Source organism: Lytechinus variegatus, chromosome 12, assembly GCF_018143015.1.
Source record: "Lytechinus variegatus isolate NC3 chromosome 12, Lvar_3.0, whole genome shotgun sequence".
NCBI lineage: Eukaryota > Metazoa > Echinodermata > Echinoidea > Temnopleuroida > Toxopneustidae > Lytechinus > Lytechinus variegatus.
This window is the reverse complement of record NC_054751.1, coordinates 11,440,287-11,553,247: the sequence shown is the minus strand read 5'-3', so window position 1 is coordinate 11,553,247 and position 112,961 is coordinate 11,440,287. Positions and strand designations below refer to the sequence as shown.

Genomic DNA, 112,961 nt, shown 5'->3' with positions numbered 1-112,961 from the left:
ACATTACAGCTTTTGGTTGCATTGCCATTGGGAGGATCTCTACAGCAGGAGTGATCTCAATGGTAAAATCATCCTCAAATTTTCATTGGCATTTCTCTACATCAACTAAACTTCTTTCATTTTCCTTTAAAATTGTTTAGTTCTGTGTGTGTGTGGTGATATAACACGTGACCGCACTACATATGTTATTTAACATCAATCTTGATTGGTCATTTCTACTCTTTCTCACTACCTCCAGCTCACATTGGGTGATTTCAAGTTCAGTGTTGACCTTTTGGTGTTAGGTCAATGAGTATAACACCAAACATAGGATGAAGATGGTCCTGGAAAGTCGCTTACTGGTTGTTGAGATGTCAATAATGTGATCTGGATCAGTTTTACAAACTCAGAATAGGAAGCAGTCCAAATTCCAACGCCAACACCAGACTTGAAATCACCCATTGTCACTCAGAATGTTCTGTTCCATGTAACTGTTATGTTGGTTCTATTGGAGCGTTGTGGCCTAGTGGATTAGTCTTCGGACTTTGAAACAGGGTCGTGGGTTCGAATCCCAGCCATGGCGTAATTTCCTTCAGCAAGAAACTGATCCACGATGTGCTGCACTCGACCTAGGTGAGGTAAATGGGTTCCGGTAGGAAGTAATTCCTTAAGAAGCTGTGTGCGCTATGAACGCCTAGCTTAGCCGGGTAATATAGGAGCGCCTTGAGCACCTAATAAGGTGGAAATGTGCGCAATATAAATATCCTATATTATATTATTATTATTGGCAACTGGTTTGCTACGGTCATCATCAGGGCCCGGTCTCACAAAAAGTTACAATTGATCTGGACGGCCAGCAGTGTCAACATTCATCATGCATACAAAGATCATTGCGCAAATTTTTTGTGTAAAAAATTATGACAGAGATGGACTTCCAAAGAGTTACGTCTGATCGGATCAATAGTAACTCTTTGTTAGATGGGCCTCAAGACGACCTTTGATGAACTAGTAACATGATTTTTGACCAATGACCCAGTCGATCAAGTTCAAGCTGATCAGGGGCCTGTTGCAGAAAGAGTTGCAATCAATCGCAACTCTAAAAATCATGCACAACTTTATTTTCAACCAATCAACAGTGCACATTTGGGACTTGCGATTGATTATTTGACTTGTGTTTAAATGCAACTCTTCCTGCAACAGACCCCAGAGCTACTTATCAAGAAATATCACACCAAGAGAGGTGTAGACCCTAAACATACCTACATTGTATTATGTTCAATCTGTACATACCAGGAATAAAACATGCCAAGACCAAGATGTAATAGTATTTTTACTGTTTATTATCTCCTACCATTCCTTCACGCACATAAACATAGTGCCCACAAATGAAACACTATCCCATAACATAAGAATAATTTCATTCATTGGAAACGGAATCAAACAAATGCCTTACAGATAAGAGAATCATATATCCAATTCATCTCTTATGCAAAGTGGAAACTTGGTATACAAAGATACAAATACATGTAACTTCACATGTAGCTGTTCATAACTGCCAGTTTTCTAAATGAGCATGATCAATTGCTTATAAATTCAAGACATTTCAATAGTCACACACACAAAAAAAATCAAAAACTATTATCTGGTTGGGGGGTTTTAAACAATAACATTTCAAATGATTATCTGATTTTAAAACAATGCCTAATAATAAAAAATAAAGCTGAAAGGGCTCAAATTCGGCCTGAAAATGGCACATATTTCAGAACTAAAGATGTATTGAAATCTCTCTTGCAGTTGCTTGAACCATGGACCTACTAGGTCTATGTTTGAACAGTGCCCAATAGCTTGCTATCATATATTTAAAGATTACAATACACATGTCTTTTAATGCCCCACAAAATGACATTCTCTGATAGTATACCCTGATTGGAAATGTGGCTTGATAAAACAGCTCCAGAATCTTTGGATACCGAGATTCCACTTTTTTGTCATCATCATCCTATAAAGACAGAAAGGCAATTCAAATATTCAACATAAAATCTCTGACCTCTGCCGAGACAATGTTACATAAATGACCAATAGTAGCACAATTAAAATTCATACATTTCATGGATGACGTTGTAAACTTTGCAAGACAAATAAAGAGACATGCTAAAATGTGGTTGGTACAAAGTTCAATATCACACAAAAAACAGACAATGGGTATCAAAATCATTGTTTCTATATGGCAGAAAGGTAATTTAAATAATCAATATAAAAGATTTCATAGTGTTGATCATTTCTACAACACAGTATAGAGAAGTGTACATTATAAAACCCAAGTATGTCTGTCTCTTGAGTGATACAAAAGTAGAAACAAAAAGCAACACTGCTTCAGTTACACTATACAATAATGAATTATTACATCTCGCAATTTAATTGGGGTTGGTTTAAGATAGTTATCTAAGTGAATAACATTCACATTCATATAATCTAGCTATCTAGAGAGAAAAAGAAATGTGAAAAAAATAGGTCAAAAAGCAAAATTTTAACCATAAATTAATTACTATTTTTTCAACTATAACTGTGCCATCAAAACAAACCTTCCCTTAGTGCATTTTGAGCTGAATTCTTTTTTATGAGGAAGGATTCCCGTCCGTATGTGTCTTTCACATTTACGCATACTGCCTTACCCTTTATTCAGCCCCCCCCCCCCCAAAAAAAAAAAGTAGAAAAGAGCTTTGTTTAAAATAATAATGAAAAGAAAAAGAATACTGGAATAAGCATACCATCCATAAACATGAAATTAAAAGGAAAAAAATATAACACTTGTACAAAAACATAGATTCGATGCTTTACACTCGGCATAATCCGCAAAACTTGTGTCTAATGAGATGAGTGTACAGGGAATGAAAACAAGTAGCTAATTACATGAAGAAATAAAATGATAGTGAGGAAAGTTTAGCACCACTGTCAAAGATTGCTGAATATAGAACATGAAATGAAATCATACCTACAACAAGTGTAAGTCATAACATGGAGCTATTAATAGCTCCATGGTCATAAGTACACCGAACACTTTCACTTGTTGTAATATTACATATCACATTACGAATAAGAATGCAAATGGAAATCCAATCTTCATACAACAACGCATATTCGAGACCTGGGGCCCGTAACACAAAGCATAGTATTCACCGTAGAATATTTTACAATTGATTGCATTGACTAGTACAATGTACCATTAATTGTGAAATAAAGCATACTATTAATAAACCTTGTGTTACGAGACCCTGGTCCTAGTGATAGAAAAGATACATTTAAATGTAATAAGAATTCTGCTGTGGCAAAGCATACAGTAGTACTCAAAATTTAGTTAAACCCACCACAAAATGCACTCTTTCATGCTGAGTATTGAATGTAGACAACTCGAAAAATTTTGGTGAGCCCAGAGAAACAAACTATCGAATGAAATATTCCATCTCCTGACTTCACAATTAAATATCTGAAACAGGACAAAACTTGGAGCACTTGAAATACATACATCTTCTGGTGGGGTTCAATAACTTTTGAGCACCACTGTATACTCAACAAATGTAAAAATCAAATGTATCTCTTTACTTGTTACAACCCCTGGCCTAGACCCCGCAACCAACAGATACAATGAATTGTACAATTAATCACACACTATTTATTGTACATGTATCTATTTAGTATAAAGCCCTGGGCCCTGTCTTACAAAGAGTTACAATCGATCCGATCAATCACAACTATGGACGGCCAGCAATGACATCTATTATGCACATTTGTTCAAAATATTTTCTAGCTATGATGTACATTCATGCACTCATTGTTTTCTTGAAAATTCACTGAGCTTCTCTTTGCAAACAATTACATTGTGCAAATTTTTTGTAGCAAAAAATTATGGCACTGATGGATTTCCAGAGTTAAGATTGATGGGATCAATTGTAACTCTTTGTAAGACAGGGCCCTGATGCAAACTGACTTGTAAGGGAAATATTGCTGTGCAGAGAACAAAAGAAAAGCAAAATGCTAAGAAAGTGATAACCAATATTCAATGCAGGTCCTATTACATGTACTGTTGACTCTCTTTTTCAGTTCATGACAAACTGAAACTGAAAACCAATTTTTCAGAGACAATTTTCAACATTCGGGAGAGGTATCCAATATCATATGCAAAAACACATTTATGAGTGTATGTTAAAAAGACATTCAACTGCTTATCTTGTACCCAAAATAGGCACAAGTCACAGAAGAATCAGGACATTGTTTACATGTCCTGAATTGTTTGAACTTCATATGTGCAAGCCTAATTGAAAATTGTAGTAGAATAGAGAAGTGGAGGTTAATATTCCCATGTGTTTCAAGTGCATTGGTGAGATCCATCAACTCATGAAAATCCCAAACAGAGCATGTTCTGTTGTGAAAAGTAACATTTCTAGGCACAAAACCGACGACAGGGAGGAGGTTCACACAACAAAGAAACAGGATTTGAAAATCATATTTTTTCCATGTGTGACCCCCCCCCCAAAAAAAAAAGATAATAAAAATATAAGGGCCTTTTTATGCAATAACATCTGTGCTGTACACAGAATAAATGGTTTTATATTACCCCTTGCAATGTATCATACTATTACACTTTTAAATTCATTATATACTTCTAATCCACATATATCATCCTCATTCGTCATTCTTCAGACAATATTCAAAGATAACATTTCAATAATGTAGACCTTATCATGCCCCTTTGTCAGGGTACATTTCCCCGTTCAGGGATTGATGTATCTCCTCTGCATCCTAGTATGAATATATTACTTCAGTTTCAATTACATTCCCGATGATCAAGACAGACTAAATTGAACTCATTTCATGCTACCAGTATTTCCATTTGGATTAGTTTTCATGATTTCTTTTTCCATCTCTTTGTCTTGGTTTCATATCATCATCTTTCTCCAATTTCACATAAATATTTTTTGTATGTAGATGATCAATATTTTGTGCTGACATTACTCCCTTGATCCAATTTCAAATTTAATATTTTTTGCTCTCTTTTTCCTAAATGAATATTTTACTTCCTGCTTTGACATTACTCACTTGATCCAATTCAAAATATTTTTTAATGATCATTATTTTGCTTCCTACTATGACATTACTTGCTTGATCCAATTTCATACAAATATTCCTTTGCTACCTTTTTTTTCTTCTTTTTGAATAATCAAAATTTTGCTTTCTTACCAATTTCAAATCAAAATTCATTTTTCATTTTTTCACGTGATCACAAATTTGCTTTGTTGCCCAAATGGTGTAATCATCCACTAATTTCAAATGAACTTGCTTGGATTCTGATGTTAGTTTATCAATCAATTTGTGAAACTATAATCAATAAATGCAAATAGAAAACAGATGAAGAGGTAGACTAAAGAAATTTAGACAGAAAGAAGCAGAAGAAAGACAGGTGAATTAACAACTTTATGGATGGATAGAAAGATAATTAGATGAATAGAAGAAACAGAGAAATGTGACAGGCATATGGAGAGAATAATAGAAAAAGTCAGACAAATTATCAATAGATTTTTAAAGATTCATTTAAAGATACATAAATAGAAAGATATGATATATAAAATATATTGATGTATAAATGGAAATATTATGAAAGAGAAAGAGAGAAAAATGAAAATGGATCAAAACAAATCTTCCTTTTTTCCTTCATCCACTTAATCACCTAACCTAAATAGTATACAATTTGTGTTCATCAAACTCTAAAATTAGCCATAAAAAGTCACATCAGGCTTGTTCAGACAAAAAAGACAAATCCTTGTGACAAGCACAAAAAGCCCCTCTTTCATTCCTCAAATTCAGTTTCGGTATGACAATCCACCCCACTGATGTTAATGAATGTGCATTCAAAAGTCAAAGTGAGTAGTATGTACGGGATCACGTTATACTTGTGCGGACAAACTCCCGACAATTTACACTCATGAAGCTTTTGACTGGTCCGCAGCTTAGGCATTTTATCCCCCCCCCTCCCCCCTCCTGCTTCAGCAACATCTGAGGGAGGCTGGGGGGGTGGGGGGCTGCTGCCTCACTTCTAGTCACTACATGTATGTACACTAGAATGATGAAGGGTGTCCTGCAATCTCAAACAAGTCTTTAGTTTGTTTTTCTACAAACAAACGTATACCATTAACAAGACATGAAATGTCAAGATCCTATATCATCACTTTTCCGTAATGTTCCACGACAAAATCACCAATTCGTATACTATGTCTGCTGTACAATACACCATCAATTTCCAGTTCTTTTCTTCTCATCAAGATATACATACAAACATGTACATTATATATATAAGTCAATAATGATAAATACATAACACATGTACATGTATGTAGTCTGTACAATACAATTTCATTTTGTCCATGATATTTCAAATCTGAAGATTCTATTCCAACATGATTTTTATACCAATTCTTTCTTCATCAGGCCTTCCATATGAATGAAATCATGTTCTATGACACATGATTTTATAAAGAAGCACTTTAATGCAACTTGACCATTTAAACATAATAAAGTAGTGGGAGAATTCTACATATTTCCAAAACAGATTAAGTTTGTTGTTTGAATGTTTTTGAATTATGACCAAACATTTGCAAACATCAATAACTCTATACTTGTATGTTGTCCGATTTCTTTCAAACTTTCACTGATCCATTTTTTTTTCTGTTTTCGTGAAATTATTCTATTGCTAAGATTGGAATCGCCTTATAATCTAATATCAAATATGATATCCATCATTAATCTTCAATTTGTCAGTAACCATTGAGCACTCAACGAGATTAATCAATTTAACATGATCCTAATACCTAATCAATAACCATTATGGATACGAATAGTGCAGATTTTTATTTTCAGGGATACTTGAAGAAAATTCTGTTCCCTATCAGAAGTATTTGATGTAAAAAATGAAATAAAATGAATAAAAAAACTCGTCAAATCCTGTAATAAGGAAGTCTTGATCTTATGAATATGACAAGCTGAGAAGAAATAAGTGGATAGTGCAAGAAATTGCTAGAACATACACAATATCTCTATATATAAGCCTTTGGGAGGAAGTATCATTTACAATGAAAATACTAGAGAGAAACAATTAGGATTACCCCCAAAGATCATGATAAGATGGCATGAATGATAAAAAAGCAAGATAAACTCTTCTCAAACTATTACCTCTTTGGGGGGATCGATTTCAATGTTGTCATTCCATTGCAATTACATCTTAATGCATGACAAATATTACCTTTGTCAATATATTTCTCATTATCTAGACACCCTCACCACACTATTGATACCAATTGAGCATCAAACAGTGGCAGAGCTTAAAGGTAGTTGTGAACTTTTGGGAGATTAGTACAATATGGCAAAAGAACATTAAAAATATCCACTCTGTATTAAGATTTTATGAAGATTTTGTTAAGAAAGTAAAGCAAAAGACATGCCATTGAATTTTGTAGAGATGGATGTCCTCAAGCATATTGCAATTAAAGGAGTGGCAGTGAGCTGGCGTTTGGGAAGTGGATGTGGGTGGATGGATCTGCGTATCAACCGGTATGAACCAGTTTCAATCAATTTTGACTGGTTTCGAATGGTTAGCAATGAGAAGTAATCATAGTAGGCCTACATGTACATATATGTTTCACCTTTGCTATGCAGGCAAGCCAATTTTTTTCTCAGTTCCTGAGGTTAAGATTTTGATGTGAAGGCACCGCCTCCTGGGAAAGTAGCATCTATGCTTTGTTTTTGTGGCGCAAGTGAAAAAAGTTTGTAAACTGATGCATTAGTTTGAAAAGGAATCTGCTTCCATTAATTTTGGTGGACTTATTCATCTTATAACAGAAAGCAAAACGCCAGATTACTAGATAACTATACAAACAAAAATGTTTAGGGAGTAAGATCAAAATGAAGTCCTCTGTTAATGTGTTGCAGCATCAATGAATCAAAAACAGGAACATTAATTCGGAATGAGAAGGTAGTTGTTTGGGAACCATGAACTGTCTTTGTCTCATAGTCTGTCTTACAAGGGTTCTTCATCAAAGTGTTCCAAGATTGCAAGACTCCTGGTTCTCTAAAGATCAGTAATGGGGGTGAATGCTGCTGTTGCAGATTACACAGGAATCTAATACAAGTTGCAGGACTGGATATCAAGTACAGGATTCACAGCTTTCCTCACACAGAAACATAAATCAGTCAAACGGCATGACAAGTCTGGCTCTTCAGTAGTCGGCAAAGGGAAGAGGAATCCTTGGGTCCGGGGAAGCAACATGATAATCACATAAAAAACACAGGGTCCTCCGACAACCAATGTTCGGAGCGTGACCATCTCCAACACCTTCCGCAATCCAATTAATATATTCATATATACATATACACACAAGATGGCAGGTTTTCGGCTATTTGATAGTTGTATTCTCAAGATTTCATAAAAATAGTCATTGTTCATCCTCTCAGGATAGTCCATCATGTCCATTATCCTAATCTGAAAGAAGTCCATAGTGCATTTGTCTTTCCAATCCCAAATTGGTCTAGTTCTTGCAGCAATCGAATTTCGTCTTTGGGAAAGACAATGGCTTGCTGTCATACATGTAGCTCTTGTCTTGATCTATACTGCAGCATTAATGGAAAACTCTGTAAATAGATGAGAAAAGATAGGGGGAAAGTAAGAATCAATCATATGAGACAAAAATAGTATACTGTTTTATTTTCTATGATTGGTGTTCGATCACCAGCTGGTGAATTGGGGGAACTCACATATATTGGTAGTACGGGGACGTGCCGCTTTGAAGACCCCCCTTTTCAGACCTAAATTTCAGTTCTCTAGCATTTACATTTTACAAAAGTTCCGTTCACGAGCCACCCCAACCAGCTCCCAAGCCCTGCCAAAATTTCCACCGCAAGCCGTGAAAATCTACCGTACCCCGGATATGAGAGCAAGCTACACGCACAGCTCCATCAAGCCAAAAGTCCTCATCTACAATACAGAGCCAGCTATAGAGCGCGCGCGATCGCAGTCGTTACGGTACAATGTGCCGTTCCCATGAACTCATTTTTTCCGCCCTGTTTGATTTGATTTCGTTCCGTAGACCCTGTTTTTCACACGGCCAGGTACATTTTTAGTTCCCAAGACCCCGTATTTCACCCTTGTAGTCAGTTCCTTAGACCCCCATTTCAGTGTTTCGCGAGACACACCCCTATCAAAAAATAATTGGAGTGCCCCCCCCCCCCCCGGAATTCCCCCCTCTCTATCTCTATTCAGCTCTCCCAATGCGTTTGATGTGTTTCAAATGCTGCTAGAATGTTGTGAGAATACTTGAATGCATTCAGGGCCCCATAACACAAAGATTAGTGATTAATCATTAATTTGAAACAACAATTCTGATTGGTTCCTGGTCAGTCTACTGAGCAAAATACGCATGCAACACTGATCTTAATAGGCCATTTCATTTAGCAATTAAATCACTAACCTTTGTGTTACAGGGCCCAGAATGCACAGCAAACACCATTCAATATTCTTTCCACTTTAATGTACCTTGAAAATCGTGTACCTGACCAAAACATTCAGGACAGAATCAGCATGAATATTCTGAATGCACTCACACTGCAATCAGATTTTTAGAAAGTCCCTCAAAAATCCAAGAATGTAGCACTGATTTTCAATCTGACTCCATTGTAGCACATTTTGCCTGTATTGAGACTCGTGTTTGATGAGTTTCCTGGTCAATGTACCATATCAAAATGAACTTTGGTGAATTAGAACAACCCATCCCCCTTTAATTTTCCTGACTTTTTTATATCCCAAATGATTCTGCTTTCAAGAATCCTGCTGATCCAAAATAATTGTGAAGGAGCCTTACAACAAATGTAAAGGCCACCGCACACCTTACGACCCGACTGGTCGGCGACTGGCTTGCGACTGAGTGAGGGGAGATGAATCGCAAGGCAGTCATAAGCCTCGACACCGCACACCTTGCGATCCGATCTGCGACTCATGCATGCGCTTTTTGCTTTTTGGCATAGCATCTGAGAAATTGCGCTTACTACTGCGTATGCGCGTTGTTTATCATAATACGCGTTATGCAACTCTGCTGTCTGATTGGCTGGAGGTTGGATTGAGCTTGCGATCCAGTCATAAGGATTCCACAAGTCAAATCCTTCCGATTTTCCTTGCGACTCGTCTCTGACCGGTCTGCGACTCTGAAGCTGACAAGCGCTGTGACGTCACATCTCCCCTCACTCAGTCGCAAGCCAGTCGGCGACCAGTCGGATCGTAAGGTGTGCGGTGGCCTTAAGGCATCCCTTTGATTCCAAAATGATATTATTCAATATTTTTTCTTTTGTTTTGTTGTTTCCAAAAATAATACAATGAGGTCACTTTTTTCCTCAATTTTTTAATGGATTGAAAAAATGTTCACTCTTTATTCATATTTCCCCCTGACAAAAGCATTTATCTTTCCAGACAATCATACTTTTCCAATGATCATTACATGCATGATTGAATTGTTTCAACACTCACTTTATAGATGATGGTTCAAAGTTTTATTCAATTTGAATGTATTATACTATTTATATGACTATCATCATTTCATAAAGATTCCCTCTTGAATGGGAGAGAGAATCACTTAAAATGATCAATATCAGGTATTCATTCTGCCTGTGATAGAATTCACAGAAAGAATCAATCTGGGTCAGCTTTTGTGATTAAATAATCTGATGTTGGCGGGAAATCAAGTCTGATAGAAGATCACAGAGTTAAAAAGTGCATTTAACAATATTAATAGCAGTATATAATACCCCTTTCATAAACCCAATTATGCGGCTAATAGCAGCATAATTTGGTCGTAAAATTGGAGGAGGACCAGAGTTATCCGCATTAATTTGATGCTGCTATTATCCGCATAACAGCAGCATCGGGACACGATTTTGAGTTTATGAACGCATTTCCATATAATGCGGATAATTGCCATGGTGCGGTCACAAGGTCACTCTTTTCCAACACAACCGCATCGGAGGGGGCGTGTCCAGTTGTCATGAAGATTATCCGCCTTTTTCAGGACGGGCGCTCGTAAAAATAATGCGGCTTATTTTCGGAGTTCGTGAACGCAAATTTTATTGAATTATCCGCATTACTCTTAGGCGGCTAATTGGAGGATGGGTTTATGAAAAGGGTAGTAAATGTATCTATCTTATTAACACATTACCTACTAAGCATTTGATTTAGATGATCCATGTATAATGCCTATTGGAATGACAGAATTCACCTGACAAAGGGTTAATGAAGCATATACTCCTCATAATGAGGGATTTATCCACTTCAATCTTTCTCTTTCAATTTTCTCATTCCGATTTCTTTCAAGATTCCCTCGAAACTTTAAGATTATCAGTTGACAGTTATCAACATTAAATTACATGTTAGCCCCATCCCCCTTGCCCTTTCTGAAGGCAACTCTTATTTTCTTCCTCCACCAATTTGCCTTCCACTATTTTTTCTATCAGTCTTTTTCAATCAGCCTTTAGAAGTTGACTGAAAAGAGTAAATTTCTTTATTCCCTCATACTCTATTTTTCAAAGATTTTCCTCTCTCATCACACAACCCATATATCATCAGTGAATTTACGAACTGGCTCAAACCTCGGCTGGTCTTCAAAACATGATTTCGAAATAATCGCATTCAAAGTTCAGACACTCGTAACTTTGTGCTTTGAAACAACCAGATCAATTATTTATACTAATTTAAAGCATGCATACATTCTATTCTTTTGTAAAATTTTGTCAGCATTTCATATTCACTCTTTCAATACTTAAAATAAAGCTCATATATGCATTTCTGAAGCTGCTAACTTTTACTCAAAACGGGGATTTAGCCAGTTCATAAGATCACGAGCAGCATGCGCACTGTTTTTTAGCTGTGCAAACCCTGCAGAAACCACGGTTTGAGCCAGTTCGTAAAACCGTTCATGCAATGCGCATGTTGTTTTAGAGGCACAAACCCCATACTTGCAGCATCTAGGTCGGGTCTTTGACCTTGGCGCGCCATTTCAGAGACTTTATAATACACAAAGAATGGTTTGAGCCAGTTCGTAAATCAAAGTAGGGGGTTTAGCCGGTTCATAAAAAGATTTAAACATGCTCTTATTCTTTAAATAATACAAATTTTAATCTGAAATTTGGCAAATAAGTAGAGTGAATCACAGGCTTTCAGAATATGCAAAAAAAAATTAATTCCGAAAATTTGACCGAAAATTAGGTTTGAGCTTGTTCATAAAATCACTGATGATATATGTCACTGCTGATTCCTTGTAAATCTATATTCTTCCCCTCCTATACACAACACCTACTCAGACTCTTCACACATCAATCTTGAATGATTTAATAAAAAAAAACTGATAAGCAGAGTTTATTGCTGCATGTGCTATGGTCACAAATTTCCTGTATATACTTTACCTAAAACCCTGCCCAATACTGTTCTATACTAGATTCCTTATTGGGTTAATTCCAGAGTGATGCTATGACTCCAATTTATCAAAATTACAGATAAATACTGTTTTTGTTCTTTTACTTTTTTCTGATTAGAGTATTTACTGGTAGCATCATTGTTTGCAATTGATAGTGTCATATTGCCCTTTTACTTGCTGAAACATGAGTTTTGGCTGGCATTTGATTCAGAAACATAAACCAATTTACAGTTACAGAAATGCTTTAATAAACCCTTACAAGGGGATTTGGGAGGTTGGTTCACATTATCAAAAATAGCCTGTTGACATTTTCTTCTCCAAAAAATCTGACAAGTTATATTAAAAGAAAAAAAGGAAATAACTTGTTAAACTTACCCTCCAAGAAATTCTGATAAACACACACAAAAAAAATTCTCTTTAACCATCTACACCATATTAATCATAACTAGGGGTCACCCTGGCTATGGTGCACCAGTAGAGAATATATGATGAAAATGACATGGATTTTGAATGTTTGGGAGGACTAAGGAACCATTCGTATTTTAGAGGCTGTTCTCACTACGTTCCTAAAACTAGTTTAGTGGAAACTAGTTTAACGCGTAGTGAGAATGGTCGAAGCGGTCTTGGAAGCGATCTTCTAAACCAGTTTGGAAAACCACCTCGCGATGTAGTTTTCAAGATCGCTTTGCCTCGTTAAACTGGTTTTAGCGTGAGGACACAACCGTTCTTCGGGAAGCGATCTTCGCACATTTTGAGCGCGCTACTCCACACGACAGGTGTAGAATGACCATGCTGCGGTTTCAAATTTCGCGCGAAACGTGTCATCCCCACTGAGAGCGTTTCCATAGCAACAAGAGCGCTTTACGTGAAGTGATTTTGAAAACCACTTTCGTGTGATCAAGTGGGAACGCTAGCAAAGCGACCTTTGCTAGCGTTCTGGTTTCCTGAATCGGCTTCCAGTAAACTAGTTTTAGAAAGCGTAATGAGAACGGCCTCTTAGACATTTTGGACAGTATTGGACTTTTGCCCGTTTTGAGGGGTCACCCTGGCTATGGTATACCAGTAGCCATACCATTTTAGAATCAATTTGTTGTGTCTGAACACAGCTCCACATGTCTGCTGTCAGCCTGCTGTTTTGTTTATAAAATCTACAACGTATGTCTATATGAATATTAAACTAATCAAGAGAAATACAGTTCACTCCCACTTTCCATAAACACTGAAAATAACTCAATGCAATAGTATTTAATTACACCATATATATCTGTATACATGTAGTACAAAAATAAAGAAATTTCTATAACTTTCCCCAAAAGTGAAACTGAGAATGCATAAATGGATCTGAAAATTTGAAACATGGTAAAAATCAAGAACATTGTGCCAGGATCTGTGTATAGTTTCAGAAAAACAAGATTTCCCATATTTCACAAGAGTTATATTTTTCTGGTATCTAAATGTTTATACTTCATACATTATCTATCCATTCATATATGTTAAGAGAAAACTTTGGAAGTACGAAAATGCCTACAATTGTTTTGAAACTATCCATTGTTCATTTTTTCTTTTACAGGTTGGGGGCAATCAGTTAAGACTTCAAAAACTTCACAATGGATATCAAAATACCAGTATTTATATCTATCAAATTGTCCGGTCCAATGCAAAGCCCTAATCTCAACCTGACTAACATGACCTGTATTCTATAATCTAAATGAGGTCGACATCGCAGATACAATTCATAATTAGATTTCAACATACCCTGGATAGCAATACGGTTTCACATTTCGGAGACGAAACCCCAGCCAATTCTTTAATTTCACAAATATTGGAATGATGAATAATGCCATTTTTGTAAGAAGACCTCACAGAGAGAGAAGAAATTTCACAACTCAGGATCAAGTTACCCGTTTCTAGCATTCCTAACTTATTCCCCCAATCTTATTTGATTTGATGGGCAACTGGCTAGCGGTGATGTCGGAATTGCACTACTTGTACTCATGAGATTAATCAAATGAGATGAATTAGAAAACAATGCACACAGGAGTCTCATTTTCTGGTAACATGATTCAAATAATGGAAAAGTTGAGCAAGTTCTAATGGAAGCTTACTAAGAACCAAATTTTGTAAATTATCTCATTTAAACAACCATTACTTTTTCAGTGCACACTTGATACGATGTCCATATTTCTATTTTTTGTTTTTTGTTTATCATTTTTAAATTGGGTAGCAATATGCAAATGCTTGGATGAAGTGGTTTATTAAAGCAGTAGCAAAGAGTAAATCACTTATCACCGTAATTACTTTCATATACGATATTGTCAGATAAATTGTGATGGAAAAAAGCATTTGCTTGAAGGATGATAATGGTCGGGCCTACTGCAGGTGCTGGGTTTTTGTGGGGGAGGGGCTATATTCTCTGCTTCATTTCAAATCACCTTAATTCTTTTGAAGCTCATGGTAATTTTCAGCATTTTGTTGGGTCAAACTGCCTTCTACCCTTGGGAATTGTTCACTGGTATGGTTTACGAATCATCCAAACATCATCTATTAGTCCCTTTGTCAACAACAAGGTCTAGTAAACAGGCTAGCTGACATCTCTTATAAGGGTGCCCCTGGGTGCTAAACGAAGCAATGGGGTTCAGCGATACTATTACATCAGTCCGCTTGTCATTCCTCTCGCTCCTGATGACCTGGAAAGCTCTACTCTTTGACAACTAATGCTTCCTAAAACCTGTTCCAGTGATCTACCTTGAAAATTCATCCCAGCTATTCAATACCCATCTATTGGTAATCCAATGGAAATCACCAAATTAACAGGTTTAGAGTCATGGATAATGACAATTCACTGTTCAATGGGCTATATATCATCTATCATCCATTGTCATGAATGTATTTGGAATCTTTGAAATCTAGTGCCCGCCTCTCCCTTAAAAACTCGCTTTGGTTTTCATTACACAATTAGCATCATCTTTTTGATCTTGAATCAAGGATAAACGTGACGAGAAATTTCATCATTACATCCATATAATATGTAGATCCCTGGCAACTAATGCCCTTCTACTCCTGAAACATCACTCTGTATATTAGTCTCTTCATCATACATGTACATTGGGGTCGAATCACCAAATTGTTCGCATTTTAATCAAGGATAATAAACCCTTACCCATTATCACATTCCTGAATTCTTGGATTTAGAAAATTTCTATTCTTTCACACCTACTATATATGTAATGCCTCCTTAATCTTTTCTTTGATGTCCATCCGTGACAAAACTGTTTTGAGCTCTCTAGCAGAGATTCTTGTGCAAAATGAGTACGACTTTACAGTTATTTTTGTTACTGTGCTGAGGAAATAAATTTCAAATAGAAAAGATGTCATATAACAAAATAATGAAATATATTGTCAGGATAAAATAACATTTTTATTCAGGTGACTTTTAAAGCAAACCTTGATTAATATCCAATCCCAAATACCTACGATCATCAGGATTAAATAGAGTAACCCCGAAGCAAATGAAGAGGAAAGAAAGCATTTTAGTAAAGTGCCATGAAGTTGATGTTTGAGAACGATCCAAACATGTTTTCTTTTAAAGCCTGGCTTCTGCGCTTGAGCTTGCCTCACAGCCCCTGGGGTCATGCAAAATACTCTATCGGGGGAAATCCTACTCTGTCCAGACCGGAGTAAATATGCTCGCCTAACAAAAACATTTGGCCTGGGTGTTCTCAACTAAACTATTCACCACATAATTTAGCAAGGCGATTTTGTGGCCAAGTGCTCTGAACCTGACCTGAAAGTGTGCCTGATATTTTTAAGTAGTGTATGGCTTTCGACAATTTAAACTTAGGGCATGTTTATGCTTCCACTTTTAGGCCAGAATCAGCATTTTCATATATGATTAGTCCAAACATGGTTGCACTTGCAACCATGCTTACTTTAAGGTGCGCTTTTAAATGTCATTTGACCAGAATCAGGGTTTCTGGGGGAGTATAAACAGAACTAAGATCGTATTGGGTTTAAATGATGTCATTTGGTACATGCTTCCAGTGAGATGAAAATCCGCAGGCAAATACAGTTGCATGGTTCTAATGTTCAGAGGGTGCGTTTATTCGACACTTTTTTACCCTAGAATCATGATTAGAATCATGATTCAAATCACGATTCTGCAGAATCACGATTGCGTTTAGTCGAAATTGGAAATAAACGTCTTTCAAATCACAAACATGAAACACGGAAAAAGGGGCGTTTGGAAAGACGTTTCTGTAGAATCACGAACGAAAAGGGTCGTATAAACGATATCGTGATTTGAATCATGATTCTATGACGTCATTGTGTCGTGCTTCTTCCGGGTTCGACTCAAAGGCGCGCGCTGTGTTTCGTGCAGGTTAATTTTCGTGTAGCAGATTGCCAGTGTACTAGTACCGGTATATGCCAATTGTCATGTGCATTTAGGAATTATCATTCTGTGTATAATGTGTATTGTACCCCGGGGTTGTACTGTAGCGTCATTTGTATATTTCACTCAGGGTGACCAGATTTCACAAAATGAAATACGGGACAATTGACAAACGAAGATCAACAAAGAAGCCCACACAAAGTGTGGGCTTCTGAGAATCCATAGTATAATAATAACACTTTTGAAAAAAAAAAAAGAATTAGAAGGGAAGGTGAACGAAACTGAATGAAGGAGAGAAAGAAAAGAGATGATTGGGAAGGAAAGAAAACAGAAAAAATAACAGAAAGTTAGAATAAAAGGATGAAAGAAATAATAAAAGAGATAAAAAAGGTTTCCGTCATTCTTTGAAATGAATATAGAAAGAAAGAAAGGAAGGAAGGGAAGATTAATAAATGTCTCGCAAAATAAAGGAGACAATTAAAGGGGGAAAGGTGAGAAAAAGTAGGAGGAAAGAAAGAATGAAGGAAATAAACATGTTTCCTTCATTCTTTGAAAGAAAGAAACAATAGAAAGAAAATAAAAATAAGGGAAAAGAATGAGAAGGGAAAAATGAAGAAAGGAATAAAGAATGGAAGGGAAGAATGAAGGGGAAGAGAACGAAAAAATAGAAAATAATGGAAGGAGAGAAAGAACGAAAAGAAACAGGAGACGAAAAAAGAGAAGGAAGCCAAGGTAATTATAAATTTATAAGGAAAGAAAGAATGAAGGAAATAAAAAAGTATATTGGATAAAGAAGGAAAGAAAGAAAAATGAACAGAGAGAGAGAGAGAGAGAAAAGAAAATGTCGAGGAAAGAAAGATAGGAAATAAAGATAGATGGAACAAAAAAGGGCAAGCAGAAAGGATAGGGTATATATAAAATAAAGAAAAGGGAAAAGTTCAAACTTCAAGTAAACAAAAAAATCCAATCATCTAATAAAAATCATAACTTTATTAAATGTATTTTTAAAATTTTAAACATAAAATGTTTTAGAAATGAATAAAATTTCAAAGTGAAACATATTGTCAAACTTAAAAATTAGATGAAACATCGCGGCATCATGCACACCAAGACTCAAAACGAAAGCTGAAACTAGATCTATGAAAAGTCAATAACATTTTCCTCCGATTACATCTCCAAATCATTAAACTGAGAATCCATAGTATAATTATAAGAATTTCCCGCCGATTTTGTGATTATTTTGGTAGAAAAACTGTTTATCATGTGAGGTGTTTGCACCATTGAGAATTTGCTTCGATCCTCCATGCCTAGCTAGTAGCCTGCCACACACAGGCAGGAGGCCAGTTCGTTTGCAATGTATTAGCAAGAAATCATCGCAGAACTTGCAAAAGTTTACAGTTATCGATTTAATTGTTGTCCCTGCTTCGTCAGCTGTTGGTTATTTAATGAAAATTCGTCACTTTCAAATGTATTAACTACATTTTGTTCAATATTCTGAAATACGGGACAATCCCGGGAAATACGGGACGTCTGGTCACCCTGATTTCACTGTTTTCATCAATCATGTCTTCAAGTTCCAAAGGCACAAATTGGACTGACGACGAACTCAGGGCTCTGCTTGTGCTTTGGGCTCAGCCTGAAGCACAAGCATCCCTTACCGGGATTCACAGAAATATAAGACGATCTACGAGTCCCTTTCAGCGGCGCTTGCAAGGGAGGGATTTCAACGGAGACAAAATTAAAAGAATTCGTGCCCAGTAGTACGGCTACCGAACACCATTTTTGATGAACCGACAAGATTGAATACAAGTAAACAAAAACAATACGAGGTACAATACACGGAATTCTGGAAGTAAAAGATTTATTTTTCGGAAGCCGAGTTGCACTTGCACAAACGATCGCGCGTTAGCTCCGGTGGCAGCAAAAATCTAGCAGCCGACGTGAAGTTAGAAACACGCGCGAAAATGTTGACCTATACTTCCTGGGTCAAACTGCGCACTGTGATGCGCACTGGATCGGCCCGAATTCAGGGAGAAACAGCGTCAGAAAGATGGTCGTATAAACGCTGATTCTGTCGGATCGTGATTCATGTTGCTGTTTTGAATCATGATTCAAATCGTGATTCCAATCATGATTCTGGGTTGAGGTCGCATAAACGCAGCCAGAGACTCACCTCTACGGAATTACCTCTCATCTCTTTGGTTGTAATCATGACCAATGTACATTTGCATGTATGATTATTAATTTATTAAGTACTATCACTATTACTACTCATCTAATTTGTCAACACGATGTATGTTGAGGGATTTACATAAAACCCGGAACATGAATTATGGTGAGGAGACATCGTTGAGCAAGAAGCATGTACAAATAGATGTCTTATATTTTTCTTTAATAAGTATACTTTAATATTCTTTATTTTGTATTATTATTATCCTCACCATGGTGGAAATTGTTTGGCAATGTCAAGAAGCTCCATGCAATTACCAAAAGATCAGAAATTGATCAAAATTCAAATAATAACTGACCATATAACACTCGGAAAAAAAAAACTTTCAAAAAATTGCAAGCCCAATTTGACCTTGCTTTCCTGTTAATGAAAATTATGAAATGAAGCCAGCTGCCTCTGAAAAATGAAGCATAAACAGCACTCCCAGAACGTTTGCGATCGGCGATCTGAAACGACGTTTGAAAACACTGATTCTCTCTCCACAATGGAAGCATAAACACACCCTAAATGTAATTCCTAAGGGAGAATGTCTGATGTTTAAGAAACTACTGTATTAAATCATGGACCTACTAGCATGCATTTGCTAGTAGGTCCATGGTATATGCATATTCGAATAGACTCTGGACATGTGGTGTGTATTCATTGAACCTAATTTAAGTATTTTTTTAATGTAGATGTACATACAAACAATGTAAAAAGTACACTTTACATCAGATATAATCTTTAAGATCTCACCTTCCCCGTCATCTCTGTTTCTCATGCTCCCCTAATTGATCATCTTTCTTCCTTTTTATTTTCCCACTCCCAATCAACTCTTTTTCTTTAATAAAACCCATCAATTGGATCATTGTTCTATGAAAGTAATCACACGATTTTACAAATGACAGATATACAGTGCTACATTCTGAACCCCAAACTTTTCTAGATATTTCAACAAACCATTTAAATTGTAGTAAAACACACTGCCCAGAAAATTTATGTTAACATTCAGAATGTCAATCAACATCTGTAGATTCTAAATTTTTTTTATGCAATAACCATCTGCCATTCTTACCTTACAAACAGTTTTATAAAACACCCCAAGTGATATTATCACGAGCCCTGCCCATTTCTCATATCCCCCTCATCTCTTTCACTCTCCCTCATACTATATCAACACAGTGTAACTATACTCCAAAATCATTCACATAAGTGCATGCCTTGGGAAGCCCGGCTCTAACATTACATCCCGACTGACATGGGAAGACGAAAAAGATCGCCATTCCACGTCCATTATCTCAAACTCTCATCCGATACCGAAGAGACAATGCTCTCTCTGAATAATAGAAAGCACATTTTCTAGAGTGACCCAGAAACGGGAATTCTTGGTCGTGACCTTATAAGTGTTAACTTGAATACAGATTGGGCTAACACAACCCATCTATAGAAACAAGTACATTGTATTGTCCTCATTTTGTTTCGCTCTATGAGCCAGTTAAACAAAGATTCCACCATCTCAGTTGAAGTATGGATCAAAATGTTGTAAGAAAATATTTGCAATCAATGGCAACAATCCATAGATCAGTTTTAGCTGTAGCAAATCGGTTAAACTCCTTCAGAAGCAGACAAGCAAGCAATTGTAAATTAATTTGTAATCAATTGCAAGATATATGATTCATGTGGGTACCTCAAATAGATTTGAGAAAGTTTCTTGTTACACCAAAATAGAGCCCTGTTACACACACGACACGGCTTTAGATTTGAAAAGCCCCTGACCAGGCTCTACACCCGCAATGTAAAGCTGTCTTGAGACCATTTAAACCCCTCTGACACATAACTTGGGGCCAGCAAATTTTGCTATTAAACCCGCTGGTAGTACTCTCTGCCTTCTATCAAATTTCCACCTCAAATATGCATAAATTAGGCATAAAATCATCATAAAGCTACTCACCCTTGCTCGCCATCTTGTAACACAGACAAACTTTAACGTGTGGTCTTTGCCCAAGATCTCTTCATTGCATAGGATATCAAGCTGATTGGAAAAAAAAAAAGGGTGTAGTAATGCCATGGGCAATCATGAAAACTTTTCAAATATAGGTGCATATAATGACTTCTATGCATTGTGTATCATTATAAGTGTATATTTCATAAAATAGAAAGAGCGCTCATTCAAAACAATTATGCATTCAACAACATCCTTCAATACATTCTTAAGTTTGTCATTGGAACAATACATCCCAAGAGGATCAAAAAGAATAATAAATTAATCTTTGGAGTTAAATAAATTTGATGATTACTTTGATTGAATAAGTCCTGTGATAATTTTCATCAGATGCCAATTCTTCTTAATACATGTAGTTATCTTTCTTGCCATTATAAGCCAGGGACTTTCTGCTTGGAGAGGGTAAAAAAGCATAAGAAATTTAACCAGTTTAACAACTAAATTCTTGAACTTTTATCCATATAAACAGCACGTCGCAGTAAAATGTATTGATCGGTTCCTTTACTAGCAAAAAAGAAGTGCCTCAACAGAGCTTGAAAATTAGGAAATGCCTTTCACAAACATTTATCTCTCGCAATGTGAATAACACATATGATCATACATGTATACAGCATTTACTTTATTCATTACCTGCCAATGCCAATACTAACCTCATTAAATTTATCTAATTGTAATTTCTTGGCAACAAATTTCTTGATGTGGTTGATGGTGGCCTGGGAAGAGATACGGATGAACTTTTTCCGGAGTGGACCCAGCTTGTTGGTGGAACATTCTAGGACGATCTTGACTTGCTCATCGTTCCGGTGGTAATCGTCGTCCCCGTCTTTGGTGATGTCATTTTGTAATTCATCTGTATGGTGAAAATAATAAAAAAAGAAAATGGTGATTCCAAGTGATCTTGTCATGGCAATGAAATTGAAACTTTTAGAACCGCAAAGTACAAATTGATAGGTCGCAGACATATGTCAGGAAACTAAGAAAAATAACTTATCTTTTTTGGGGGGATTAATGCTAATTTTGTGTCTTGCAATAGAATAATCCAAGATAAACTGATATTCATATCGAACAAAATACAGTGATTTTATAGCACCAGCTGTCAATAATAAATATCAAATATAATTCTTTACTTTTGCAGAAAACAAATATAAAATTTTTATTTTGTCTTAATATAATCTCAAAAAGTTAGTGATTGTAAAACAACTAGAATCGCCGAGTAGTGAGCATTCAATTGGCAACCCACATGTGTACACTCTAAATTTTAACGATTTAAAATAAATGAAGATCGACTGTAAATAGTGACCAATATACTAGATTTAGTTTTAAACCTTGTAGATTTATATATTACTCTAAAAGATTTGAATTTAAATGTTTTGAGATTTCAAAGTTAATCCTAAAGATTTAACATAAATCCAACATTCGGCTGGTCACTCTATTATCCACAGCCGATTTGCATTTATTTTAAATCCTTGGAATTTAGAGTGTAGCTCTTCCAGGTATGTCCTGAATGGTACATATTCCCTTTTGCATTACACAAACAATCCATCTAGCTACAGTAACCTCATAAAATAACACTGCAGTATAAATCAGAAATAGATTAACGCACAGTGTACAATGTATATTATGAAAGGGAAGAAAATGGCACCTAAAAATAGGCAGACAACCTGCTACCCTTCTACATAAATCACACTAATGATAACGCTGCCTAAATGTCAAAGATTCAAATAAACCCCAAGACATTTGATGTGCATACATTTACTATTCATGAATTATAAATCTGCTTCTACAAATGTATAAATAGCACTTAAGACAGACATACATGTACATGTAGTCTCTTTGGAATTTGAATACTGCTATTCTTGATACGGTGTAGAGTAGAATGATATTTCTGTAATTTACCATGAATGGATGTCATCATTTAGAAATCAAGTAGGCCTACACACAAACATCAGGGTGATAAGAATGAATTGAGAAAGTCAAAGAAGTCTTAATTATTTTTAAAGGACAAGTCCATTCCAACAAAAAGTTGATTTGAATAAAAAGAGAAAAATCCAACAAGCACAGCACTGAAAATTTCATCATAATCGGATGTAAAATAAGTTATATAACATTTTCTAATTTCCCTTAATTTCACAAAATAGTTATATGCACATCCTGGTAGGTATGCAAATGAGGGAAGTGATGACATCACTCACTCACTATTTCTTTTGTATTTTATTATATGAAATACTCTAATTTTCTCATTGTCCTGTGAAACAAAGTTTTATTTTGCCCTAGACATGTGGAACTATTATTGTTTTACATTTTATGGTTCAGTCAAGTTGGTCCTTATCGTCAAATCTGTAAAAACTGAAATATTGTATAATTCAAACATTAAAAAAACAAAAGAAATAGTGAGTAAAGGACATCAATTCTCTCATTTGCATGTGACTAAATTGTGCATATAACCGTTTTGTGAAAAATAAGCAAAACTTTAAAATGTCTTAACTTTCTAATTTTTCATCCGATTTTGATGAAATTTTCAGCATTATGCTTCTCTGATTTTTCTCTATTGATTCAAATCAACATGTTTCTGAGGTGGACTTAACCTTTAGGTCAAATAATAACATTTGTCAGAGGCTGCAGCTGTCTTTGCTGTAACATGCTAAACAAAAGCGATACATGTACGTCTGATGTGGCAAAGACTACTACTTGTAGATGAGAAGCATCCACTGCCAATAAACTCCTGTCTTGATTTGGATGTTGTTTTTTCATTATCGACAATGAAATGACGCCAATATTCTTATGCATATGGATGAGTAGAAATAAATCAGACCAATCAGAAATACATTGGAAAGAAGAAAGGTAATGCATATCTAATATGTACATGTAAGTCATGTGACATGACGTCACTTTCTTCATCCAAAATGTCAAGTACGAATAAACAAGGGAAACTTCTGCAAGAAAGTTTGGATTATGTTGCCAATATACTTGGCATTCCTGAGACCTTCAAGAATCTGCCATTTGTAGCGTTATTGATAACGGGAGGGATATATTTCTTGCTTTACCAACAGGAAATGGAAAAAGCGCAATCTACCAGGCAATCCCTCTGTGTTACAATTATCTTCGCGATCACGGCTATTATGAATATATCTCCGCCATTTTGAATAAATGTAAATATTGATTAGGCAGACGGGAGTTAAAGGGGAAGTTCACCCTGAAGAAGACTTTGTTGTAAAAATAGCAGAAAAAATAGTAAAAAATATTGGTGAAGGTTTGAGGAAAATCCGTTAAAGAGTAAGAAAGTTATTAGAGTTCAAAGTTTTGGATTTGTGACGTCATAAACGAGCAGCTGCCCCATGTGTTATGTAATGTAAAAGGCATGAATTTCAAATTTTATATGGTTCCTGATGACTTGATTTTGTTTTCTTTTCATGATCGGGTGTGAAATAATTTGTCTATTGATATACAAAAGGTACAGTAAAAACCATTTTCAATTTTCTGAGAAAATGACATTTCATTGATTTTTTTACCATTCGCTATGTAGGAATGCTGCTCGCATATGACGTCACAAATCAAACAATTGAAATTCTAATAACTTTTTAATTATTTGATGAATTTTTCTCAAACCTTCGGCAATATTTTTCATTATTTTTTCTGCTATTTTTACAATAAACTTTTTGTCAGGGTGAACTTCCCCTTTAATAGGTGGTAGACGTAGTCTTTGCCACATCAGACGTATCGCTTGTGTTCAGCATAACAGAAAAGGTAATAACTGCTGCCTCCGCCTACATTACAGGCTAAAACTCATGCTGATGAAAACATACTGGGAGAGATAATACAGAAGTGATTGATGTCTTAAATTAAGAGTAACTGATACAGCTTGTCACAGCCAGCTCTCAAGAAACCCTTTGTTCAGACTGACAGCATTCGGCTACATACATGTACAGTATGCACATGGTTTAATGCAGTCAGTTTGAAGTGTGAACAGAGTAATGAAAGCAGTAAGACACATGTGTCTGAACATCAGGCCGTATGAAACATGACGATAGAGAATCAACATGAACATAATAATATCACTCAGGTTCACACAAAACTTATTAGTAAGAATATTAAATGTACAGGCAAATTTCTAAGTCATGTATGTAAGGCAATGTTTGTGAATTCGTTTTTCAGCAAAAAATGTTACAAGTTCACCTAAAGCCTTGTCCATATCAAGAATTGGACAATTGTAATTCTTGATATCACATGAATAAACCTGCACTGTAAAAACAGCTCGCACAGTAGACGTCTTAGACTCGGACTCTCCACAGATTAATAAAACAATATAGCTGCAGTCTTTTGCTATACGGTATAGCCTAGTAGCCTACATTCAGTGACTACCAAGATATCTGATTGAGCTCGATATCAATTTCTCTAAATCTAAACAGGGTCTGAGCTAGCTGTCAGTGCCAGGTCACACACGATACACCAGACTGCATTCAAGGTGTGATCTCGCATTCATTCCTACCGCAGATGAGGCTTGAGCCCTCGTGTGTTCAAGCTTCTTTAGCTCTGATCCTCTGATGCATCGATTCACTCCGTTCAAGTGACATTATTTTACGTTGACACGATATGTGCTCCGGCAACAATTGCTCCAGGCTTCATTCGTCTACAGATATAGGCCCATATTCTGAAGTCAGGTCTAACTTAAACTCAGATTAAAAGTTGTGGTTTAAGTATGGATAGCCAATTGTGGCATAAATTACTCACGGTACATATATCATATTTCAGCTCATTTGGCTCTCAAATCATTCATAATTGTCCAGGATGTATGAATAGATTATTGTTTTCACCATCGATAAATCAGGAAAGAGCACAGTTAAAAAAGAAACATACAACTTTATGAAAAAAAATTGACACTTTTGGCTTCCCATAATTTTAGCACAGAGTTAGACCATGGTCTAAGTTAAACCTGACTTCAGAATATGCGCCATAGGGTTAGGTTTAGGATAGGGTACAGCGTTGAATCCAGGATTGAAGTTGGTCATTCCATTATAATGTGTGGAATTCGCAGCAGAGCAAATGTCGCCGGAGAAAATGTCGTGGAACAAATACATTCTACACTGCTCCTGCCTGCATTCTTTCAATGATCGTTGCTTTTAATATAGTTTTAAGACATGCAACTCACCACCCTTTCACACGGTAAAAAAAATTTGTAATTTAAATGATTCCAGTGAAAAATAAGTAAGACTAATGACAAATATTTAGCATGTGTGAATCCAAACTAGAACATGATTAGAATCACAAACACCTGCAATCATCATTACAATGATGATTCAAGATTCATGTATGAAAAGGCCCTAAAAATGTGTTGGATGCCCAACTCTCTCGTACAAATTGCTTGAATATTAGCCTTGCCTGAGGCATACCTGGACATGGTTAGCACAATACACTAGTGTATTCAATCGTATTTGACTATAGGCCCTATATAACACACAATAGGGGAAGGCGGGGTAAGTTGTGACAGTTTTTGCTTTTTGCCAATTGGAATTGATATGATTAATAATCTTGTCCAAATAAGTACCTTGCCTTGAAATTTAATTCTTCTGAAATATTTTCCACCTATATATAACTTTCTATCCCCACACTGAAAGTCGTCGTGACCTTTGAAAAAAACGATGTCAAATGGCTCAACTTGCCCCATATATGGGGTAAGTTTGAGCCACCTTCTGGGGTAAGTTGAGCCACAAAAACTATGTACAAAATGTATGGGGGGAGAACCAGCATGTCAATTTTTTGTTTAAAGTCTTTTCACTTGCTAATTCTCTATAAATACTAACATCCTGTAAAAGGAAAAGAGCAGTCATGTAAATTTGCTCCTTTCAGCTTGCATTTCAATCGGTTATTATGGTCTGTTTGTTTTTTATGATACATTACCATAGGAATTACCATGGCTCAACTTGCCCCATGCTGTTTGGCTCAACTTACCCCAGTCCGAACTCAGTGCGAAAATTTTGTATCCACACATTTATTATGCATCCATCATATAAAAGACTATGACAAGAATGAAGATCCATACATGGACTAATAATGTTGTTGTCATGTCTTTATTATATTTAAAGACGTGTGTGTTTATAAAGCACTTATCTATTTCACACTCTTTTTTACTTTTTTGGCTGAAATTCATATTTTTCCCTCTAAAAAACTACTTTTTGTTTCAAAGTTGGAAACAATGTGGTGGGGTTAGGGGTTATGATATGGGTCATCAATACATGACACCACCACAACGTCTGACTCATTCATTATTGGCCTGGGGCTGGTGGCTCAACTTGCCCCTATGCTCAACTTACCCCGCCTTCCCCTACTCATTAATCAAAAAGCAGAAAGGCTGTCTAAAAAACAGGAAAGAAGCAGTTCCAAATGTGTGACATTGAAGCATAGATTATTCATTTACTCTAATAGGCCTATATGATTTTATTACCCAAGGCTGTGAATGCCCTGGCATCATTGCCTATCTCACTGGCTTCAAAATGTTTTTGTGCTACATTGTACTACTGATATTTAAAGACAAAAATGGGTTTATTTTTCATTTCTGTTACTGATGAATATATGATATATCATTAAATCATCATATTTATGATTTTATTGAGAATAGTAGTATTGACTTAAAATCAATCATGGACAGTACAATCAGCCATTGTGATGTAAATGAAAAGGTTCACATGAGCTATTCCAAATCTTGAAGGCTTCTTTCGAGTTAATCTACATATATACATGTACGATTGTACATTGATTCACCTGTCATCAGTGAATTGTCTGGTATACAAGTGATTACCAGTAGGCTATAATACAAGCTTTCATCAATATTCATAGCCTAATGATGATACCCACAGGATGAGATCAAATAAACCTTGAACAAAACCATCTAAACTCTTGACCGGTATTTCACCTAGGCCAAGGTTGTGGGCAATGGAACGGGCAAGGCTGGTATACAGTGACACATGTAACAAACATGGGGGGCGTCATGGTCGAGTGGTAGACTCTCGTCTTTCAATCTGAGGGGCTTGGGTTTAAACCCAACCATGGCGCATTTGCCTTCAGCAAGAAATTTACACCCATTCTGTTGCACTCAACCCAGGTGAGGCAAATGGGTACCAGCAGGAAGTTATTCCTCAAAAAAGCTATGAGCACCATAATCAGTAGACTAGCTTAGCCAGGGTAATATGGGAGCGCCTTGAGCTCTTATTATTCTTATTCTATTTTTAAATTAAACATCATGACATCACCATCCAGTCATATACACTGTACATTACATAACATGCCTACCATATTCATATTTTAGGTATATACATGTAGTATGTACAGTGTATGGCTGAATGGTGATGTCATGTTTAATATCAAAATAAAATATTGTTTAACATCAAAATAACGAGCATCGGCATATAGTGAAAAGGCTATAACATTTTCTCTATATGCCTTGTCTTGTTTTTGCCAGCATGGATTGGCAATGCTTGTGGGGTTGCATTTTCAACTCTTTAATCATGTTATATCATAATTCTTCAGAGGGTTAAAAAAAGGGTACAATAATTTTTTCAGTGTTGCTTGGCAACAGCCACAAAGTAGATCAATCATTTTCATTTCATCAAGGTTCAATCTCCTTGATATCATTGATAGAGCTCTAGTATGAACACAACACACACTCTCATGTAATATATGTCTGATTTTCATCAGTGTCCTGATTGATATCTCTTCGTCTCAACGCATTTGTAATCCTCTCAGCGCCCCAAATTTATATAAAAAGCACTTTGTTGATGCCTTCTGTCGTCAACCTAAACAAGCGTTTGGGAGACTCACTGCATGAATCTGAACTGAGCGATGGAGTCTTGTGATAACACCCTTATGGCCGATGTTTGAGTTCAAACATGATTTTGGATGATACTGATCGATATAAATGTGATTGCCTTTTTAGAAACAAATGAGCTTTAACACCTGCCTGGTCAGAAACAATACCTATTAAATTCTGATTGGGTAGTTTATCCAGATCAGCAAAAAAGAGGGGGTTTTTAAGTGAAAATGGACATAATTATGTGTTAATTCATGATTAAGTATTTCATCTAGATCAGAAAATGATTATTTGCCAAGCACTTATGTGCAAAATTTATTACCAATCATTTTGAGTCCCAACTTTTTTTCTTGTATACTGGTATTTTCATAACCATGCAAGTGTCAATTCCCCTAGCAATGGAAATTGTAAGAGGTTTACAAGAATGATATGGCAAGCAAAAAATACAATTGCTTACACACATGATATAGTTAGAAATTTGATATATAGGTTCATGGAAAATTACCACCAAATCCAAACAAATGAAATATCAATACATTTGAATATTTTCAAAGTAAACTTGGCAAAGGAAGTTGAACAAACCAGTTCATTATTTTTTAAATCTACAAAATATTTGGTCTACTTATTGATAAGCAATGTTCACAAAACAATTTCAGAACTGGGGGGGGGAGAGGGCAACAGGAAGAAAGATGAAACAGAAATAAAGATTGAGACTAAGTCTGAGACAGATATGGAGGATAAAAAGTATGGTAAAATAAAACTTTCTGTAAATAAAACAATACAATACACTGACCTGTTTTTTCTTCTGGCTCCGTTTTACCAAAAGATTCGTAAAACTCCTTTTCTCTCCTTTCTTCACCTGAAAAATAATTGTGAACAAATCAAAATTTTCAAGTTTAATAAAACAAAAAGTGAAACACTTATTTTCATTTCAACTCAGTCAATTAACAATTTCTTACCTATCAAATGAACACCATACATGTATATCCTGTACAAAATTGCACTTGGAGTCATAATAACAGCATTCACCTATAGCAGGGGCCGCGGAAGTGGGGAGGGGGCGGGGGGCTTCAGCTCCCCCACTTTTTTCCAAAACCGTGTTCAAAAAAGCAAAAATGACCATATGATTGTGATTTTTCGCATGGTCAGCCCCGCACTTTGAAAACCATTCCGCGGCCCCTATATAGAGTACAAATGTATACAGATCTACAAATGATTCTCGGGTGAATTGCAGGGCTCGAATTAATCCAAGGCCATCCAAGGCCATGGCCTTAGATGCCCTCAGAAATGGCCTTGATGCCCTTTCAAATATTTGTAGACTTAAGGCCAAAATAACTGCCCTTTTTTGCTGTGGCCTTGGTGCCCTGCGGTAATCCAGTGCATGTGCCCCATTGAAAAGTGCATTTATTATTGATGCCCTTTTTTTGGTGGCCTTGGATGTCCCATAAAGTGAAAACTGCCTGCCCTTTCCCTTAAGTGCCCTTTTAAAAAATGGCCTTGCCCCTTTAAATTCTTAATTTGAGCCCTGAATTGAATGTATACTGTATGTCAGAGCAATATCCTTGAAAGTAAAGTGGCATACAGATAGGGGGTTTTACATTGCCAAGACCAAAAAAAAAGAAAAAAAAGAGAGAAAAGGAAAGAAAAGAGAGAAGGGTGGAATATGATATTTGCTGAATATCACGTCAAACTCTCCACAAATTGTAATAAAAATGTCAAAATTTTTGCTTGCTCACTTTTGAAAGATTTTGCCCGATATGCCATATCTGGCCCTCTCAAAATTTTGGGCTCATTACACCACTGTAGGCCAACACTGAATAGCAAACACTAAATAAAGATATTTTCTTTTTACTTTATGATAGACATGTATATTTACTAAATACCTGCTATCATTATTTTCAATGGATGGATAATGTTACACGGTACATGTACACAAAACAAGCAATAGGAAGAAGTACTTCAAGAGAAGATAAACATGACCAAGTACATGTACGTCATCATATTCCTCCATCCTGTTTTGTACTAAAGGACGTTTCATAACAAATACTTTATACACTTTGGTATTTGACAACCGAGAGATTTCCTCCACCTCCGCTTTAAATCCATAATTCCTTACTTTCATAAACATATTTGTAAGGAATATAAACATAAATATTACTCAAATGATGATGAATTTCCTCTTTAGCTGAAGGCATCATTATTATGACTGATAAGGGGGAAGTAGCAGGGAATTTTGAGAAAGAGATTTTAAAAGTGATATTTCTATTTCTTCTACATTGAATATCTGGGTAAAACTTGATGCAGACCCCCCCCCCCCTCCTTCCCTGGAATACTTTTTGTTCGTCTTTCTTCCATTTTTTTCCTTTAAATTTTATTGTTCTATTTTTCAATACTTGAGAACTCAATTCGTCAGTGATTTTACAAACTGGCTCAAACCTCTTCTGGCCTCCAAAACATGACTTTGAGATAATCGCAGTTAAAGTTTGAATGTTTTTCAGACCCTCTCACTTTGAAAGAAACCAGATCAATTATTCATACCAATTTAAAGCACACATTCTATTCTTTTATAATATATAAAAAATTTGTCCGCACTTCATATTCATTTTCTCAATATGTGAAATGAGGCGCATGTACAGGTATGCATTTCAAAAGCTGATAATTTGTACAAAGGGTTTGAGTCACTTCGTAAAATCATGCCTACCATGCACACTGTTTTTAGCGACACAAACCATGTTCTGAGCCAGTTCGTAAAATCATTAATGCCACGAGCATGATTTTTTAGAGGCACAAATCCTGCGCCAACCACATACGCGCAGCATCAAGTTCGGGTCTTTTACCTGTGTGCGCCATTCCAGAGACTTTATAGTACACAAAGTATGGTTTGAGCCAGTCCGTAAAATCAAAGGAGGGGGGTAGAGTCCGTTCGTAAAAAGCTTAGATATGCTATCATTCTTCAAATGATACAAATTTTGATCTGAAATTTTGCAAATCAATAGAGTGAATCACCGGCTTTTGAAATATGCAAAAAAAAAATTCAAAAATCAATTTAAGCCGGTTCATAAAATCACTGAAGAATTATGAAAGGTTGCCTGTCAGCCCCCTGTACCATGACAGTTGTGGGTAGTAAGAAATTAGAGGGCATATTCCTTATATAGCACAACTGTCAATTTTTCAGAAAGTACAACATTCCATTTCAAAAGATTCAAAATTGCTTTATACCATAAACTAATGATTTATACTGGTAATGACGTATCTAATCAATTATGGATCAAACATGTAATACTGTGTCAGCAGTCTTTATTTCAATTGGGGAGGTGAATGTCTTTGAAATTTAAAATCTAACAAATCTTTTGTTCAATAGATCAAAAATCAGTACATATTATACACAATAAACCATCATAAACTTGCAAAAAATGCATAGAGGCAGAGCATACATAGTGTACTGCCTGTTGACTTAAAGGGGAAGTTCACCCTAAAGAAAACTTTGTTGTAAAAATAGCAGAAAAAATAGTAAAAAATGTTGGTGAAGGTTTGAGGAAAATCCGTTAAAGAATAAGAAAGTTATTAGAGTTCAAAGTTTCGGACTTGTGACATCATAAACGAGTAGCTGCCCCATGTGTTATGTAATATAAAATGCATGAATTTCAAATTTTGTATGGTTCCTGATGACTTAATTTTGTTTTCTATTCATGATCAGGTGTGAAATGATTTGTCTATTGATATACAAAAGGTACAGTGAAAACCATTTTAAATTTTCTGAGAAAATGACATTTCATTGATTTTTTTACCATTCGCTATGTAGGAATGCTGCTCGCATATGACGTCACAAATCAAATAATTAAAATTCTAATAACTTTTTAATTACTTGATGTATTTTTCTCAAACCTTCGGCAGTATTTTTTATTATTTTTTCTGCTATTTTGCAATAAACATTTTGTCAGGGTGAACTTCCCCTTTAAGAAAACCACAAGCTATTATATTTCATAATAACTGGAAAAAAATAGCTACAAGACTTTGTATTAGATGCATATACTTACTTTTAAGTAGATTTGGAACTAATTTGTAGACAATGTCCTGCATCGTCCGGTCGAATCTGAAAGAGAAAAATCAAACAAATTTGTTTTTAATAGCAGGGCTCCACACTAACCCTTTGTTTCTACTGGTCCAACCTGTTCATGTTGAACCAGTATTTTTTTTTTCAATTTTTTACAGGTCCGAACCTAAAATTTACTGAATTTAGCTTTTGCTGTCTTCTATTGCTTTCACCCCCCCCCCCCCCTTTTCCTTCAGCCAGAAATTTACCCACATCATGCTAAATGTGCTGCACTCAACCCAGGTGAGGTGAATGGGTGCATGTACCTCATAGGAAGAAAATCATTTCATGCTTGAATGCCTAGGTATCCAAGCCAAAGCAGGGTTAATGGTTTTCAGAACTGAAGTAGCTACCCTAGGTAAATATAGTCTGCAGTCACAGACCCTGATTGAAACTTTGATCAACAAGTGTGTCTCCACGCAAAGACTAGCACATACAAAACTTGAGCGAGAGGGCCTTCAGTACACAAGGCATGAGTAGGCTGCAATTCAGACCCTTTACTCGAGTGAAGGGTTTGCACAGCAGACTACATGTAGGGTAAATATACCATTGTTGTGACTATAATTATTGTTTTACAGGTAGTTTGTTATGTGATGTTTTGTTCATCACCATTCAGATGCAGATATCACTGTTTACCTCCTATACACTGTTTTAGCATGTACATCCTTGAATACAAGTTTTGTTCGTCTGAACACAGGTTTAATCACCGACTGAAAGACATCAAGATTGATTGGATAAGGATATGACCACATGTAACATCTCTGTTCCTCTGATTAACAGCAGACACTATTTATGACCTTGAGACAGTTTTCTTTATACATGTAATACATGTATGAAAAGGAATGCATTCAGACCCCTTTCATAAACCCAATTACTATGAATTAGGCGGCTAATAGCAGCATAATTTGGTCGTAAAATTGGAGGAGGAAAAGAGTTATCCGCATTACTCTGATGCTGCTATTATCTGCATAATAGCCGCATCGGGATAAGATTTTGAGTTTATGAACGCATTTCCAAATAATGCGAATAATTGCCATGGTGCGGTCACACAAGGTCACCCTTTTCCAACACAACCGCATCGGAGGGGGCGTGTCCAGTTGTCATGGCGATTATCCGCCATTTTCAGGACGGGCACTCGTAAAAATAATGCGGCTTATTTTCGGAGTTTATGAACGCAATTTTTATTGAATTATCCGCATTACTCTTCGGCGGCTAATTGGAGGATAGGTTTATGAAAAGGGTATCAGACTGCTAGGTATTTGTAGGCCTACATGTACATGTATACATGTGTAGGCCTTTATATACATACATTTATATACATATGTATACATGTACAAGGTTTCAAGTTATATGTATACCATACCCAGCATATAATGTCAAAATGGTGAGAATATTTCAATAGATTTTCATGGTAAAATTTTAATTGATCATTAATGACCATTATTGCAGACAGGATTCTTTTTTTCAGGTCTGTTTTGACCCTCTTGGAATCCAACATTAATCATTGGCATAATTTTTTGAAGGACAAGTCCACCCCAATAAAAACTTGATTTGAATAAAAAGAGAAAAATTCAACAAGCATAACACTGAAAATTTCATCAAAATCGGATGTAAAATAAGAAAGTTATGACATTTCAAAGTTTCGCTTCATTTCACAAAAAACAGTTATATGAATGAGCCAGCTACATCCAAATGAGAGAGTCGATGATGTCATTCACTCACTATTTCTTTTGTTTTTTATTGTGTGAAATATGAAATATTTTGATTTTCTCGTCATTGTCATGTGAAATGAAGTTTCATTCCTCCCTGAACACATGGAATTCCATTATTTTAACATTTTGTGCTTCAGGCAAGGAGGTCCCAATCGTCAAATTCGTAAAAATTGAAATATTGTATACTTCAAACAATAAAAAACAAAAGAAATAGTGAGTGAGTGACATCATCAACTCTCTCATTTGGATGTAACTGGCTCGTTCATATAACTATTTTGTTAAAAATAAGCGAAACTTTGAGATGTCATAACTTTCTTATTTTACATCCGATTTTGATGAAATCTTCAGCATTGATTGTGCTTGTCTGATTTTTCTCTATTGGTTCAAATAAACATTTTTCTGAGGTGGACTTGACCTTTAAGAAACTTAGCATGATTTTAATTCATCTAACATAATTTTCAGACTATAGTTAAAAAGGATAAAATATAAGGATTTATAAATACAGATTTAGAAGAATTTGAAAGAGGATTTTTTTTCTGCTTGACAACAGTCATGATGAGGACAATTTTTATGCTTGTCAGATACATGTAATTGAAAATAGATGGAGGCCTAGTGGAAGTATAATTTTTCACAATCTAGCATAATTCTGGATCCAGACTGAGCACACATGTATAATCTGAGTTTTCTGCCTGTAACATATTCATATTGTGAAGCATAAATTATAAATCATCAAATAGTAAGCAAAACATATACATGTATGTTATGTGTATTTATGGTGACTGGTACTGTATGCACACTTCTGCTTACTACAAAACACTTCAGAATCTGGTTCTGTTTACATATCAAGCTGGGTTTTAAAGAACATTTTATGGTCCATTAGTTTCAGATTTTATCCTGCTTTTATGGGCCCATGGGTGATTAAAATGCCACAAGATGATTTCATCTCTATAGTTTATGGATAGCTCCCATCTTCTGTCAGATAATACATGAATAAAATGATTTATTGGAACATAAATATATACATATACTGGCTCACAGGGTTTTTTCTATTGCACCCCCCCCCCTTCTTTCTCTTTCTCTACCTTCTCTATATATCTTATCCTACAGTGGAAATGTTCTTTTGCTCACAAAGTTTAAAGCCTACTGTATTGTCTTTAATTGTTCAATCCTCTACAGAGTGGGCTTACATTTTACATGAAACGGCCAGTATAATACAAAGATATTGTAATTCTGTGATTTATGTTATGAGTAAGGTCAGCAGAGCTTTCCCAATAATTATTATTGAGTTGACTGTTGGCTCATGATATACAAGTGAGTATATGTTTTACTAAGGACCGGTCATCATATTCCTTTCAAATAACACAATAATGCATGTGACGATGCCTAATACCCTTTTTACACAGGATTTTCTTAGCCCCGGACTATCGCTAAGCCCATACTATCCTTAACCCCCGTACTATTTTTTTTCTCCTTTTCACACATGCCAAATTGTTAAACCCCGGATAAAGGAATGCTAGCTTTTACACACAAAACTCGCTAACCCCGTACTAGTGGTAGCTCATGAATATTCACGAGCGCACTGAGGGGTCATTCGGGTCATATCCAAAATCGCGCAAGCTTTAAATACATTTGTCGATCATTCGTAGGACAAGTACTTCACTCGTACACTTTTTACACATGCTAAAATTTCCTTAACCCCGTACTATAGATGGGGCTAAATTGCCATTTAGCCCCACCTATAGTACGGGGTTAAGCTTAGCCCACTTTCATTTTACGATCTTAACCCCGTACTATCGCTCTAACCCCGTACCAAGCCTTGAAATAAGCGGGCGCTGAGCGCAAATTCACGCTCATAACGCCATCAATTGCGCCCATGAAGCCCCAAAATCATCAAAATTTTGACAACCGGGCGCAAATATTTTCTAGGCAATTGCGCCCGCCGTGAGTGAGCAGTGAAGCCATATCATACATGTAATTTAAATATCTGTAAAGCCAAAATCAAATAACTTTCAATTTACGATAAACACAGTTTAAAATTGCCAAGTGCGTCTTTTTTCCTGTACCATAGAAAGTGAGCTACGTCCGTCTTTTTTTTTTTCCTGTAATACATGTGCGCGCGTTCTTCCGGTAGCGGTTTTCCATCCTTCACCATGTGCAATTTCTAATGCACACATTTCCAGTTGGGATATCACAATTCTGTGATATAGTAATTCGAATCGCATACATTCGTAATTCCGAAGCTTCGTAATTCCGAAGGTTCGGTTATTCCGAAGGTTCGTATTTCCGAAGGTTCGTAATTCCGAAGGTTCGTCAATCCGAAAACAAAATAAGGTTCGTAATTCCGAAGGTTCGTCAATCCGAAAACGAAATAAGGTTCGTAATTCCGAAGGTCCGTTAATCCGAAAACGAAATAAGGTTCGTAATTCCGAAGGTTCGTTAATCCGAAAACAAAACGAGGTTCGTAATTCCGAAAACGAAATAAGGTTCGTTAATCCGAAAACGAAATAAGGTTCGTCAATCCGAAAACGAAATAAGGTTCGTAATTCCGAAGGTTCGTTAATCCGAAAACAAAATGAGGTTCGTAATTCCAAAGGTTCATCAATCCGAAAACGAAATAAGGTTCGTTAATCCGAAAACGAAATAAGGTTCGTTAATCCGAAAACGAAATAAAGTTCGTTAATCCGAAAACGAAATAAGGTTCGTTAATCCGAAAACGAAATAAGGTTCGTTAATCCGAAAATTAAATAAGGTTCGTATTTCCGAAAATGAAAAATTATTCATTTTGGTAACAAAAACGGTGTTGTCATTACAAGATTACACGATATTATGCAATGACGATCGATGATACATGCATGTGTTGTGGCCAAAAGCATGTATTTCATTAAGAATAGGCGCCCTGATCAAGCATAGTCTAATTTCGACTTTATCTGAGCAATTGCTGCCTAAGCAAATGGTTTAAAGATGCAGGGGATCAAGTGTGTTGGTCGCGTGCGAGTAACCTCTAGATAATAGGATTTGTATTGGAGCCTTGGAGGGGATGTCATTTTTAATAACAGCTTCTGCTGGTAATAAAAATAATACTATAATAATGATCCTTGTGAGATGTTGAAAGCGCGAATCGCAAGCTCAAACTAGTAGACATTTCATGTAACAAGACGTGAACTTAAACATTCTGAGCAGTTTTTTTTTATTGTGAGAAAGATCTTTCTAAAGAAATTTTTAACTCGAGGGCGAGCTGTAATTTGTTTATATACTGACCTGTTTAAGGACTGCATTTAGTGACTCATGAATAGAATATATATCTCACAAACTAAAAAATGAGAGCGCGAACCGCAAGCTTAAAATTTGTGATATTCCACCTGAAAACCTGACATTTACTATTTTTTTGTAACCAGGAATAGAATGAGTTCCTCAATAAACAATACTTGATGCGAGCGAGAAACGTGAGCCAAAATTTTCCAATTTCCAACCTGAAAACTGGACATTCTAAGCATTCTTGTAAAAAAATAATAGCTGGGAGAACAGTTTTCAGAACTGAAGTGGCTTCCCTGGGTAAATAATATCTATATCATTATTATCATTCTAGGCCTACATGAATTTTCCAAAAGTTTGAGCACGTGATTCGCTCGCAACATCTCACAAGGATGCCCTTTTAACAGTAATTGACCAAAAAGGCGAATTTTACATCTTCAGATTTGATTTCTTTTCCCCCAAACCGCTTGCTCGCAACGCTCGCAGAAATGAAACGTAAATATATAATTCACCAATCAGTGATCACTTAAATTTTTTTGCTCAATTCAATTACTACAAAACACACAACCTCTTTACACAGATGATAATCTCATGGTGAAAATATACGTTTGCACCAAATTGCCCCTATTGGCCCCTTTTTTGGCTTGGCCCCCCCCCCCCAGGAAAATATATTCCGCCGCCACTGGTTGAAACACGCATCTTCTTCATGGCTAACTGCAAAAAGTTCTTTAAATGTCCCCTTTAGATCAGGTCAGAGCTTATATATTTAAAATTTCTGTTTGCGATCTTGCTCGCAGTTATTATCTAAAGTTAGTTACATAGGCATTTCGTTTTGAAGATCACAAACATATTGCCCATCATATTAAAAAAAAACAAATATAGCTCGCGCTCGCATTAGGCTATTTAAAAAGGGTTTATCATGTTAATACATATTTACTTTATTTTATAAGTATAAAGCTAATTATTGACTGTTAGGACTACCCTTTCATAGAAACAAACAAAGATCAACTTTAAGCTGCCGTTTGACGAAAGTTGGATCCGCCGGGGGGGAGGCAGGTGGCACTTGCACCCCCAAAATGAAATATAAAACAGGGAAATGAATATTTTCAAAAATGGGAAAGTTCCTTTTTCAAAAATGAATATGCCGTTTTTCTTTTTTTTTTCGAAATAAAATACTCTTTTTAAAGTATACAAGTTAAGTTTTCAGGCTGGAATATTGCAAATTTTCAGCTTGCGCTTCGCACTCTCATTCGATTGGTGAAATATGCATCCTAAAGAGGTCACTAAATGCTTTCTTTAACAGGTTCCTTTTCTGGTCAGTATGTTTAAGCTGCGTTTTGCGCTCGTGTTAATTTTTTAGTTAGATGCACATCTTTTTAATGACAGCAGAAATCTGCTCGGATTTTTAAAAACTTATTTTCATTTTTTATTGAAATACCCTAAAGTTTTAGCTTGTGATTCACGCTCGCAACACCTCGCAATTATGCCATTTTAAGAATAATTGACCCAAAAAACGTTTTACAACTTCACCTTTGAATTTGTTTTACCAAGCCGCTCGCTCATTACACTCTCTCCCGAAAAATAAAGCCTAAATATACCTTTTGCCATAATAAGAAATCACTTCAAAAAAGGTTTTTCTCTACTTAATCACTATCAAACACACAATGACTTCAAGCAGATGATAATCTTAAGGGGAAAATATCACCAAAGTGTCCATTTTGACGTATGAGTTTCATTTTTTTGCTTTACCCCCCAAACGAAAATTCGTTCGGCCGCCCTTGCCTTCCCATCCCCATAACCATTGAACGGCAACAGTGTCCCCCGCCCCCATCCCCCTTGCCTCTGCTTTCCCGGTTTTCATTTTTCGGATTAACGAACCTTATTTTGTTTACGGATTAACGAACCTTATTTCGTTTTCGGATTAACGAACCTTATTTCGTTTTCGGATTAACGAACCTTCGGAACAACGAACCTTATTTCGTTTTCGGATTAACGAACCTTATTTCGTTTTCGGATTAACGAACCTTCGGAACAACGAACCTTATTTCGTTTTCGGATTATCGAACCTTCGGAACAACAAACCTTATTTCGTTTTCGGATTATCGAACCTTCGGAATAACGAACCGTCGGAATAACGCCACAAATGTTCGGATTAACGAACATCGAGGTATAGGCAATTTACGTGTTTCGGAATTACGAACCTTCGGAATTACGAAGTGTAACCAATTCGAAATGCACAGGAGATAAGTCCCTGTTCACAGCACATACGATGTCTTTTATCCTCACAGTCGCCGACCTTGCTTGTCAAAACGGAGCCTTAATAATCCAAAATAAATTATAGTTGTGAATTGTAGCTTTTTAATTTCTTTCTTGGAGAGGGGTAAATATCAGACGATGAATAATCAAACAAGGCTCCATCTAAAAAAAAAAAATAGCACGCCGCGTGCAATTGAGTGTGGTGTTAGCAAGCCAGATTTGAGCTCATGTTGTCTGCCAGAGCTCTGGGTGAGAATTCTATCAGTAATGGCCTAAGTGATGGTGTTTCATTTCATGTTAATTTTTGAAAACTGTCCAAAAACTTTATGATTTCTTCATTGTGATGAATATTTAAGTTATTAATGAATACATTTTCACCGAATTCAGACTCTCCCAGAATGAAAGGCATTTTCTGTGGAGATCTGCGTTTTCAAATAACTTGTGAAAAACTTAAGGTACGTGAACCTACAATACATGTACATAGCCTGTGGCTATGTGCTGGAATTTGAATAGACTGATTTATTTATTGATTTCATTTCTTAATTTCTTTAACATAATTTATATGCAATCCAAGTGCACCTCACAGCCACAATCACACACAAACACTCACCCACTCCCGTGATTCAAACCATAAAAAAAACCTTAAAATTTTTTTTTTTTTTCTAAATTTATTATTTGATCTGAATTCTATCTTTCTCCATCTCTCTCTCTTTTTTTCTAATTTTTATTTTATTCATTTATTTAGATTTTTTTTTTTGGGGGGGGGGTTCATTGATCATGGTTCATTAAAGACGAAAAATAAATAAGCCCATGTGTGTGAGGTTGTGAAGGGGATGTGGAGTGAGGGTGTCAAAACACTTAAACATTTAAATCTGATTTCTTAAATGTTTGAATAAGCCTAATACTTAGCATATGCTATTCATGTACTAATTAAAAAATTGCAGGAGCTGCGCTTACTATAAACAAATTTGTGGTGTGGTTCACCGTTATATATATATTTTTCAAAATTGCCCCTGGTTCCAGAATATTGCCCCCGGTTACTGTAAAAAGCCCGTGAGCCGGGGGCAATTTAAAAAAAAAATTGCCCCCGGCTCACAGGTGCTTATTTCAAGGCTTGCCCCGTACTATAGCCCCAACTATAGTACGGGGTTAAGGAAATTTTAGCGTGTGTAAAAAGGGTACATGTATATGATATTTCAAAACTACATGTCTTCGATCAACTGTGTCAACTATGTACTGCTTTAGGATTTCGTAGAACTTATAAGAAATTCAAACTAAATTTTAAGACCCCGTTCCATCTACTTTTCTAAACTACAGTACTTTCATGAAAAAAAATTATCCTGTTATCCGACAGGTACCATAGTAATATTACCTAGCAGCTAATCAGAACCAAGGAAAGATGTCAGATCTGACAACTTGTTGGACAAAAATTTTGATGAAACGCTCCCCAGAAAACCAGTTTCAAAGATACATGTACATGTAGCTTCATGAACATTCTCACCCCGATCTCCTATTTATAACTTTACCTTTACAAACACTGCATGAACGATTTTATACCATTTATTGCTGCGTGTATCGTTCCTACGGCCTTTGTGAAGGTATTTGTGACTGTAGCATTAAGAAAAAGTTCATGTAAAGCATTCTTGTTGCTATTAAAGTCAGGGGAAAATTAATTGGGGTTTTGTGTGAATTCGCCCCTGAAATGCCCTATACAGTGCGTCCCAAAAAAAACTATACACTTTTGAAATGGCTGCCAAATAAGAAATGAAGCACTTTTGGGGAAAAGACTTATAGATATGGAAAGCCAATAAAGTCAGCTTTCAAATGACACAAAAAAGTTGGGAAATTATTCATGCTTGAGCGAGCACTGCCCACTGAAACAAAGGGTATGCAAATTAGGGTGGGCTGGAATTAGCCTTCCAATTTCTTTTAGATTTTTTGTTTGGTACTTGCAAAGTTGAAGGTTATTTGGTGAATTAAAGATCAGATGTGATCAGTTTGTTCTTTGTGAAAATTTCATACATTATTAACTTGAAATTTAATGCATGAGTGATCATGAATTGCAATTTTTAGTGCAGCTTTATCATATGGATCATGTGGATCTCAACAATGTGTTCATGACGGTCAGGAGAAGAGGGGATAATATGACTTAGGTAGGTGAAGTAAGTTGAAGGGCTTAAGGTCAACAAAACATTTGCAACCCCTCCCTCCATCTCTACCCCCTCCCCCCACTTCTCTACTCCTGAGAGACTAACCTTGGCTAGGCTGGGCAGGAATTAGACATACATTTTTTTGAGAGGTTAGTCCTTTGGAACTTACAAAGCTAAGGGTGTTATGCTATTCATGAGTACGATAAGTTTGATTTTAATAGGCATATTTCATGAATTACTAAATTGAAATGTAATGCATGAGTGAACAGGAATTGTAATTTTAGTGTAGCATATTCATCTTGTGGACATCAGAAGTGTGTTCGTGAGAGTCAGAGTAATGTGACGGTACATGTACCTGTTACAAGCAAGAGGGCGAGATATGCTAAGACTTGGATAAAAGGGCATTCCTCTTCTTTTTGTCCTTTTACAAATTAATAGTCATATGTACCTTCCCCTCTTCACCGCCACATCCAAAACCCCACCCCCTCTCTCTCTGTCTCACCTCCTGGATTGTAGCCTTTCAAAACTTAACTGCCAAGTGACCGGTGGCTCATGGTCAGTTTGAATGATTACCAAAAAATTTAATGATTATGATGATTAATGAAATAATGTATTGGAAAAAATGAATGTTTGTTTGATCACATTGCACATTGAATGAGTTGATTTACTAATAAATTGTTGATTAAATGATTGATAGGAAAAAAGTTGATGCCTAATTCATAATTAATCATTAAACCAACATTCTGCTCTGGACTTTGCTTACATGACAACAGCCATCAGTCTCTCAACCGGAGGGAGGGCGGGAAAGAAGGAGGGGAGGGGGCTGAATGTTCTGTTGACCCTTATTTCATCAACCTACTTCTCCCACTTAAGCCCTATCTCACCCCCTATTCTCCCGACTGGCCGACTCCCATGAACACATTGCTGAGATCCCCATGATAAAGTTGAAATGCTGCTCCAAAAGAGATCCAAATGATAAAGTTGAAATGCTGCCCCAAAAGTGTAATTTGTGTTCATTCATGCATTAAAGTTCATTCGATAACTTATGGAATTTGCTTAAGCATCCAAAACTGGTCACGGTTGATCATTAATTTATCACAACACCCTTAACTTTGCAAGTTCGAAAGGATTTGCCTCTCAACATTGAACAACTGACAAAAATTGGAAGGCTAATTCCAGCCCACCCTAATTTTCATACCCTTTGTTTCAGTGGGCAGTGCTCGCTCAAGCATGAATAGTTTTCCAACTTTTTGGTGTCATTTGAAAGTTGACTTCATTGGCTTTCCATATATGTGAGTCTTTTTACCCAAAGTGCTAGATTTGTTATTTGGCGGCCATTTCAAAAGTGTATAGTTTTTTTTGGGACGCGCTGTAGAGCCCTGAAATTCCCACATACTGTAGGGTCTATTCAAATATAAACTGTAGAAATGTAGTGAGCTACATGTACATGTACATATAAAAAAAATATTACATTTTTCACTTTATGGGAATATTTTCAGTGGGGTCAAATGATCAGTGGGAAATTTGAAACCATAGCACAAGCATAATGACTTTGATGGCTATAAATGCAACTCATGACATGTCAGCGAACCTTATAATTACACCATCCTGGCTGTAAGAATAGGGAGGAGTATGAACACACATGTATAGGGTAAAGTTGAATGATGAGAAAACCCTTTCTAGTACTCCTCCAGAAGAATATCACGCCTGGGGTGATGGACTGCATCATCATTTTCCCATTCCCTCCTCGCAAACCCGATGTTGCTCTCTCTCGAGACAAAAGGCAAAGGGAAAGAGCCACTACAGCTTTTCGCTCAATGTGTTCAGGGTTGTTAGCTAAATGAGCTTCTGCCGTGTTGGTGGCGTGAGCCCGTTAGGCAGTGGAATATTCCTTCCTCCCTCCCTTTCTAATTCCTCCTCCTTCTCTTCTTCCGTCTCCTTCATTTTAATGTTGGGGTACTGGACAATCGTTTCAGGGCAGGTTCTCTTTTTTTAATATCAAAGATTGAATCACAACAGAACAGTGCCCACTCATGACTACTTAATAAGACCCCTGTTACATCTGAAAGTTTCCTACCCGAGACCCGACCGAGTTCACTTGCAACCTTGACTAGATTTTTGGTGGATTAGCTTCGCGAACGGACCGAGTCCGAAATGTGGTCTGTTTACATCACAGTGTTGATTCCCTCCCCTTTGGCCCTATCTGTACTGTTTCGAGCGGCATCCGATTGCTGACACTTTTAAAAGGCGCTCTCGATCTAGGCTCCGAATAATTCGCGCGCGCTAATTGAAGTTACCCGAGATTCTGAAAGAATGCTGATGATCCCAGCAGTCGTTGAAGATATGATCGACTTGAAAAGGATACGTTTGAAATGCTTCTTTTCACTCAAATCAAAGACTTTATCAATCACAATTCACATGTCGCATGCCGCAAAAACATTCGAAGAACGACGGGGCTGGGGAGGGGATAACGCGCGCTATGACGTAATTTGACAGCTGGCGAACGGACCGAGATAGGTTCGAAAGCTTGTGTGCGTTTACATCTACGAATCGGTGGACCGGGGCCGGCCCGATACCTACCCGAGACTACATCTGGATGTGGTCTCGGGTAGGTTCGCTAAAAGGTGGCCCGAGGTAGGTTTGGGATGTTTACATCTGATTTCTTTCCGACCCGAGGTAGGCCCCGGGCCGGCCCGAGGTAGGGAATCTCTCAGATGTAACAGGGGTCCAAGTCACTATGTACATGTACAATGTACAGAGTACAGATATTTCTACAATATACTCAGAAATTATATTTTCTTTTTCTCATCTAAATTTCAAAAGAACAGAAAATGTGTGTAATAATGAGCTCACTAAAATTCTCCCACAAAATCTGAATTTAAACAAAATCACAGCTGATGGAATAGATCATCTTACTTCTCTGGTCCATGAAGACTACATGTATACTTTCATCTACTCTAAATGCATGTGCAAGTAAATTGAATACTGTACGCACATGTACTGCCCCCCCCCCCAAAAAAAAAAGATTTACACATTTATCATTTGCATTATTTTCTATCATAACTACACATGTACTCCCCTTCCTTGGCTTGGCTGAGTTTCTGTTCTCACAAATCAGAAAACCCTGTACTTGCATACGTTACACAATTGTTTGACCTGTGTAAACCTAGGTGGTTTCAAACCGCCTCGATCATAAGAATCCCAGTTAAATTACAAGAAGTATTTTAGGCTAAAAAATACCCATTAATTATTCTTGCATTCACATCGCCCTGAAACATACCGTTCAAGATAAGTTCCTGAAGTTACGAGCATGCGCAGTATGGTCTGATAAGCAGGCAAGGCGCGAGATTCAAAATTACTAGCCCAGCAGCCACCCACGGCGCCCAACGACACGCTGGGCTAAAAGTTCCCGTAAATTGCTTTCACTTTGCCAAAATACCTGCGACCTTGGAAAAATCCCAGCGAATGTTCTCGTAATTTTGCTAAGTACCTACTACATGTATTTAGCGGGTATTTTCTTTTGGGGAAATAACACATAGTTTGCTTTACATTACCAAAATACCTGGTATTTTCTGATCGGGTAAATTTCCTGATTAGAGAATACCTGGAACTGACGAACTTCGAGGCCGTCTGAAACCACCTACTGCTAATTTGCAGGGCCAGATAGTCCCGTACTATGGACTTGTAATTCGTGTTTGAATCACCACAGGTGAGGGACATGTAATAGCCCACTTAACAAAAACATTGTGAGATTTTAGAAAAGAAAATGGACTAAACTTTACCCCAGAGGCCCGGACTAAACGAGGGGCCCCACTGATAGTATCCACTGGATACTTGGCAAGCCAAGTGTCAAAAAAATTAATTTCGTGTCCGAAACAGCATTTACGCCCGCTCTGTCAAGTGGGGGAATACATGTGAGAAGGGCGCTGATTGGCTACCTTGCTCAAGCCATTATGGTAGTGTCATTTGTGCGAGAGGCAAAGCGATGAGACACATTAGTGGAATTTTCAATATCGCTTTGAAATGTACATGTACATCACTTCATGTTTCCTGTTTTAAAGACTTTTTTGTCCTTTTCTTTCCTTTTTGGTTCTTTAATCGTTTGTGTCTCTTTTTCACTTCTTTTTGTCTTCTTTTTAATCTTCCCCTCTTCTATTTCCATTTTGTTTGTATCATTTAGTGTGGTACAAAATGAATTTCGTTAAGGTTATTACACTTCGTAATGACAAAATGTTTTTTTGTATTTTATGAGTAACAGCAAATTTTGTGTATAGAATGGAGTAAATTGGACGGAATTTCCATTGGATACTTTGTGCTCCTATTTTTTCCTTTTTATAATAGCAAAATTCATTTCGTATGGTACGAAATGAATTTTATAGACGCAATTACATTTCATCTCGATGAAATTCATTTTGTATGGTACATTATTCATTTTGTAGGGTAAAAAATTAATTTTGTACACGCAATTACATTTCGTCTCCACGAAATTCATTTTGTGTGAAGAAAAAAAGAAATTTTGTATACAAAATAAAACTGCATCATGACGAAATGATTTTCGTCTGAATAAAACCAAATGGCGTGAATTGGACAGAATTTAGCACAGACACTTGGCGCCCTGTTATACACAGGGTTCCACACTAAGCCCTTTTTTTCTACCGGTCCAACCTACATGTACATACTAGTATTCATGTCAAAGCAGTAGAAACCCAGCTTTTAAAGAATGCTTGGAACTCAATAAAAACAGAAACACAAAAAACTATTACAGTTCCAGTTGCTTGTTATTTTTCTTAATACCTACATTGTAGCCTATATTGAATGTACTGTAGAAGTAATACAATAACTTTATGAATGAAGTGTAGATCATTTAGATCTCAACACTTAATTTCCTGTCTATTCTGCCTTGCACCGCCTTCACAGGAAAACAAAACAAGAGAAAATGACGTCAAATCTAGAAAACAACATAGAATCATTTTCAAAGTATGGCGTGATGGCGTGCTATGAAACTCGGTGGGTACACAAATATACTAAATGATTTAAAGGCAAAGGGTCATCATACAACTCCAAGTACATTTTATTTGTTTTCCTTCATAGAGACAATTGGAACAAATCCATCAAAAATCCTAACGATTACTATTAAATGTCAAAGGATTTGAATGAAAATAAATCTCCAGTTTCAATTCAAATCTTTGAGATTTAAATCTAAATCAATTTTTTTTTTGCTGGTCCTCATTCAAAAGTGATCTGGACATTACATGTAGACTGAACATGTAGACCCCCTCATGTACAGTAACATCATTACATTTTTATCAAAAATGGCAAATTATTTTTGCTTACACATGAATTATAAAGTGCACAAAATATGAGAGAGCAGCTCTCGTGTGGCATTTAAGAAAAAAAAATAATAACATTAAAAGTAGATATTACATTTTGATGGGTTTTAATCAAATTTGATTTTCTGCTATTATTAGAACCAACTCGTCCCATACATGTAGAGTTGGGCTTTCTCTTTAAAGGCATGCAGCATTGTTCACGTTGGCGGATACAAGAATAGACAGCTTTTGATGACGTATTAAAGTGCTTGAGAGCATTTCCCTGTATAAATATAGTCCTGAATCAATTAATATTTTTGCGGGATGGGAAACATTGAACTACCTTTTATCTTGTATGTACATGTATATATATATTTTGTAATTGTGTTTTAAATCATGATTTATCTTGCTGTTTAAATTTAAGAATCGACAATGAACAGTGGAATACACCCATAAAGTGAATAACACAATTTACAACTAAAAGTTTAATAGAACTAGAAGAAAACAAAAATCAAACATACAGTGTAAATTATTGCACTATATCACAGTACATACACGTACATGTTCTGAATAATTTTTTAATCTCTTCACAAGTTCTTACACATGTGGCAACTTCTTATTCTTATATTTTGCTCAAACTTTGACAACTCTGTTTAACAAGATATTGGTTACTCTATATTTCAAAACACAAAAAATCATAATCGAACAAAAACTTTTTTTCATACTTCAATCAATATGAAAAGGAATAGAAATTAAAGTAAAAAAACATGCCCCCCCCCCCCCCCCCGATTGCGAATGTTTGACTTCCTTCCACACAAACTTCAAGTGAAGCTAGAAGTAATATCTGATTGAACAGGACATCCACCATCCCACACTTGTAATATTTGTTTGGAACTAATTATCTGCTATTACCTAGGGAGGAGTTGACTCCATTTTAGCTATTCTTTTATATAGAAATATTTATCAAAGACTCCCCTACGTACTTCCTCTATTCAAGGAAAATCATCTTAAAACAGAATAGCTACATATATGGAAAATAAAAAACAAAACAGAGTAGGGTGAAAGTATTTGTCTGAAATTGAGACAAAGAATTTAAATTACATTATTGTATAACAACATTGTTTTGGTTTATCACAGGCTACAGCAAACAATCACTCTATATACCTGGCCAAAATACTCCCTAGGGAGTGGAGATTGTGCACTTTACATGTATTGTGGAGCAGTGATTAAATTTCTGCTGGAGGATTACACATCTCAACATTTAAATCATTGAGGAAAGAAGTATGGTTAAATACACACATGGTGGCCTACATCAGTATACGTACATGTAGCATGTTTTAGCTTTGAGTATATACATATAATAAAAAATAGTCTAAAAAAAATATAGAGAATAGGATTGACAATTTATGTACTTACCCTACATATGTAAGTGGATGGCTTTGATGTATAAGTATTCTGCATGTTGGACAAGTATTATTCTCCTCCAGATATTTCACAAGACAACTTTTACAAACTGAAATGAAATACAAAAAAGAGGAAAGAAATATCATTAGATCAATGACTACAATGACCAAGACAAAAAAAGTATGTACAACACACTAAATCGTAATTCTACTTTCATCAACATCTTATCAATTCTTTTTATCGTAAATTTCTATTTCTTTCTTCTCTCCCTCCCATGTTCACTGTCTTTTCTGCTTATTTCTTTCCCTCTCCTTTCTCCCTTCCTTATTCACATAGCTTCCAAGGTTTTTCTTCTTTTCTTTCTACTTCTCTTGACTTCTTTTCCTGCTTTTATACCTTCCTCTATACACACATTTTTCTGTGTTTCCCTCCTTCTTTCCTCATTCACCCCTTCCTTATTCCTTCCCTCTTCCTCATGCATCTCTCTCCTCTATTCTGTTTATCTCTCAATTATCCCCTCCAACTCATTATGGAGGTGGGGATCTTAAATCCGCGAGAACACACCATGAATAATTCAAGACATTGATGAGGAGCCCGAGTCAGAGAACAGATGAGGCCTTCTGTTCTCATTTGTCATCATCTCCGTCGCCATGGCAACAAGTCTAGGATGTGGAGCTGGAATCGGGCGTCGTCGACATCTTGCCCGTATTTGAAGATTAGGTTGCCTCTGTTGCTCGAAAAAGGGATCGATCTTTAATAATTGAAAGCTACATGTAGTCTCTAGCTATCTCAAGGTACATGTAGGAATATTCATAGTGACACAAATGAGAAAACTTCTCTTCCAGTTCCATGTAAAAAAAAAGGTAACCACATGTACAAAATAAAAATAGATACATGTACATGTACACTTCCAATGGCAGCCTCTGACCTTAACGATTTTTCAAGTAGTACTGAAAAAAAGGAAAGAAGAGGAAAAAGAGAGAATTTAAAGGAAGGAAGAGGATGTTTAAAAAAGAGGTCTTTGTCTTGTCATGAAGGTTGTTTTCACACCCCCCACAAACAAAATATTCTTGTGCCACCCCTGTATACTCCTTCACAACAATTTCTTTGAAATGTTCAGTGTCTGTTTTAACTTCAGCAAGAGGATTCACGCTATATTTTTTAATGTGATTCTCAACTCTGTGTAAAGTTCAACCATAATGAAATACCGAATATGCATGTAAGGAAATGACAAAAGAAATGGAATGAGAAATTGATATGTATGATGGTTATTTTGTCATTTTCCCATCTTGTCTATTTCTTTAAACTTGTGTTTTCTTCAGCTCTTTTACATTTCTGTTCCGTCATTTGCGTTTCTTTTCAGCACTGCCCTTGCAGTCTGAACTTAGGTTATATGAGTTTAATGATATTCAGTTGTCATTCCTTCATTCATTCTACTCTGAATGCCTTTCCTATGATTCTCGTTTGTCATCTTCATTCCTTCTCTATTATCTCTTCAGGTTTTCACCCATTCCATCCCTCACCTGAATCTTTAGCTTCTACTTCCATTATTGCATAATCACCAGACATCTTTGTCATCTTCATGTTCTTCCTTATTGGTTTATCTTATGAATCAGACTCTTATTTTAGTTCGACCCTTCCATTCTTTTTATTTTGATTGGTTGGCTTAAACTTGATTTAAATATACATGTACATGTACATGTAAATTGCACTTTGAACATGAGTTTAGCTGAGGCAAAGTAGCCTAGAGATTAAATCAGTGCACTACTGTACTTCTTTGGTTTCTGTTCAATTCATTTTGGTCTCTACTTCAGTTTCACTTATTTCCCCTCTGGTTTGATGATTGATGATTGGGTTTGCAGCTTTGAACTTAGATTTCCTAACCCTAATAAAAATGACTTTATAAATTAAATGTCTCAACCTTACAATCATATTCCGAAGGTCCTTGGCAGCTGAGGATGTAATCCCTCCACACTCCATAGGAGAGTTCAATGGATCTTCTCTAAAATGAGAATCACATATTAAAAAGTGAAACTGAAATTAAAACACTGATTGATAAGTACAAGCAAGAATAATTTCCTTTTCATTAAACCTGAATTTCCCTTGTTTGAAGCCCATTCAATGTGGAGTTTGACCAAGAAGTAAGCCAAAATGTATAGTAGGTCACCCTGTACACCAATCTCACTACCTTCCAAAAACTAGTTTAGTGGAAACTAGTGGTTAAGAAACCACCTTGCAATGTACATGTAGTTTTCAAGATCACATTAAAACTGGTTCTAGCTTTAAAAGCGAGGACACAACCGTTCTTCTGGAAGAAATCTTTGCACATTTCCACATGACAGGTGTAGAATGCCTACATATACGCTGCGATTTTCGAATTTTATGCAAAACGTGTCAACCCACTGAGAGCGTTTCCATAGCAAGAAGATCGCTTTACGTGAAGTGATTTTGAAAACCACTTTCGTGAGATCGAGTGGTATCATTCTAGATAAAAAAGTCACTTGAACACAGCAAGGATATGTTAATGCTTCCATTGCGGAGACAAAATTGGCGTTTCAGATCGCTGATCATTCTGGGAGTGCTGTTTATGCTTCGTTTTTCAGAGACAAAATAGCAATTTGCAGCTGGCTTCGCACCTTAATTTTGTTGAGCGGAATTCAGGAAACCGAGGTCAAATTGGGCGCACCATTTAAAAAAAAAAAATTCCCATGAATGTTTTAAATTGTCGACTATTTGAACTTCGAACAATTTCCAATCTTGAAGTAATTGCATGGAGTTACTTGGCATAGCCATATAATTTCCACCATGGTGAGGATAATAATAAGACAAAATAAAGAATATAAAGTATACGTCAGAAAATAAGACATGTTTCTGTTCATGCTACTGGGGCTCCTGGCTCAGCGATGTTTCCTAACCATAGAACTCATGTTCGGGGTTTGTAAATACCTCAACATACATTGTGATGACAATTAGATGAGTAGTAAATCACACATGCACATGTACATTGGCCATGATTAAAACCACGGAGATGAGAGGTAATTTCGTGGAGGTATCAGTCCTTGTTAGATTTTCATCTCACCGGAAGCATGTACCAAATTACATCATTTAAACACGTTTACGATCGTGGTTCTGTTTGTACTTCCCCAGAAACCCTGATTCTGATCAAACAATGTTTTGAAACATATACCCTTTTGTGAGTTAACGATCAGCGTTCTGAAACGTCATTTGAATGAAAGTAAGCATGGACGCACACGTGTTTTGGACTAATCACGTATGAAAACGCTGATTCTGGCCTGAAAAGTGAAAGTATAAACACGCCCCAAATGAGATCAGCTGGGCATTAGATGCAAATACCAGGAAGGGTTTGTTGATCATGCTATGCAGCCTGCAATGTACATGTACACTTGTACCAGGGAATTGTTGCATTCTGTTTCGGTATCAAACGATCATCTAGGCCCTTTAAATGAAGTGTGCTAAATATGGCATATCCTGCCCTAAGCCATTTCTACAGCTCGGTCCTAACCCCTGTCAACAAGCCAAAAGTCAGAGAACACAGGTCTACATGTTTACACACATATTATCTAGGCTTTACTCCTTCCATTGGGTTCAACAAGGCTGCACAAATACTTGAAGATAGAGAGATTTGGAGGTGTATTCAGACTAACTCGATCACCAGAATAGCTGTAAATTTGAGAAATTGTTCAGGCCTTTAAAAAATACCTGAAGATTATTTCCACATTCATGATCATTCATATTGATACAATTACAAGCATGCACAGTAACGTCTGACGGAAGGCAAGGTACACGATTCCGAATTGTTAGCTCAGCATTCCTTGGTGCCCATGCCCAACTACATGTTGTACTCTATGGGTAGAGAAAGTAATTTGCTTTGACACTGCGAGAATATCTGCAATCTGCATACGTTCTCAGAATTTTCAAAAGTAGGTCTACCTACTTCACATATTTAGCATTTATTTTCTCTCAGGAATATTCCAAGTATTTTGCTTTCATGTTGGTAAAACATAGATGGTATTTTCTAATCGGGTACATGTAGATCATCGTGAATTTCCTGATCAGATAATATCTGGTATTCTCAAATTTTTTGGAGCGATGACCCATTCTTAAAAAAAAGCATAGTAGAGAATTACATGTAAATCTTTAAAAAGGGTAACCCTTTAATATTACAACACAAAAATCCTGAACATACTTTGAAAAGTGCAAAACTGCAAACACAAGAATGTGGAAGGCTGGTTTTGAAATAAAGGATAATCTGCCTCTATTTAAAAGAAAATATTGAATGCTAAAAAAACCTTATTTGGCTAGGTACTTGCATTTTGATTTGTGATTTCATGTTTGTGTGTACACTGTACTTTATAAGAAAATCAATAATTGAACACACCCAATTTCAAGTGATACTAAAATGTAGTAAAAATACTTCTTGTGATGATAAACTTGAATTGATGCCAACCTTCGTCTTGATCATGGTAATTATAAACACCTGTCAATGTTAACGATCCCCTAATGTTATTCATATTTCAATCATGCATTATATTCTGCATGTTTCCATATTTCACAGCAATCAGGAATCACTTGAGAGATCAGTTTCAAACAACTGTGATCACAGATGATCTGTGTTTATCATTAGTCTGCAAACACAGACCCTCCTTGGAAATACATGTACATGTAGGCGTAATTGTTTAAAGTAGAAATATATTGAAAATCGTAAAACTGGAGAATCATATATCACAATAAAGGAGAAAATAAGGAGAACACGATGGTGTACATCATTTATCATGGAGACGGATGAAACTCAGTTAATTGATAGTTTAAAGTTCTCTCTCTGAATGCTTCAAACACGCAGAATTACGTCCGCGAAATTGGGGATTTTTTATGACGTCACTGTCTGTACGAGAGGCGTGATTGGTTCTCCCACGTGAAGCTCCACTTGCATGCAAAACCTGTTGCAAGGGTACATTTTCTCCACATTGTCACTGAATACTTCGATCCCGAAATGATCGAAAGAAAACCCAGAATTTTATCTAGATTTGGATTTTCAAATTGATGATTTTGAGATGAAGAGAATGATGATGAAGTGAAACAACACAGTGACGTAGTAGGAGGTAAATTGGGGGAATTACGCCGATGATGATGACGAAAATTCAACTTGCAACACAATCACAAGTAAAGTCATGTACATACCGATTCGCTACCAATTCATGCTGCTGGAAGTGCTAGCTACACCGCGCGGGCCAAATTGAATTCATGCTGAACATGAATAACCACATCCAGACAGTCTATCATAAGAAGGATAATGATAACTGTACTTACAAACAAGTGAATAATCCGAACCTGAAGGCAAATCAACTCAACGAATAGTACCAGACGATATGGCATATGCACTGACGATAAACTTCGGCTGGATAGATTGTCACTCGTTCTGTTAGATGTAACTTTTATCTCATTAATTTGACAAACTTACGAAACTCGGGGAATTATTATTCTATATAAAAATATAGTAACATCTCTTCTCATTTTTTGAATTACGATAAAACCTGTTTTGAAGGAAAACGTTGAGGTAAATTAAAATTAGATGTAAAAGATCATCCCATCATGCGTAGCATTATGTGATCGTAAACAAACCATCACAACAACAACACATGCCGTATTGTTTGCTCGCCTTGGCTGAGACTGAGAGAATAGATCTATGCACGTGTTGCACAGCTCTCAATCAGCAAGGAAGGAATACGTGCATGTTTGCGATGGTTTGTTTGCAATGACATACAAGCTACGCATGTTGGGGGGGGGGTTTAAAGTAATTTTAGTTTATCTCAACGTTTTCCTTCAAAAGAGGTTTTATCGTAATACAAAAAATAATAAGAGATGTTACTATATTTTTATATATATAAATAATTCCCCGAGTTTCGTAATTTTGTCAAATTAATGAGTTACAAATTACATCTAACAGAACGAGTGACAATCTATCCCAGCCCCATGAAGTTTATCGTCGGTGCATATCGTCTGCTGCTATTCGTTGAGTTGATTTGCTTTCAGTTTAATTCGGATTATTCACTTGTTTGTAAGTACAGTTATATCATTATTTTCCTTCTTATGATAGACTCTCTCTGGATGTGGTTATTCATTTTCATGGATTTAATTTGGCCCGCGCGGTGTACGTATAGCTACCACTTGTAGCAGCAGCTGCATGAGTTGGTAGCGAATCGGCATGTACATGACTTTACTTGTGATCGTCAGGCAAGTTGAATTTTCATCATAATCATCGGCATTGTTCCCCCATTATTTACCTCCAACTACCTCACTGTGTTGTTCACTTCATCATCATTCTCTTCATCTTTAAAATCATCAATTTGAAAATCCAAATCTAGATAAAATTCTGGGTTTTCTTTCATTTCGTGATAGAAGTATTCAGTGACAGTGTGGAGAAAACGTACCCACGCAACAGGTTTTGCATGCAAGTGGAGCTTCACGTGGGAGAACCAAGTACGCCTCTCGTACAGACAGTGACGTCATCAAATTCCAGTCAATTCAGAGACCGATGCGAGGCATATTTCGGAGGGGCATTTTAGCGTTTTTTAATCGGCGATTTTCACCTTTTTGTATTATTTTCGGTATTTTTGAATGACCCACTGATGATCCCCACATCATTACCTTTCCATTGATATATAATAAGACCACATTCATAATCAATATATTTCTCCTTTAACTTTGTTTGCAAAGTATGCAGGTTAATTTCAATATGTTACTATTTCAGAAAACATTTCTTTTGTCAATCAATGAGCAGATCTTTGAAAATAAAACCTATGAATAAGAAATTTGTTCAATTACATGTATTTGTTTGCAGCAGGGGTGCAGGAATGCAGAAAAAACGCTCACTGTACAATGGGTGGCAACCAGAGTTTCAAAGTAAAATACTCGATTTTCCTCTTAATGGATAATGTCAACATGTAACAGCATGTCAAAAAATAACTTAATGGCTTGTTACCCATACTTTAGACTGTATTTTCTCTATGAAATACATTAAATAGGGTGATAACACAACTTTTTGTGTAATTTACGGTCAGCAGTCAGATGATATTTTTACAAAGATGAGAAACTAAGTTTTGTACAAAGAACAAAGATATTAATGTTTGATCTTGATTTTTTTTTCTTCAATTTTAGTTTTGCTGTGCACATTTGTACATGTACAGTAGGGTCCTACATGTACATGTACATGTGCAAATGTACATGTATGCATGAGATACTGTATGCATAGAATTCCCCTTGTGTGAACAATCCCAGAGAGATGCTATTTCGGTCCAGGATAGGATACAGATGATATATCAAGATGCTCTGATCCAGACAGGATTTAAAATTATTAGCTTTACCCCTACCGAAATTTAAGCGTGCCGCTTGCTAGTAACTAGCATGCGACTAGCAGGGCACTCGCTTAATAAGCGAGTGCATGCTAGCGAACAGTCCCTGCTCGCTAAAAGATCGCTTAACTATTACTCTGCACGCATATCACACGCTTATTAAGCTAACCGCATGCTAGTTACTAGCATGCCGCAAGCTTGCGCAAGCTAGTCGCACGCTTCCCGCAAGCTTGGAAATTTCTGTAGGGGTAGTGCAAGAGGCTTACATTGTATATTGACATGTACATTACACATACATGTAACTGATGTAAGCCTATACACCCGGTGGGGTCACTCAGCCGCAGAGGGGGACACGTATGACCGTTACCACAAATGCAAGTGACCCCCTATTGCAGTCAATTTCAAGGACATTTTGTGAAATTTACCCCCCTATTTTCACGCAAAACAAGGACAAAATTGCGGTAAAATGGTACCTTGAAACACCCCTAATTATAAGATTGTAAGGACACTTTTGCCCATTTCGCAAATTTACCCCTATTTAACGTATTTCAAGGACAGGGCATTTAACACCCTTTCCTCATTAGAGGAAATTGCAACACAGGCGTCAGAGTGCTCAGTCCTTAAATATGACCAAGAGCCAAGTCATAATAATCCAAAAGAACTTTATTTTTCTTGAAAAATAAGAAAAGTAGAATTCTTTGTAAAAATAAATGTAGATTTGTCCATATAAAGATACAGAGCATGATGCGCGCACCCTCTGCGGCTGGTGACTCGGCGACGGATTTTACTTCCCGTAATCGTTCTCCCCTTTTTCCTGACCCCTATTTCCATCAGATCGAGGACAGTGAGCACCCCTATTTTCACTACTTCGAGGAGAGTTCTGTCCGCGGACGTTCCGTGAAATTGACCCCTTTTCCCGCGATTTTGGTAACGGTCATGCGGTCCCCAAGTCATATTGAGTGACCCCACCGGGCCTATACATTGTACCTGAAATGAGAGTTTATTTTCAAATGAACAATTAACAACTCCTTGAGACACAAAATATGTACAGTACATGGAGCGTTGTGGCCCAGTGGATTAGTCTCTGGACTTTGAAACAGAGGGTCGTGGGTTCAAATCCAAGCCATGGCGTAGTTTTCTAGCAAGTAATTAATCCACAGCGTGCTGTACTCGACCAACGTAGGTGAGGTATATGGGTACCGGCAGAAAGTAATTCCTCAAAAAGCTGTGTGCACCTGAATAGGTAGCCTACATGTAGCTTTATAGCCAGGGTGATACATGTATATAATAGCAGGGCCTGCTGGGAGAACAGTTTTCGGAACTGAAGTGGCTATGGCTAAATATACCATTATTACAGTGTATTACTGTCATTATTATCATTACATGTAGTATTAACATGTAAATCTAATCATGTTCTTTCGTTTCTCTTCTTTCTTTAAAAGAATTACAGTCCTTCACTACAATGTACAGTAGTTTACTACATGTACACCACTAGTTGTTCTTGATCAGTTAGATTTTCAAACAAAATACAAAGGTATGAACTGCGACAATATTCTGAAAGCACTGAATGAAAACGTCACAAAGTAATTTATTCATTTCTTTGATATGAAACATACATACATTGTAGATTTTAAACAGCTGAAGACTCATAATTGGACACCCAATTTTCATCCAGTTTGCAATACCTGTCAAGGTAATACAAACAAATGCTGTATTTCCAGCTGATTTCTGTTATTCTAAATATTCAATGATAAAGGGAGCATGGTATTTCACACCTAATTGAATGTGATCATGACAACAAAAATACACAACTGAGGTGCGTTCAAGCAAGTTTCGAAACATCATGGAGAATCACTACTCTGACATGATGCTCACACAACCCATGGTCCAGGAGAATGAAATTTCATGAATGCTTCAGCCTTCTGTCCAAAACTACATGATCAAGGAGCTTCCTTGGTGTGATAGGACTGTTGTAACCAGTATCAGTTGACCTTGGAACTTGGAGAAGATGCTCTTGACGAACTGAAGAACAGAAGGGAAGACTGCCAACCTTCAAACTGAACCCAACACAAAGCCTTGGCTTGGATGTACATGTATAGTATGATCAATGTAAAAAATTGTGTTCATGAATTCTGAAAGAATCTGCATTATTTTGTATGATTGCAGCAGCGAGGGAATATTATGGGTTATCATCATGTACAGTAATGCCACATGGTTTTAGTGTCATGGCACACAGGAAATTGACCTGAATAATATCTACAATTCTACATACACTATTTTGGAATCTTGTAATTTATTAACTCCTAAATGAGATTCAGTTGAATAGCAGTACTCAAAAAAGTCTGAAATATTCTAATCTTTGACATTTATAAACAGTGCATACTCAGGGTGTGTTCAATGTCGATTATCAAGACAGCAACACGAATCATAAGATCGAAAACTCAATTCCAAACACCGAACACAAACACAATCAGCGGTGTAACATCATTGTCAAAAATATACAGCCGTTTATATGTTGACCGTCTTTAAATTTCCGCTTTCGTTAGTGCATCTTTGGTGCTCAGTTTGACCCTATGCCACCTGTTTGTGTAGGTTTTAACTGCGAGAGCAAATTCAAAAACGTTTCAAAATGCAATTGTGTTCAATGTTGCATTCGTGATGCTCAAGGTCGTAAATTTGAGCTGAAAAAGGCATCTTTCTCGACGTTTAAATTTTCCTCCGAATCGTGATTTGAAAGACGTTTAATTTACGAACGGGAAAAGTGGATTTTGAACACACCCTTTGTTTCTCATATCTGCGTTTTGAAATCACATTTTCAATCATGATCCGTGTTGCCGTTTAAATGTGGAAACCGACATTGAACACACCTTTAGTCTGCATCCAGGAAAGACTACCTTTTTCATGATCTCAAACCAACACTGTACCTGAAAGAAACCCCCAATGACCCATCACAGGGCTCGAATTAATCCAAGGCCATCCAAGGCCATGGCCTTAGATGCCCTCAGAAATGGCCTTGATGCCCTTTCAAATATTTGTAGACTTAAGGCCAAAATAACTGCCCTTTTTTGCTGTGGCCTTGGTGCCCTGCGGTAATCCAGTGCATGTGCCTCATTGAAAAGTGCATTTATTATTGATGCCCTTTTTCTGGTGGCCTTGGATGTCCCATAAAGTGAAAACTGCCTGCCCTTTCCATTAAGTGCCCTTTTAAAAAATGGCCTTGCCCCTTTAAATTCTTAATTCGAGCCCTGCCATCATGACCGTTTTCATGTCAAAATAGAGAAGTCCTGATACTTACAGGTATGTAAACATTCTGTTATGGTGGTGGCATCGATGAGGTATCCCTTACATAGCTTGCAGGTGATATTCTCGTTGATCTCATAGAGAAACACCTGCCTGTCCAACTGCAAAAATAAGAAAAGAGAAGAAATACAATTTAGATTTAAAGTACTGCATAGTATTAAAGAATTAAAACAATTTATCTCACAACAAATTAGCATTCAGCTAGTTGAGTCAAGGGCTCAATTCTACACTGTATCCCTTTTTCAAACTAATCAGTAGTCAAGCTCTTTGCATCATTAGAGGGAACAATAATTCTGACAGAATTAATTAGTGCACACTTCAAACCAATTGATTCATGAAAATAGCATGCTCAACAATGGCAAAAGGCATCAATTTGGCACACTGAGACAAAAGGGCATCAGCATTGGACATTCAATACATGTATGTGGTAACTTAAAGGGGAAGTTCACCCTGAGGAAAACTATGTTGCTAAAACAGCAGAATTTTTTTAAAAAAATATTCATGAAGGTTTGAGGAAAATCGCTTAAATTAAAGAAAGTTATTAGAATTTAAGTTTTTGACTTGTGACATCAACGACGAGCAGCTGCAATATAATTTTATGTTATGTATAAATATAAAATGCATAAATTTCTTCTTTTTTTCAATTGTTCATGATGACTTCTTCTTTTATTTACTTTTGAGTGAGTGTCAAATGATTTGTGTATCAAAGTACAATAAAAGCCTGTTCAATTTTTTTTCTAAGAAAATTACATATTATTGATTTTTACCACATGATGTTTAGGAAAGCTGCTCGCATATAATTAAAATTCTAATATTTCTTTATTCTTTGATGAATTTTCCACAAACCTTCACTGATATTTTTAAATATTTTTCTGCATTTTTTACGATAAAACTTTTTTGTCAGGGTTAACTTTCCCTTTAAAAATTCATACAATTGTATCCCCCGAACAGAGTTAGGAGGATACTATAGATTTGGCCTCGTCGCGCAGCCACCGCGTCCGCCGCAGAGATTTCCTTGTGAGCGCTCTATCAGCTGCATTTCTTCTCCGATCGTCTTCAAATTTGGCATGAAGGTCGAGTATGGTATAGCAAAGAAGCCTATAGATTTTGGTGGGGCGGAGACATCGTTGCCATGGTAACAAGAGTTTTTGTGGAAACAGCAGAGATGTCCTTGTGAGCGCTAGCTACCAGCTACATTTCTTCTACGATCATTTTCAAATGTGGCATGAAGGTCGAGTGTGGTATAGCGAAGCTGCCTATTGATTTTGGTGTGGGCGGAGACATTGTTGCCATGGTTACAAGAGTTTTTGTCTCACCCACCAGAGGTGGATCCAAACATTGTCCGTCCGTCACAAACCTTATGACACATAACTACAACCATAAGTTGCTTTTCAACCAAACTTGGATGGTAGATGACTTTGGGGTACCTGCATGTTATGCTGCAGCCGCAGGTCACATGGTAAGGTCAAAGGTTATTTTTAGGTCAATGTTAAAGTTTACATGCAAGACTCTCTTATGACACCTAACTCTGCAACCGTAAGTCACTTTTCAACCAAACTTAGATGGTAGATGGATTTGGGGTATCTGCATGTTGTGCTGCAGTTAGAGGTCACATGGTAAGGTCAAAGGTCATTTTCAGGTCAACATTAAAGTTTACATGCAAGACTCTCTTATGACTCCTAACTCCGCAACCGTAAGTTACTTTTCAACCAAACTTGGATGGTAGATTGGCTTGGGTGACCCGCATGCTAGGGTCATTGTCTCCATGGTAATTGTATTTATTTGTCAAATTTCTGTGTGAGCTTTATATATCGCAAAGATGGATGATGCGGTGGGTTTGGGGATACATGTGCTCAGCTGTGTGACCTGCTGAGCATCTCTAGTTCATACATGAAATCTGCATAAAACATGGGTTCAACCAATGGTTTTCAAAACCATTAATGTTTGGGCCTGAGGCTAAAGAAGAGGGTTAAATGTTTTCCCATTTGCACTAGAAATATATTATAAATGTACGCCTATTAAAATGAATATGATTTCTTTACTAGTCACCTACAGGGTTGTAACATAATCTGGTTGAACTTAGCATCACAGTTCTGGTTTCCATATTTCCAGCAAAGAAAATGGGAGGGAGGATGCTTGCTTCAGCCAGTAGATTGTAAACAACTACACATGTTGCTGGTCCTTGACCCCATGTACATACTGTAGGCCAACATACATGTACAATGTATCTCACTTTTATTGTTTATTTCTTAGTTTGGTTAAAAAAACATAATCGACTTGTCTTACTTTCTAAAGAAAGGTTCTTTCTTAGGGGAGGGGGGGGAGTCTAGCCTAACAATATAAAGCAACTTGAGGCTTATTTTCACAACACAGTAGGGCCTACCTGTATATATACAAGGCTCGACATTAGCGGTGGCCCGGTGGCCCGGGGCCACCAGAAATTCACCTCGGGCAACCATTATTGAAAAAATGTTAAGTTTTGGTGGCCCGAATCGGGCAACCAATAATTTTCAAAGTAGCGCAATTTTTCTCCCGATTTTGCACGCATTTATCAACTTTCTACAGTTGAAATTGCAAGCCAATTCGTCATGCGCCCTTTTTGTCAATCTACACACAAATACACACACACAAAGATTGCATAGTCATGACAGTATGGAGGCCTACCACTGCACTACTGCAGCATACAGTACTACATCTGGCGTACGTGAGCTTGCATGCATGAAACCACTGCAGCTATAGCTAGCTGTGCGCTAGCAGACTATTCAGAGCTCTGCGATACAAAATGTTACTGCTAAGAAATCTTCCACAGAACTTTGAAAATCTACGTCAAAGTCACATTTTACACCAATGAAATGCCCTTCTACAGTCCATATTACTAAATCCTGATTATTAGCAAGCATTAAAAAGAGGAATTATGACCTCTCTTTTGACTCAAAAAGTCCGATTTTCCAAATGCATTAATACACATAAAACTCATAGGTGAGTACATCACAGTCCCACGTGTGCATTTGTATGTATGTTGATATTTGGTTTCTTTTGAAGCTGTGTCGTTTCTAGCCAAAAATAACAGACAGCTTCTTTCTTTTTTGTTTATAAATGACTTCTCAAACCACTCTTAAAGGAAGTAAATATTTTGGGAAGGCATTTCATTGATATGAAATGTGAATTTTCCATCATTTTGTCAAATATAGGAAGGACTTTTCTCACTGTTTTTCCAGATATAACTTTTGCCTTTTTCTTTCATTTTTTTTATAGTGACTAAACCATTTATACCCCTTCCCATTGAATATGCCTGAATAATAATAAAAACAATTTTCCCCATTTTTCATCAATTTTGTCTTATTCATTTTTCTTTCATTTTCTTTTTGTTCCTGTTCTTTTTTTTTCTTTTTTCGTTGTATTTCACTTATTTATTTTATAATTTTTGTTATCTTTTTTTCAATATACAATTCTAAAAATTATATTTGTTTCCCCCTTTTATGCATTGTTCTAATTTTTCAACATATTTTTCTGTGATTTTCTCCTGCTATAATAATACCTGGGAACAATACAATTCTTTTGTTCTCTTTCAATCATTTCATATTTGCAATGATAGAACAATTTATATATTACCACAAATCAATAAGCATAGTAAAATGAATGCAAGCACGATTTACATACAAGATGTGCAAAGTGGAAGTAACTTAGTGGTAGTGGCTGCAGAATTAATATTTCAGAAATTTGTTTTATTCATTTTTAATTATTGTTTTTCTTTATATTTTTCGGGCCACCAAACTTTACTAACGGGCCACCAAAAAAAATTATTTGAAGGTTTTGGTGGCCCGAACGGGCCACCACCAAAAAAAGTTAATGTGGAGCCTTGATATATATACCCCTTTCGTACTGGCCTCTTCCTTTTTCCCCAGCAAACTTCTACGACACGCATTCCTCACTTCCCTTGCAAAGAGAAAAATGTGCCCTATCCTCGGAGAAACTCAACAGGCAATTTTGGGGGATGAAAGTAAGTGCGGACTGGGGTCAATGAAGGCGCTTTTCTATTTCCAATATCTAGGCCTATAGCATACATTTACTCGCTAGACCTATCATACGTCTAATAAAATTTCCAACATCATGGATCTCAAAATTGTGTTTTCATTCTTGCCATTGATTTTGAGTTTGCGGTGCACACACAGTGTTATTAGAGACCTTTCGTTTTCTGTGGCGAGCCATGTGGACGTACGAGATTAAGGAATTTTGGGAGCACTGCGCATGCGCAAAGTAATCTGTGACAAGCCTTCTCGTTCACTGCCCAAATCTGTGACTCGTATTTGAGGGATTTGATGTCTGGTGTCATAGTGCTCGAATGAGTGCTAGTTCGTACATGATGACATCATCAAAGCATAGCAAAAATGAATGAAGCAGCATCAACATTCGAGTTTCGTTGATTCAGCAGGGCTGGTAAACTGCAATTACTGCTTGTTACCAGCTTTTCCATTACAATAGTGTGTCCCGTTTTCAGACACTACATATCCGATAGATAATTGATGTTCTATTTCCAAACAACTGTGTTTTTCGGCTTTTCGGGCAAGAGTGCAAATGTTGCACCCACAGTCGCCCCACTGGTTCGTAGCTTTATGATACGCCTGATTCTCCAGCCAAGCATCGGCCCACGGCCCGCTCACTATCACGCTGGTACAGTATATGCTGTGGCCTGGTACGGGTACGTCGACTTATTAAATCGAAACTGTTTTCATCAATGTACGAACGTGATACTGAACGAGTGGTGTCACCACTTCCGGTAAACAAGGACTACGTTGCAGTCGCAGACAATCGAAAGCGTACAATTAAAATAGTTATGCATCTTATCGATTACAAAAAAAAAGTAAAAAAGTTCAAATTACAACACATTTTAGAATTATAATAAGCAAAACAAAAAAATCAGAGTATTTCAATATTTTCAGTGGAATTTTTTTTAAATAAATACTATTAGTAAAAAAGAAATTATATGTTCAAGGGTATTTAACTCTATGGATTGATATCGGTAATCCACCTTATAGCATGAGGAATCTCAGTTCAGCTTTTCGGGGGGGGGGGGGGATTATGAGAGTTGATGCGAGAAGTTCTCCAGTGAGGTTTCATATTTGCCTTTTCACCTTCAAATAAACATACTTGTTCTCATGTTAAATCATTCTGTAAATGAAGGTGTATTATTTTATATTTTTCAATTTTCCTTTTAATATTTGTTTTCATTCCAAGTTACTAGCATGAGACTAAATTACTTGGAAGTAAACCGCATTGGGATTCTGTTCAATATTATGCGCGATATACAGTACATGTAAGCATCTATTATTATTACTGTTATTATTTTACATACCATTTGAAATATTAAACTTACATGTAATGCTTGTTTCATTTTCTCATGATTTACATGTATTAAAACCCTCATTTTGTTGGGATGGACTTGCCCTTTGAAAAGTCCATCTCAGAAAAAAGTGGAATTGAATCGACAGAAAACATTCAAGGAAGCATCAAATTCGGATGTAAAATAAGAAAGGCCATTTTAAAATTTCGCTTTTTTTTAACAAAACAGTAGGCCTGAAATGTATTAATGGGAGAGTTGATGATGTCCCTTTATACTCACTAATTCTTTATTGTTTGAATCATACAATATTTTCAATTTTCATAGGATAAGGTTCCTCACGTGTGGACCACCAAATATTAAAACAAATGCTAATTCAAATTGTCCAAAAATTGTGTTTCACTTGAAAATGAGAACATTAGAATATTTCATGTAATCAAATACAAATGTAGTTGGTGGATGATGTCGATATCCCGACCAGGATTTATATGAATACTGTTTTGTGAAATTCTTCAAAAATGTCATAACTTTATAATCTGATTATGATGACAAATACAGTGTTATGCTTGTTTGATTTTGCTCTTTTTATGCAAACTAATACCTTGGTCACATTTGCTCTACGGCGGCCGTAGATACCTGAATTCGAGAGATTACTGCGGCGGCCGCAGAAAATCTACGGTGGCCGCAGGGTCGACTTACGGCGGATTCCTACTTTTTACGGCCGTAGGGGTGGCCGTAGAATTTTAACGCGGAGTTATAACATTTTTTCTTTTCTACGCTTGCCGTAGAAATTAGACTAGCCGTAGGCATGGCGTAGAACGGTCTACGGCGGCCGTACGTCGAGCGTACGGTGGCCGTGCGGCTGCCCTCTTGTTTTTCTTCCCTCCTTTCCCCTTCTTCTTTTGTGTTATCTGCTAGGGAGCCACCAGGCGCGTATTTAGAATTTTGCACCTCGGGGGCCCGACCTATAATTTTGGCCCATATGCATGTGTACTTTTCGAACAAAAAATGGCGACCCCTCCTCGTCAGGCAAACAGGTGCCTTAAATGCATGTTGAATTATCTTATTTCATAATCACATGAAAAGGGGCAACTGCAGACCACTTTTTTAATGACTTAATAAAAAGCAAACTATCCATGAATATGATGTAATACCACTTTTTTAAAGAACAAATGTGACCAGGAAGCACAGATATTGCCCTTTCACCAGCGGCTAACTTGGGTAAAATATGACCTTATTAGGTGGTCTGTCTATGACAGATCACCTATTGATTTCGTCAGAATTTTCTTTCTTTATTATTTATTTATTCTTAGCACCTATGTTTGTCGCCAACTTTTCTCGGAATTGGCTGAATCAATTTTGCTGATTTTTTCGTCATATATAGAATCCATCATAGAGACGGCATACTAAGCTTTTCAAGGTCATATGGTCATGATGACGTCATCTACGCGCCATTTTGTAAAATTCTTCATTTGATCATATCTTCATTATCAATTATCAAAAATTAACAATATTTACATGACATTAACTTCATGTCAAGGGTCAACTGTCAATGTCATCAAAGGTCATGTAGAGGTCATGACGCGCGCGTACGCGTGCGTCAAAGGTAAAAAAATTCTCCAAATGGCCTATAAAAATTTTTGGGTACGTTTCAGGTCATTTTAAGCATTTCAAAAATTTGCGCGCGCGCGTTTCCGCGCGTAACGCCTGAACGCAACACACAAACACCGTTTTTTTTACATCATTGCATTGATAATAAAATTTTGAACAATTTGATACCTTGATCAACCTTCTACAACCATTAATAATGAAATTAACACCCGTTAAAGTTTTCAGCACGTGTGCGCGCGAGCTCTCACTATAGGCAATATATGGGCAAAAACATGCCTTTTGAAAATTCACTGTAGCTCTTTAAATAGTCCGTTGACGCCAATTTTTTTTTCATATATCGATAGAATATGAGTTGTAGATTTGATTTCATGTCACCAATGTCCCTCAATTATATCGTGACGTCATCAAAATGGCGCCTAAACTAAAAATTTTATTTTTCTTAAAATGACGTCATCAAATTTATGCAAATTTGGTTGTAACTTCTTGAATATAGATCGTTTTTCACCCAGATTTTGATATATTGTAGTTTAGAAGGTACTCTTTCTCGTCAGTTAACATGAATTTTCGTTTTGAGAAACGCATCATTGCGTAAAACAGCGATGAAAAGAGGCATGTCATTTTTCCTCATTTTGCGTGTAATCTCTATGGGACATGACTTTTTTCAAAACTAGATTTGACATTCCTCTATTTCGTGAGCCATATCTCTATTTTTTCTTGTCGGTTTTCCCTGAGCTTTTACTATGTAGTAGCTGAGATCCTATGCTTTCGGAAGTGTGCCCTCCATTTTGTGATCAGATGCCGGGATCATGCCCGTTTTTCACTTGCAAAATTGGTATTGTAATTCTCAGAATTGCTTACGTGTAATCTCTATGGGGAATATCGTAGCTCAATGGATAACGCATTTGACTTGCTTTCTCGAGGGCGGAGGTTCGAGTCCTGGGGTGAACAAGATGATTTTTTTTTTCAATTTTTTTTTCTTTTTGCCACCTCTTACATGATCCTTTATGATAATTAAAAGGCATAAAAGTTTAAATTTAGCAAGATAAAACAGATTATAATTGCTTTTTTCATATAACATGCACTGTCATACATCAAAGAGACCCTTTTCACAGTGCTTTATCATCTCCCGTCTTTCACAAGTATTCCATCCATAATGAGCATTCCGTTGTCATCATGAAGATCATCATATTGATATGCATGAACATGGTAATAGTGATCATGATGGCGAGTATAAAGACAGACCACCTAATTCGTCCGCATGACGAATTAAATTCTAGTATTTTAATTGTAATTGTTAGCATTTCATTGATTTATTTTTCGCACCTATGTTTGTCGCCAACTTTTCTCCGAATCGGCTGAATCAATTTTGCTGAATTTTTCGTCATACATAGGATCTGTCATGGACACGTCAGAATAAGCTTTTCAAGGTCATCAGGTGATGATGACGTCATCTAGGCGCCATTTTGTAAAATCACATTATCAATCATATCTCCATTATCAATTTTCAAAAATCAATCAAATTAACATCATACCAACTTAAGGTCAAGGGTCATCAAGTCATGACATCAAAGGTCACCTGGAGGTCAAAATTTTAAAATGCTCAAAATCACTTTTTGACCAAAGTAGAGTACGTTGTAGGTCATTCTAAGCATTTCAAAAATTTGCGCGCGCGCACCTGTGCGCGCGCGTTTCCGCGCGTAATGCCTTAACGCAGTGCAAAAACACCGTTCTTTTTACATCATTGCATCGATAATATAATTTTGAACAATTTGATACCCAATTTAGCTCTCTATGACCAATGATAACGAAATTAACACCCGTTAAAATTTGCAGCACGTGTGCGCGCGAGCTCTTACTATATGCCGTATATGGGCAAAAACATGCCTATTGAAAAATCACTATAGCTCTTTAAATAGTCCATTGACCCCCAATTTTTTTTTCATATATCAATAGAGTATGAGTTGTAGATTTGATTTCATGTCATCAAAGTCCCTAAATTATATCGTGACGTCATCAAAATGGCGCCTAAACTAAAAATTTCATTTTTTCAAAAATGACGTCATCAAATTTATGCAAAAAAATAGAGATATGGCTCACGAAAATTGGACTTGTAATTCTCAAAATTGCTTACGTGTATTCTCTATGGTGAATATCGTGGCTTTGACTGCTTCTTAAAGGGCGCGGGTTCGAGTCCTGGGGTGAACAAGATGAATTTTTTTTTCACTTTTTTTTTCTTTTTGCCACTTCTTACATGATCCTTTATGATAATTTAAAGGTATAAAAGTTTAAATTTAGCAAGATAAAACAGATTATAGTTACTTTTTTTTCATATCACATGTATTTTGCGTGTAATCTCTATGGGACATGACCTTTTCTCAAAACTAGATTCGACATTCCTCTATTTCATGAGCTATATCTCCATTGTTTCTTGTCAGTTTTCCCTGAGCTTTAATAGTATGTTGTAGCCGAGATTCTAAGCTTTCGAAAATATGCCCTCCATTTTTTGATCAGATGTCGGGATCATGCCCGTACTTCGCTTGCAAAATTGGAATTGTAATTCTCAAATTTGCTTACGTGTAATCTCTATGGGGAATATGCTAGCTCAATGGATAACGCATTTGACGTGTTCGTCCGTATTGCTGACGTGTAGGTCCGTGTTGCTGACGTGGTGGTCCGTGTAGCTGACGTGTAGGTCCGTGTTGCTGACGTATTGGTCCGTGTTGACGACGTGCTCTGCCGGCATGATCCGTGTAGATCCGTGTGAAGCTGCCGTGTTGATGCCGTGTTCACAGTCATCTGGGGCAAAACTATCCCGGACCTCCCCGGATCATGCCGGCATTGCCGTGTTGATCCGTGAGGTATAATCATCTATCTTGTATGTATCTGTTTGAAGATGTATGTCTGACGATTGTCATCACCACATTAATAATCACATTTGGCAATGGTCAAAATTTATTCTTTGGATGTCTACGATCAAGATTATCAATCATATCTAAATGATTCATTTCATACATCAGACGGCACTGAATGACAAATCATGACAGACCACCTAATTCGTCCGCATGACGAATTAAATTCTAGTTATTATTATTATTATTATTATTATCATCATCATCATTATCATCATGTGGAGTTAAATGCTGATTTTTGTTGTTTCCTATATAGGGTGTAGTTCTTACTTAAGACTAACGCGTTTATTAACATCTTAACTTTATTCTTACAAACAAGTTAACATGTTTAAGGGAGATTTAATTATTTCATAAGTCCAAATAAATAATGCGAACGCGATTTTTAGCTTGTGTACAAACGTGAAAATAGAATATTCTGAGAAGTTGTGTAAGCATGAGCAGGATGGGTATTTATCTATCTGTCAGGGCGAGCTCATTGTTTAAAATTATATTCCAAAATGACCCAAAGTTTGGAAATTCTAAGCATTATTGGCAATCATGAAAAGGATGGGCACTTAAAAATTATTCGACGCGAGGGCCTTGCGCGAGCTGAAGTTTTTTATATTCCGTTCCAAAACTGGACATTCTACGCAATTTAGGTATTCATTAACAGGATGTCCATCAAACTAATTATTCGATGGAGCGCGACGTGCGAATCACCCCAGAGGTCGAATTTGTCCCCCCCCCCTTCCTAGGTCGAACATTAATTTGGTGCCCCCGCACTTTAAATACTCCTCCTTTTCTCTTCTCTCCTTTTCGCTTCTTCTTGTTTCATTATCTTTCTTTTCTCCCTTTTCTTTTTATCTTCTTTCCCCCTCCTTTTTTTATCTCCCTTTTCTTTCCCTTTCTTCCCTCCCTCTTTTTGGCGCCCCATTTTTGCCTATCCAGGGGCCCGGACCCCGAAAACCCACCCCCTCCCTCCCGCCCAGAATACGTGCATGGGCGTGGTGCGAAACTTTGAAAACTTTCTGAAATGAAATGTCTAATGTAAAATATCATGATGAGTGTGAAAAGCAATTCATGGTATACTCACTGTATAGTCCCCCTGCGGCCGCCGTGAGGGCGCCTTGCGGCCACCTCGCGTCTGCCGTAGAATTTGTCAAAAACCTATGGCCAGCGCAGGGTCACCCTAATTTCAAGGACTTACGTCAGCCGCAGAGTTTTTTCTCCATAAATTAAAAAATACGCCGTGCGGCGACCGTAACATATGTGACCGCTAGAGTAAGTGGCCGTGGAAATTCTGCGGCGACCGTAGAATTACTACTTGCCGTAGAAATTTTAGAATCTACGGCGGCCGTAGCAAATGTGACCAAGGTATAACTTTTCATTGGGGTTGATTTGCCCTTTAACCGCCACCCAAGATGCCAGTGGGAACAGGCCCACAAGTGTTAATAAATAGCTAAGCATGTTTGGTATGTTTGTACTGTGTACTCAAAGAGCTAGGAGGTGTATGAACCATGGTTCGTTGCAGACAAAAGGAACCCATTGCTACCATCAATAATCATTGAGAGTTTCAGCTTGTGGTTTTGGAAAAGCTTGGCATGGACCCATTCAAAGTTCTATTGGACCCCTTTAAATCTCCTTTCTTTCAGTGGTGATTGATTGATCAAAAGTTAGTACTTGCACAGTACCTGTAGTGCTGAACAGTCATTGCAGAACACAAACATTCCAATCAAATTCCAAGGTATATATTTTACTTTCATTTTGGAAATGGATATTCTTGCTTCTTTGAAGGAAAGAATCATCAACTTCTAAAACTTTTTTTAAATTTGCAATTTTTTCTGATACATGTATGTAGGACCAAGGATATCTCCTTGGTAGGACCATGGACCTACATGTACTACATGTAGGTCCATGGTAGGACTATCTCCTTTGCTAAAGGTGTAGGCCCTACATGCCAGCTTTGAAAAAGCTACCTTGATATTAGAAATTTGTAGAGGTTTCTTTTTCATTTTTTAATAGAGTTGTACCAAGATGGCATAAAGAACTACCTATGGGCATATACATGTACATGTATGAACTGCTACATGTATAACATGTAGACATTCTACATGTAAATCATCGACTTTTGCATGTACCGGTAGTCTGTTGAACTTTTACAGTAGGCAAATCTACCAGTGAAAATTTGTTCAGGTGTTTAGTGATACAGATCATTTCCATACAATTCAAAATTGTGGAGCATGAAAGAAATGTTTCTTATCCCCAATCACATTACATGTGTATTGATAATATCATTGCAGAGATAGAAATGTCAGATCAACTGAATGGAAAATCTTAGCAACTACATTCGCATTCAATCCCCAGCCGGAGCTACAGTATGTATACACAGTACAAGGGCCTGGTTGCAAGGTAGTAATGAGCCGTACACCAGGCTCTGTACGTGCCCAATTCGTCATAAAATCTCCCTAAACTCACTAGGAATATTGATTTCAATTCCAAACGGGCAGCATTCGTCAGGCACTTGACTGCAAGGGCAGGCTTTCCTCATCTCTTTAAAGGGATGAATCACTCTGTGATGAATTCAATTAAGTTGCATCCAGGCAAGGGTACCTGATAATTTGCTATCGTTGAATGTCTTGGGGACATTTTACGGGGGCGTTGCAAGAAACATACAACAATCGGTTGCAACATGCAAGTGGATCTTTGGTTACAAAACTGATCTTGCTTTGATTGGTACACTTTTGCTCATTGCAAAAGGGAGTATTTTGCTATAGAAAAAAATGTAAGACTTCAAATGCGAGTGTTGTTAGACAGTCATATGTACCTCGTTTTCCCAACATTACAGTCCCCTTGGATATTGTCTCAAACATTGCTCAATGCATCATTGTAAAAGTATGTAAATCCCCCCCCCAGGTGGTTGCTTGTCAAAATTGATATTTAACAGTATTATCAAAAGTGAGGTGTTCATCAGTGCTCAAAATCCCAGGCTACCTTCCATTCTGAATGAGATTTCTATCCAGTGATGCACTGTGAAACCAGAACTGTACTGTACATATATATTTAACCTCCAAAACACCTTCATATTTCTCACAATCCATTTTACAAAATTTAAACAAAAGAACAAGTAGATCTACATACATGTAAATGTACATTGTAATCATACTGGTACTCTCATTCACCAGAGCTACCAAGTCTCACGCATTGTGCGTGAGACTCACGCATTCAGGGTCCGTCTCACGATCTCACGCATGGCACCCATTTTTCTCACGCATATCGGTACCCAACAGAAAAAAAGAGGAAAAGTAGCATTATTCGCCAGATTATACGACTGGCTGACCGCCTTCGCGTCTAGCCCGGCACACGAGACGAATCAAAAGTGCAGTCAGCGCACAGCTAGTACGTGATACGATGAATAGCGTGCGTGCATCGCATAGTTTTGAAGCCCATATCTCATGCGTGCGCGCGTTGCGCGCGCACCTTTTCGCAACGTACGAGTGTAAGTACTGGCCGCGCGCGCTCAGAGACGTCGAGTCATGAAAATCTCACGCATTACATTTTTTTGAACTTGGCATCTCTGCATTCACATGTTTAAGTGTACAGTTTAAAGATAAATTCCAGTTTTGGTAACGATCTCAAATTGATTTTTTACAGAATCTACATGTAATATAATGACCACCAAAGTGTCTGTTTGTATGAATAAAAAATATGTGCCAAAGGATTCTGGGAGGATTTGTGTACTTGCTGAGAAATAAGCAAAATAAGCGCGGATTCGGTCACTTCCGTCGGGTCTTATTCCAGCAATAATAATACACTGTCCCACGTGTGCCTATCTGTGTTGGTGATCTTCAGTGTGAACGTTTTTCAGTGTAGATTTCAAGATTTCACAAAGTTCAGTTTATGTAACTGTACCAGATCTAGATCCTTGATGATATTGTGACAATTATGCCTGGTTTTACAGACTTTCTCATGAAATCAGTGTTTACTTACTGCAACTACTGGCATTTCTCTTTAAGCTTTGTACAATAGTGATTATGTTTTTTTGCTCAGAACAGAAATTCATGGCATTTAATTTCCTTCAGCAAGAAACGTTTCCACATTGTGCCGCAATCAACCCAAGTGAAGTGAATGAAAACCCAAAGGGGCAATGGAAGTACATGTAGCAGCTTCAGCTGCAATGTACATCAGGGCTCCATAACACAAAGGTTTGCAATCACACGCTAAATACCAATGACCGATCAAGATCATCGTTGCATGCACATTCTGTTTAAAATACTGACCGGGAGCCAATCAGCGCGGCTCTTTCATACTATGTATTTGCAATTCATCGCAAACCTTTGTGTTATAGTGCCCTGAAGCCTGTATACAATAGCAATGATCGTAGAACATTTTTCTATGATCGATTCCATTGACTAAAATGTACAATCAATCGTGAAAATCAAGTGTTCGATTAATTGCTAATCTTACATTACCCTGGTGTAATCTTGGAATGTACATGTATGTAGATTATCTCCAGATACATGTACATGTAGACAGCGCTATCATCAAGACATTAACTTTACTAAACATCATTATTGTTTGGAATTAATCAAATATAAATAGACAACTGGACCATTATTTCATCATTAATTTTAGGAAATGGCTCAAACCTTGGCTGGTCTCCAAAACATGATTTCGAGATAATTGTGTTCAAAGTTTAGCTATGTTTTTCAGACGCTCATAACTTTGCGCTTTGAGAAGAAACCAGATCAATTGTTTATAATACCAATTTAAAGCATACATGTACATTCTATTCTTTTGCAATATACAAAATTTTGTCTGCAATTCGTATTCATTCTTTCAATATTTTAAAAATGAAGTGCATGTATGTGTTTCAGAAGCTGCTAATTTTCACCCAAAACAGGGGGTTTGAGCCAGTTTGTAAAATCAATCATGCCATGTGCATGTTTTTTTGAGGCACAAACCCTACGCAAACGGCATACATGTACGCGCAGCATGCCATTCCAGAGACTTTTATAGTACACTATTAATGGTTTGAGCCAGTTTATAGTAAAATCAGAGGAGGGGGTTGAGCCAGTTCATAAAAAAGAAATAAATATGCCCTTATTTTTCAAATAATATGAATTTTGATCTGAAATTTGGCAAATCAATAGAGTGAATCACAGGCTTTCAGAATATGCAAAAAAAAAATATTAAAAAATTTGACCCAAAATTAGAACTGAGTCCGTTCGTAAAATCACTTGATTTTTCAGATGCACATCTTGCAGAATTCAAAGTTCACATGTACATGTGTATACCTGTAGCTCAATGAACTCTGCCAAATGTGACATGATATCAATTGCATACTAGGGGGTATCATCTTTGGTATGATCTGAATGTGAAATCTACACAAACACTCATAAATCATACAAACATTAACTCCCCAGGGTTTATTCAAATCTACATGATGGTCATATCAGCATATACTGTAGTTTATTGTGCTATTGAAATTAAGGGTGATAAATTCCCAACTTTGTCTTTGATATTAGAGGGTTCTTATGCCACTCTATATTGACTGGTGACATGACACAGGATACTACAACATTCAGGGTATACATGTACATGTAGGTGTAACTACAATATTTAAAGGACCTTTCACAGTTACAATGAAATCCATGTCATTTTCACTGAGTTTTGCACAGAGGTAGGTACTTCAGCACCTAAATACATTGTACATGTACTCCAAATACAGTATGCAAAGAATAACATGAGTTCATGTGCTTGATTTTTTGCTAACGAGCTACACGTATGAAGTTCACCCAATTTGAAGTTCTCGAAAAATGTGCATTCACAAGGTTTCTGACATTTTAGACATAATGAGATTACTACTTTAAGTTAAAGTCAAAATCAATAATAAATTCATCAAATTTCACAGTATAATTCAGGACTGTATACTTAAGAAGAGGATAATCCATTCATATTGCTATTCGATTGCCATTTTAAGGCTAGCAGCATATTCGGTTCTTTAAATTATGGTGTGAGAAGATCACAAAAACTCTTCTAAAACAAATTGGAATTTTTGTAACAAATTTGAGAAGTACCGGTACAATAAATGCTGCATTATTTTCAAAACCCATGTCATTTTCACCAGAATTTGCAAATTTGTGAAAGAAGGTATACTTACTGTTTTTAAACTATCAGCACTTTTGTTGGAGGAAATAAGCTTTTTAAATCACAAAAATCGCCCAAAATGCTTTGTATCCATGTGAAGAAACATCACAAACTCCTGTATATTTTATTCAAACTCATCATATTCATCATACTTTGCACTGATGCAGGGTAAAACTTATTATGAAATTGTAGAGGTATTCAAAAAATGTTTCCTAGGATTATTTTCAGCTTATTACCTTCATGAAATAATGCATCTTATAATGTTGTTAGATTAAGAATGCAGATCAAGGGAAAAAGTTCATTGATACATATAGCTAATCAATCACCTATTCATCCTTTGTGATGTCAAAGCACATAGCGTAAAATATGCGCAGAGCATGATGCACATAGACTTTAATAACTGTCACTTAACTGACTGAACTGTAATACTGAAGGGCTATACAGTACATGTACCATCTACATCTTGGTAGCGGACCGAACCGGAGTTTAGTGCGGCAAAGGGTGAAGGGGCTAATATTAATATCATTTAAAAATTTCATTATGCCATTTAGGGTCCATTATTTTAATGTCATGAATGTCTTTGAAAAAAAATGAATCTGTGTAACTTACAAAATATGTACATCTTTTACCAGCATCCTAAATGCCTATGAATTTTCCTATGAATTTTCATGAATGCCTTCATGTACATGTACTTGCACATGTTGTATGTTCAGTTCACATGAAGTCTCAGCAAGTCAGAAATTAATACAGCCCCAATGTACATGTATACATGGAAGTCAAACACCGCAAGTGTTGCTGAATATCCCAGTATTCAATTGTTTGTGATGTGAGCGGAAGGCCACAGCCGGCCAGCCGGCTGTCAGATAGCTCGGGTCTGATTATCACAGCTTCCTGATCAACACATCCTTACTCTTTACATGTTGGGCATACTCCCTCTTTCAATCTACATGTACAAGGCATAAATGTTCTTTTTTATGTAGCATGTATGTACATGTACCTGTACTGTACATTGTACATGTACCAGGGATGACACAACATTTGCTCCTGCAACATCTGCTCCGGTCTTAATACATGTACGTGTATCTCAGAGGGAATAGGGTTAGTTTTGGTTCGGAATAATGTAAAAATAAGGGTGCGTTTATTCGACACTTTTTTACCCTAGAATCATGATTAGAATCATGATTCAAATCACAATTCTGCAGAATCACGATTGCGTTTAGTCGAAAGTGGAAATAAACCTCTTTCAAATCACAAACATGAAACACGGAAAAAGGGGCGTTTGGAAAGACGTTTCTGTAGAATCACGAACGAAAAAGGTCGTATAAACGATATCGTGATTTGAATCATGATTCTATGACGTCATTGTGTCGTGCTTCTTCCGGGTTCGACTCAAAGGCGCGCGCTGTGTTTCGTGCAGGTTAATTTTCGTGTAGCAGTATTGCCAGTGTACTAGTACCGGTATATGCCAATTGTCACGTGCATTTAGGAATTATCATTCTATGTATTGTACCCCCGGGGTTACAAGTACTGTAGCGTCATTTGTATATTTCACTGTTTCCATCAATCATATCTTCAAGTTCCAAAGGCACAAATTGGACTGACGACGAGCTCAGGGCTCTGCTTGTGCTTTGGCCTGAAGCAAAAGCATCCCTTATATAACCGGGATTCACAGAAATAAGACGATACGAATCCCTTTCAGCGGCGCTTGCGAGGGAAGGATTTCTACGGATTTCTCGACAGGCACCGCCTGTCGAGCGCCTGTCGAGACAAAATTAACAGAATTCGTGCCCAGTACTACGGCTACCGAACACCATTTTCGATGAACCGACAAGATTTAATACAAGTAAACAAAAATAATACGAGGTACAATACACGGAATTCTGGAAGTAAAAGATTTATTTTTCGGAAGCCGATTAAACGTTGCACAAACGATCGCGCGTTAGCTCGGGCGGCAGCAAAAATCTGGCAGCCGACTTGAAGTTAGAAACACGCGCGAAAATGTTGACCTATACTTCCTGGGTCAAACTGCGCACTGTGATGCGCACTGGATCAGCCCGAATTCAGGGAGAAACAGCGTTAGAAAGATGGTCGTATAAACGCTGATTCTGTCGGATCGTGATTCATGTTGCTGTTTTGAATCATGATTCAAATCGTAATTCAAATCATGATTCTTGGTTGAGGTCGCATAAACGCAGCCTAAGGATTTGGCTTTAGGTACCATATTTTGTTTTGGAGGTTTAAATAGGTTTTACATGTATGTTTGGCTATAACATGCGGATTTTCCATCGTCCAAGCAATTGTTACTGGAGCAAATGTCGAAACTGTACCAGGACAATGATGGCCCATGGATGAACATGTAGTGGGTCCATTTTGAGGTAAAGATGAAGTCTAGATGTTTAGGTAGCACAATACTGATGCCTACAAGATATAGGGCTCTAAAGAACTTTTACAGATCTGTACCATTCACACTATCATAAAGGGATGGTCTGGGCTGAAAATATTGATATCTGAATAAATAGAGTAAAATTCACAGAGCAAAATGCTGAAAATTTCATCAACATCGGATAACAAATAACAAAGTTATTGAATTTCAATGTTTAGCAATATTTTGTGAAAACAGTCCTAATCTCATATAACAAAATACAAAAGAACAAGTAGGGATATGACATGATCAGTTTGCTCATTGACTATTCATGAAGACATGCCCAGAACTGTTTCACCGAAAAATGCAAAACTTTAAAATATCATAACTTTGTTTTTCCTTGTCCAATTTTGATCAAATTTTCATTGTTTTGTATATTTCTTTGTCTGTTCAAATCATATTTACTTCAGCTTGGAGTACCCCTTTTATTGAACTTTTCCACAAAAAATAGAGACTGATACAATGAACCAATCTAAATGTACATGTACAACTGCTTTATATGTACATGTAGGCAATGAATCGTTTTTGTTTATCAAAACTTCAGCAAGCTGGATCACTCATTATTGTTATGAAATGTACCAAAGCAAATTTCAATAATACGAAAGCCATACCATTATCACCACAATAATTAATGACCATTAAAGATGCCGGTTGGTATTCTGTATTGCTGCTATAAATACCCAATTCCCACAACCATATGATGATGTATTGATTTCTATGAGCAAAGTCAACTACTCATCTTAACAGCCAACTGGGAAAGAGGGTCAATCAAAGGACAGCGTGCAAGGAAAAACAAATTATCCATTCGTCCCAACTTTGGGTTATAAATATCATACTCGTAGGATGGTCTTTGCCTCCAGAGGAAATTTCAAAAGGCCATTGTTGCAACCATCCATCAAAAAGACTCTAAAAAGGGTAGTCAAAGTGTGTGTAAATACTAAAGGGCAGAAATAATGGATCAGTTCAAGTTCAACCTTTACAGGGTTGGGACTATGTAGTGGTGATCTACCAGGCAAGGGGTTGAGGGAGATTTGCCCTTATCATGCAATACATGTAATCATGGGTGGCATACAGTTACATGTAAGCACATCCTGGCTGGTATGCAAACGAGGAGACTCATGACATCATCCACTCACTATTTCGTTTGTATTTTGTTGTATATGGAATATTGAATATTCTGATTTACTCTTCATTGTCAAGTGGAACAACAATTGCATTTCCCTGAACATGTGGAATTTTAATAACATTGTTTAATACTATATGATTCATTCAAGTTTGTCCTTATTGTTATATCTGTAAAAATGAAATATTGTATAATTCAAACAGTAAAAAACAAAAGAAATAGTGATGGACATCGTCTATCTCATTGCATGTCACAGAGTTTTGCACATCACTGTTTTGTAAAAACAAGCGAAACTTTAAAATGTCATAACTTTATTTTACATGTACACAAAAAGTATACTGAACATCCGATTTCATGATGAAATTTAGTGTTATGCTGATTTAGTTTTAATCTATTTATTTAAATCAACATTTTTCTGGGATTGACTTGAACTTTAACAAACTACAACTTTTTTTGTGGGAGGGGGGGGGGGCAGGATTTACCAAAACTTAAAGAACGGCTCTTTCAATGTCTACATGTACAGTTTACATGTACATGTATAAAGTGTTGGTGGAATCAATCACCATATTTCAGAGATGACCAATCCTTCCAAAAATAATTTCTGATTGTGAAAAATGAAACAAATTCATGAGAATATCAGTCAAATTACACTACGGTCACACAAAGCCTCGTCTGCTGTGCAAACCCTTCGCTCAAGTTAAGGGTCTGAATGTGCAGCCTACTCATGCCTTGTGTACTGAAGGGACTCTCGCTGAATTGAAACAGCAAGTTTTGTATGTGCTGGTCTTTGCATGGAGACACATTTGCTGATCAAAGTTCCAATCAGGGTCTGTGCCTGCAGACGACACAAGCAGTATGAAGGGCCATTGGTTGTTGCACGGTGACAGTGGCTGGGCAGAATGCGTGACTACACAATGAATGCTTTTATTGATTCCAAACTCCAACCCTTGAGATGATCTGATTGAAGTGAGGGACATTCATCAATGGTGGATGAAACTACATGTATCTCGCTTCTGGGATAAACAAAGATGTGCCTGCATGATGACAAGGTTTTTACAATTACAGGATCTGCCAGAAAATGAGCAATGTACAACCAGGGAAGTTTTATCAAAAGGAATGGGAACTTCTGCAATTTGTTTGAGTTCTCCAGCATACCAATGGGATACATTAGTAGACCCTATTAACATTCTACCTTGCTTGCATGAAATACAGACACGATGGTTCGACACTTCGACAGGCACACACTAAAATTCTGAGTGAGTCTACTCATGGCCATACGCAGCAAGGGCAGTTGCCCCAACCAAAAAAATAATTGAAAAGTGAAATTTTTTATTATTTTTTTTTAATTCACCAATTTAGAATGCATAAAATCCTTCAATTTCACTTTACAAAATACCAAACCACCCTAAAGACAAACTTGGTTTCCTCGCTCCCTCGCTTTCGAAAATTTTTATGTGTCCCCCCCCCACCCCTCACAAAATAATCTGCATATATTACATGTATATATGGCCATGAGCCAACTTGATCCAAAGTACTGTACATGTAGGCATACAAGTAAATTGTTCACCAGAGTGATCTTTCATGATGTAGATTGTTGAAACTGATTGATTGCTTACCAATAATATTCAGGATTTATACTACAAATAGTTTACAATGACCCAAGGCCAAAACCCCTTGGAACATAGGCTTTAATAAGTACATGTACAATGTGTAGGCCTATTACAGAGAAATAGAGCAATTGTGACAAGGCTAGCAGCACAGTAAAATGCACATAAAGAGGAATTTCAAAAGCCATAAAAGATGTCCCACTAAGGTTATTCTAATCAATTAAGTGGATAAGTGCGGTATAATTGCACCCATGACAGTTCAATTCACTTTTTACTTGTAGCTCTATGGCGTATAGAAAGCACTCCAATGTATTCCTATCTCCATTGTATAAAAAATTACAGTATCCAATACAAGCAGAAAAGAATGACTGATCAGAAACTTCAGGGCTAAATACTCCATTTATTATTCCCTCTTTCTTCTCTCTTGCATTCTAAATTATTTGTGTTTATTTACTATAAATAAACTGAGGACATCTATATTAACCCATTCTCTCAATTCATGGTCATCACCATGGGATACATGTAGAAGTCTGTAGGCCTACATGTTTAACATGTAGGGCCAAGAGGTCTAACATTTACAATGCCAAAAAACATTACAGGGGTATCAAAAGGGAGATATGTCCCAAAAGTTACATGTATTTACTTCCAACAGAGCCACAGTACCGGACTTAACACGAAGTGTCATTTCGCTAAATCTGCAAAATTGAAGAAGCTTTAACATTATAATGAATGGAGATTTTCTAGGGCACTTTTGGGCGCAAACACCCTGCAGCCCCCATGTGTATTTTCCCCCTGATGTACATCTTTGCCATGCAAGTACATTTTATACATACATGTACATGTTCACACTGCCTGGTTGGCACTGAAAGACTAAACCATTTACATGTCATCTCTGGCTCCTTTCAAGGTCAGGAGAAGGTCACATTCACCACCATACCCTGATGATGGATAACCCCCAAGACACAGATGGAAAGCCGTGTAACCACTGGGTAAAGCAACCTAAAAATAAATTGTTCTTCCTAACCCTATCCCCTACTACATACATAGTACATGTACCATGCATAATAGATTGGCCTCTTTGACCATGCAGAGGACTCTTGTTCGATACATGTAGATAGATAAATGGTTTATTAATAAAAATCAAGACATCATCGCGGCTAAGGCCGAATTGCGATGTATTCACAAGGTAATAAAGACACAAAAAATATTCAAACAATAACACAAATTATTACAAAATAAATAATACGGATAAAGTATGGTATTGTTGTGGAATTTTGGAAAGGTATGAGAGAGGTGGGAAGTAGAAGAGGCAGATAGGGAGAGAGGGGGTGGATAGGGATAGAGAGAGAGGGGGGGGAGTGAAGGGAAGGAGTGGAGCAGAAAGTCAGAAGAAAAGAAGGTACAAACATTATGAAAGAGGTAAAAACATGAAGTTGTAAGGCTGTACGTAAGAATAAACACAGGATCGTCTTAATCTTTTAGTAGGCCTACACCACAGTGTGCTTATGAATTGAGAAGATCAAATAAAACAAGTATAAGGGCCTATTATGAAAATCAGATTTTCAAACTGCATATTTCATTGTAAAAAGAAATTTAATTGAACAGCTTTGTGTAGGCATACATAGTACATGTACAATTAATTGATTTTACCAACAATGCAAATGTACCTTTGATACATGGCAGACATCTGAAAGTTTTGAAGATTGTCTGTGATTCTTGATTCATGGGACAGCAAAACTGGCTGAGTGCCTTAAGATGCATTTAATGAAGTAATTGATACTGCTTTTTCAGTGTCTGGTGTCGGCAAATTTTTAAGCAGTCGTTTTCAGCAAAGTAATGTCATTAAATCGTGCTCTTACTTTTTGTGTGTAGTTATTCCCCATGCTAAGATAATCTACTGCACATATTTGTATATAAAAATAAAATTGTCTTTTTGTTGACTACATGTACACGTAAAGTAAATGAATGAATAAATAATGAAATAAACAGTATCAGCCCGTAAAGACAGAGGTACATGTACATGTACGCCTACATGAACGCCTACATGTACATGAATTCAAGTGGTTTGTTTCCGATTGGTCTTGTCGATTCATCCAATTCCCAACTCATCTACTATCATTTGATCTACCATCAGTTCATTCGCTATCCACATGGTCTACATGTACAGTACATGTAATTGCCGTTTCATCCACTCACCATTTCGTCTTATAACCAGTTGGTCCAATAGCCATTTACCTGTACATGTACATGTACCATTTGGTCTAATTGCCCTACATGTACATGTAAGTGTTAAAGTGATGCCAAGTTCAAAGACCAGCCATGCGTGAGATTTTCTGTGAATCTGAGTGAGATCACAGACATTGTGTATAATGTCCATGGGGATAGGCTGTGATAGTTGCATGAGACAGAGATTTGATGGGATGAACAAGAGTCCAAAATGCTTGAGTCTCATGCATAATGCGTGAGACTCGGTACATGTAGCTCTGTTAACATTGGTTTGACTTTAAAAAATCTGAGCTAGAAGGTCACACTTGTCACCTGTGTCTGTGATATGTTCCAAAAATGAAGCCCAGAAAAAATAATAATAGTAATAATAATGCTCAATTCTTGTATAGCGCATCACACATAGCATGTCCCTATGCGCTTAAAGAAGAAATAGTGAAAGGTATAAGAATAAAGTAATCGAGATATTTAGATTGGACCATTAGTTCAAAGTTAGTTTTTTATGCATTGAAAAGATATGTTTTGAGGGATTTCCTGAATGTACATAAATCACTTTGATATCTCATTGAATTAGGTAAAGCATTCCAGAGGACAGCAGAGGCATGAGTAAAAGCACGCTCACCATATGACTTTGTAAAGACAGAGGGAACAACAAATAATGCTTTTGAGCTTGATCTAAGATTTCGGGATGGCTGGTAAAATATGAAACTAAATCGAGTAAATAGGACGGGGCAATTTTATAAAAACAGTTGTGTGCAAAAACTAGAAGTTTGAATACAATCCGGGAACGGACAGGGAGCCAATGTAATTCTCTGAGAACTGGAGTAATTGCTTCATACTTGCGTGTTCGTGTTACTAATCTCGCAGCTGAATTTTGAATGGTTTGCAGTTTTTTAATTGCGTTCGAAAATGATTATTTAGTGCTTCAAAAATTGAAATATAAAGTGACCGGAAACACCATCTTAATTTCATCCCATACATGTACACTTATGTGTACTATTTAGGTGTCTATAAGACGCCTATTTACAAAATCGGGGTTTGACTTGTAGTTTTAGCTTTTTATTCTCAATAATGGTTGTTTTCAGGGTTTACTAGTTCTAATACATGTACATGCACTTGTACACATGTATTATCTTGGTTTGAAAATTTTTTAAATCGGCTGCTCACAAAGTTAAACAATACCTTTAATTGGGTGAAAAGAAAATAGATATTAGACCAACTGGTTATATAAGACGAAATGGTCATACACGACTTGGTGATCAGAGATTAGACCACTAACGTACCTTAGGGGGGGCAGACTGCCCCTCTGACGAGTCACAACTCATGCAAGGGACGTACCCCTGCCACCCCCCCCCTTGACGAGCCCCTGTGACGAGTCACAACTGATCTCTGATGAGCCACAAGTGGCCCCCTCTTTTGAACTTGAAGACCTTTTTTTTTTTTGCTTGTCAATTTTTTTTCTGGTACGAAATCCTTTATTTGTGGTTGGAGACCTTTTTTTTTGCTTGTCAAATTTTTTGGTGGGCGAATTTACCCCCCCCCCCCTTTGGAAAATCCTAGGTACGCCACTGGATTAGACGAAGTGAAGATTGGACCCAAATGGTACAGATGAAGGATATTCTGATCAGTGACACCTGCCTTCACTGATCTGCAACACAAGCACAGTTGATACATCCCCAGAGGAGGTCACAGAGAATGAAATATGAAATGGATTAAAGTTCACCTACCGAGGTTTGAGATACATGTAAGGCCGAAGCTTTGAGTAGCAATACATGAATCACTGAATCTTTGGTATGACTTTACAGATCAAATTACAATATCTACATGTAAATAAACATTTGTTCTGTGGATGATGGGACTCATGCCATTTCTACTTGTATTTTCCTCTTTGGATATAGTAGCATTCACTGTACCAATCAGAACAGAAATATTGTCTGGTATGAATTCCTTACAGGACTGAGTACATGCACATTTAAGGCCTGCATTTCTGAAAAAAAAAAATTTAATCCATGATACAGTTAGTCTTTTTATGCACATGTAGATGTATGACTACTTAATAGTCACTATACAGAATTACAGAGTATTATCATGTACTAAAACTAAAGTGTCACTGTCCAATATTTCTACATGTACAATAGCCCGATATGCTCAGAGATATGTAATGAGTGTAAAATACTTGAATTCACTAGGCACAAATGTAATTTATTTGCAAGACAAATGGCTAGTGTCTCAATCCAAATACAATGTAGCATTAGTTGTGATATCAGTATTCATTCCAATCAACATTTTTAGTTTTTTCATTTACTAAAACATGATTTTGGTCAATCTATTTCAGATACATTCATGCATTTACATAGACTGTACATGTATGGCATGACATACATGTACAAGTAACTCTGGACTGACATATTGGAATTTCATTCAATTTCAAATATTTGTCAAATAGTGTGAGATACTGAAGTTTTATGAAAAGCTACCCCCCCAAAAAAAAAAATTGTAGCACCGGGCAGGTAAATATAATTAAAGCTGAGCTATTGTAAATGTACTTTACATTGTACATGTAGCTGTCTGCTTTAGAATAAATAGTGTGACACAATGGACAGTGTTGGTGTGGAAATGTGATGTACAATAGTGTGTATTGTACGTCAACTACATGTATAGATTGAATAAGACTTGGTTCTACAGCAATTTTTGGCTTCTTTGGCAAATCAATATATACAGTGAAAGTTTTTACTCAGACTAGATTATATTCACATGGAGGTACATGTATTGTCACCGTCTCACCGAGTGGTCCAACCACGTGTTCCACACAGATTGTGACTTGGAGCCATGCTCATACATGTACATGTACATGCCAACGCCCACGTAATGCGTAATCTGATTGATGGATACGCGATAGTACGCATTCTGTACGCACGATCTGACCAATGTGGAGATACATTTACATTCATCTTTGTGCAACACCCCCAGAGATAACATCTCTCTGGTCCACCAATCCCGGGGGGGCCACTTCCATTCATGAGTGAATACCATGCGTGACCATGGGGTCTCGAAAAGCACCCTAAACACGTAATTTCTACATGTATATTCTGAAAATGCACCCCTTAACAAGTATTGGAAACAAAACGATACTCTTGGCAAATATTCCCTGAAATGAACCCCTAAACAAGTACAGGAATGTTTTATTGTTAAGGGTCCTTCGGTCGTCGGCTTTACCTTTTTGGTTTAGTATGACCCCACCTTCTACACCTCCCGCAAATAGGACTCTAAACACGAAGTGTTGGGGCAAAAAGGACATCCTTTATAAAACATTTTAATTTTGTTTTATCATCCCCGCAAATTCGACCCTAAACACGTAATTTTCCTAGCGAAATAGATACCTTTTTTTCATTATTTTTGTGTTTTTGACACCCTTATCACGTTACGTACGTAACGTGCCCTATCGTGAAAAGGACATCCACTCATCAATGTAAGTGGCCCCCCGGGAAAAAATGTTAAAACAGCTGTTTTTGACTTGCCGTACAGTAGTCATATGGGAAATGTGACTGAGGTACATGTACAGTGTTTTATCAATACTCACATTTTCATTACCCCTGATCGTGAAAATGTCAGTAATTAGGACAAATTTCCACAACACATGACATGTACCGGTAGATCAATTTCTGCTTATTACCACTGCATACAGCATTTTCTCTACATTTACATGTATACCCAGTTGATGTCCAGACACTGGACAGGTAGTGCGTCTGGACAATATATTTAAAACGGCCGTTTCGAATAGTTAACAGGCAGTTTCATCAATTTCTAGTACAAATGTTAGTTTACAAAACAAAAATGAAGACGATTACACTTATTGGCCCGTATTCTGAAGTCGGGTTTAACTTAAACTCAGGTTTCAAGTTGTGGTTTAAGTATGGACAGCCAATTGTTACATAATCACTAACAGTAGAGATATCATACTTCAGCTCATTCGGCTCTCAAATCATTCATAATTGTGTAGGAAGTATAAATAGATGGTTGCCTTCACCATCGATGAATCAGGAAAGAGCACAGTAAACATAAGAAATGTACAACTTAATAAAAATTTTGATACTTTTGGCTTCCCATACTTAGACCATAACTTTAAACCTGAGTTTAAGTTAAACCCGACTTCAGAATACGGGCCATTGTCTTGAATTGATATTTTTTTGTGTACCGGTAAAATCCAAAGACAAACAAGAAGGCTTCAAAATTTTAAAGTGTCCAGAGACTCTAGACACCCCACCCCACCCCAACCTACATGTACAAGTACATTGCTTTTTTCCATTCTTTTTCGGATGTAGACGTTTGGTTGCTCCTAACGTTAAAACCTAGAATAAAATAAGTATTTTCGATGTACATGTAAGTTTTTGACACTGAAAACCCAAAACACAAGTGAACTGGACTAGAGCCAGAATCCGGAGTAACACTGGGGCCGTATTATGCAAATTGTCTTACATGTAAGAGAAATATTCTTGTCTTAATAAGAGAAATATTCTTGTATCTTAATAGAGTTACAATAAAATCCGTATTTTGAAAGTTAGACGTTTGGTTGCTCCTAACGTTAAAAACTTAAAACCTAGAATAAAATAAGTATTTTCGATGTACATGTACATGTAAGTTTTTGACGTACTAAAAACTCAAAACACAAGTGAACTGGACTAGAGCCAAAATCCGGAGTATCACTGGGGCTGTATTGTGTAAAATGTCTTAAGAGAAATATTCTTGTCTTTAGAGATATATTCTTGTATCTTAAATTAAGATACAAGAATATTTCTCTAAAGACAAGAATATTTCTCTTAAGACAATTTACACAATACAGCCCCAGTGTTACTCCGGATTTTGGCTCTAATCTTAATTAGAGTTACAATAAAATCCGTATTCTGAAAATTCTTGCATCTTTTCTTGTAACGCTGAGCTTGTATGATGTCAGAGCTAGAATAATGCGTAAAGTTAAACAAACGGTGCATAATTATCTCTGTGCGCAAGATAACTTATCGAGATAAGAGGTATTCTGAAAATTCTCTTATCTTTGCGTTCTGTTAACCACCTTGCAAAATACAAGAACATTTACAACAGGTAGGGGACTACTTTATTGTAACTTGATGTTGCATGTGATATTTGTCCACAGGTCTGCAATAATAATTTCTTGCTACATCCCACAAGAAAATCATGTTTTACAAAAGGAGACTTTCCAAAGACTTAACAAGGGTTTGGTAGACTTTTCAGCAATTAAAACCTGGTATTCAAGATGCGATGATGAATCTTTTCAACGAAAATATGTTTTTGAGAACAGTCACATGTATTTTTTAAGTTTAGCACAGTAGCGCACAAGCATTAGCGTCGGGGGCGCAAGGAAATTATGCATTTAATATATCAACAATGCACTCAATTATTTTCAGAAGAGACACTTCTAAGCATATAAATAGTTTGATTGGTTGATGATAACATATTGGGCGTGTCAGAGATAAAATAAGGGATGTCCTTACACTGTCAAAGTCAGAGATATGACAATTTTCAGAATACCCGGCATTTGCATGATTTGAGACAATTTTAGCAAGCTGTTATCCTGCTGAGTTACAAGAAAAGTTACAAGAATATTTAAGACAATTTTCAGAATTCCACCCCTGGTTTAGTGAGACTATTTTAAGTAACCAAGTGTTGAGAGCTCCAACTTGCATGATAGTTCCATGTGGATGAATCTATATGAACAAAGAAAAAGAAAATCCCCGCACAGCGAAAAACGTGCGGCCCTTTAAACTTTAAATCGTGTTTAAACATCATTCCACCACTCGGTGATAAACACATTGACGGAGCACCCGGCTGGCTGACTGCACGTAGACAATGCACACCTCCCCTCACGGCCAGTCTTGGAACATACACACTCTCACACACTACCTATTGCCCCGCGTGCTCCGCCTGTGAGAGACGCCGACGTACCGATGCAAAATCGAACTCCCTCTCTCAATTTCGAACTAGAATTGCGAAGAATTTGCAATGTAAACTACTAAATTAGTTAGATTTTTGAAAAATCACATACCCCTTCATCGTCTTCGTCTGAATACCACGCCAGCTTGACTTGATTTCCGAGTATAAATCCAAGAAAAGTTGGGAAGGTACATTCACCTCCTGATCCGATTCGCGGCAAACAACACAACGCGAAATGGGCCTTGCATGCTGTCTGTAATCTGTGCAAGCAGCTTGTCAATCAACCAAGCGTGGATGAGGAGTGGTTTTACCAGTTTGGGCAGAAATGGAAAGGAAAAGTAACTCAGGAAATCACCATTATAAAGCAAAATCGTTAAATCCAAGACTAAGTTTTTTTGTTCTAATAGGACAAATTAAGAAATTTATTTTTAATACTAGGTTTTTTTATTAAGTCAACTTCGCTGGGGTTTTTTAAACCACTGTTGCATGGGATACAGCCTGCATGTATAGGGGGAGGGGAGGAGGCGTGTCGCATGCGGTGATCCCACCACCTGTTGGAGATGGAGAAGCGTATTCCTGAAAACTTTCCCTGATTTTGTGAGAAGAATAAGTAATAGTAGTAGAAGAGAGAGACTCTCCAGTGTGTTGAAATGAAGAAAATAACAAGGATGGAGTAAGAAAAGTAAAGGAGCAGACGAGTACAAAACAAGAGGACTGGGGCGAGTACCCGAGTAACTCTTTAAATTTAAAATGAGAAAGAAAAATGACGTCAAATTTTAACGTCTCCACTAACAAAATCCAGACGCCGTCCCTGATTAACTCAAGACATTAACATTATCTCCTTCTTTTATATTTGGATTATGTCAATAATTTGTCCCCTCTTTCAATAAAAAAAAACTTTTTAAATCATAATCAGCATCATCATCATCACCATCATCCTCATCATATTCATCACCATCCTCATCATCATCATCACCATCATAATCATCGTTATCATCATCACCATCACCACCATTATCATCACCCTAATCACCATCGCCATCTATATGATATTCCTTTTTTTTATTTTCTCATCCATCAAAAACATTAATTTGAATTTACAAAATTGATATACCTCCATTCTGCACAGTAAACCCATATTCACTGGGCTTCAAACATTATCGTTAGCTGCATAGGGAGAATGTGATTTCATAATATAAATTATTTAAAAAAATAAAGAAGTAAAAAAAAGCATTTATTTTAAAAGTCCTGTAACCCTGTCATATAATGATCAATCCATTGGCATATATAGGAAAAGAATCGCTCGGTCTATATAATGACAGACAAAGCATGCATTCTTTCAAACATAATCATCTCGGCTGAAAATTAGTGCCCCTTTCCTTTTCATGATGCTCCTTTAGTAATGTTGTTCGCAGTACCTGTCTTTTCTTTTTCATTTTTTATTCTTTAAATTTTATTTTGTTCTATACACTGCAGTTCTATGTTATACTTGTTTACAAATTACGACATTATTTGAGAAGATTATGCATTCATTATTCATCCTTTTCAAATCCGTACCCATAAAAATTATCGTGTTGTCAAACAGCTGGGGCTGATGGAGGCCCTCAAACATTTTGTATACATAACAATTTTATTCTATTTTTGTATTATATTGTATTAGCATCGAAGTTTCCTGACAACCGATCCACAATGTTCTTTAATGTTGCTTTAAATATTTACGATCCATTTTTCTTATTCTAATCAAAATCTAATTGCTAGCGAAAAGTTGCGAACTTTTTTGTTCTCCAAAATTATCTCAATTCAACTGTCTGCAGGGGGCGGTGATAATTTTTGTCCACATAAATTTTCAACCCCGTGCGTACCGTACCCTTGCTTATCATTCGACTGAATATAATCTAATAACAATTCTCATAATCATGTTATAAGTATTGGTAGCATGGGCGCAAATCTGCCCCCAAAGTAAGGCCACTTATAGGGGACCAGGGGCTGGAAGCTTTGACAAGCCCACCCCCCCCAAAAAAAAGAAGGTTATCACCCAAAATGTAAGGTTTGTGTCCCAGTAGGGGGTCGTCCCCCGGCCTGGGTTTTCCGCCCAAGATTGGTAAAATTGGAATCATTATCATATATGTATATTTTGTTGGAAGAAATAATTAAAGTCCCCACTTTTGAAAATAAAAATCTTTGTACATAATCATGAGTGCGATTAAATAGTTATTGTAAATGTTGGCAGATGTCATCTGACTCTTTATATATAGCGTTGTAGAGCAAATACTTGTGCCTGATGAATACCCCCCCCCCTTATTTTTTTTCTTTATCGGTTTTTTCCCGGGAAATTGCTTTTTCAATTGAATGTGACTTTTGCCCCTTTGTTGCGATCCTATTATTTTCTTCCTTTTTTCCTGGTTTTCTGAAAATTTTGCCACATTCGCCAAAAACCAATACCACATTATAACCCCCCCAAAAAAATCAAACAAAACCGAACTCTAATCCGTAGCCCAATATCTTCCCAAGATATCTAATTTTATCGATACAGATCACATATCAGTGATTGTCATAACTCCTTTTATTTCCGTGGATTGTCATGAGACCATAAAGTTATATAAATCTATGCATGAGACTCGGCTAAAACTGTATCAGTCGAGTGAGGGCGCTTGTCAAAAAATAACTCTTGACAGTTACATGGCGCCCCTCGAAAAATTCCAAACATCACTGTCGTTTATCACAGAGAGCTTATAAAACAAACATGTAATATTTATCGTTATTTATTCAGACGTCATTATTGAGATCGGAAAGCATTTTATGTTTGTGTTTCATGTAGATCCCTTTTATGATTTCATTTTATTTATCTATGCCATTTTATAGGCTATAGTGCATTTTTATGTATAGTTTTATTTGGTTAGGGGAATTTGGCAAAATAATAAGGATATAAGTTTTTGTCACCAAAATGAGTGGACAATAACCTTCTACTTTTTTTGCCGAGGGTATTGAAAGTAACATGCGCCAAATTGAAAGAAGAGGGGGACATGAAATCAGCAGCTATAAAATGAAATAAAATTTGCTATCAGTATAATCTATTTCGTGCGATGTTTTCATTTTTTGTGGGGGTGGGAGGAGGGGTAAGTAAGACAAAAGATTATCATTGTGCAATTAATCATGCCTAGGTTTCGATTCCCATAATCAACATACACTTTGAACGCAGAAATAAAAGCAAGCAAACAAACATACCAGTCACACATTAAACTATTTAAACGAATTAAATCATTTTTAATGTCAATAACTGCACCGTAATAAGCAATACCCTTACTTGTCACATTTACACAATCAATGACAGTCATGTAAAGAAGTGAGTTCTTATCGAGTTTATGATACATTATTTGAGAAAGTGAACAGTATCCACCTCCCTTTTTATACCAATATTTCAGCCACATTGATTCAGAACAAAACTCCGGCAAAAATCAACAAAGATCGAAAATCAAATCGAAATGTGAGGGGAGAAATTAAACACTGGCTCATTCTTTTTTGGGGGGGGGGTGGTCAGAGTCACACACAGAAAATGGCTTTGATATAATCTTGTAATTAGACATAAACACTGGTGTTCAGGTGGGGGAATTGGGAACCATAGCCCCTCCCCCCATAAAAAGTCACATGATCAAGGGGAAAAGGGAAAGAGAAAATAAAGAGAAGGAAATGAAAAGGGTATGAGGTAAAGGGTAACCTATATCACAAAATTAGATTTCTCTCGCTTGAGAATTTTAACAAATTTTGTCGCAGATGCGTCCTGATTATTTTGTATTTATTTATTTATTTATAATTCATTGATTAATTTACTTATTTACTTATTTATCTATTTGTTCATTTCGCCAGTGCATGAGCAGAAGATCAAATTTTATATGTACACTCTAAAAAATGAAGTGCTAATTCAGCTCTTAAAGAGCGTGTATAGTGACTGCACTTTGGAGTGCTGATTTGTGTAGTTCAAATTTGAACGAGAAAAATCAGCACTCCGAAGTGCAGTCACTATACACGCTCTTTAAGAGCTGAATTAGCACTTCATTTTTTAGAGTGTATGTATTGCTGGGGTTCGAACCCACAACCTTCCATTCGTATAGCCATGCTCTCTTCCACCGAGTCATCGGTGGAAGTCACCTTTGGATATTCTGATATCAATAACAAGCATTTTTATAACATCTTTTGAAACTATAATTTGGGGTATTCGTTTGGATAACCATTACACGTATATACGTATATCAGCCGGGAATATCGGGTTGTTTATGTAGATTATAAACAGCGTTGTCTCTCTTTCTATCTCTCTCAATATCAAGCACCATTAATCACGCTCATATGTCAGAGAAGACTATTTCTGTTTCATGAGTGAAATTTATGAGTTCAGCGTAATATCAATATTAATAGATGTATTTCAACGGTCAGCTCAACGGGTCAGCACTGAATAAAAAACAGTATTTTGAAGAAAAGAAATCTATTAAAAAACATTTGATACTTTCTGCTCTGATAATGATCAAAACAAAATGTGTACACTGTTAAAAAAACCCTGATTTTACAGAAAAATAAAAGAAGATTTTGCAGAAAGCAATACCAGAATCATTCTTTAAATTCATGAAACAGGAATTTAACAGAACAGGTCTGTTAGAAAAAGGGGAAAAGAGTGTTTTATTCAAGGAAATTTGTAAGATTACACACACCAAATACAAATTTCCTGTAAGATTACGCAATCTGGTAAGATTACAGGTGTTCTCGAGACTCTGCTGCAGGAACTTCTTTAGTTTAAGGATAAATTTTCTAACAGTGTACGGTCGTCATGTTCAGTTTCCATTGTTACTGTCATGATTATGATAGATAGGAAACAATTTCTAATTATCTAGAATAGAAATTATCCAATTCATTGACCTCATGGTGACTTAAAATATTTTGGTTTGCAATAATCATTTAGCAAAAATGTATGTACATATTCGTTGGACATTATCACTCGATAGCGGAGATGTTGTTCTATGTTTGAGGAAGATACACAAAAGTGATTTATAATTAACTCTGACGTAAAAAAAAATCACACTGAATCCGCCAAGCTAAACATGCACTCAATTTTATATGCTGGAAGGGAAAATAAAAGGGTGAAATAGGACCGAGTATAAATGGTTCTGCAATATATATCTAAGTAGTTTGAAATTGTTCCAGCGAATGTTTCTCACCTCCGTTTTTAGTTTATTCCTATATAAGGTTCAGATGATATAGCGATCTTCGATTTCATTTTATAGATTTATCAGTTTTCAGAGACATATCCGGGAGATATGATAGTCATCATAGTGATCAAATTAAATATAATCGGGATGGCATGGCGATGATTCCATAATATATATGGAGATACACTGTTAAAAAAACTGATTTTACAGAAAATAGAAAGAAGATTTTGCAAAAAGCAATAACAGAATCATTCTGTAAATTAATAAAACAGGATTTTTCTGCAATTTAACAGAACAGTTCTATTTAAAAAGGGGAAAAGGGTGTTTTATTAAAAAAAAATTGTAAGAGTCCATACACCAAATACCAGTAAGATTACGCAATCCGGTAAGATTACAGGTGTTCTCGAGACTCTGCTGCAGGAACTTCTTTTATTTTAAGGATAAATTTTCTAACAGTGTAATTAATAGTGGAACGCCTCTGGCGATCTCGTCTGTCTTACGCGATTCAATAACAGCATTGTCGATTTCACAAAAAACACGATTTATGTGATCAATACAGATTTGACCAAAAAAATGACCTTTGAATTTGATCATGTGACATAAGATTCGTGTAACATGAACAGTGATACCTGATTACCATCATGTGCACGTTTAATAGCCTAAACTTTTCATAAACTTTCAAAGTTAGATTAAAAATTCACTTTCATTGACATCAAAAAGGTACAATTAGAAATAACAATCAGTACATAAAAATCAATATATTGAAAAAAGTAAAGGGTTAACCAATATGCAGTGGATGTTTCATATTCATGGATGTTCATGTTTCATGAACTAGATCCATATAGGCCTACTTTCAAAGTTATATGATAGGAATTCAAGACCTTAACCTTGGTTAAGATTTCAATGTTGATTTCATAACACGGGCTAAGTTCATTTACTCTTTATGGCCTTGACCTTGTTCATGTGACCTGAAATTCAGGAAGGATATTCAACGTCAGTGATACTTGATTACTCTAATGTCCAAGTTTCATCAACTAGATTCATATACTTTTTAAGATTATGTTGACAATTCCAAAACATAACCTTGGTTAAGATTTTGATGTTGATTCCCCCAACATGGTTTAAGTACATTGACCCTAAATGACCTTTGATCTTGGTCGTGTGACCTGAAACCCAGGCAGGATATTCAGCGATACTTGATTACCCTTATCATGCTTATGTCCAAGATTCATGAACGAGGTCCATACTTTCTAAGTTATGATAATTTAAAAAACTTAACCTTGGTTTAGATAGACGCCACCGTCGGAAAAGGGGCTCCCATAGTCTGGCTCAGCTATGCAGACGAGACATGCAAAAATGGCAGAAAATCATGAAAATGTGTGTGTGGGGTATGACATTAAATGACTGGTCGGAGCAGTAGCGTACGCAGGGAGGAGGTCACATGGGTTCAACCCCTTGATTTATTTGCTTGTCAACTTTTTTTTCAGCTTGACCCCCCCCCCTTCAAAAATCCTACGTATGCTTCTGCTCTGGAGTCTGACTTTTGAACTCAACACCATGAACACAGTGAATATGTGTCACAAGCAACACAATCACACACAATCAATAGGAGCTTGAATATAACTAAAAAATGTGACAGACAAAATATACCCCTGCTGAATATGCCACACCTTTCTAGTAGCCTCCCCCCAAAAAAAAAAAAAATACACACACCCCTAAATGTTTTTACAATTTTTGCTTTCCTTACTTACTTTACCTTTCCCTTTTCTTACCCCCCCCCCCCATATATCCAGCTTCTCTCCCAACAACAATGCTATACCCATGGATCCTACTAGAACATGCTATACCTACAATTATAAGAACTTTCCCAAGGGACGGTTTCAGGGGTCCAAAAAGTATACATACTGTAATTCCATTGGGGTGGTAATCATTCTATTCACAGAGATCATAGAGAACAGATTATTTGTCATATCAAGAACAGAAAATGAAATCATGGGAGTGTTACCAATCACATGATGTTCTCTCCTGACACAACAAGTTATTCTGCCTGCCACACTCGTGATCAAGTTTCACTTTTTCTAACTTTTATCCTGTCACCATCCGTCATTTTTGGAGCGATTTTCACCTTTCTCACACGTAAACTACCAACTTTGACATTCTTTAGTCTCCCATAACACCTTGTTACAAACGAAGAAGCAAATAATAAAACACACACACTTATGCTTCAAATGAAATTGAATTTGCACATTCAAGTTTATTCAGTTGACAATGCAATGGACTTTTCTTTTCACATGTTGATGAGTTCTGGGTCATGCCATCTGTATTACAGAAAGATAAGTCAATATTGACCATAAAGTGCAAGCTTTTGTAAGTGCTTCATCATAAACTTGCAGTTACAATTAATTTCAAAATCAATTGTATATTCTTTGTGTGTTGAAGGGCCTTAGACTGGTCAATATAAATAAAAGTACTTCATCAAAGCAATCACAATTTACAGTTAATTAATCATAATCATTATGATTTCCATATCAATAAAAATGGAACCAATCTCATTTAAAATCACTGCCTGCATGAATGCATACTATATCGTGTAAACCAGACTTTACAAAAAAAAACTTTTTTCCATCAGACTGAGTCACTGATCATGCTGATGCAGAGAAGAATAGGGCCTATACAGTAAAAATAATGATCACATTTCATTCACCTCACACTGTATTTTCTCTTGACCTTTTCAGTAGGAAAATAGAAAACATAATCAGATCCAACACCTTAAGTTGCTACGTTGTTCAATCATAAAAAGTGGTTTGATTTTTAAAGAGACATCAATTTCCATCACGGGGAAAATAAATGTATCATATACATAGTTCCAATAAAAACCTCGAAAGAAAACAATACGTCCTTTGTTCTGAAAAGATCATGACATGGCTCCTAAAAAATGATAAAATTGTTATACAAAGAGTGTGAAATGCACTTTTTTACACTCTTGCTGTGTATTATTATTTCATGTATAAAACAAAATTATAACAATTAAATAAACATGATAGTTCATATCCAAATTGTTAAAAAAAAACTCAAAGCCAAAACATAAATTAGTTCCTAAAAAGTGGAAGGAAATAAATGTCATAACACAAACATAAATCAAACACACTTTACCCACACTATCCAGTTATATATTTAGGATTCTATGATAAAAAAAAAACTAAACCGACATGCAACATAATGCAAGCTATCAACGTCAGTGACTGATCTATAGTCATCTTGTACAACTGGCCTGTCAATTAGACAAACAAAATCATTAACAAAGTCTGAAATACTGTCATTTTCACAGCCCAATTTATGGAAGAAAAAAATTCAATTCTGACACAATACATGTACATACATAGTAAACAATCATTCCATCAATCTCGGGATTTTTGCTTCTATTTTGCATCTGTAATGGACATTATCAAGTTCATAATGTTTAAATGTCTTGGGTAGAACCCGATAATCTTTCCTTTCTTTGCTTTTTAAAGAATTTGCACTTAAATATTTCTGTAAACATAGTCAGGGAGAAAAAGTGGACTCAGATTGGAGTCAAATTTCACAAAGTCAAACTTAACTCAGATAGAGCAAGTTATATATAGCCAACTATGTTGGCTATTTAAGAGAATTTTTTTTTAAATAAAGGCAATGCATGATCCGAAAGCTAATTAAAAAATTTCAAATCAACTACAAAATGAGTCACCTTTTTACATGTAGTTGAAATCAACTCCATATTTTTTTAACATCAATTTTGAGTGAAATTTGTCTTTGAAGAAACAAGTGTGAACTTCACATATCCCGTTGAGAGAAAAATACATATACTACTGACATGAGTGATTAATGACATTGATGGCTGACCATACAGATAATTGAAGACAAACTAAAATCAATCCTGAACTTAAATTACTTGTCAACTATCCCCTATTTTTCTACATGAACACAAAAAACATAATCACATGACTCACAGTCAAGCATGTGAGAGAATGTAAGATATTTCACATCAACATAAATGTATCACCATCAAAATATAACTTTATTTTTGACAATAAATATAGAGGAAGTCACAATTAAGAAAAAAGGAAAAATTTCTCCATGAATAACAATACATAAGGTACACATATATACAAACAATCCAATCTGAATCTAGTACATTAATATTCTATAGAGCTTAAATATAGATCTTCATAATTTGTAGAGAATATTTTTCTGCATAATTACAAATAAAGTACTCTGAATTCATACACTTGCAGTACTTCAATATTATGATCTAACTTTGGCATGCACTCATATGAATTGTGAATAATCAGTTTTGAGGTAAAATGTGCAAGTTAAAGATACTGAAACATAGAATAATGAAATATGTTCCCTTTGTATTTTTCTTAAACTTGTACATGTACAATTCATTTATTTACCATTAAAGGGAAAATGCTCATTATCATATTCATCAATATGGCAACTCAAAACTAACTAGATTTTGAGAGTCTCAAATCAAACAAGATCCCTTTTTGTAAGTATCACTCTTTGCTTAACAAAACAAAGTAGGTCCATGGTAGCAATAATACATATGCACTAAAAACGAATATCAAACATAATGTCAAACATGAAATCAATGACAATTTTAATGTTAGATCGTAATCCAATTCAGTGTCCGTTTATGATTTATAAACATACACCACATACCAAGATCAAAGCTAAATTATTCCGAACAACATGCACATCATCGGTCAGAAGAGAGTGGATTTGTTAGTCTATGACTTCACAAAATTAGGTAAAAGTAATCTATAAAGGAATGCTACAAGTATATACAAAGTAAATAGAGATACATGTAGGGCTGCACAATTCTTCAATTATTTGTATACTATATTTTTTTCCCCAAAATGAACAAAGTGGTTCATGAACCACGAGCCTCGCCTGATATCGCGACTGATAATATATCAAATTACACAATTTTCATACAAATCATAGTTCAACGAAATTCATTGCATGTGTGATTATTCTTGAATACACAAGTCTTTAAAAAGACTTAAAAAGAATGTAAAGAAATGAATTCACAAAAATATTAAAATACATACATGCTCATGTATTTATAAGACAATGTTAAAATCAATTCATCAACCTTCAATCAATGACAATTTGCTAAATTATTCACATTTACATGTAAGTACAATGCTGCAATACATAATTTTATCCATCAAAATTTCAAACATATATTGCATACGGTCATCAACCAATAAAGAAAAAAAGTTTTTTGAGTTTTGATGTTTATTGTTAAAAGTTGTTTTTTCTTTTCTTTTTTTCCATATGCAAGATATTCTTCTTTTTTTTAACTGAGATGTTTTTTACTTTGTGTCATTGATGATTTGCCCTGTGTTCTTGCAATCATCCCATATTTAAAACATTATAACACAGTGAATTCAAAGGTTTATGTTTTACTGAAAGAAACACATATACATTGCACAAAATAAATATCATACATCAAAGCCCAACTGTATTAAAGTACTCTGTAAATAACAAATCACAGTTCATTTTATGATCTATGTACATGGGCCATTGCATGCAGAACCTAGACAGAAATAAATCATTTTATTTTAAGTGCTATAGAGGTGTCGTTCTGTTGTGACAAACACTACAAGTATATTAGTGGCATATTGTTATAATCATTATTATTTCAACACTGAACCAACTTTTGTGACAACCTTTCATAAATATTTTTTCAGGCATATTTTTCACCCATAATCAAATGTGCAAATATTTCACTCATTGAATATAAACAGGAGTGGACACTGGCTTGCATGAAAAGAAAACTCTCTTAATTTTCTTACCTGTAGGTCTTGTACATCTTGTGCAAATGTGCAAGATTTCCAACAGCACAAACCTTTTTTTCGTCATGAACTACGTTAATATGTTTTTTGTTAGTTGGAGAAAGTGTCTATAATTTAAAAAGGATTGGCTCTGAAATGCCACTAGAATGGTAGGCTACACAACAGCCGTTTTGCTCAATGAGATCAATCCCATCTGAGATGTTTGCAAATTTTCCATACTAATACAAGAGTACATGTACATGTATGCCTACAAGTACAAGTAATAACACTTCTCAACTGAAGAAGGCCACAGTATCCAGCATTGTTTACCGTATGATTGTGAATAATGATATGTACATGTAAGAGCAGGCTCAAACATACGCGACCTTTTCAGACAGTTTTCATTAACTTTTCATATAATTTAGCACACAGTGAGTGAGTTGAATGCTGTAATAGAACAGTGGAGTCTTGATTCAAGGTGTATCACAATACATGTATGTTTCATGAATTCATGGATGCTGCCTTTGATACATTTTCATGAAGAGTTCAGGACCAGAATGAGCTGCAAACAAGCCCTCCTTTTAGGAAGATTCATCCAATCTCATTTTTAAAAGAAAATCGTGAACGATATTCTCAAATAATATGGCTTATTTTGCCGGCGAAGGTCGTTTCCCATACACAGGCACTGCACTTATTTATTTACCAAGATGATACATGTAAGCTACACTTGCAACAATCTGAAAAAAATAATGCTGAGCCACATTACATGTATTCTGAACTGCATCAAATCTGGACTATTTGATGGTGGATTCATGATGGGGTAATATTTCCATGGACACAACCTACTGGAACTCTAAGATACACGTAAATACCTTTTTCAGATTACTAGTACTTTAAAATTCAGTGTTTTCTGCTACTTATACACCATGCAATTTGTGGTGAAAATTTCAGTCAGTCCTATCAGTGGCTTTGATTAGGTATCACTAATGAAACATTGGCCCTTTAAATTCTTGGATTGGCTTGGATATTTACCTTTGAAACCATATTGGCTTGTTTGCATTTTCTATGAGAAAGAGATTACATACACCAGATGGTACATGGAGTTAAAATACATGTACAAACTCTCTTTGTGTTTACATCATGGCATCCACTCAAATTGTGCCAAGGAAAACCAAGGAATAACATTTCCATGGTTAAAATAGAACCTCCAGACTGTACATGTACTTGACCAGTACATCATTAAATGATGTAGATCTACATAGGCCTAATAAAGCTGGAAGGCCTCTTTATTGAGCCAACAGTATATAATGCCAGTGATTGCATTAAAACAATAGAGCTCGAGAATCTGTTTGCAGTAGGTTTAATGCAGGCCTGAGTAATGACATAATTATCCCAAGTAGATTGAAAAATACTGCAAGGAGACATGTAGAAGGTGATAAGATGTAAACATTGAGACTGCATGCTCTAGATGCATGTTCAATCATGCAATCCTGGCTTGGTTAATTCTACATTACATGCAAGCAAATTGCAACTTAATGTCTTTCTAGATCACAGTGCACAGACAACACTACCCAGATAAGATAAAAGATGATATAAAATCAATGTATGCATAGCAGCACAAACACTATACAATCAAGGAGCTTCAACAGTTTGAGGCTCCTTTTTATAACTGACTGTAAAATGCTGTACATACTGTAAAAATGCATTGAGGTGAAAAGCATCCACTAAAGGCCAACACAAAGTCACATTCTATAATAATCAGAAGACTACATAAAGCACATGGAGGCCTACATGTATAGAATATGTCAACATACTTTGTATGGGGTGATTCTGATCCACACAGATCCAAGCTCAAACAACAACTATTCAACCTAAAATTTCCTTTTGTCTGAGCATCATTGCCAATATCTCTTCAAAGGTTATGCATGATTGCATGGCCGCATGCACATAATGAATGGGTGCTACCATGGTGCTACCTGGTAGATGAGAAATTGAATGGTCAAGCCCAACTCCATGTACATTGTAACAGCAAGTTACGGTAATAGGAGAAAATATTATGCATGCTTTCAATAGTGAATTCATGTAGCAAAAATTCCCTCATTGAAGCAAGAACCACCACCTTCAAACTTACTTTGCAAATAAATTGCATTCATCACCACCAAAAAGTGCACCCTTGATTATAATTCATTTCATATACATTTAGGTGTTGGGCACTGTCATCAAAGCAGAAAGTTTACCAACACAGTGTTTAACAAGGCAAACGGCTCCATGTACGTGAATTTCATACAACATATCAAATAACCAAGTTATTAAATAATAAGGGCACTTTACATAATTTTTTCCCAATCATCTTGCAACTTTTCCTGGTACTGTAATAATACCATTTTCTAACCTTGTATACATATGCAGTATTGGATCTAAAATTAAAGAAAGGAGTGTTGTACACACAAATGGCATACAAATGAAACAAAATAATACTCCCATAGCTCCATAAACCCATATACATGTACAAGTAGGCCTACATGTACATGTACAATGTATGTTGGTTTTTTCATACACAGGGTATTTAATAAAACGCAATGGTGAACTTATTTTGTTCAGTGTACATATAGAACTGTACATAAATAATGAAAAAGGGTATATATTTCACGAGAAAAACTATGTGTTTATGGTCTAATTTTCAAGGGTATAAAAAGACTAAAATATACTTCACAAAGGATGTACATTTTGCCCCAACACTATGTGTTTAGGGTCCGATTTGGGAGGACATGTGTGGGGTGGTACTCAGTCAAGTTAAAGCCGACATTTGTGACATAACAATTAAGATATTGTTGTACTTATACTTGTCAAGGGTACTTTGTTTCCAATACTTGTTAAGGGGTGCACTTTCAGAACCCGGAAAATATCTTTTTAAGGTGCTTTTCAAACCCCACGGTCACGCAAGGTATCCACTCGTCAATGGAAGTGACCCCCCCCCTCCTCCGGGACTATTCTGTACCATAACCCTACTGTACACGCTGCCACATATTCTGATCATTCTGAGATTCTTTATGTACAACTTGCATGTTCTACATAGTTTACTCCATGAAACTACCAGCAGACATAAGATATTATCTGTTAAAACACTCAAATTGATTGACAAGTATTGAATCCTAATGAAACACTTATTGACATGGACCATATACATGAAGTTCATCTGTGAAAGACTTTCACACACTAAATCACATAGTGCAAGTCATAATCATGTGCATATAATATAAAAGATCAGGTGAGGACATGACACCATCAGCCCACCTAATGAATATTCATGAAGATATGCCTAGAACTGTTTCACCTGAATAGTGCAAATCCTAAAAATTCAATAACTTTGTTATTTGTTATCCGATTTTGATGAAATTTTCATAATTTTGTTCAGTAAATTTACTCTATTTATTCAGATATAAATATCTAAACCCCTTAGTACTGTATCTAAAATGTTTCCATAAAATTTAATTTGTAACTTGTAACAATTTTTTGGTTGCAAGTTGCAGTCCAGTTATATTCAACACAGGATGAAAGTTACATTGTATATTGCAAAAGAAAAAAAATCCCTTGGAAGCAATTAATGATATCATCCAATAAAATAATGATTGAATTAAATGCTATCCCCTTGAAATGATGGGACATTCTCAATTTATCTGAATGTACAGTGTAAATTATGTACACTGTATTTTTAGCGCCATATATCATCATGAAAAAGGGCACCCAACAAGGGCAAAGATCAACCAATAAAAATGCCTTTGATACGATAATCCAAATTAAACCGGATACATTATGTGGATCAAATCAAGCTCAGTAGAATATGTATTTGGATTGGAATGCATTAATACCTATAATTAATATCAGAGTCAATGTTTTAGCATCAAATTACGACAGTGTTTGCAGGCTTGTTTTCAAAATCTGGGTTTTCTTTTTTTTTAATATTCTTCTGCATTCTCTAAATTTGAACTTTCATGTCAAGTCTCAAACAAGTACATTGTACTGGTAATTCCTGATCTGTACAGTACATGTACATGTATTGTAGATCCGACTTACATGTACAGTATTCACTTCAAAATCTGTTCCACTGCATTACCAACAATGTATAAGATGCTGTTTAGTTGAATATTAACAAGTACTTTACAATCTATTGTTCTCTGGTTTTAACGGTAATAAATGTAGTGGGTAAAAGAATTATGACTGGTACTGAAATGCAAAACAACCTTTGGACTGTATAGAGCAGGCTGAAATCATCTAATTCCTAATCTAACAGCACAAGCATGACATTGTAACTTACACATGTTTACATTACTGGCTTTGCAAAAGTTTTATTTTCTGCAACTGAGCATTTATTCAAGTTTCTGTTGTGATTCTAAAAGTAGCTCTATCCCTGATGTGGCAGTTTGACTGTAGTGCAGGGCAACTATAGGGTCAAGTTGATGTACACAATTCTGATGGAAGTCTACCACTGCGAGCCTGTGAGGCAATTCTATTCAATTCAGGCAATTCTATCTTCTAGCTGAAAACCATATTTTCAGCATCTATATGTGAAATATGTGAAAAAACTATTGTTATTCTTATCGGGGGGGGGGTGCTATTTATATGCAACTATGGTCATGTTAATTCCATAAGGCTTGTACATGTATGTAATGTAGTAAACAATAATATTATCGTAAATGTTCAAAACTTCACACCACACATTGAACACTTATAATGTCAACTTGATAAATTGCTCATTCTGAGCGTGAAGAAGTGATGAAACAAAAATTTATTGATTCTTTTTCTAATACCTCATTTCCATAAGTCATTTGTGGTCATCTGCCTAAAAAAAAAGCTTTTAATAATGCATGGATACCTGTAGTGAAATATTTTTACATGTTACAAATTACAATGACCTCACCAATTATCCTCTTGGCCAATGCAGTCAAATGCAGCCTTAATTTTTGTCATTCAGCAAACTAAAATTATACATATTGAAGTTTCATCTCTGGAATTTAGAATAAAATCATATAGCTCTATCACTACCTCCACATTAAAATCATAATATTGCAGAGCTTTGAAGCTCAGTACTTTACTAATCATTACAATTCTGAAATAAACATTTGCACATGAATTAGATCAAAAGTACTGGACATCTGAGCCAGAAGGGCATAAGAATACACATCAATGTCCTTCCAGCCCTCACGATGGCTATTATTTAATCTATAAGCACGACACAGCTGAAAGTACTGAGCACTTACATAATTTACATGTAAGAGATCTGACCTAAATACAGTATACAGAAATAAATTGCTACTTGAAACTCCAACTTCCTAGAGATGTGTTATTAGTCCGATTCACTTCCTCCAAGTAGATGATTTCCTGCTTCTGTGTTGTTTCCCAAGAGTTTAACTTCATGTTCCTCGGGACCATTGCTCATCTGGGAATACCGGACCGACGAAAAGCCACACATTTTCAATGCCAGCTTTGTGATGCCGTAGAAAAAGAAGAGTACAAGCATGTCGACAAGAATGTGCCACGTGAACATGACGGTGGTAAACATGACGTTGAGGTGATCTTCTGGATCCCAAGGCTCACCACCGGGTGGTATATAGAGGACGATGCCGACATGCCAGAACCAAGTGCCTTGCACCAGCGTGAATAGGATCCGGATAAGCTCCACCAACGTGTCCTTCGGCCGCCACACCTCTGCTGACGTTGACAAAAAGCAAATAAAGATGGCCACCACCAGCATCGTATGTAGCTGAACATCAAGATCGCTCCTGCCATGGGTATGGAAATGAAAGAGGAAACCCTCGACTGCAAACGCAAGAGCACCAAATGCTTTCTCGTATTTCCCAGCTACGGACGGCACACAGCTTCTCCCCATCACCATAATCCCACCATAAAGTGCGAAGTATGTGTACATGGTTACGTGTTGCCATTCTACTTGGTGCTTCCAATGACCCTCACTGTCGATGAGCGTCCATTTTGGAGCCGGATACATCATCTCACCAATGAAGCCAACAACGCCTCCAAACACGATTAAAGACCCTTCAATGGGAACTCGGTGTAGGCAGTACATCAGCCGAGACCGCGGGCGCTGACGGCCGTTGTCTAGGACAATCTTCGTGTACACGAACTGGATTATCCACCAGATGGAAACGATGATGAAAAATGCTCCCGGTAATGCATGTCCAATAAACGTACCCATTTTGTCCTCCTCTTTATCTTGTCTTCCCTGCAAGTGACTGAATGGTCCAACAGAATAGAGACAATATCAGAAATACGATAGGGTTTCGTAGACCGATGTAGATGAGTCCCTCCACTCGTCTGACATTTACCTCTGCACTGCATGAACGCATACCGTATGTGGAATGCATATATATGCAACGGTGCACGTATACGGAATAGTGATGTAATGTGGCGCCGCCAAAATGTATGGTACCGGTACTTGGGTGCGGGGTGGCCGTGGCGTGGATCAGAGCCATAGATTTATATAAACCTAAAGAGCTATCTTAACCCTCTCGCGATTCAGTGTACCAGGTACCGTAGTTGGTGTTTCGATGAGGCAGACATGAGGAGTATGACTTTGAGGCAAACATTTTGAGGGGTATATAATAGTATATATCGCTCAAAATGTTGAGGGGTACATGTATATATATATATACTTCTCAAAATGTTTGCCTCAAAGACATCGAAACAATAGTCCTTTAAAAGAGTTTAGGCCTCTGAGATGTCATTTTGTCACCGATTGGCACGGGTGCCGGCGATCGATTCGGGGGGGGATGGGGTCACATAGGGGGGGGGGGGGGGGGCAGGGGGGATGATCGCCCCACCAATGAAAATATGGGGGGGCAAACATATCATTTTGCCCCACCAATAATTCCGCATGTGCTAAAAATAAAATAAGATTGTAATGTTACACAGAAATCAGCAAGCGAGATTGAGATACACAACTCGTTCTTCGTCTAAAATCGTGCTCAAAATGTCCACTTTTCAGATTGGAATATCAAGAAAATTTCAGCTCGCGATTCGCGCTCGCATCATTTTTGTAACAAAAATCCATACTTTCCATGATTAAATAGGTGAATATGGTCCCGTTTTCAGTTCTAAACCTCAAAAGAACTCCCACTCGATTTGCAATAATCTTTTGTTGGATATATATATCTTGTTCTTTATTAAAAACGTCCATTAAACTCAATTTTTTTTTCAGATCGAAATATCAAAATTTTCAGCTCGCGCTTCGCGCTCGCATTAATCTGCTGGTGAGATATATATGTATATATATATATATGTATATATATGTGTGTGTGTGTGTGTGTGTATATACATATATATATATATGTACACATATATATAGTAGGCATATGTGTGTGGGTGTGATCGAGCGCCTTTGGAAAATTGATTCATGATTTTGCCCCCCCCCCATCTGAAAAATGGATCGACGCCCCTGGATGGGGATGGGATACATGCGGGATACATGTAATTGCCAATATTTCAGGTGGGGTGGCCTGTGCCTATGTTATCACCCCAAAAATTTTATGGTCGAATACTATTTTTGATGACAAGCTAAGTATGGGGGTATGGTCATGATTATACGGGGGGATGGTACACGGTGATCATGGTCATGATTATGGTATTGTCGTATAGGCCTACCTAGGCCTTCACGTGATTGATGACCATCACTTTTAGGAATATCTCGGAATTTCGTTATTGTTATTGAATGAAACCATTGACCCAATATGTCCGTGATGACTGAAACCGATCATTTCAGAAATACAGATCATCAATATCCAGTGGATGGGGGAAATCCATAATAATAATAATAATAATAGCCAATTTTTATAAAGCGCTTTTCCCAGAATGGCCCAAAGCGCGTTACAGCATATTATTACCCCGGTCATTGGATTCATTTCTATCCCGCACGAAAAGTGCACAATTTCCACTCCCTGGGGAGCATTCCTTGCATTCATCGCAGCCTCATTATGGCGCTGGCAAAATCAAACATACAATATCTTTCGCATCCTACCGGGTACCCATTTAGCACCTGGGTCGAGAGTGGCAAAGTGTGGATTAACGCCTTGCCAAAGGACGCTAGACCGCGGTGGGATTCGAACACACGACCCTCTGTTTACAAGGCGAGAGTCAGAACCACTACACCACGGCTCTTCCACAGTCCATGTAATCCATGCAGGATTAAATAGACTAAAGGGGTGTTTTTTTCAGTTTTGGACGCGGTCCGCGCGTGGACTCCTTAAGGGTATCAAAAACAGATTTTCAAGAAAAAGGGTGGTTTTGAAAGACTGGTCAATGGTTAGTCGCGGGGTTAAACGTATTTAGGGTATGTTTTTCCCCACAGCTTTTTTTTTAAGACTAGCCAAACGTGTTTAGGGTATGTTTTTCCCAAGCTTTTTCCCCGAGGTCATATTTTGGCGACATCTTGTTTAGGGGCCAAAATGTGTAAATAATGCCCGCGAAATACTTGTTTAGGGGGCTAGTTTTGCACACAAAGAAAAACTCGTTCAAGGGGTGTTTGGGAATTTCTTGGTCACGCGAGTGCCACAGCAATATATTTGACTCCCCCGGCCCACCGGGATGTTCATGTTGATGTTTTTATACATGGCATTATGTTTAAAAACTTTATACATCCCCACAGACCAAGCGCACTTGCCCCGTTTATTTTACCGGGCCCTTTTGAACGTCATTCAAAATAGTGTCTAAAAGGAATGGCTATGAAATAAACAAGAGTCCTCAAAACAGGCGCGGATCCAGGAGGGGGCCGAGACGGCCCCGGCCCCCTATTTTTTGGCAACCTGCTGAAAAAATTGTACTCTTAAACTTGATTAGAAACGATGAAAAATAGAAAAGTAAGAAAGTGGTATTATACCCATGATGTGTAATTTACAGCCTCGTAAACGGCCGGCCCGACCCGAACGGAAACAAGAAAAAGGTGAGGGGAAAATTGGAAAATAGAAATTATATAAAAAAATTTCGCTCGCGCTTCGCGCTCGCATTGCCTGTGTAATGATTCTCATTCAAGAGGATTAAATGGTATTTAATATGTCCAGTTCTGAAATCAATTTGCACACAATATCTTAGTTCGCACATCAAGCTTTCATTATTTTGTTTAATCTACACAAATATGAAAAATTTCAGCTCGCGCTGCGCGCTCGCTTTGTTTGATATGTAAGATACCTATCCTCCTCTTACCAATTCTTACCAAAATTTCTCAAAATGCCCCTTTATCATGTCAGTAAAGATTTAAGCTCGTGCTTCGCTCAATTGTTTGAGACTCAGCTTGTTCTTTATTAAAATAAAACGTGCTTAGACAGTTTCCAGGTCGGAATATCAAAAATTTTGAGCTCACGCCTCGCACACCCATTATTTAATTGGTGATACTTGTATCCTTTTCATTAATCAGTAAAATCCGTCACTATTGAGTCCCTTTTCACGTTACTATATTAAAATTTCTGCTCGCGCTTCGCGCTCGCATTGTTTAGTTGGATACTTATCTTTGTTCATAATTATAAAAACTGCTCAGAATCTTCGGGTCTAAGGACATAAAATATCAAAGAATTTGAGCTCGCGCTTCGCGCATTATATTAAGACCACATGAGATACCTTATCCTGTTTATAACAATAAAAACTAAAACTTCAGTCTTTAGTTAGGACTATCCCCTGAAAAACCAACAAAAAATCAGATTATAGCGGCCAATCGAGAAACATGTTGATGAAAATATTTTTCGCCCCCCCCCCCTATTGGCAAAAGCTGGATCCGCCCCTGCAAAATGACACATTTTCAGGTAAATTTTCAAAAATTCAGCTCTCGCTTTACGCTCTTATTACTGAGCTAGTCCTTACATGAATGTATAGTCTTTTGAGAACATTACACTTTTCTTAAGGATCCACCCCCACTGGCGTACAGATGTGGGCCTTGTCGGGGGGGGGGGGATGGACCCCATTCACGACTTTCCCTTTAAGCCAAAAGCGCTTACAATGAATAAATTAAATGGAACTATTTAATCTTAACATTACAAACTACTACGGAAGAATGGGTCTTTTATGCCATTTTGAAATTTACTAGTGATGGAGACGGTCTAATTACTTATATTTTTTTCATTCCAGTATTTAGTTCAGGGTGGTCAGTGGCTTGGCGAGTCTAAAATTTAGAAAAGAAAGAGAAGGAAAAGAAAAGGGTGAAACATGATTTATCCAAAAAAAATATAATGTCAAAATCTATCACAAAATTAGAATTTTTTGCTTTGAAAAAAAATCTTGCTCCCGTTGCTCTCAAATGTTAGCATTAATTTTGTCATCTACGCCATGTCTGGCCCCTGAATCGAGAAGCAAATGGTCCCCAACTACAATATAAAATATAAAATCTCTTCCAGATCGAGAACAAGTTTTGTGTCAGTCATCCCCCATCCAGGAACACCTTTCGACACCCATGACCCATGCACATACATTAAGTGCAATATTTCTAAAACTTTTCGAGTGGGCCACATATTATTTTTTGTATCACCTTTATTCAATATAAAACAAAGGGAAGTAACATACAATGAAAATTAGTCCAGGCTTACTCGTTTTTAGAACGAAGTACAGGACTATATAATCTTTAAAAAATGAATTACAGCTTACACAAATATTGAGTCTTGTAAAGTGTGACGAGCGAGAAAAAAATAGAGGAAGAGAAAGGAGGAGGAGGAGAAGAAGAAGAAGAAGAAAGAAGAAGAAGACCTTTTTTTTTACTTTTCAAAGTAAAACTTTACTTACAATCAAAATATACAATTAAAAACATGTAATCAATGATGCACTTTGCACTTACAGTGACCGTATTTCTACCATTGTTATATAGAAATAACATGTAGCACATAACAGCAAGCATCGTTAAAAAAAATTAGCCTAATAAAACAATAACAGAGAAGAAGAAGAAGAAAGGGAGTGAAATACTTTGAAATAATCTAAAAGGGTAAAAATAGTTATTTTTAAATAATTTTTATAAACATATTTTGCAGGAAAATGATCTAACAAAAATGCTATTTTTGTGAGCATTTTGGCACGCCGATTCCCCTATCGGACCTCAACCAGTAAGCCTAGCCATTACTACCAAATTGCAAACCACTTTCATAATATGATTCCTCGCCCTTTCAGTATTAAATAGGCGGTAGACCTGGACCTATTCTCAAATATTCTTAAAAGTTTACATTCTGATAGGCATATCAAGGACCTCCCCAATGTTTCTGACATATTTTATATGTTTTATTTGTAAATGATACAAAATTAAATTTTCAATTTAGATAAGAAAAAATATTTGCATTTTAAAACTCAACATAGTCATACAAATGTTATTGTAATTTTCCAAAGACGAGCATTACAAATGTCCAGAAGCCGGTTAGTCAAATAAATGAGATTTATCATCTTCACCATGATGATGATGATGATGATGAAGACGATGATTATGATGGTGATGATGATCTTGATGCTGATCATCATTATCATCATCACCATCATAATCATCGTCTTCATCATCATCATCATCGTCTTCATCATCACCATCATCATCACTATTATAATCATCGTCTTCATCATCATCATCATCATCATCATCACCATCATCAGCAGCATCATGATCATCATCGTGATCATCAGTATCACCATCATTATCATTATCATCATCATCATCATCTTCATCATCATCATAATCACCCCGGATGTCAGGGATATAAAAAGGTGTTTTCTATGGCAGAAAAATAATATGAAAACTTCTGAATTCAGACTTCAGTCTGAAAATTTGCATCCCTGATCACCACCATAATCATCATTACCAGCAGCGTCATCATCTGCATTATTACCACCATCAGCATCGTCATCACCCCATCATCATATCATCATCATCACTCTCGCACTCAAGTGTTTCATATTTTTTAACATTCTTAGCACAATCCTTTTCACAATGAAGAACATGTCACCTGCTATTTTCCAAAATATATGAGCGAACTCTTTTTTTTTTGAAAAAAAATGGAAGGGCAGATGACCATACTAATACCATGGAGATGAACGTTTCTTAAAATTTGATTTTTTTTTCCAAAGACGTGGGGCAAGAGAATGAATATAAATTGAGCTAAGCCCATTTCTTGGACTAATAACATGTGATATAGCAGATCAAGATAGATAGAATGAATTATGTTGTTCTCTGATTCTCTGATTCTCTGAGTGAGAAGAAATATAGTGGGGAAGTATGGCTAATCCACATTCATTGTGCGATACATTGGTCCCGGGAGTCTGGGAACAGTTTCATAAAAGTTACCAATATGGTACCTAACAAGATTATGGGGTCTAGCAGCCAATCACAAGCAAATTATAGCTCTTTGTGAAATGGGCCCATGGAGTATTTAGCATAAAATTTAATATCATGGAAACTTTGCCAGGCATCGGTAATTTCCATAAAGTCCCCCCCCCCCGGGGGGCACTTACATTGACGAGTGGATACCATGCGCGACCCAAAAAACACGTAAATAGGATGTCTTTTTCACGATAGGGCACGTTACGTACGTAACGTGATAAGGGTGTCAAAAACACAAAAATAATGAAAAAAGGGTATCTATTTCGCTAGGAAGATTACGTGTTTAGGGTCGAATTTGCGGGGATGATAAAACAAAATTAAAATGTTATATAAAGGATGTCCTTTTTGCCCCAACACTTCGTGTTAAGAGTCCGATTTGCGCGAAGTGTAGAAGGACGTGGGGTCGTACTAAACCAAATAAGGTAAAGCCGACGACCGAAGGACCCGCAACAATAAAACATTCCTGTACGTGTTTAGGAGTTCATTTCAGGTAATATTTGCCAAGAGTATCGTTTTGTTTCCAATACTTGTTAAGGGTAGGGTTTCACACGCCAGTACTTGTTAAGGGG

The 112,961-nt window shown here is 36.6% G+C and overlaps 2 protein-coding genes across 2 annotated transcripts; both read right to left on the bottom strand.

Moving 5' to 3' along the window:
- Positions 1-5,730: 5,730 nt before the first annotated feature.
- On the bottom strand, positions 5,731-100,087 carry LOC121425297 (polycomb group RING finger protein 3-like). The gene is made up of 9 exons (XM_041621323.1): positions 100,071-100,087; positions 89,145-89,304; positions 59,723-59,828; positions 49,070-49,166; positions 32,919-32,974; positions 29,675-29,740; positions 21,731-21,930; positions 21,030-21,110; positions 5,731-8,655 (listed from the first exon to the last, which is right to left on the bottom strand). Exons 1-9 carry the CDS (start codon positions 100,085-100,087, stop codon positions 8,605-8,607), a joined length of 834 nt encoding a protein of 277 aa, XP_041477257.1. The 3' UTR covers positions 5,731-8,604.
- Positions 100,088-104,655: 4,568 nt separating this feature from the next.
- Positions 104,656-106,428, bottom strand: LOC121425648 (transmembrane protein 45B-like). The gene has a single exon (XM_041621788.1). It carries the CDS (start codon positions 106,258-106,260, stop codon positions 105,394-105,396), a length of 867 nt encoding a protein of 288 aa, XP_041477722.1. The 5' UTR covers positions 106,261-106,428; the 3' UTR covers positions 104,656-105,393.
- Between the last annotated feature and the right edge of the window lie 6,533 nt (positions 106,429-112,961).

Excerpts from the sequence above, each read along its gene's own strand:
- LOC121425297 (XM_041621323.1), bottom strand. Across the intron at positions 49,167-59,722 it reads AACAGAATGTTTACATACCT|TTTGTAAAAGTTGTCTTGTG; the intron begins GTAAGTATCAGG and ends ATTTCATTTCAG. Across the intron at positions 29,741-32,918 it reads AGTTCCAAATCTACTTAAAA|GTGAAGAAAGGAGAGAAAAG; the intron begins GTAAGTATATGC and ends ATTATTTTTCAG.
- LOC121425648 (XM_041621788.1), bottom strand. The coding sequence starts at position 106,260 with ATGGGTACGTTTATTGGACATGCATTACCGGGAGCATTTTTCATCATC.